Source organism: Toxotes jaculatrix, chromosome 9, assembly GCF_017976425.1.
Source record: "Toxotes jaculatrix isolate fToxJac2 chromosome 9, fToxJac2.pri, whole genome shotgun sequence".
In the NCBI taxonomy this organism is placed as follows: Eukaryota; Metazoa; Chordata; class Actinopteri; family Toxotidae; genus Toxotes; species Toxotes jaculatrix.
The window spans coordinates 12,069,419-12,183,877 of NC_054402.1; the positions used below are offsets into that span (position 1 = coordinate 12,069,419).

Here is a 114,459-nt window from a genome sequence, read left to right on the forward strand (position 1 = left end):
CAAAATCGGACAAAAAAAATTCAAAAAAATTTTCGGCCTCAAAATGTCATAAAAAACGTCATGGTATAGTATGGCGTTTTTTTCAAGCAAAAAAAGTCTAAAAATTTTTTTACTTCAAAAAGTCATAAAAAACGTCATAGTATAGTAAGGCGTCAAAATCGGACAAAAAAAGTCAACATTTTTTTTGACCTCAAAATGTCATAAAAAACGTCATAGTATAGTATGGCGTTTTTTTTGAGCAAAAAAAGTCAAAATTTTTTTTGACCTCAAAATGTCATAAAAAACGTCATAGTATAGTAAGGCGTCAAAATCGGACAAAAAAAGTCAAAATTTTTTTTGGCCTCAAAATGTCATAAAAAACGTCATAGTATAGTAAGGCGTCAAAATCGGACAAAAAAAGTCAAAATTTTTTTTTGACCTCAAAAAGTCATAAAAAACGTCATAGTATAGTAAGGCGTCAAAATTGGACAAAAAAAGTCAAAATTTTTTTTGACCTCAAAATATCATAAAAAACGTCATAGTATAGTAAGGCGTCAAAATCGGACAAAAAAAGTCAAAAAATTTTTTTGACCTCAAAAAGTCATAAAAAACGTCATAGTATAGTATGGCGTTTTTTTCGAACAAAAAAAAGTCAAAAAATTTTTTGACCTCAAAAAGTCATAAAAAACGTCATAGTATAGTAAGGCGTCAAAATCGGACAAAAAAAGTCAAACATTTTTTTGACCTCAAAAAGTCATAAAAAACATCATAGTATAGTATGGCGTTTTTTTCGAGCAAAAAAAGTTAAAAAAATTTTTTACCTCAAAAAGTCATAAAAAACGTCATAGTATAGTATGACATTTTTTTCGAGCAAAAAAAGTCAAAAAATTTTTTTACTTCAAAAAGTCATAAAAAACGTCATAGTATAGTAAGGCGTCAAAATCGGACAAAAAAAGTCAAAATTTTTTTTGACCTCAAAATGTCATAAAAAACGTCATAGTATAGTAAGGCGTCAAAATCGGACAAAAAAAGTCAACATTTTTTTGACCTCAAAAAGTCATAAAAAACGTCATAGTATAGTATGACATTTTTTTCGAGCAAAAAAAGTCAAAAAATTTTTTTACTTCAAAAAGTCATCAAAAACGTCATAGTATAGTAAGGCGTCAAAATCGGACAAAAAAAGTCAAAATTTTTTTTGACCTCAAAATGTCATAAAAAACGTCATAGTATAGTAAGGCGTCAAAATCGGACAAAAAAAGTCAACATTTTTTTTGACCTCAAAATGTCATAAAAAACGTCATAGTATAGTATGGCGTTTTTTTTGAGCAAAAAAAGTCAAAATTTTTTTTGACCTCAAAATGTCATAAAAAACGTCATAGTATAGTAAGGCGTCAAAATCGGACAAAAAAAGTCAACATTTTTTTGACCTCAAAAAGTCATAAAAAACATCATAGTATAGTATGGCGTTTTTTTCGAGCAAAAAAAGTTAAAAAAAATTTTTACCTCAAAAAGTCATAAAAAACGTCATAGTATAGTATGACATTTTTTTCGAGCAAAAAAAGTCAAAAAATTTTTTTACTTCAAAAAGTCATAAAAAACGTCATAGTATAGTAAGGCGTCAAAATCGGACAAAAAAAGTCAAAATTTTTTTTGACCTCAAAATGTCATAAAAAACGTCATAGTATAGTAAGGCGTCAAAATCGGACAAAAAAAGTCAACATTTTTTTTGACCTCAAAATGTCATAAAAAACGTCATAGTATAGTATGGCGTTTTTTTCGAGCAAAAAAAGTCAAAAAAATTTTCGGCCTCAAAATGTCATAAAAAACGTCATGGTATAGTAAGGCGTCAAAATCGGACAAAAAAAGTCAACATTTTTTTTGACCTCAAAATGTCATAAAAAACGTCATAGTATAGTAAGGCGTCAAAATCGGACAAAAAAAGTCAAAATTCTTTTTGACCTCAAAATGTCATAAAAAACGTCATAGTATAGTATGGCGTTTTTTTCGGACAAAAAAAGTCAACATTTTTTTTGACCTCAAAAAGTCATAAAACACGTCATAGTATAGTATGGCGTTTTTATCGGACAAAAAAAGTCAAAAATTTTTTTGACCTCAAAATGTCATAAAAAACGTCATAGTATAGTAAGGCGTCAAAATCGGACAAAAAAAGTCAAAAATTTTTTTGACCTCAAAAAGTCATAAAAAACATCATAGTATAGTATGGCGTTTTTTTCGAGCAAAAAAAGTTAAAAAATTTTTTTACCTCAAAAAGTCATCAAAAACGTCATAGTATAGTAAGGCGTCAAAATCGGACAAAAAAAGTCAACATTTTTTTTGACCTCAAAATGTCATAAAAAACATCATAGTATAGTAAGGCGTCAAAATCAGACAAAAAAAGTCAACATTTTTTTTGACCTCAAAATGTCATAAAAAACGTCATAGTATAGTATGGCGTTTTTTTCGGACAAAAAAAGTCAACATTTTTTTTGACCTCAAAAAGTCATAAAACACGTCATAGTATAGTATGGCGTTTTTTTCGAGAAAAAAAAGTCAAAAAAATTTTCGGCCTCAAAATGTCATAAAAAACGTCATGGTATAGTAAGGCGTCAAAATCGGACAAAAAAAGTCAAAATTCTTTTTGACCTCAAAATGTCATAAAAAACGTCATAGTATAGTAAGGCGTCAAAATCGGACAAAAAAAGTCAAAATTTTTTTTTGACCTCAAAAAGTCATAAAAAACGTCATAGTATAGTATGACATTTTTTTCAGACAAAAAAAGTCAAAATTTTTTTTGACCTCAAAATGTCACAAAAAACGTCATAGTATAGTATGACGTTTTTTTCGGGCAAAAAAAGTCAAAAATTTTTTCGGCCTCAAAATGTCATAAAAACGTCATAGTATAGTATGGCGTTTTTTTCGGGCAAAAAAAATTCAAAAAAATTTTCGGGCCTCAAAATGTCATAAAAAACGTCATAGTATAGTAAGGCGTCAAAATCGGACAAAAAAAGTCAAAATTTTTTTTTGACCTCAAAAAGTCATAAAAAACGTCATAGTATAGTATGATATTTTTTTCAGACAAAAAAAGTCAAAAATTTTTTTGACCTCAAAATGTCACAAAAAACGTCATAGTATAGTATGACGTTTTTTTCGGGCAAAAAAAGTCAAAAAATTTTTCGGCCTCAAAATGTCATAAAAAACGTCATAGTATAGTATGGCGTCAAAATCGGACAAAAAAAATTCAAAAAAATTTTCGGCCTCAAAATGTCATAAAAAACGTCATGGTATAGTATGGCGTTTTTTTCAAGCAAAAAAAGTCTAAAAATTTTTTTACTTCAAAAAGTCATAAAAAACGTCATAGTATAGTAAGGCGTCAAAATCGGACAAAAAAAGTCACAAATTTTTTTGACCTCAAAAAGTCATAAAAAACGTCATAGTATAGTATGGCGTCAAAATCGGACAAAAAAAGTCAAAATTTTTTTCGACCTCAAAATGTCATAAAAAACGTCATAGTATAGTATGGCGTTTTTTTCGAGCAAAAAAAGTCAAAAAAATTTTCGGCCTCAAAATGTCATAAAAAACGTCATGGTATAGTAAGGCGTCAAAATCGGACAAAAAAAAGTCAAAAATTTTTTTGACCTCAAAATGTCACAAAAAACGTCATAGTATAGTATGACGTTTTTTTCGGGCAAAAAAAGTCAAAAAATTTTTCGGCCTCAAAATGTCATAAAAAACGTCATAGTATAGTATGGCGTCAAAATCGGACAAAAAAAATTCAAAAAAATTTTCGGCCTCAAAATGTCATAAAAAACGTCATGGTATAGTATGGCGTTTTTTTCAAGCAAAAAAAGTCTAAAAATTTTTTTACTTCAAAAAGTCATAAAAAACGTCATAGTATAGTAAGGCGTCAAAATCGGACAAAAAAAGTCACAAATTTTTTTGACCTCAAAAAGTCATAAAAAACGTCATAGTATAGTATGGCGTCAAAATCGGACAAAAAAAGTCAAAATTTTTTTCGACCTCAAAATGTCATAAAAAACGTCATAGTATAGTATGGCGTTTTTTTCGAGCAAAAAAAGTCAAAAAAATTTTCGGCCTCAAAATGTCATAAAAAACGTCATGGTATAGTAAGGCGTCAAAATCGGACAAAAAAAAGTCAAAAATTTTTTTGACCTCAAAATGTCATAAAAAACGTCATAGTATAGTAAGGCGTCAAAATCAGACAAAAAAAGTCAAAATTCTTTTTGACCTCAAAATGTCATAAAAAACGTCATAGTATAGTAAGGCGTCAAAATCGGACAAAAAAAGTCAAAAATTTTTTTTGACCTCAAAAAGTCATAAAAAACGTCATAGTATAGTATGGCGTTTTTTTCGAGCAAAAAAAGTCAAAAAATTTTTTGACCTCAAAAAGTCATAAAAAACGTCATAGTATAGTAAGGCGTCAAAATCGGACAAAAAAAGTCAAACATTTTTTTGACCTCAAAAAGTCATAAAAAACATCATAGTATAGTATGGCGTTTTTTTCGAGCAAAAAAAGTTAAAAAAATTTTTTACCTCAAAAAGTCATAAAAAACGTCATAGTATAGTATGACATTTTTTTCGAGCAAAAAAAGTCAAAAAATTTTTTTACTTCAAAAAGTCATAAAAAACGTCATAGTATAGTAAGGCGTCAAAATCGGACAAAAAAAGTCAAAATTTTTTTTGACCTCAAAATGTCATAAAAAACGTCATAGTATAGTAAGGCGTCAAAATCGGACAAAAAAAGTCAACATTTTTTTGACCTCAAAAAGTCATAAAAAACGTCATAGTATAGTATGACATTTTTTTCGAGCAAAAAAAGTCAAAAAATTTTTTTACTTCAAAAAGTCATAAAAAACGTCATAGTATAGTAAGGCGTCAAAATCGGACAAAAAAAGTCAAAATTTTTTTTGACCTCAAAATGTCATAAAAAACGTCATAGTATAGTAAGGCGTCAAAATCGGACAAAAAAAGTCAACATTTTTTTTGACCTCAAAATGTCATAAAAAACGTCATAGTATAGTATGGCGTTTTTTTTGAGCAAAAAAAGTCAAAATTTTTTTTGACCTCAAAATGTCATAAAAAACGTCATAGTATAGTAAGGCGTCAAAATCGGACAAAAAAAGTCAAAATTTTTTTTGGCCTCAAAATGTCATAAAAAACGTCATAGTATAGTAAGGCGTCAAAATCGGACAAAAAAAAGTCAAAATTTTTTTTTGACCTCAAAAAGTCATAAAAAACGTCATAGTATAGTAAGGCGTCAAAATTGGACAAAAAAAGTCAAAATTTTTTTTGACCTCAAAATATCATAAAAAACGTCATAGTATAGTAAGGCGTCAAAATCGGACAAAAAAAGTCAAAAATTTTTTTTGACCTCAAAAAGTCATAAAAAACGTCATAGTATAGTATGGCGTTTTTTTCGAACAAAAAAAGTCAAAAAATTTTTTGACCTCAAAAAGTCATAAAAAACGTCATAGTATAGTAAGGCGTCAAAATCGGACAAAAAAAGTCAAACATTTTTTTGACCTCAAAAAGTCATAAAAAACATCATAGTATAGTATGGCGTTTTTTTCGAGCAAAAAAAGTTAAAAAAATTTTTTACCTCAAAAAGTCATAAAAAACGTCATAGTATAGTATGACATTTTTTTCGAGCAAAAAAAGTCAAAAAATTTTTTTACTTCAAAAAGTCATAAAAAACGTCATAGTATAGTAAGGCGTCAAAATCGGACAAAAAAAGTCAAAATTTTTTTTGACCTCAAAATGTCATAAAAAACGTCATAGTATAGTAAGGCGTCAAAATCGGACAAAAAAAGTCAACATTTTTTTGACCTCAAAAAGTCATAAAAAACGTCATAGTATAGTATGACATTTTTTTCGAGCAAAAAAAGTCAAAAAATTTTTTTACTTCAAAAAGTCATAAAAAACGTCATAGTATAGTAAGGCGTCAAAATCGGACAAAAAAAGTCAAAATTTTTTTCGACCTCAAAATGTCATAAAAAACGTCATAGTATAGTAAGGCGTCAAAATCGGACAAAAAAAGTCAACATTTTTTTTGACCTCAAAATGTCATAAAAAACGTCATAGTATAGTAAGGCGTCAAAATCGGACAAAAAAAGTCAACATTTTTTTGACCTCAAAAAGTCATAAAAAACATCATAGTATAGTATGGCGTTTTTTTCGAGCAAAAAAAGTTAAAAAAATTTTTTACCTCAAAAAGTCATAAAAAACATCATAGTATAGTATGACATTTTTTTCGAGCAAAAAAAGTCAAAAAATTTTTTTACTTCAAAAAGTCATAAAAAACGTCATAGTATAGTAAGGCGTCAAAATCGGACAAAAAAAGTCAAAATTTTTTTTGACCTCAAAATGTCATAAAAAACGTCATAGTATAGTAAGGCGTCAAAATCGGACAAAAAAAGTCAACATTTTTTTTGACCTCAAAATGTCATAAAAAACGTCATAGTATAGTATGGCGTTTTTTTCGAGCAAAAAAACTCAAAAAAATTTTCGGCCTCAAAATGTCATAAAAAACGTCATGGTATAGTAAGGCGTCAAAATCGGACAAAAAAAGTCAACATTTTTTTTGACCTCAAAATGTCATAAAAAACGTCATAGTATAGTAAGGCGTCAAAATCGGACAAAAAAAGTCAAAATTCTTTTTGACCTCAAAATGTCATAAAAAACGTCATAGTATAGTATGGCGTTTTTTTCGGACAAAAAAAGTCAACATTTTTTTTGACCTCAAAAAGTCATAAAACACGTCATAGTATAGTATGGCGTTTTTATCGGACAAAAAAAGTCAAAAATTTTTTTGACCTCAAAATGTCATAAAAAACGTCATAGTATAGTAAGGCGTCAAAATCGGACAAAAAAAGTCAAAAATTTTTTTGACCTCAAAAAGTCATAAAAAACATCATAGTATAGTATGGCGTTTTTTTCGAGCAAAAAAAGTTAAAAAATTTTTTTACCTCAAAAAGTCATCAAAAACGTCATAGTATAGTAAGGCGTCAAAATCGGACAAAAAAAGTCAACATTTTTTTTGACCTCAAAATGTCATAAAAAACATCATAGTATAGTAAGGCGTCAAAATCAGACAAAAAAAGTCAACATTTTTTTTGACCTCAAAATGTCATAAAAAACGTCATAGTATAGTATGGCGTTTTTTTCGGACAAAAAAAGTCAACATTTTTTTTGACCTCAAAAAGTCATAAAACACGTCATAGTATAGTATGGCGTTTTTTTCGAGCAAAAAAAGTCAAAAAATTTTTCGGCCTCAAAATGTCATAAAAAACGTCATGGTATAGTAAGGCGTCAAAATCGGACAAAAAAAGTCAAAATTCTTTTTGACCTCAAAATGTCATAAAAAACGTCATAGTATAGTAAGGCGTCAAAATCGGACAAAAAAAGTCAACATTTTTTTTTGACCTCAAAAAGTCATAAAAAACGTCATAGTATAGTATGACATTTTTTTCAGACAAAAAAAGTCAAAATTTTTTTTGACCTCAAAATGTCACAAAAAACGTCATAGTATAGTATGACGTTTTTTTCGGGCAAAAAAAGTCAAAAATTTTTTCGGCCTCAAAATGTCATAAAAAACGTCATAGTATAGTATGGCGTTTTTTTCGGGCAAAAAAAATTCAAAAAAATTTTCGGGCCTCAAAATGTCATAAAAAACGTCATAGTATAGTAAGGCGTCAAAATCGGACAAAAAAAGTCAAAATTTTTTTTTGACCTCAAAAAGTCATAAAAAACGTCATAGTATAGTATGATATTTTTTTCAGACAAAAAAAGTCAAAATTTTTTTTGACCTCAAAATGTCACAAAAAACGTCATAGTATAGTATGACGTTTTTTTCGGGCAAAAAAAGTCAAAAAATTTTTCGGCCTCAAAATGTCATAAAAAACGTCATAGTATAGTATGGCGTCAAAATCGGACAAAAAAAATTCAAAAAAATTTTCGGCCTCAAAATGTCATAAAAAACGTCATGGTATAGTATGGCGTTTTTTTCAAGCAAAAAAAGTCTAAAAATTTTTTTACTTCAAAAAGTCATAAAAAACGTCATAGTATAGTAAGGCGTCAAAATCGGACAAAAAAAGTCACAAATTTTTTTGACCTCAAAAAGTCATAAAAAACGTCATAGTATAGTATGGCGTCAAAATCGGACAAAAAAAGTCAAAATTTTTTTCGACCTCAAAATGTCATAAAAAACGTCATAGTATAGTATGGCGTTTTTTTCGAGCAAAAAAAGTCAAAAAAATTTTCGGCCTCAAAATGTCATAAAAAACGTCATGGTATAGTAAGGCGTCAAAATCGGACAAAAAAAAGTCAAAAATTTTTTTGACCTCAAAATGTCATAAAAAACGTCATAGTATAGTAAGGCGTCAAAATCAGACAAAAAAAGTCAAAATTCTTTTTGACCTCAAAATGTCATAAAAAACGTCATAGTATAGTAAGGCGTCAAAATCGGACAAAAAAAGTCAAAATTTTTTTTGACCTCAAAAAGTCATAAAAAACGTCATAGTATAGTATGGCGTTTTTTTCGAGCAAAAAAAGTCAAAAAATTTTTTGACCTCAAAAAGTCATAAAAAACGTCATAGTATAGTAAGGCGTCAAAATCGGACAAAAAAAGTCAAACATTTTTTTGACCTCAAAAAGTCATAAAAAACATCATAGTATAGTATGGCGTTTTTTTCGAGCAAAAAAAGTTAAAAAAATTTTTTACCTCAAAAAGTCATAAAAAACGTCATAGTATAGTATGACATTTTTTTCGAGCAAAAAAAGTCAAAAAATTTTTTTACTTCAAAAAGTCATAAAAAACGTCATAGTATAGTAAGGCGTCAAAATCGGACAAAAAAAGTCAAAATTTTTTTTGACCTCAAAATGTCATAAAAAACGTCATAGTATAGTAAGGCGTCAAAATCGGACAAAAAAAGTCAACATTTTTTTGACCTCAAAAAGTCATAAAAAACGTCATAGTATAGTATGACATTTTTTTCGAGCAAAAAAAGTCAAAAAATTTTTTTACTTCAAAAAGTCATAAAAAACGTCATAGTATAGTAAGGCGTCAAAATCGGACAAAAAAAGTCAAAATTTTTTTTGACCTCAAAATGTCATAAAAAACGTCATAGTATAGTAAGGCGTCAAAATCGGACAAAAAAAGTCAACATTTTTTTTGACCTCAAAATGTCATAAAAAACGTCATAGTATAGTATGGCGTTTTTTTTGAGCAAAAAAAGTCAAAATTTTTTTTGACCTCAAAATGTCATAAAAAACGTCATAGTATAGTAAGGCGTCAAAATCGGACAAAAAAAGTCAACATTTTTTTGACCTCAAAAAGTCATAAAAAACATCATAGTATAGTATGGCGTTTTTTTCGAGCAAAAAAAGTTAAAAAAATTTTTTACCTCAAAAAGTCATAAAAAACGTCATAGTATAGTATGACATTTTTTTCGAGCAAAAAAAGTCAAAAAATTTTTTTACTTCAAAAAGTCATAAAAAACGTCATAGTATAGTAAGGCGTCAAAATCGGACAAAAAAAGTCAAAATTTTTTTTGACCTCAAAATGTCATAAAAAACGTCATAGTATAGTAAGGCGTCAAAATCGGACAAAAAAAGTCAACATTTTTTTGACCTCAAAATGTCATAAAAAACGTCATAGTATAGTATGGCGTTTTTTTCGAGCAAAAAAAGTCAAAAAAATTTTCGGCCTCAAAATGTCATAAAAAACGTCATGGTATAGTAAGGCGTCAAAATCGGACAAAAAAAGTCAAAATTTTTTTTGACCTCAAAATGTCATAAAAAACGTCATAGTATAGTAAGGCGTCAAAATCGGACAAAAAAAGTCAAAATTTTTTTTGACCTCAAAATGTCATAAAAAACGTCATAGTATAGTAAGGCGTCAAAATCGGACAAAAAAAGTCAAAAATTTTTTTGACCTCAAAATGTCATAAAAAACGTCATAGTATAGTATGGCGTTTTTTTCGAGCAAAAAAAGTTACAATTTTTTTTTTACCTCAAAAAGTCATAAAAAACGTCATAGTATAGTAAGGCGTCAAAATCGTACAAAAAAAGTAAAAAATTTTTTTGACCTCAAAATGTCATAAAAAACGTCTTAGTGTAGTATGGCTTTTTTTTCGGGCAAAAAAAGTGAAAAAAATTTTCGGCCTCAAAATGTCATAAAAAACGTCATAGTATAGTATGGCGTCAAAATCGGACAAAAAAGGTCAAAATTTTTTTTGACCTCAAAAAGTCATAAAAAACGTCATAGTATAGTAAGGCGTCAAAATCGGACAAAAAAAGTCAAAATTTTTTTTGACCTCAAAATGTCACAAAAAACGTCATAGTATAGTATGACGTTTTTTTCGGGCAAAAAAAGTCAAAAATTTTTTCGGCCTCAAAATGTCATAAAAAACGTCATAGTATAGTATGGCGTTTTTTTCGAGCAAAAAAAGTTACAATTTTTTTTTTACCTCAAAAAGTCATAAAAAACGTCATAGTATAGTAAGGCGTCAAAATCGTACAAAAAAAGTAAAAAATTTTTTTGACCTCAAAATGTCATAAAAAACGTCTTAGTGTAGTATGGCTTTTTTTTCGGGCAAAAAAAGTGAAAAAAATTTTCGGCCTCAAAATGTCATAAAAAACGTCATAGTATAGTATGGCGTCAAAATCGGACAAAAAAGGTCAAAATTTTTTTTGACCTCAAAAAGTCATAAAAAACGTCATAGTATAGTAAGGCGTCAAAATCGGACAAAAAAAGTCAAAATTTTTTTTGACCTCAAAATGTCACAAAAAACGTCATAGTATAGTATGACGTTTTTTTCGGGCAAAAAAAGTCAAAAATTTTTTCGGCCTCAAAATGTCATAAAAAACGTCATAGTATAGTATGGCGTTTTTTTCGGGCAAAAAAAATTCAAAAAAATTTTCGGGCCTCAAAATGTCATAAAAAACGTCATAGTATAGTAAGGCGTCAAAATCGGACAAAAAAAGTCAAAATTTTTTTTTGACCTCAAAAAGTCATAAAAAACGTCATAGTATAGTATGATATTTTTTTCAGACAAAAAAAGTCAAAATTTTTTTTGACCTCAAAATGTCACAAAAAACGTCATAGTATAGTATGACGTTTTTTTCGGGCAAAAAAAGTCAAAAAATTTTTCGGCCTCAAAATGTCATAAAAAACGTCATAGTATAGTATGGCGTCAAAATCGGACAAAAAAAATTCAAAAAAATTTTCGGCCTCAAAATGTCATAAAAAACGTCATGGTATAGTATGGCGTTTTTTTCAAGCAAAAAAAGTCTAAAAATTTTTTTACTTCAAAAAGTCATAAAAAACGTCATAGTATAGTAAGGCGTCAAAATCGGACAAAAAAAGTCACAAATTTTTTTGACCTCAAAAAGTCATAAAAAACGTCATAGTATAGTATGGCGTCAAAATCGGACAAAAAAAGTCAAAATTTTTTTCGACCTCAAAATGTCATAAAAAACGTCATAGTATAGTATGGCGTTTTTTTCGAGCAAAAAAAGTCAAAAAAATTTTCGGCCTCAAAATGTCATAAAAAACGTCATGGTATAGTAAGGCGTCAAAATCGGACAAAAAAAAGTCAAAAATTTTTTTGACCTCAAAATGTCATAAAAAACGTCATAGTATAGTAAGGCGTCAAAATCAGACAAAAAAAGTCAAAATTCTTTTTGACCTCAAAATGTCATAAAAAACGTCATAGTATAGTAAGGCGTCAAAATCGGACAAAAAAAGTCAAAATTTTTTTTGACCTCAAAAAGTCATAAAAAACGTCATAGTATAGTATGGCGTTTTTTTTCGAGCAAAAAAAGTCAAAAAATTTTTTGACCTCAAAAAGTCATAAAAAACGTCATAGTATAGTAAGGCGTCAAAATCGGACAAAAAAAGTCAAACATTTTTTTACCTCAAAAAGTCATAAAAAACGTCATAGTATAGTATGACATTTTTTTCGAGCAAAAAAAGTCAAAAAATTTTTTTACTTCAAAAAGTCATAAAAAACGTCATAGTATAGTAAGGCGTCAAAATCGGACAAAAAAAGTCAAAATTTTTTTTGACCTCAAAATGTCATAAAAAACGTCATAGTATAGTAAGGCGTCAAAATCGGACAAAAAAAGTCAACATTTTTTTGACCTCAAAATGTCATAAAAAACGTCATAGTATAGTATGGCGTTTTTTTCGAGCAAAAAAAGTCAAAAAAATTTTCGGCCTCAAAATGTCATAAAAAACGTCATGGTATAGTAAGGCGTCAAAATCGGACAAAAAAAGTCAAAATTTTTTTTGACCTCAAAATGTCATAAAAAACGTCATAGTATAGTAAGGCGTCAAAATCGGACAAAAAAAGTCAAAATTTTTTTTGACCTCAAAATGTCATAAAAAACGTCATAGTATAGTAAGGCGTCAAAATCGGACAAAAAAAGTCAAAAATTTTTTTGACCTCAAAATGTCATAAAAAACGTCATAGTATAGTATGGCGTTTTTTTCGAGCAAAAAAAGTTACAATTTTTTTTTTACCTCAAAAAGTCATAAAAAACGTCATAGTATAGTAAGGCGTCAAAATCGTACAAAAAAAGTAAAAAATTTTTTTGACCTCAAAATGTCATAAAAAACGTCTTAGTGTAGTATGGCTTTTTTTTCGGGCAAAAAAAGTGAAAAAAATTTTCGGCCTCAAAATGTCATAAAAAACGTCATAGTATAGTATGGCGTCAAAATCGGACAAAAAAGGTCAAAATTTTTTTTGACCTCAAAAAGTCATAAAAAACGTCATAGTATAGTAAGGCGTCAAAATCGGACAAAAAAAGTCAAAATTTTTTTTGACCTCAAAATGTCACAAAAAACGTCATAGTATAGTATGACGTTTTTTTCGGGCAAAAAAAGTCAAAAATTTTTTCGGCCTCAAAATGTCATAAAAAACGTCATAGTATAGTATGGCGTTTTTTTCGGGCAAAAAAAATTCAAAAAAATTTTCGGGCCTCAAAATGTCATAAAAAACGTCATAGTATAGTAAGGCGTCAAAATCGGACAAAAAAAGTCAAAATTTTTTTTTGACCTCAAAAAGTCATAAAAAACGTCATAGTATAGTATGATATTTTTTTCAGACAAAAAAAGTCAAAATTTTTTTTGACCTCAAAATGTCACAAAAAACGTCATAGTATAGTATGACGTTTTTTTCGGGCAAAAAAAGTCAAAAAATTTTTCGGCCTCAAAATGTCATAAAAAACGTCATAGTATAGTATGGCGTCAAAATCGGACAAAAAAAATTCAAAAAAATTTTCGGCCTCAAAATGTCATAAAAAACGTCATGGTATAGTATGGCGTTTTTTTCAAGCAAAAAAAGTCTAAAAATTTTTTTACTTCAAAAAGTCATAAAAAACGTCATAGTATAGTAAGGCGTCAAAATCGGACAAAAAAAGTCACAAATTTTTTTGACCTCAAAAAGTCATAAAAAACGTCATAGTATAGTATGGCGTCAAAATCGGACAAAAAAAGTCAAAATTTTTTTCGACCTCAAAATGTCATAAAAAACGTCATAGTATAGTATGGCGTTTTTTTCGAGCAAAAAAAGTCAAAAAAATTTTCGGCCTCAAAATGTCATAAAAAACGTCATGGTATAGTAAGGCGTCAAAATCGGACAAAAAAAAGTCAAAAATTTTTTTGACCTCAAAATGTCATAAAAAACGTCATAGTATAGTAAGGCGTCAAAATCAGACAAAAAAAGTCAAAATTCTTTTTGACCTCAAAATGTCATAAAAAACGTCATAGTATAGTAAGGCGTCAAAATCGGACAAAAAAAGTCAAAATTTTTTTTGACCTCAAAAAGTCATAAAAAACGTCATAGTATAGTATGGCGTTTTTTTCGAGCAAAAAAAGTCAAAAAATTTTTTGACCTCAAAAAGTCATAAAAAACGTCATAGTATAGTAAGGCGTCAAAATCGGACAAAAAAAGTCAAACATTTTTTTGACCTCAAAAAGTCATAAAAAACATCATAGTATAGTATGGCGTTTTTTTCGAGCAAAAAAAGTTAAAAAAATTTTTTACCTCAAAAAGTCATAAAAAACGTCATAGTATAGTATGACATTTTTTTCGAGCAAAAAAAGTCAAAAAATTTTTTTACTTCAAAAAGTCATAAAAAACGTCATAGTATAGTAAGGCGTCAAAATCGGACAAAAAAAGTCAAAATTTTTTTTGACCTCAAAATGTCATAAAAAACGTCATAGTATAGTAAGGCGTCAAAATCGGACAAAAAAAGTCAACATTTTTTTGACCTCAAAAAGTCATAAAAAACGTCATAGTATAGTATGACATTTTTTTCGAGCAAAAAAAGTCAAAAAATTTTTTTACTTCAAAAAGTCATAAAAAACGTCATAGTATAGTAAGGCGTCAAAATCGGACAAAAAAAGTCAAAATTTTTTTTGACCTCAAAATGTCATAAAAAACGTCATAGTATAGTAAGGCGTCAAAATCGGACAAAAAAAGTCAACATTTTTTTTGACCTCAAAATGTCATAAAAAACGTCATAGTATAGTATGGCGTTTTTTTTGAGCAAAAAAAGTCAAAATTTTTTTTGACCTCAAAATGTCATAAAAAACGTCATAGTATAGTAAGGCGTCAAAATCGGACAAAAAAAGTCAACATTTTTTTGACCTCAAAAAGTCATAAAAAACATCATAGTATAGTATGGCGTTTTTTTCGAGCAAAAAAAGTTAAAAAAATTTTTTACCTCAAAAAGTCATAAAAAACGTCATAGTATAGTATGACATTTTTTTCGAGCAAAAAAAGTCAAAAAATTTTTTTACTTCAAAAAGTCATAAAAAACGTCATAGTATAGTAAGGCGTCAAAATCGGACAAAAAAAGTCAAAATTTTTTTTGACCTCAAAATGTCATAAAAAACGTCATAGTATAGTAAGGCGTCAAAATCGGACAAAAAAAGTCAACATTTTTTTGACCTCAAAATGTCATAAAAAACGTCATAGTATAGTATGGCGTTTTTTTCGAGCAAAAAAAGTCAAAAAAATTTTCGGCCTCAAAATGTCATAAAAAACGTCATGGTATAGTAAGGCGTCAAAATCGGACAAAAAAAGTCAAAATTTTTTTTGACCTCAAAATGTCATAAAAAACGTCATAGTATAGTAAGGCGTCAAAATCGGACAAAAAAAGTCAAAATTTTTTTTGACCTCAAAATGTCATAAAAAACGTCATAGTATAGTAAGGCGTCAAAATCGGACAAAAAAAGTCAAAAATTTTTTTGACCTCAAAATGTCATAAAAAACGTCATAGTATAGTATGGCGTTTTTTTCGAGCAAAAAAAGTTACAATTTTTTTTTTACCTCAAAAAGTCATAAAAAACGTCATAGTATAGTAAGGCGTCAAAATCGTACAAAAAAAGTAAAAAATTTTTTTGACCTCAAAATGTCATAAAAAACGTCTTAGTGTAGTATGGCTTTTTTTTCGGGCAAAAAAAGTGAAAAAAATTTTCGGCCTCAAAATGTCATAAAAAACGTCATAGTATAGTATGGCGTCAAAATCGGACAAAAAAGGTCAAAATTTTTTTTGACCTCAAAAAGTCATAAAAAACGTCATAGTATAGTAAGGCGTCAAAATCGGACAAAAAAAGTCAAAATTTTTTTTGACCTCAAAATGTCATAAAAAACGTCATAGTATAGTAAGGCGTCAAAATCGGACAAAAAAAGTCAAAAAAATTTTTTGACCTCAAAAAGTCATAAAAAACGTCATAGTATAGTAAGGCGTCAAAATCGGACAAAAAAAGTCAAAATTTTTTTTGGCCTCAAAATGTCATAAAAAACGTCATAGTATAGTAAGGCGTCAAAATCGGACAAAAAAAGTCAAAAAAATTTTTTGACCTCAAAAAGTCATAAAAAACGTCATAGTATAGTAAGGCGTCAAAATCGGACAAAAAAAGTCAAAATTTTTTTTGGCCTCAAAATGTCATAAAAAACGTCATAGTATAGTAAGGCGTCAAAATCGGACAAAAAAAGTCAAAATTTTTTTTTGACCTCAAAAAGTCATAAAAAACGTCATAGTATAGTAAGGCGTCAAAATCGGACAAAAAAAGTCAAAATTTTTTTTGACCTCAAAATATCATAAAAAACGTCATAGTATAGTAAGGCGTCAAAATCGGACAAAAAAAGTCAAAAAATTTTTTTGACCTCAAAATGTCATCAAAAACGTCATAGTATAGTAAGGCGTCAAAATCGGACAAAAAAAGTCAACATTTTTTTTGACCTCAAAATGTCATAAAAAACGTCATAGTATAGTAAGGCGTCAAAATCGGACAAAAAAAGTCAAAATTTTTTTTGACCTCAAAATGTCATAAAAAACGTCATAGTATAGTAAGGCGTCAAAATCGGACAAAAAAAGTCAAAACATTTTTTTGACCTCAAAAAGTCATAAAAAACGTCATAGTATAGTAAGGCGTCAAAATCGGACAAAAAAAGTCAAAATTTTTTTTGGCCTCAAAATGTCATAAAAAACGTCATAGTATAGTAAGGCGTCAAAATCGGACAAAAAAAGTCAAAATTTTTTTTTGACCTCAAAAAGTCATAAAAAACGTCATAGTATAGTAAGGCGTCAAAATCGGACAAAAAAAGTCAAAATTTTTTTTGACCTCAAAATATCATAAAAAACGTCATAGTATAGTAAGGGGTCAAAATCGGCCAAAAAAAGTCATATTTTAGTGTGACCTCAAAATGTCATAAAAAAACGACATATGGCCGTAACGCTTCAAAATCGGCCAAAAAAAGTCATGTTTTAGTATGATCTCAAAATGTCATAAAAAACGTCCTACAAGCTGTAAGGATTCAAAAATCAGTATATCTGTTTATTGGCATATGAAAAGTTTTGTTTTTCTTTTTTTTTTTTAACTCTTCAAGCTTTGTCAAGTTACACGCTGACCCTGAGTGCACAATTTTTAAGTCCTGCCAAAACATTCAAGGGTGGCTTGAGATATGGACTCTGTAGTTCTAGGTCTTGACATCGTTTTGAAGTCTTTCTTGTGCAGCCTTGGCTTTAATGTTCATGCTCTTCTTTTCTTGCTAAAAAACAAATCTAAACCCAGTCACAGTGTCTGTGTTGCCGACTGCAGCAGGTTCTCCTTGAGGATTTCTCTGTCTTTTACTGCATTCCTTTTCGCTGCAGCGAAGCATCCTCCCAAAGCAGGACTATGCCACCCACCCTGAGGCTTCATGATGGGGGTGATGTGTTTATGGTGATGTGCTTTCGGAAAACATAGTGTTTATTACAATGCAAGGGAAGCTTAAATTTGGTCTCTGGGAGCATTGACTATCAAAGCTGTTAAGTATAAAGAAAGAAAAGGCTTAATAATATCTTCTGTGATAAACCTGAAAAACTTGAAGTCTGGAGATGTTTAATTCTCTTTGTAGGCTTTGTAACAATATCCTCTACAAGAGAATGTGGGATTCATCTCACATGCTCCTGGTGTCATATTTGGTCAGCTCTGACCTGGTAGGCAGCTGCTGGGGAGATGAAAGCGCAGCTCCTCCAGGGCTGTTTGGGCTGCAGGGAATCGCGCAGAGCAGATCTGCACCTGACACTTGCCCCACCACCCCGACTACTGCTGGGTGGTGGGAAGGCTGCAAAATAAAAGGGCTGGGTCGTCAGGGGATATTTGTCTTTCTCAAGCAAGTAAAGTTTGCATCTTTTTTTTAAATTTTAAAACTGCTGTGCTTTTTTTTTTTTTTTTAACTCTAAATGAGCAATCAACAGAGAGGATTAGGGCAATAAATCACATGGCAGAGATCTTTATGAGAATCTCAACCTTGCTTGCTTTAATCTCCTCAAATCTCCCATCAGCCCTTCTCGGGGCCGTGTGCCCTCCCAATCCTCCACCCAGCCCTTTGACTGTATATATGCCTCATGAGCACATTATGTACATAGACCGTAATGCACAGGTTGGCATAGTTGCTGTATGTCAGCACATTGCGCTCCTGTGAGACAGCACAAGGCAGGATGTGCTTTTCAAGTAATGGTGTGAAGCAGGAGAAGGACTGATCTGATGGCAGATGGAGACTTGATAACAAAACAACCAAAAAGCATAAGTTGGACTTTTCCTCACTTATTCCTACAAGAAGAGTTTGTTGGGGTTTTTTTTTAAGCTGATGATCTAAACACAGAAGAACATGCCAAGCCGTGAGCTGCATTTTTTTTCTTACAACCAAAAATCTTCATTAAAACACGATTACTTGAGGACGAGGGCTAATCCGCCCCCTAAATCCGCCCGAATTCACGAGGCAGTAATGAAACAGCAGAAACCTATTTCTTTCTATTTGGGTCCTGTTATTTGGGGGGATTTTCAGCAGCCAGAGCCCTTGACGGCACTGAGAGCCCTGACGTCAATGCAGCTGCCTCCCAGGACTGTGTCATTTATAATGAAAGGAGTCAAGCAAAGCCCCCACGCAGCCCGACACACGCACACACACACACACACACACACACACACACACACACACACACACACACACACACACACACACACACACACACACACACACACACACACACATACACATTGTGAGGTCAGATGCTCTCAGGGTGACAAATGACACACATCAGTCAGGGAGAAGAGGAGCATTGGCCCAACTCGTTTTCCCTGAGTCACCTTGTCCGTTCTGCCCCTCCCCTCCTCACTTCCTTTCCTATTCTGTCATCGCTCAGCGATCCACCACAGGTTTATAAACTCCACAAAGGTTCTCCAGATAATATCAGAGGTAAAACACTGAAAGATCATTCAAGCAGAGTGAGTGACCTCTTGGCTTGGCTGCAGCATCCAGCCACAAGCCTGCAGGAGCTGCTTTTTTTTCCTTCCCAGGCACTATACTGGGTCATCTGTACTGGGATTTCCTGACTCTGTCCATCTGCTGGCTGCAGCGTGTGTGTATTCAGAGACAAACTGAATAATGGTGATGGTGGCTGTGGTGGTAGTTGGGGTGCAGGGGGTGGAGGGGGGCATGTGTATGAGTGCAGTACGACCTTCAGCTAAGAGATGATTTCATAGAAGAAAATCTTTGCTTTGCTCCACTGGCAACCCTCAAACACACACACACACACACCGTGCAGAGCTATAGCATTTACGTCAGACTCACTTGCTTCAAAGACTGTACTCCTGTGCTGCTGTGTCGGGCTTTGCATTTTTTAAATGTTGTGCGTGTGTGTTTATGTGTGTTACTGCACGGTGAATATCATAAAAAAAGGTGCAGCTTGTTACAGAAGTTGATATTTTTTAAAAACCCCCTCTACATTCAGAGCTCGAGGATTTGTCTCCCCGTCTTTTTTTTCAGCTCTCATCCTGAACAGTGCTGTGATCTCCTGCTCTAAAAGACGCAGTAGGATGTTGTCATCCACCCTCCCCCGTTGCCATGGCAACCATTGATGTCATTACAGTATACTTTGGCCTGATGAGTGAATAGGCCTCTGATATTGTGATATTTTTATTGGAGAAAAAAAAGGAAAAGAGGAAGAAGACGAAGAACATTACCGCTGTCTGTCCTCGTATCAGCTCTCTCTTTTTCTCTGTCTCTTCCCCCAAGAGTGTCAGTGACAGACAGCCTGCTGGAGGTCTCAATAGCAGACAGTGCCACTGAATGCATACTATAAATAACATCTAAGTGGAAAATGCAGGTGTCTTTTAGGGAAATTTACTATGAGGTTGTACTTTTTTTTTTTTTTTTTTTCAAATACCAGAATTTAAGTGTACCCTCATCTGGTGGTGGTGTCATTTTATTTATTTATTTTCTCTCATACCAGAGCAGGAGATGTTTTGTTTTGTTTGTTTTTTTTTTAAATAGGTGGATCCAATTCAAAGCTGCTGTCTCTGCCTTTTATGGCCCTTCCCATGTTTCAGACTTATCAGTTTATCTCAGCAGCATCAACCGTGTGTCGTGCACATGGTGTGATCCCAGGAAAAGAAGTGAGACCCTGGTTTCCATGAACAGACAGGGACTGACCCCCTCGCCTTCACCCACCCTCACCTACCTCTGGTGGTGTAAGAGCGGGATTAGCTGTTCTCTGTCTGAGTGGGCTGATTGGATTGACGTGTTCTCTCTACACGATCCTCTCAGCACAAGAGGGACAGACCTCTGATCTCAGACAGCATTATGAAGCCCTATTTGTTTTCTTGTTTTCAGAGCGTGTTTTGCTCCGGCTGCAACATGCAACCTTCTTCTCAGACGTATTGCTGAGGTCAGCCAATCAGGGTGAGCCAATCAGGGTCAGCCGCCCCCCCACCCCACCAAAAAAACCCTTGTGCACTGTGGCTGCACTTTATCAGGAATGGTGTTTGAGTTTGACGTGGTCATAGTAGATACTCACAGGCGATCAACATGGAAACGAACCAGATCTGATGTCGGATCAGTGATCTCAGCTTCTGGTCCGGGATCCAGTTCTCACCGCTGTTGAATTATTCAGTCAGTAAAATGTTGCAGTGACTCACAGCTGGCTGTACAAACAAGGAGCAGAGTGAAAGTTTGATGCCTTGTGGCGGAGTGTGTGAGACACACAATTAGGGGGTCAGTTCACCCAAAACTCTCCCAGAACCCTATTTTCTCTCAAAACTCTTAGGTTGTTGGTTTTATTTGCCCATATTTTCTCTGAGTTTTCTCTCTTGAAGCCAAAACAATGTAAATGAATAGAATATTATATGTGTATACATTTTTTTTAGAAATAGTACTATAAAACTGCTGATAGTGTATTATTATTATTGTTTTTTTAGTTTTTTTTTTGATAATTGAATGTTTGTACTTTTTAAAGTCATGGGCACGACAAACAAAATCACATTCATCTCCATTGTACCGGGGTGAAGCCTGAATTACCAACCAGGTAAAGCAAGCAACTGCCCAGAGTCCCTCATTTTCATTGTGATGTCAATTAGTTTGTGTTTATTTGATTAATTGCACCTTTGTCTAGGAATATGCTCTACACAAGCAATACTCAAAATGATCAACTCATATCCTGCATTCTTACCTGCCTTGTGAAGGGGCCATGTGCCAAACTTTAGGTGCAGAGGTTTGTTTTTCAAATAAATTTAAAATGACCACAAACATCTCAGCCCCTTGCAGGTTGATCTGGCCACGACTGCAGTCTTTGCAGTGATGGCAGAAACCTGAGAGATGTGTATGTCAAAACATGACCAATAAAACCGAAACTGTCAACATAGTTTCATGCCACTTCAACATGTGTAAGAGTAATTTGACCCAAACCTTTACTGTCATCAAAACACAAGAGAGCATCAGATCTTATTTGTCTAGTAAGCAACAACCTTTTCCAAAAGCGGGAATGATTTAAATCTGGTGATAACCCTCTTGTAGTGGTGTTGGATGTGTGTGAATCATCATTTTGAGTAAATAGTTTGATGATATGTAAATTTGCCTCTGCTACTAACCAAACAGCACCTGAAAATGACTCAGCACATTTTCTCCTTTTGTCTTCTCACCTATTAGTGAGACCAGATAGGTAGAGTTTAATGCCTCGGGGTAACTCTGTCTAACTATGCTTTCATTATCTTGTCTGACTGCCTTTAACATCCTTCTTCTTTTGTTATGAGTGGAGAACCACACATCTATCATCTCTTGTGTAATTGTCTACCGTCATTTAATGGTGGGACCAGAAACTAGAACTGTGACACTATTAGCCGGGTCAACAATAGTGTTAGTCGGTGGTTCGCATCTAGCATCAGAGGATATAAATATTTAAATGATGCAACACAGCCAGTCCCGTAACTTCTGCTGCGCTGACCGCCTCGGGTGCTTTAGTTCCGGTTGAAATGATTTCAGGTTCAGCTATGACTCAACAGTTTATATGAAGCACTTGGTTTTTTCCAGGTCATTAACCCTCGCCTACACCGTGCAACCCTGGGGTGCTATCAGACGGCTGCAGTTTGTAGTTACAGGACAACTGGATTACGTGAAGGAGATGGCAGAGTGTGTGGTAGAAAATGCTTAAGTGTAAGCTCCGTGACCATGTTTCAATAACCAGTCATTTTTAAGTGTTGTCAAAACACACAGACAAATTCTGTGACTCATGAGTGCGCACACACAAAAGAAAACACCCACAATGTTATTCTGTTCAATAAACCTTTTTTTAATCTCAACAGCAAGTTAGCTTATGTGTGGTCAACATCAATGAAGGTAAATATAAAACTGGATTTCTATTGATAGATTGATGTTTTTGTTTTATCAGCAGGAGGTGAAATTATGATACTTGGAAACACGTCCACTAGAATCTTCATGACTTTAGTCTTAAACTAGAGAAATATTGCTATAATACTTTTAAATGGCATACACTGATTGACCAACAAGAAAAAGCACGGTAGAGAAGCTGACAAAGAAGCTCCAAAACTCCACACGGTGGGTCGTACAGGGAAACTTCTGAGGGACTTTGGTTTTGTACCTTTGTAAAACCTGGCTCTACTTACTTTTGGGGGAAAAAAAATACAGAAAAGAAAAAAAAGGAATAATAAAATAAATGATAAAAGGGTCCAACCAGAAATAATGGCGCTATTCAAAATCTTAGTTTAGATTGAAAATATGAAAAGTAAAAGGCACACTGAACACTATTCACGTTCAACACAAAATTCACCTCGGTGCAACTTGAGCGTGCACTGAAGATTCACTACACCCCTAATTTGTACAAAAAAACACTCATCGTAAACTGAAAAGTGTTGCTCTTTCTTGGATTAAAATCAACAATCAGATAAAGAGTTACTATGTCTGGTCTTTCTTTGAAAGAAATTTGTTTTGTGTCCATTATTGGTGGGGAAGAGAGAGGACAAATGTGTTTCCTAGAGATTGCGGTTTGTTTCATCTGCCAGGAAACAGCAGAGCAATACAAACCTTTCCACCGCAATCACCTCCTCCTCTCTCGCTACATCTCTTCTCCCCCTCGTTGTCAAAAGTGCTCCAGTATTCAACTTCCACAGATCATCCTGTAGCTGTTCTAGCCTGACCAAGGACAAAATGAAAGAAAACAATCATCAAAATATTCACTTACAGGCGAAACCCACCTTTTAAAACTCTTACACTGTCATGTATTTACAAAGCAATGTTATCTTATGTTGGACCTCCCCTAACACTTCTCTTTTCTAAAGGACATTTTCAGCATGACCAACAAATTGGGCGTGAGCTTATTCCTGTCAATAAAATGTGGGTGTATGTATAAACATAACCAGCTCACCAACTGGTTTGTTAATTTTAGGGTGGAACTATTAATGCAGCCACAAAACCTGTTTTGCAACATGTCTTGTGGCTGTAGTGCTCTCTGGTCCAGGGAGGCTATTGTTGCTAGTTCTTAGTATCAGTGACTGATAAACATAGTTGTTTTATTTTTGTTTGTTTGTTTTACACAAAAGTGCCATGAAAATTGACAGAAATTTTATGTTTGGGATTTGAATTAGTTTGTCTGAGCAAACCAACTAATATAAAAATGCCAGCTTGGATCCTGAAAAATTATGATGGGCATTTTTTTAAATTATTCATAGACTAGATAACTAATTTATTAATCAGGAAAATAATCAGCAGATCATTAGTTACATCCTTAATCTGCTGTGAAACAGTGCTATGAGCTTTATAAGGTGGACTTTTCCTTTAAGTCTTGCACAGGACTGCAACCACAGTTGGTCCATATTTTCTAGCCATCATTAAAGACTGTTAACTGCAACTATAAAGACTCATAGTCAAACCACATCTGTACGTCAGTCTGATTGAGAACTCCATAAGGTATCTGCTCATTCCAGTCTACAGACTGAGAGTGACTGTGGTGCCTGAAAGCGAATCTGAGTGCAAACACTCCTACAGTTTAAACCACAACCACTGAAGGTCATGCAGTCAGGCAGATGGTCACAGTCCAATAATCTTATCTCAACCCTCTGACGTTCGCCGTCCTGTTATTCCGATGAAAAGTTGCTTTTTTTTTTTTTTAAATCAGCATCCTCTGTCAGAGAAGATACATCTGTGCACTTAAAGTAGATTGAACACAATCTAAGTGCTGTTTCAAAGAAAAAAAGAAAAAAGAAAAAAAAAGTCTCTCGTCTTGTTGCTGGTTTGCTGTCAGACAAGGAGCGGTGGGTGAGCCAACGGTCAAAATCCAGTGTGAGGTGACTGATGATGTTCTGCTGGTCTTTGTCTCACAGCAGCCCCAAAATCAGAGAGGAAACATCCTTTCATTAAATCTAACGCAGGGAATCTTTAAGGGATTATTCCATTATTATTCTAAACTTGATTCATCATTAAAACAACACAGAGGCATGACTGGAGCATTGAGGATGTAAACCAGAATTAATCCAAAAGCTACAACTGTGCACCGAGGGAAATGCACAGTCTGTGTTATTTTGAATGGAGGCGTCAATACAGTGTTTGTCTTCTTCAGTAATGACGACAAATGATGCGATAGATGCAAAAAACTTTAAAGTCTGAATTGTGCAAACAAACATAATCACACACAGTCGCGCACACACACACACACACACATACACACACACATATTCATACAAGTGTCTCCAGGTTTGTCCGTGCACTTCCAGGCTGAGTGAGTGACAGATTATCTCCTGGTTACATCATCAGCTCAAGCGATGTCACTGCTGACGACTCAGAGGTCCCCGGGAACCAATCAGAGCTGGCTGTACAGGTGAGGCATCCATTCATAATCCCCCGACATTAAGGATTAATATTGCTTCAGTATTGCCACAAAAATAGAAGAATATTGACTAACACCGCAACTTCTCAACCAAACACACGATAATCACGTCAGCCCTCATTTATCAGGCAAACACATGACCCACAATTCAACTGTTAAAATAGGCACGTGGCCATTTCGCCTGCAAAAAGAATTATCCTCATCGTATTGAGTATAATGAAACCTGGCAAGTGCGTGCAATTGGATGGAAAGGTGGAAAAGCAGTTCAGTAGTGTAAGAAATAAATCAGGATCAGTAGTTACAAGTTACAAAAACCACTAAGAAAACAAACAAAAAAACTGTATTATTTATGTCACGTAGCCTACACAAAAGTCTGCAGCTATATCTATTATTTTCATTAGTCAGTTAACTAAAAAAATATAGCTTGGAGAGAGTTTATCACTGTTAAAAGCACAAATGCAGCAAATGCTCAACCAATGGGTGCATTACTCACCAACCCGGTGCCTCACTCTGCATGTTTAGAGTATTTGTTTAGGCAGTTACATGTTGTGTTTTTTGGAGGAATGCTCTGTTAGTGTTGAAACCTATGCATGACCATCATGTTATGCCTTTGCACTCACGTTAGTGTTTAGAATCCTTCCTTCAAAAATGGACACTTTTAACACTTGAATTTGTGGTGATATCCATGGTACCGTGATAAATGAGGGCCTTTTTTCTCTTGTTCACTTGTTTTTTTTTTTTTTTTTTTTTTTTTTTTTAGCTACTGAAATAAAAAAAATGCACAAAAGTATTTTGAGATGTGTATTGTAGATGATGTCCTATTTTAAATACAAAAAGCACTGCCAGCCATTGTGCTTTTGGTTGCCAGTCAGTCAGTCCTAAACAAGTTCACTTTCAAACCATTTGTAGGTGAAATGCTGCACTCTGGCAGCCTCCAGGATGTGCAGCATCCCCCTCCCCGGGCGCAGTCCTCTCGGGTGGCACAACGTCCGTGATGACAGCTGCCTCGCCAAGTCAGCACACACTGTGCCCCATATCGGACCCGTTCCTGCCTCACAGAGCTGACGAGAATGAGAACAGTGGAGGAGAGGGAGAAAGGGAGGTAGGCTAAGGGAGGATTTTGGTAGAAATGTTGTCTGAGGTTCATCACAACTAAGAAATGAAGTTTGTATTAGTCATACAAAAATTAACACTTTTCCTTCCCTGTTGCTACTCTTGTGACCTCCACTTATATCTCCATTCTCTCTGCTCTTAGTGCCATGTAGGTTCTCACTGCTTAATACTGCTTTCTATTAACCCCTTCACAGCTGGCTTTAGTTGACCAGTACAAAGCCATGCTGGGTGTCCACGGTCTCCATCATCTCACTGTCCAGGAGGGAGCTCTGCAGCTCAGGCAGGCTGAGGCCGTCTGGCTGCCCTGGACCAGGCAAAACTCCAGTCACAGCTCCAACCTCAGCCTCTCCTGGACCATGCGGGACCAGCGAGGTGGGGACCAGCGAGGTGGGGTCCAGCGAAAACTCATACTGCTCTGGGTGAAGAGCCTCGGTGGGAGGCCCCACAGCCTGCTGCTCACAGCCTGCAGCGTAGCTGAAGCCCAGGCCGCTTACAGAGGCCTCATGAGACTGAGGATGGTGGAGCTGGTGGTGGAGGTGAGATCCAGGGGGCAAGTGCGGGGTGTAATGGTGGTGGCTCATGTAGGGATCATAAACCAGGCCCTCGCCCGGTTCCATCAAGGGGCTCAAACTATGGGGGTGGCTGAAGGGAGGCGAAGCCTGAGAACTGCCCTGCTGCTGGGGCTGAGGCTGATGGGCGGCCGACATAGGGGGGCCCTGAGGGGAACTTTGAGATGCTGCGGTGTCCAGAGCAGGGCTGCCTGGTGGGTAGGATCCCTCAGCTATCTGCATCTGGTTGAAGTAGGCCTGCAACCCCATCCCCTGTGACTGCTGCTGCAGGTACATTCTCTTCTGGTTCAGTCTGTCGGGGGAGCAGTAGAACCCACTTAGATCAACATAACATTTTGAATCCACCTAGATCAAAAAGCTTTAAAAAAAATGTAAGAACAAGCACTCATGGGCAAAACTTAGAATAAAAATGGAAATGGGAAACTGAAATATAAATGCTACCACAGACACCTTTTGTGTCAACTAAAATTGATGTCAGTGGGACGTATGTGTCACTTGCTAAAGACAAAGTTAGGGAAAAATAAAAATAACCCCACTTCTGATAGGACATTAGCAAAATGAACACAAAATCCGAGTCTACAGCAGTGAAAATGGCATGCATAAATAAATTTTAAAAAATGTGTGGAGCAAACATTGACAAGATGATTTACCTGTGTTCCTGCAGCTGTTGCTCTAAACTTCGAGGAGTCTCCTTACAGAAAAGTTGGCAGCTAGCAGGACTGTTAGCCAAGACGTTGGCCTTCTGGGCAGAAGAGAGATTGGGACTGATGACTGCATTCACGGGAAACTGGCTATAAAGTGTGCCATTACTGATGCAACATGGCAGAACTGATTGCCCTTAAATTTCCAAATGATATCACTGAATGTTATGCAAATCAGCCATTTGGCTTGATAAAACAGGTCTGTATCAGGCATAAACTTGCATAAACCAGTTGATCATTGACGTATGTGTGACTGAGTGTAGTTGGTGTTAGACTGTACCTGTAATCTATGAGTGAGGTATTGTGTCTCCAAACTCTGTCTGCGGGACAGGAGAGGCGGCTGCGGCCCACCTTGGTATAAAGCTAGGCCCTCCTGCTGCTTGGACGCCTCACCCTTCGATCAAAAACATAAAGCATTAGAACAAGGCATGTGCATGCCCATGAAGCTGTACACGCATGCTCAAGGGCACACGAATGCCAGATCCCCTCTCCTGTCGGTTAACAAAGCTGTGTCAGGGTCTGGGTGCTTCATCGTGTGGTCTAACTGGATTATCTGTGCTGTCTCCTGCCCAAATGCCTATGTGGTGACTGATCAGCCAGATGCTTTTCTCTAAATGGCATGTACCACAGGGATTACACATTAGTTAAATGAAATGAAAGCAAATTAAATGGATGATGGGGACAGAACATCATAACCAACAAAGAGCTGCGTTATTGGATTATAAGAGATGGACAAGAGGAAAACAACTAGATCTTGTCGGTTTCTATGATCGATTTTGTGTGTGCGTTTTTTTTTCCTTAGGAAAGCCTACGGATTTTCCCTCAAATGGCTCCCGTTGCAGTGTGTGCATCATTTTGTGTATATGTGTGCCCGTCTTTGTGTGTAACTGCAGCTTTGCCTATTGAGTGCCAGTCACTACTATGGGTAAGTCTGACTGACTTCAACAATGGCTGCATTCACTTTGGCCTAGGCTCCAGGCTCCAGGCCCCAGGGGGACGGGAGACAGTAAACAAGCCACAGTTGGCTGCCTCTCCTGGGGTTACACAACAGCCTGGGTGCCTGTATTATTTTTTTTTCTGGGCAAGATGGGGTGAGGATAGTAGAGGGGCTGATTCTGAGAACTGGTTTGGGATCTTGAATGTGTTTGAGTGAAGGATGTGTGTGTATGTATGTGTGTATGTGTGTGTGTGTGCTTGTGTGTGTATTTTGGGGGTGATTATGCAGTAGGACTAACCTCCAGGAGGTTGTGCAAGTGGTGCTGTGGTCCCAGGGGGCCCATGACGGCTCCTTCCCCAGAGCCCATCTGCTCTACCAGCATCTGCACTTTGTTCAGCTCCAAGATGCCTTTGGTCCTCGCCAAGTTCTGAAGATGCTGACGAAACGCAACCAGACCTGAGAGCACAAAACAAATCCCAACAAAACAGAGTCACTATGGATTTTTGCAGCTGATCAACAGAATCTTGTTCCTCTTCATAACAGGATGTCAAGGTCTTTGTCCTGTCAGGTTTACTCACTGAATTGAGTCAGGTTTACTCACTGACGTTAGCAAACTGGTTGACCAGTTAGCACTTTTCATCGCCCATTCTGGATGTACGTCATGAGCCACTGTGGGTGTGTTTGTATGTGCACATGTGACAGTCTGTGTGTGTATGTGTGTGACAGCAAGTAGCTCTGGTAAGACCCATCCAGTGGTGATGAGCTGTAGCTGTGAACGATAGGACCTGACTCACTGCGATGGTGGGAGTTATTTAAAACCAGAGTCAGCAGTCTGACGCAAAAGAATCCACCGCATCAACATTCTCCAAAGAGGATTATGAAAAATAAATAAATAAATAACTGCAAATACCAACTGGGAACAGTACAGGCTGTCAATGTAGAGCTAGAGAAGTAATGCACATTTTCGAGCCATAATTATAGTTTCTACTTGGCTAAAGCACAGGTGATTTACAACCAGCAGTAGCTGTAAAGGGAAAAAATGGAGCACGAGATAGAGCTTGTTTAACATTCCCTCTTATATTTTAGCTCCTCTTTCTCTCTGATGTGGAGTGCAGACAAATCAGGCCTGCCACAGACTGAAACTTTGAAAAGAGAAAGAAAAGCGAGACAGAACAAGCAGTGCAGAGGGAGAAGGAGAGTGAGTGAAAAAGAGAGGGATAGAGAGAAAGAGAGATAGAAGGGGGAAGGGGGAGAGAGAGAGAGAAAAAGCAGGATATGTGGGCTGAAACCTTCAAATATCTGTCTGTGATTCATAATGTGAATCATCGCCGTCGTAGTCGTCACTGGAGAAGATGAGAGAAGGGAAGAGAAAGAAAAAAGTGTGTAAAATGGAGTGTGTGAAAGAGAGGAGGGGGAGCAAATGAGAGGGTGGGAATGAGGCACCTTTATATGGAAGGCTGTATGTATGTGTATGTGTACGTGTGTGTGTGTGTGTGTGTGTGTGTGTGTGTGTGTGTGGAAGGGTGTGAGGGAGCAGCTGCAGCAGGGGTGTTGTGTCTGTGTCATGAGAATCAGAACTCTTTCTCTTGACTGGTGCTATGTGGACCCTGGAGCCTCAGACATATGCAGCATGACACTTTATACATCAGACTCTCTGCAGCTCATAGAGACTGGGCTTAAGGAGATGTGTTGGATCTGGCGTTTTATTGACACTTATATACGACTGATCTGTGACCTCAAAGCCTTTCTCTCAGCCTGTCTTGTCTACTTCCACTTCTGACAGTGATTTTCTGTATGTCAAAGGAGTCTTTCAGCAATCTCTCAAGTGCGTGTCTGAACTTGCTGCATTCAGTTGTGTAGAAACAGCAATACATTGTACAGCAGTGATAACAGATATCAAAATGTTTGCTGACTGCATTGCATTATGGTAGGGATGGGGCCAATCCGATCCAGTATCGGGTTCCAATACCGACATAATTCACGGATCCAACCTGCGGAGATTTCCGATCCATGAACCATTTCTGTGCTTTAATGTTGTCTGCTGAAATGACTCCACAACAGAACAGAGGCGTGTCTCAATGTGACGCGGCCGCCCTTCAGGAAATCAGTTCCACAGTTTGCAGCCAGCTAGCAGGTGAGCATTGAGCAGCACCGTGGCTAACCAACTTTTCAGCACAACATGTCCGCTGTGTGGAAATATTTTGCACTAGAAACACCCCAAAGCAAGACAGCAACGTGCAATGTTTGCAAACCTCGTCGTGACCTACAAGTGGTAATAAGTAGCGATTAGTTCGATGCTAACATAATATGGAGAATCCCATAGACAGGCTAGCGCATTATGTTGTATTATGTTGGTATCGGAACCCGATACCGAATCGGATCGGCCCCATCCCTAAAAATAGATGGAGGAAGAGATTAGCCACATAAAAATGATAACTTATTTAAATTAATATAGACTGATTTATTAATGACTTAATTTCAATTTACTGGTAGAAAATCAACTAATACCTAATGTTCATGATGCCTGAGACTTTTTATACTTTAAATTCACTTAAATTATAGATATACATGCTCCCTTGAAAACTACCAAGGTTAAGGCAAGGCAGAACTGATCATATAAGTATTTCCAGGTAGAGAAATAATACATGGGCCACATTTCGAATGTCCAAGGATCCTGCCGACTGGGAAAAGTACAGACCGCTGAGAAATAAGAGCAAAACTATGTCCAGAAATGTCAAATCCAGTTATTTTAAAGAATATTTTGCTCATGATTTTAGAAGCAGTAATGACAGCATTTACTACAGGTCTGATAGTGTTGACTGAAACTCCACAAAAAAACAGGACTGAAGCTCCTGGACAAACAAAATTCACTGTCCCAGCAATACCACTTTTCATTTACAACCTGCAACCACATACAAAAAACAGTGTATAAACAACATTGCTGCCTGCAGCAAGAAAGAGAGACTATTTAAGAATTTTGTCAATCCAATTTTTCATTTTTTTTTACTTTTTAATGCCTATTTTTTTAGGATACTAAATTCTTTTCTAAAGACGTTTCAAGACCTGCAGAACTTAAAGCATCCTTCCATTTCTTCTTTGCTGCTTCCTATCATCTCATCCATTAAACTGCACAGAAAATTCAATGTTACATAACACAAGCATTGAGACCTTTTAGTAAGTTAGCAGAATGACCTTGTGCATATTAAGGTCGACCCTCAAATGAAGTTCCTGGGTTTACTGAGGAAGATACTTAACCCATTATGAAGTCAGTGTAGTCTATGTTCGTACATAGAAGTGGGTAATTTGAGAGAGGATCCAAAGAGAAGAATGAATGCATGTGGAATAAAGAAAATACTAAGTAACACTGGTGGTTCTGACCTTGGGTGAGGGAGGTGTCAGAGGCACGGCGTCCTTCTCTGAAGCTGATAGGGGAGCGATTGTGTGTCTCCCTGTGCTGGGAAGTCAGGGCAGCCATTGCTGGGTTGGCGGGCCGAGCGCTCAAGAAAGGCGTAGGAGTAACACCGGGGGCCGAGCTGTTAGCTGGTACCACTTCACTGAGAGAGGGGGGATCCTCCAGCAGACCAAGGTCACTGTGCATGGAGCCCATGTCATAGCCGATATCTGAGTCCATGCTACCCGTGGAGGGGTTGTGGCCAAGAGTGAATAATTTACCTAAGGGATAAAAGTTTTTATACATTTTCGAGAAAGTGATCCAACAAACAGCTTAATTTTGGCACTGGATACACGTGACAGACTCTAAAGGTGTGTTTGATCAGGTGACGTCATACCTTGGTTGGAAGGCCCTGGCTGGTTGGAGACTTCAGAGAGGGTGTGTCGCCGCTGGCCAAACCGAGCCGTCTGATAGGCTGAGAGCAGGTGGGGCGGATCATCCTCTGTGTCGGGCTCCTCAGTCTCAATGCCCTCATCGATCGACGTCTCCATCATGTTGCTAGGCGACGAGGTCGAGGACTTGCGGAGGACAGTGGGGGGAGGCAGGGGGTCCAGTAGGCAGCCATTCACCTAGATTGGGGGTGGGGGTGGAGATAAAAGGGGACAGAAAGAGAGAACAATAACTTTACATTCAGTATCGACTGCGCCAGGAAGAAAACAGCTGCACACCCAAGAAAGCAGAACGCATTCACATTGAGACAATCAAAAACAAAGGCTGTTGGTCAGAGACACACACACACACACATATAAAATCCATCATTTTCCCACAAGACCACTTGGATGTAAGACCACCATACTGAGAATGAGGGCTCCATTAGTTACTCTCCTCCCTCTGTTTTCCCTCCAGTCACCACAGTTGGTCTGTGTGTTTGTTACAGCATGTGTTGGCGTAGAGGTGGAGGGTGGGGATTGAGGAATGCAGGGCCAGGAAGTGAGCTTTGACTGAAAGTGCTGTGTGACTGACACACACACACACACACACACACACACACACACACATTCACACACAGAAAGATCATCTGCATGAGTTGCTGCAGTAACCGGAAAGCCTAGTGTTGGTCTAGAAAAGAGCAACTTTGCCCAGTTCCCCATCTGCTTTCTGTAGTGTGCTGGGATAGGAATGCTGTTACTCAACACACACACACACACACACACACACACACACACACACACACACACACACACACACACACACACACACACACACACACACACACACACACACACACACACACACACAGTGAGGATAGGAAGGGGAAAACAATATTGAGAAATAGGTGATGAAAAGGGGTGGGGTCATAAGGGAAGAGAGAAGTTAAGGGATGAAGAAGAGGAGAGGGACAAGAATCTGAATATAAAATTAAAAAAAAGAAAAAGAACAGGAGAAGGAAAACAAAAGCCAAAGGCTAGAAAAGAAAAGATGAGCTGTTGGCTGATGGGTAGGAAGTCACGGTGGCGAGATCGCTGGAGCAGTGCAGCGGCTTCCTGTCCATGTGTGTTCACTCAGCTCCACATTAGGTCACATCATCATCACAGGACCACTTACATAACCATGCTCCATTCATGCAGATAACACGCACTCTGTCTCTGCTCTGTTCTCCTTGCTCCAGACACATACACACACAAAACAACATACACATCACTCTTCACTGGAGCCAGGACAGGAGGTAGGATAGAGAAGAAATCTTTAAGAATGATACTGGATGTATGTATGTGTGTGTGTGTGCGAGCCTGTGTGTGCAGCCCTGCAGGTGTGTGAGGCCGTCAACTCAGACCACTGGTGTCTGTGTTCTATAATAGCTCAACACAGGCCTGGAGGAAAAGGTCGCTGGTTGGCACAGAAAAAGAGAGAGAACACAGTATGTGTATGTGTGTGTGTGTGTGTCTGTCTAGGAGCAGTGCAGGACAGGAAGCTGTCCTGTCTGATGTGAGTACTGGCTGAGTGCTTACATAAGAGAACAAGCTAGCTGCACTCTGGCAGGTTGACGGAGCAAGCCAAATGCTCAAAACCTCAAAGGAGTCTGGCGAGTATACACACACACACGCGCACACACACACACACACACACGGGTGAGCACAAGCATTTCAAATTCACAGTGAGTGGGTATGCTTATCAAAGTGAATCACTGTCAAGCTTATTGGGATAATTTTTCAGGACATACTTGTGCAAGCTGATAATGACCGTAATAACTACAACTTCCATAACCGCAGGGCCAGATGTGAGTGAGGTGTCATGAAGGCAGAGGACGAACACACAAACCAAAAGACATCCTTGTCACCGAAGCCTCAGCCTGTTTTTACTGGTATTGGACCTACTTTGGGTGTGCTGATGTCCTCCACCATGAAATTCTGCTCCAAGGAACATGCAGTCTGGGGGAAGGTGAAAGCATCAGAGGAGGTTTGGGGCACAGCGGGGGAGCGCAACAGACGAATGCCCTGTGGGAGCAAACCCACTTGGGCTGAACCACTGGTCGACTGCAGAGAGGAAGAAAAACAGAAACCATGAGAGTCTTTGACGTTACATCAAAAAACTTTCTTCAATTCACGGCCAATACTTAACAACATCTTTGATAATAACACAATTGCGACAAAATTGAGCGGCAGTGAATTTGACTTTATAATCCAAACAAGAAAAGAAAGCCAGATCCCGGCTGGTGAGGGAAATGAAAGAGAAAGTGTCCAACGTCGGTAAGAAGAGACAGTGGCCAAAGAAAAGAAAATAATGAATTATGTAACTGAGGTAAATGCATTAAGATCAAGGCTGGGCAGAAAAGACTGCAAGAGAGCAGGTGAAGACACAACCTGGCTGGACAAATAAATTAACCGTTTGTTTGTTGGTGGGTGCAGGTGTGAATAACGGAGCTTTGATCAGGGAGGCGTGGATGATAATCTCTGTATACATTATTCAGAACCCCCTCATTGCCTGGACGCCCAGCAGTTACCTTGACAACGGTCTGTTCGGCGATGGTGCTGGGCCGACGCTGGCGGGCGTCGAGCCTCTGCTCGACGGGAAAGCTGCAGCGATGGGCCTTGAGCCGCTCCACCAGCAGGTAGTAGATAGCAGCAAAGTGGTTGTAGCTTTTGTTCTGCAGAGACTGGAGGATGACAGACAACATAAATGGCAGCGTCTGTAATTGAAGTTTTCACTGTAGCACACCTTCTGCTTTGGATGACTTGTCTGTGACAGCTCTTAAGATATGTTGAGATAACTCCTTAATTATCCCTGTGTGAAACTGGGTTATTGCAGCAGTTGAAGAACAGAGTAGATTAAAAATACAATAAATATAATGTATTAAAGAGGGGGCAGCGCATAGAATATAGTCCAGATAAATTACAGACTCTTCATTACACTGATACAGAGCTTGAAAAGAAAAAAGCTGGTTCAGATATGTTCACAGAGTGAATGGATATATTTTACTTTTCCAGTCAGGGCTAAAAAAGAACTTCACACATGATCATTGTTATATTTTTATTGAATGTCATAGAATTAGCAGTAAATGCAAAAATACATCATCAGTACATTCATGCATATCACATACCTGTGTACATATACAGATTCACTGTATAGTTATTGTCAGTATTTATCATTAAAGTTCAATGAAGCACCAGACCATACCATACCATACATACAAAGGACAATACATAGTACATACTAGACTTGCACTAATGTGTTTTCTGCCTGTGCAGAGTGATGCATAAATCCTCACCTCTATAGTCTTGTGCTGGTCGATGCCAAGGCTGTGCATCAGGCGAAGGACCTGTTCGCTGTACTCCCCAACACCCGCCTCGCCCTCAGCAGACAGGGGCTGCTGGTACAGGACAGGCCTCTGCACTGGGACATCCAGAGCCATCCACTTGTGCTCCTTGATCTGGGCCACAGACAGGCGCTTTGACGGGTCGAGGACCAACATCCTGCGGATTAGGTGCTCACAGTCTGCGAGGGATGGATAGAACAATAACAGACGATGTGACTACATTTTTACAGCCTCTCATATTTTACATCACCATTTTTAAGAAGGAAGAGGTTGTTTATGTTTGATAACGCTGATTGCTTCTTGTATAAGCTACGATGAAGCGAATTAAACCACAAAGAGTCATGTCCTCGTCAAAGTGGCCCAGATGAAGTGGGGCAGAAATAACACTTAGCAGCTTAAAATCTGCTAAATTCTTTTCTTAGTATCTTCTGCCATCACTTTCTGCACAGCATGTGTACACTCTTTCCTACCTTCCTCCCCTCCTAATGAGAGCTCCTCACCTCTAGTTAGTGGCTAGATGAGTTTGACGTCAGACGCAGCTGGGTTCTTAACAGGATTACAGTTCCCCTGGCTGTGCCGCTTTGGCCTGCCTGCACCCCTACTGCATTCCTGCCCGCCAAACGGCATCCTTACCCATATACCCTGCTGCTATGGTCTTAAAGTAAAACACATGTGTTCTCAACAAATAGGCCCGGCAGTTGGTCATTATTTTCTTGATAATGTCTAATAATGTCTTTACCGGAATACGTTCCTGAAATTAATGATCTGTACCTTGAATTTTCTGACGGAAAATTCAGCTTAGTTATTTAAAAAAAAATTCTCAGAACAGAACATGATTCATGTGCTGTGGTTAAGTGATTAAAGTTGTTCTCTTTTTGAAGCAGAGTTTAAAATCAAATTATCATATTGTCTTTCTTCCAATTTGAACACTAAAGAGGCAGAGCAAATAAACTAGATACCCAGATATAAATGACACTGATTCACTGATCAGTCGTTTTCAGTAAATATGATTAAACCTTAAGAAAGTTTAGAGTTTTCATTTTCTACACACATTAGCAACTTTCTGCAGGTCACCTTCTCCCCTGCTCTACCAGTTCTGCTCTACAGATATCCTGTGTTCGGTCACAGCATTAGGAGAGAGCCCAAGGACCTGGCTGCCAACATTAACTCCCTGCTGCACATTCTTCTCAGTTGCCCTGCTGATCTACTAACGTCTGCTTACATCACATTTTTTCTACCTCGTGCCTGGCAGTTCAGCCAACTCATTTTTTAGCCCCCATTATGAGCACAACTAGTGTGCCCTTCACTGCACTTTTACCCCACACTGTGGCAAGTTCACAGCGTGTGCAGCTGCAACCTGCTTCAAATACAATGCAGTACAATACGCTACAATTTGTTTGACCCAGAAGTTACTCGGGCTTTGCGTTGCTACAGCTGTGTTTACAGCAACAGTTGAAGCTGAGTACATTTTTCAAAGCTACTAACCACCAGGGAAGGTTGGACTATGTAAAGGGGCCGGCACTGCATAACCGGCTAGCTGGCCAGCCGGCCGGCTGGCTGATTGATTGGCACTCTGTTCTCAGCCAGTACATTACACCACCATGACTCAACCACAGAACCATCCCAGTTAACTCTTGCAATGTCCCAGTGGTGTAGAGTTGCACCAAGTCCCCCAGTGAAGGAGAACAGCACTCTATTGCGAGAAGTTGGAAAGCAGAGAGCCGGTACTGATACTGACTTTATGTTATCTATTTCATTGATATTATCAGATACAGGAACTTAAAGATAACAGACCATAACCAATATAAAAACTGTATGAAAACGAACCATCATGCATGATTATGAACATAAGATTAAGTAACAGAAACTGAAATTCAAAGCCTTCAAACGTCATCAGATTTCACTTGAATTTCAAAAACACCCGGTTTTGCTCCAGTGTGGGAGGTGAATGGCTAGCTGTATTGGTGCAATGCAAGACAGAGGAGAAAAAGGCCACAAGCAACAACACAAGCTGCTGAGCTTTACAAGACAAACTGTATTTTTATTTTCAAATGGGAATCAGTTAAAGCTGAATCAATTTGCAAATAAACTGATTTGCTAATGGAGAGAAAACTATTTTGCAGATCAGTTAATCATTTAGTCATTTTATACAGTAAAAATTACAAACATGCTGCTTTTCTCTGTTTTATATCATTGTTACTTGGTTATCTTTGGGATATGGGTCTGACAGTCACCCTTACTTGAGAAACACATAAAGGATACAAACTGAGACATTTGTTTGTTTCTTGTTGAGGATAACATGAATGACTCTAGGTTATTCTGTACTACTATATACCAGGTCTGTCCAATATGCAGGGACAGCAAGAGAGATATTAGACAACATCTACTGTAGTTATTAAGCCAGTAAGTTGGGAGTAGACCACAAAATTCACAGTGCTGAGTTGTTCTAGTTTTACTGAGTTTACTGTGCAGTGCTAGGTTGTGCTGTGTACCACTGAGCCAGCGAGGAACAAGAGTAGATGAGATGGACTGTTTCTGGATGAAGAAATCGGCACACTCTGTTCTCCTTGTTCAGGGAACAGGGGCTGGACTGGGGGTGGGGAGGTGGGTTTGAGTGTCAGGCCGGCCAAGGAGCTGACATTACACTCCTACATTCCCCTTACGTCTTAATTGTTTCAAGGTCCTGAACAGGGGAAAAAAAAAAAAAAAAAGAAAAAGAAAGAAGAGAAATCTGGTTGACTCTCACCACACCCCCTGTGGAGAAAGTGCTACAGACTTGCAGATGGGATACAGAGAAACAAGACAAGAAGAACAGACAGGGCCACAGACGGACAGGAAGGTGTCTCACAGACAGAGAAGATGAGTCAGACAGACAGACAGACAGACAGACAGACAGAGTCTCTTCAGAGAGACAGACAGGCAAGCTGCTGGGAAGGCTTCACTGGCTCTTCCCCAGGTTACATAAACAGCTCCAGCTCTGGACTTAATCTGCTGCCAGCTAGCTAGCACAGCCGCTAACAGCAGGACTGCTTTGAGACAGTTAGCCAACCTGACTCACTCTGCAGCATGCATGCATGCACATACACACTGACACATTATAGAGGACAATGACAGAGTGTCTCTTACTGTATCCACTTCAAATGAGCGTAACACTCTATCGTTAATAAAATTCCCCCCTGACTGGTTCCAGCCACAAGGGAGTGCCAGTGAACATTCACCAGTGTGGTGATTCAAATAGAAAAGTGTGATCTATTCATCTGAGCGGCAGTGTCCCTCACAGGAATTATCATACCATTTTGCCTCAATTTGACTACATACCGTAACAAAAAAGACTGGAAGGTGTCTCACAAATGCACTGTATGTGTGTACGTTTACAAGAATGTGAGGTACTGTGGAGTGGGAGTTGGCACAGTCTCTTATCTTATGTTGTGTCCAATATCCCAGAAAGAATGAGCTTGTTTCCTCTTACCTTCAGTCATGAAGTAGGGGATGCGAAACCTTCCTTCTAGGACTCTCTGTCTTAGCACAGGCAAAGTGGGCCCGTCGAAGGGCAGCGCCCCACACACCAGCACATACAGCACCACCCCCATACTCTGTGAACATGAAAGGATGCACACACACACAGATCAAGGTTAGGGCAGGAGCTAGGAACAATCCAGATGTAAATCAGGCTATGGTTATTATATTTACAGACTTACATAATGTGCACATAAAAATGCACTGTCCTTCACACAAACACAAAAAATGCGGTAAATGATTGCAACGTATAGCAGGCAATAAAGTGTGGTTGGGAAATTCCACTCCACATCCCCATATGACAGGAACAAAATCTGCTGACTTCTTATTAAATATATATAGATACGTATAATTTTATCAGCTGATGTCATGTGACTTAGTAAGGTAAATGTTGCACAAAAATGATCTCAAGGAAAGAGATGGATGGGGTCTGACATAAATTCAATGCATTTATCACTGGAAATATTAAATATAATGTAGTACAGCTGGCTTCTTTATGCAACCAGTCATCTTACCCAGATGTCAAGCTGCGGCCCCTCATATTGTTGTCCTTCAAAAACCTCTGGAGCAGCATAAGGTGGGCTGCCGCACCATGTGGCCAGAGGCTCCCCGGGCTGGAAGAAGTTCCCGAATCCAAAATCTAAACAAGACAAAACACCAGGGATAAGTGGGTTAGTGGGAGGAAGGGTAAAGATAATTTCAAAAATTTCAAAGTTTGTTGAAACTGTAAAGGCCTTTCAAAAATCTGACCACATGGTGTTTACAGCAGCTTCTGCAAAAAGCCAACCTCTAACTGTAATCATGTCTTGTTACTGTAAAAAAAAAAAAGGGAAGAGGTTACAGCTACAGTATAGATGCAGTGATTTGCATGCTGAAGTGGTCAAACTCAGAAAAACATGCAGAACAAAGGACAGTAATCTCTTCTGATTGAGAGTTTTTAAGTGTCTCCATGGGGTCTGTTGGTTTCACATAACGTAATATGTAACCCACATATTTTTACATTGAGGAAATGGGCTTTTGTATGAGGTAACCTCCCCTGGAGACTGACATGAGGTCTTCAGTGGTGTGCTCTGATTGGTTGCCTGTAGAGAGGCTAAAACTCTGATTTCGAATCTTCAGAGGAGTAAGACTGAGGACTCCAACTTACACTTGCAAAAATACACACAAACGCAAAACGCTGAGAAACTCACGTCTGCCTTTCATTAAAATCTGACTAAAAGCTGCAGTAATATCTGCCAAATCACACTCAGTCAACTTGCGTGCCTGCAATCACTCAGCCAACCCCTTTTTTCTATTAGTTCGTATCATTCTCCCTCCTTCTCATCCCACCTACCTCTTTCCCAAACCTTCTCCAATGAATGATCCTTTGTCTGCTCTCTTCCTTTGGTTTTACAAGAGTTGCTACTAGAGCTGAAATGATTAATCCATTAAAGGGGTAATGTGTAAGAATTGATCAACTGTTGAATTCATACTCTAAACAAATAGGGGGCTGCTTCTTAACAGGAAGTTGGGGTGTTCACCCCTATCGTAAGAAGCACTCACAACCAAGTTTCAACTCTCACCCTCACATTGAGATTGGATAAATCTAACCTCTACTAAAGTTAACCTGCTAATCATGGATAACTATTGCTGCAAAACAATACACTGACATCTTTCATCTAACATCAAAACAGTTATTTTTTCACATTGTAGAATGTTATAAACTAAAATAATTATAATAATAACAAATATTACATATTGTCCCTTTAATGAATTAACAGAAAATTATTTAATGAGCATTCGGATAACAGACTAATAATCTGAATTTATCAAGAAAAATATTTAACATCTGCTGCTTGTTGCTTCTCAGATATGAACATTTGATGGTTTTTTCTACTCCTCATGACAGTAAATGGAATCTTTCAACTTGTAACGGTCACTTGTGGTTATTTCTGAAAGTTTTGCAGCTTAAGTAATAACTGATTTAAAAACAAATACATTAAAACAAATGACAAATAACAGCTAAGGAAGATAATTCCATGCTCATTTTGTTCGTTATCAGTTGGACCCTGTGATGGTGTCATGGGACCTGACAGCTACAGGAAAAGACAATCAGGCTCACTTAACCCTCCACCCCCACCCTCTTTCCATAATTCAAAACAGTTACATAAACAGAAAAATGTATTGCAAAACAAATAAATAACACTGATAAAAAAAAATCTCGCTTACATAATGGGGCTGGAGGTGATGTGGGTTCTCTCTCTCTCACACACACACACACACACACACACACACACACACACACACACACACACACACACACACACACACACACACACACACACACACACACACACACACACACACACAGAGTGAGCCGTGTGAGAGCACGAGAGACTGAATGTGTAACTGGTTCCTTTTCCTTTGCGCCATTCTGGATCATGATCCTTTACAATTAACAGGAAACAGTTTACAAATCCAATGTCATATTCAGACTGACAAGCACACACACACACTCACAGCTAGCAACCACACATCTCACATTGTGTAGAACTGCATTCAATTTTATAATTGATTATGTCTATAAAATGTAAGGAAGCAGAGAAAACAATTTCTTACTGCGCAACATAACAGTCCAATCCCCAAAGATGTTAAGTTTACAAAGATACAAAGCAGGAAAACACCAAATCCTAATATTTGAAGAAAAGGCTGGAAGCGACAAATAGTTATTAGTGATCATTTACTTAAACTATAATTTAATTACCAAAATGTTTTACTATTTCCTGTCTGTTGACTAATTGTTTCATTGACTCATTGTTTTGGCTCAACGGTTTCGGGTGTGTGGGTGTCTGGAGACCTAATGGTTAAGAGGTTTACCTTATAAAGTGACTGCAATAATAGTTTCTGGAGGGGGGCCTTTGTAGCATGACATTACAGCTCTCTCTCTGCCCTATACCATCCATTATCGTGTAAAGGCAAAGTGCTCAAAAATGGGCATGTGGAAGATAACAAGGTTGAAAAATCTAGACTGCAAGCTGCGTTTTGACTGTACAAAGAAGAAAAAGCGCAGAAAGCTCCAGTTCACTGGAAAATGTGTGCAGGAATCAGGGTGGACAGATTAGAGCGGTACAAACTCCAAGTGAAGAGGAAAGAGCAGGTTTGACACTGTATGTGGGTGCATGTATTCAATCCATTTAATTACTGCAGTGCAGGTAGCAGCAGGTGTGGCTGAAATAAATTGGAGGGTAAAGCAGTGCGCCACAGTGGGGTTTATTACAAGTATGTTTACTGTCTGATGCTGCTGTGAAGGTGAGATGTGAGATGCAGGCAGAGCGGAGAAGTGCAGTTGGTTTACCGTCAGAAGCTGTGACCCATTTCATGGAGCAGAATACTGAGCAGACTGGTTGACGTCAAATTCTCCAGCACGCTGCAGGCTACTAACAGCGCTCACACCTCAACAGGAAAGGCGGGGTGGGGAACGAGTGTGTGTGTCGCGCACAACAGTATTAGCATAATATCAGCCTAAACATGTCACACTGGAATACACTCCAGCTAACGGCTTATGAAAATGTGTGTGTGTCAATATGACGAGCGTATGAGTGAAGAGAACAGCATCCAGCAGTCAAAAATGAGTGGGTTCTACTAACCAGTTATGAGCATTGATACAGTTATGGCTGCAGCTGAGGATGAAATGCACTGGATTCACTCTTCCTTTCTCTTCTCATGCCTTCTCATGCCTTCTCATCTCTTCTCTCACACTTGTTATCATCTAAAAGCTTCTTCTCTCTCCTTGTCCTTCTCCTTTTGTGCTGCGGGTTCCCTTAACCTCAACCCCTTTCACTTGTATGAAAAAAGGACGAGATGAGACTTTGTGAAGAACGAAATAATAAATACCTTTTCTAACAAATGAAAAGTTGAATTCAGAAGCAATAAAACACAAATGGGTATGACCAGTAACTCATGCTAGCAAATTTTAGAAAGAAATGCTCTTCTAGCAGGTCTCCATTCATGCACAGTGAAAGCCTTACAGATCGGAGATAGGATAGATAGATAGACAGAACTGTTTATTGGTTTTAAAGTACTGAGAAACAATATTTCCATTCCACCACAAGTGATAGATCCAATATGTTGGAGACAGTTGATGTCATCCGCCTCTGAGCACCAATCAGGATTTATCAACATCTGAATTCATGTTTTATGCATAATTAATCATGAACATTTAATGTCACAGATTAATAGATTTAGAACCAAACTTTTTAGGGGCTTTATCATGTGATGTGATCAAAAGCTCCTGAACAGCTATTAAATCGGCCTTGAGGTGAACTGCTTTTTCCAAGGTCGAGAATGGACTTTGAAGCTCAGGGGGAATGCTTGATTAAGGGTAATTACATAAAGTGAGTGCCTGACATATCAAGGTCCTTCATCACACTGTTGCCAAAATTATGTAAATCAAACACAGCCAGAAAGAAGTCCTGCTCACTAAAGTGCAACACAGACTACAATGATCAAACATAGTCAGAGATAATAAAGGAACAGAAACTAGGAAAAAGACATTCCAGGAGTCAAGTCTCTAGCTCAACTCTAACTATTATTTCATGGTACACTGGACTTTTGTTGTTACTATAGAATCCAATGTGTCCACAAGTGAAAGTAATTAGAAACTGTTTCACTAACAGGTGCAGTTGATCTGGAAGCTTGTTTGTACTACCTACATTGTTTAATTTTGCAGGACACCTTTCAGGTTTGGTGCATTTCCAATGACAATTCAAATAATAGTTAATGAAGTTGAATATTTGTCTGGGGACATGACACAATGTATGACATATCAGATTTTATTTTGAAAGTGATTCTCCTTGACCATTTTCTTTTTTTTAATCATAAACTAAACAAAGGCTGCCTCCTCACCTCCTCTGATCCAGAAACTCGCTTTTGTTTTTGTTATTTCTCCTCCACTCTTTCCATTCTCTTCAATCTGTCAACCTGAACGTAAAGGGGCTGTTTGAAGTGAAAACATGAAGGGCACCCCCCGCTGCTGCTGTTCCCCTCTCCTCTGCAGCCACCATGAGCATGACCTTTCTTTGACTGACCACTGCCTGGTTAAGCTTCATACAGACTGACCAGTGGTGGCCTTTACAAAGCAGGGAGGCATTGCTGGATTGCAGGAAAAAAACCCAGAGGCACAGGTACTCTGTCTGCACATGAATATTCAGACTAGTGCAATGAGAAACAGAAAAGTAACTGGCAATTTCAATAATCAATCAACTGTTTAATTCATTCGTCAAGTACAAATGACAAATATTCCTGGGTGCCAGATTCATAAATGTGAGGATATACTACTATTATTTGAGATATAACACTGATAAGTGAATATCTTTGGATTTTGGACTGTTGGTTGGCAAGGCTGAATTACCAGCCATGCTGCAGTGGGGCAAAGTTAATAATATAAAAACATTTATAACACTGAAACAAATAAATCAAAAGGTGGCAAACACCACATTAAAATATAATAAAATAGGGAACAATAACAGAAATGTAATTTAAAATAAAATTGAATGAAATTAAAATTTTCAAAAAAAGATTAAGTAAAAGCAAAGATATTGACTATTTAAAAGCACAATGAAATAGTTGAAACTAGCCTTAAGGTCTTTATTCTCTGAGTTAATTAATTTCCGCATAACACACACAAAATACAAGCAAAACAAAAAAAAGGAGGTGGGGGTCAGAGGGCCCTCTAGTGAGCTGATCATTTTGGTTGGACCAAACCAACAAAATAATTTTATGGTACAATTCATCATGTCTCATTGTTAGTTGCAGCCCCATCCAATTTGCATTTAATGTCTCAAAAAAAAAACTGAATTGATAATGAAAAAATAAAGCTTAAATGCAGATTAGTCCAGCATGAAGGCAAACAGAAAAGGAAATCTTTACTTCCCTTGGTTGAATGGATGGCTAATCTAAACTGACATCAATGTGACTAATGCAGCTGGGAAAGCTTCAAATGAGGACTTTCCTTCTCATGTACAGTGCAAATCAGACATGTTTTCTTCATGTACCATTTGCCAAACATGTCAGAGCACATTGTGGGTAAGGAAAGTACAGCATGTATTTTGCTGCTGATGTCCTCCCCAGAGACGTTTTCTCTAATCACAAACCAGGTAATGTTCTGTTCATTGTTTTCCTGCTTCAAATCTAATTTGCTGTGCGGACAATCGGCTGTGAGTCAGACATGTTTGTGAAAATTACTGCTGGGGTAATAACACCTCCAGGTTATCATCTTGGACCCTTCTGAGAAACAGGATGATGCGAGTAATGATGCAGGTGAAACACTGGGTCCTCTATCAGTTATTGTATAGTTCTGTCTAATTTGTGCTTATCTGATTTTACTGCTTAGAACAAATAAAAGCCACTGAACACCGGCCATGACTTGAAGGTTAACTGGGGTGCTCATCTGTCATTTTCCCCCCACGAAGTAACATTTATCAGACCACCAAACAATGATTTTATTTGACTCAAGTCCATGAAGTGAAGTCCTGTGAGGACAAGAGGGCATTTTCCCTGCAGCGCACATGAGTGTGTGAGTGTGAGTGTGAGTGTGTCTGGTATCCATTCACACCTGTATTTTTAGCTGTCCTCATGTGATCAGCTCACCTTAGATGGATTTCTGTATCGGCTCTGAATAAAGCCTGAGATAAACCTTGGCCTCTTTCTCAGTGTTGCCACAGCTGTAGCCCTGCCACCCTGCTATGCACCGCTCCTCATCATTCTTCCTTCATCCTCTCATCTGCTACTCTGTCTCCAAAGTAGCCAATCCATTTTATCACCTCCTCTCCTCCAATTAAACCCAAACTCTTCCCTCCTACTCCCTCCCAGCCTCCCCCTCCTCCACTCTGGGACACAGCGGTAGGGTGACATTCTCACTAGCTAGCTGTAAATGCCAGTTGCTTAATAATCGCACTTTGAAGCTTGTACTACAGGCCTCCAGCTTAGTCTCAAATCTCTGCCTCTGGATCTGTTCCTCTTTTTGTCCTTTACCTTTAATGTTTCCACCAAAAAATTAAAGTGAGGGGTAACTGGGGAGGGATTTTTGATCTCCTCTGATCATCAGTTTTGAAAAGGTGGCACAAGCCGTTGGATTCTTGCAGAGATTCTGTTCTGTTGTGGCAGCCAACAGCTATCTCGCAAGCAACCTCTCAACACCGTGCAAATGGCCTGTGCAGGTAGTTAAGACAATTCTGAGCTACACCGGCACTGAGATCATGGAAGGCAGTGGATCAAAAACTAAATGAATCCATGCAGACGTCCTGTTTTTCACATCCATCAGTGAGCTCATGGGTCCTCGTGCACTATGCCTTTATTTTACCTGCAATCTTGATGTTCATGTGGCCATCCAGCAACAGATTCTCGGCCTTCAAGTCCCTGTGTACGATGTTGCGGTTGTGACAATACTCCACCGCCGACAGGATCTGCCAGAACTTCCTCCTGGCCTCCAACTCACTGAGACGGCCGTGCTTTGCCAGGTAGTCTACAGCCAGACAGAGAGAGAAACACAGAGTGCAGAGACAAGAAGTGTCACGTTAGGAGTATATATGCAGAAAATGTTTTACATGGATTTACATAACATGACTAGACACTTTCAGTATAAGGATCACTTTGTGTAATTTGTGCAGATTTTTTCATTCAATTAGTGGTTGTGTTGAAAGTATAATTTACTTCTGATAAGGTGCAGGCCTTGTGCCAATAGTAGCTTACAACTGCTCTACATTACAGCTCACTTTGTAGAATGATTCAGTGCAAGATGTGCAATGTAATTTTTCTTTGGAAAAACCCTGTTCTAACCCTACGTGTCTGTGTGTACATGTGAGTAGGCAATGGTTGACAGTGGAGAGGGAACTGTGTTGTCATAGCCGAAGGAGGAAAGGGGAGGATGAGATTTCTGAGAACTGGTGTTCCGCTACATAATGTCCACATTAGTACAAGTTCGAAAGGGGTGCACGCTGAGGAGGCTGGTGGAAGGTTTAATGGTGATGCAGTGTTTGTCAGTGTGTGATCGCAGATATACAAACACACTTGACAATCAGTGGGACAAATCAAGAGGCTGATGTAAATATGAACGTGAGTTCTTACCCAATGAGTAATAAAAACATCTGATTTATCTGTTTATCTACTGAGAAGTAAGACGGTCTGAGTTTGTGGTTGTTTAGAAAGACGCCTGAAACCAAAGTCTATGCTGTCTCTGGGGGGGCAAAGTCATAAATTTAACTGTCTTCTTCCTCCAAGCATCCAGATCACTGACCTTTCTCTCATTGTCTGCTTCCACAACGCCCTTATTGTTTTTCTAACCTTTCACATTCAGCGTTCACTAATTTTTTTACAAAGTGAGCCTGACAGACTATTTAACAGGACGCACGATTTTTTGCAGTCCCATGAACTTTGGAAAGTGTGGTGTTTGTTGCTGTCGGCGGGGTTCCTCTTCACACCTCTCTGTCCAGATAGCTTGCTAACTCTTCAATTCACACTCTGTGGCAAACAAGATAGGACACTCTGTTGGCTTTCCTTCCAGCTGGCATGGATACAGACCACCAACCAAACTTGACAACAATGCACAACAACCACAACAAACCCAGCCAACAAAACTTCATATATGAGTAAACAAAGTGTGAAAAATATATGAAATGCAATTATCTGAAGATCCACAAGGTCAGTCCCATAAAAGAGCCTTTCTGTAATCACAAAGCAGACAGGGACTTGCAGCTTAGTTTGCTCGAGATATTAAACACAACTTTTTGCTTAGTCTTTGCATTTGTTAGAAACACCTTATACCTTTTCCTTTTTAAAAAAAACACCAGCAATACTGCTGTGATTTCCCCAGTGTGCACACACATTTGTGTGAAGATAAGATCACTGGCAGAATTTTGAAACTAGGTCTCTGTCAAGATACGCAAAGATGTCACACTAAACCAATTTCACAGCCCATTAACATCAAAAACACTGTGCCATCAACTTAACAGGAGACAAATAGAGCAACGTATGTTCTGCACCCAGCGACATGCATCACGCTGTAAACATCTCATCTTAACAACTCTGTATTGTCTCAGCTCAGGGTTGACCAAAGGGTCAGCTGTGCGTTGGGACAAAGACTGCACAATAAAAATGACTAAAGGCCATAAGTTGCTCTAATAAGCTTCAGGGAGATGATGCAGTTCCATCATCCACAGTGCTGCTGATAAATAGCTAATATCTGACAGAGTGAAAAAACCTGATTAGATAGTAGCTGCCAAATTCCATAGAGGAGGCCATTCGGTGACCAGGGCAGCTTTCATGCAACACTGCTAATCAAAAAACACACTGGTGAGGGGAATGTGTCGAGGAGGTCCAAATATATACCTGTGAGGAATCTAAGTAGTAAAAACTGTTTTGGAATTAAACCTCTCCCTTTCTTGGTCTGCCTCTGTCTCTCAAAGGCCTCAGTATGCTTCAAACAAAGTGCCTGTTGGAAGGTCAAAGAGCAACAAGTTGCACAAACTAGTTTGATCCGAGCATGCCCCTACCACATCATCTGGCCGCTGAGTGCACCTGACCAAAAGTGAATATACTGTAGCTGTTGCACTTAAAGGCGGGGTGAAAAGCCTGCTATCACAAGGAGGGGCAAGACAAGATAATCATTCAAACCCAGAGATGATAGTGCACACTTTCAATCTTTCCTCAAAGGAATTCAAGGTGTTGCACTTGTTCATACACGGAAGTAATTGAGAGATTTATCCTGCATACTTTCTCTACGTGTCAGAAAACATCCATCGCAGTTCTTAAGTGTTCACACCAATATGAGAAATTCATATTTCTTGTTTGTTCTAACCATCACAAAGAACACCAGCAAATATTCGTTTTTATGGAGAAGAACTAGTGAGTTTATGGCATTTCAACTTCAGCTACTATCAAAACTGTTGTCGGCTGAGTAATCAACTGGTTGCTTCAACTTAAAAACAAAAAAAAAAACTCTGACTTGACTGTTTTAACACTTTAAACACCAAATGCTCTACAAACCAAACACTGAATAATGCAACTAATCTTTATTTTGTATGAACAGTAGCACTGTGTTGCTACTGCTTGTTCTACAGTAGCACTTGAAAAACAAGCCATTACTGTTTGAGCAATCAACACTGTGCAGCCACACACACACACAATGTGGTATGTTGCCCCAGTGGAAGGATGAGTAATCCACTGATACAATGTTGGCGAGGGCAAGGACCTCAGCACAGTGAGGCATGCAGAGATGCATTCTGGGAAAGTGAACAGAACAAGTATGAATCATAGGGGTATTAGGGAACAGCTCAACAACCACTGTGTTCCACTTCTGCTGAGAGCTGGGTGAGGAGCTAAGTCTCTTAACAGCTGCTCAGGTTTGGAGGGGACAAACATCATGGGTACAAACTGGCTTGTTGGACAGACCTCTGGCTGGACTTCAGATAACACCGTGGGGCAAGCTTGGGGAGTGTGTGTATGTGTTTTTGTGTATGTGTATGTAGAGGACAAGGGGCGAACTCACACAGTCACACACACTCAGTAACTGATACTCAAACCACTTAAATACAGCAGCCACATTAAAGTCAAATCTATGTGCGTGTTGATAGATGTTGGTGCTGATTTAACACTGGCACCCTCAGGGGTGGACTGGGTTAAACTGTGCTGGAGCCAGCTGGAGCTCAGCACTGCTCTTTCATCCAAGTTATAACCTGCCAAAGATCAGATGCAGCTACTGGTTGTGACAGTTAAATTCTCTTCCATGGTATAATTACAAGTATATTCAGAGAGGTTTTTTTTATTTGAATACCATTTGTTATGCAAAAAAAACACTAATCTCATAACTTACCACTTGTTATACACTTTCCATTCAAGCTCTTGGGTTATTTTGCTCAGTCCCTAGTCAAGACAGGGCTGAGTAGAGCTGGGGAAAATGTAAAAATTTTCCTGTCAGCCGCCGACATCAATTCAACCAGCAACTGCCTTTGTATTTGTAACCAGCACAATGTGCAGAACTGCTTTAAGTGCTTTTAAAAACACAATCAAGGCTGGATTTCTCTGGATTAGCGCTGAAATGATTAGTTGATGATAAACTGGCACCCATTTTGATAATGCATTAATCATCTGACATTTTCAGCTTTTTACAGGTGAGAATTTGCTGTTTTTCTTTTTGCTAAATGACAGTAAATTTAATATGTTTGGGTTTTACACCGTTGGTTAGAAAACAAACCATTTCAATGTCACCTTGGGCCCTGAGAATTTGTGAAAATGCCTGATGTCAGATTTAAAATGTTTTCCTTATATTCATATAGGCCTCATGAGTTTGCATTGAGTTCTCATTTTTTTGGTATTTTATGGTATTTTTTAAATCTCCTAAAACATAGCCTATAAAGGCTTCTATTCATCTGCTTCTTTAGTCTGCTCAGGCCTCTTTGGTTTGGATGAACAGCTGCTTCCTGATGCAATCAGATAGTAAGACCATTTTCAGACACTAAAACAGGTGGTTTGATGTGACACAAAATGCTGCAGGTGTGTGACTGGCATTTAAAAACAGTGAGTGCACTTGGAATTTAAGAATTACGCATGTCAAGCTACCCCTCAGTGCATGTTGGGCTTTCAATACTTTCTTAGCCTACCGGGAACAATCGTGCATTTAGAGGGTTAATGATTTGCCTTTTGCTTGATGCTGAGGGTACTTGAGGAGGCGGACATATAAATAACCCATAAAATATATTTAAATCACAACATTATTTAAATATTTTGCAATTTGCTGGAGGGACACTGAAATTTCATAGCGGATCAAGTTGATCCTATAGAGGTGTGCGAATGTTATTTGTCACGGTGAAAAATAAGGCTTTATTAAGGTGAGTTGTAATCTCCTCATCAAGTCTAATTTGCATGTGATAGTGCAACAGTGTGTAAAGTGATGGCAGGACCTTCGACTCCCAACATTCGAGTAGCAGTATTAAAGATACACTGCTTAATAAACACAATTAAGTTTTGACAATTGAAGATGTTCTACATACAAGATCGTGCAGATGACATAACCCTTGTTGGCTTTCCTATACTAGATGAATAATACCCCTGTTTATCTATTCTGTTTAGTTTACCTATTGTACTGGAGGACTGGTATTTTGTGCAAATGCTGACATCTAAAAACCACCACATTATTTATACATGTTCTGATTTATTTATTACTGAAACACTACAATGTTTCCAAATGTTTGCAATCACTGAAGAGGACCACAAATTACCTCAGCTCAAATGCAGAAAAACATGTCAGCTTTATTCTGGCATATTTTACTTCTTGCATTTTTTAAATGTCTTTTTCTACAGAAGGTGGATCCTTGAAAGCTGCCATGCAAGATGCTGCCTGTCACTCAACTGGAAATACTTTTTGTAAATATCAAAAGAGAAAATGTGCTCCCTTCAAGCATCACCAAAACTCTGCACAGAAAGGTAGATGTTAACTTTTTCCTGAATGGAATTTAGTTTTTAAATGGTTAAATCTATACATCGGTAGGAAGCCGTGACTAAGATAAACTGCACGCACTTATAATGGACGACTGTAGCATTCAACATGGTATAATCCCAACACAGACGATTGATATGTTGCCACCCATGGCTGATGCACAGTAGGGTGGCAACTAACAATTATTCAATCTCTTAACAGATTAACATGAGCTTATATATAATCTTAGTGGTATCAACTATTTATAACTATTGGCTTTTTGCATTGTCTGTCTGTGTATGTAATTTCTTGGACAGCACTGGTGTTGGTCAGGTTTGCTAACAACCTAGCCTTATCTGACAACACAAATCATCAAGTGAGATCACTAAGCCAAAATTTCAGTCCTGTATAGTCTGTACATAGCCATCGTCCATCAACCACGTGTTGTGCCAGTCATGTAGCTACAGTACATCAGGACTATTAATCACCTAAACAGGAGTAGATGAGACGACCTTGTGAAAGGTCAGACGTCCCAGAGAGAAGAATACAAGAGAGATTTCAGATTTGATATCATATATCAGCTGGGATACATTTACACACTTTTGTCATTAAGAGAAAATTACTAAATTTGGGGAGCTAAGAGTGAATCAGTTGTGCATCATATATTCATCATGTTCTCCCAAAGGTTTGGGCCACTTGAAATCTTTTATTTTGCAGAGACGGAACATTAAAGCTCTGCAAATTATTTGGCAACAAAGCACAGGTCCTACTTTGAGCAGCCCTTCCTCATTTATGCTTTCGTCTTCTGGTCATCAGAGTCAAAACTGCCACACCCCAGCAGCTGACAGATGCAGTAAACTGATTCAGTAATATGAAGGATGGTTTATGGAGAAATATAAATTGACAGTCTAAGTAAATAAGAATGTGTCTCAAAAAATAGCCTGAGTATTCCTTTGAAGTCAACAGTCTCCCCGTCTCATTCCCTTTCCATCAGTCAGACAAGAGATATGCATGACTGATTCTACTCACTGCCAGCTATTACACTCCCCTCTCTCCAGCAGTGCTTTCTTAAATATGCATGCCCTACATTTCCCCACCACCTTCCAAATTCAAACGGATGTCCCCTGCTCTCGCCTCTATTCTCCTCTGCCTCCTCTCCTTCTGCTGCCTCTGCTCTCTGCAACTCCGCTTTATTTGTGGTTGACCCAATTTCCAGGTTTGATCCATCCTGCAGTGTTGAGGCAGACAGTGGAGTGGCAGACTGACTGACAGACAGACAGACAAGACACAAAGGAACATCAACAAGCTGGCATGGCATGCCTCTGCTGTGCCCATAACTGTGCCCACCCACCCCTTTGCGAGAATGAACCCATCACTCTCCGCCTCCTTGTGCCAAACTCAGCTCCGTTTCTTTGTCTTTTACGGCTCCAGACGCACAGACACACAAACACAGACTACCCCTCCTGCTCCTCCACAACACCATTTACTGTTTGGTCTGAAGAGAGAATCGTAGGCTCATCCATCGTCTTAACTGATTCACTATAACATGGGTGGGCTGTAAAGCATCCACAACAACTTCACATCTTCCACTCTGTAACCTATGGCAGGGAGCAGACCTGAGAAATTCATCATGTCAGAGAAGCGGAGGCTACTCTCAAGAGGGCGATAGTGGAGGAAGAGGTTAGAGATCTAGCGTGGCAGCTTATCCATTTGTCTGAGTGCAGCACGACTGGAAGACTTGATCCATCTCCAGCAAGTGTATTTGGAAATCAGAAATGATTGTTCAATTTTGTGAGATTGAATACTGTAATACTAGTCTAGTGCTGCAGCTACCAGTCAGTGTCTGCCTGGCTGGGTCGAAGCTGCTATTGCTGCAGCTGATGATGACATATAAATGTCTTACATAACTATATTACATTGTGCAATCAGGGCAGAGGGGTCTGAGGAATCAGGACACAATGGTTTTATAATACTCTGAGATGATCCATGTAAAAATCTATGGATTATGGAAAGTGAGTTTGACCAATCATGACTGGTTATTTAAAGGAACAGTTCAACATTTGGGGTGCAAACTCCAAATGCAAAATATGCAAACTCTTGCCATGAGTTAGATGAGAAGACACCAATGACGCCACTCTCACGTCTGAAAGGTAAACATAAAGCAGCAGCCACGAGACATTTAGTTTAGCTTAGCATAAAGACTGGGAACGTTGCTTAAATCTGTACAAAAACCAAAGTGTACAAATGGGGGTGACAATGAAAATGGCTAGCTATTTCCCCCTGCTTCCAATCTTTAAGCTATGATAAGCTAAGCTATGCTAACCCTCTCTTGGCTGAAGCTTCATATTTAGCACACAACTATGAGCGTGGCATCGATCTTCTCATCTAATTTGCTGCATGAAAGCAAATAAGCACATTTCCTTTAGTGAGGGGGTTGTAAAATTCCCGCCATTACACAGCTTGTCTAGGCTAACAGAAGCTGCTCCTTGGCTTAACTACAATGAGCAGCAGTGGCTGTAACATATGTGCTGATAGAGACAAGTTAGACTGTTTTATCTCTCTGCACATCTGTACTTCCTTCACATTTTTTTTTTTAACTACGCTCCTTTCTCATCAAGTTTTTCTGGTGTCTGCTTCCCAGCTCTCTCTAGGTCACAGGAGCAGGAGTTGCTGCTGCTGAGTCAACATCACAAGTGGAACACTGGCCTCAGAATTACAAAGACGCATGCACACATGCACACACACAAACACACACACACACACAACAGACATGACTATTAAGTTTACCCTAGACTATTGCTGGAGTAAGCCTCTCAGCTACTCTGTCTGGAAGTAGGCTAAAGTGCAAACATTCTCAGACTGTCTAATAGGTGAGGCCAATAATCTATGTGGATCATGAACCACTTACAGTTTGTCCACATGAGACGGGTCTAAACTTGTGCTGCAATTCCTGAAATATTTGAACGTACAATTATTTCATGTTTGCATGTTCACAACTGGAATGATTCCAGGATTTTTGGGGGTTTGAAAAGGAATAATCATGTGATAGTCCATCTGAACATTTCTAATAGAATACAAACTCAAACGCAAAAAAAAAAAAAAGTGCAATAAACATGCTCTTTCTTTGGGCTCATGTCCACTGTACTGGATTGGAGATTGCAGTGTGTACACATTGTACAAATTGAGTGTGTCTGTGTTGTGCCTGTCTAGTAGCGATAGAGCGCATGTGGTTCTATGGCAGACTAAGATAATTTGTTATCTTCATGTACTATTCTTGCTATGTTCTGACTTGTCTGTCCCTTCCAGTGCAAGTCTCTTTATTTGCACTTTAGAATATTGCCAGTGTGTAAAACATTTCTAATTTCTACTGACATACTGTAAAAAAAAAACAAAAAAAACAAAAAACAGTATGTTCAGACTGTCCACTTGAAAACTTGAATCATATTTATGTTTAAAGGGCAAATTTGAGCTTACTTCCTTATTGGGCACTTTTGTCGCTAAAAAAAAAAATGTGGCAAATGACTGACTGGAAATTATTTTCTGTACTAAAGGAATATGTTTCCAAATGTCCGAAACGGTCCAAAATGAGTAAGGCAAGGTGTGTTGCAATGGTTGCCAAATGAGTCAAAGCTTCAACATCTGGTCTTTTTTAGTTATTTAAAAATTATTATGTAAGGCCCATGATAAATCATAAATATGTCTCTGTGATAGCTACTTAAGGCTTAGTGTTTAATCCAGCCGATCTCCTATTAAGACTACTGCTTTTGGACTGTTGGGTTCACACTGTGAATTTCTGAACACCGTTTTAAGTGTTGTACTTCTTAAATCTTCTAAAAATCAATAGTCAAATTTTAAATTTTCATGCAGCTTTAATTTGTTTCATGGTGTTTTCCTCTTGACCCAAACTCTTCAGGAAGAGAAATTTTTAATAGAAAAGATTAAATGATTAATCTATCTGTGGATCAACAGAAAAATTTGTTGATGAATCCTTTCTTTTTTTTAATCTTTCTTCTCTTTTAATCTTTATTCTGATCATTTCATTGAGGTATCATTGCTCTCTTTATATGTAGTCTTATTTTGTTGACTTATTTTTTTTTTCCATGTATTTTTCTAAACTCTTGATTTGGGGAACCAATGTACAGTATAATTCTACAGTGTCTTGACTTTTCCTGTCATGTGTTTCACTTCTGTTATCTGTTAAAATGCTGTTTGTTTTGTGCAAATAAAAGTAAACTAAACTAAACTAGTAGCCGTATCTGTGTCCCTGAATTGGTGTCTCATAAAAAAAAGATAATTTTTTTCCTGCTACCTTTAGCAAACCTGCTCTTAAACATCATCTTAAATGGTTTCAGTTAAAGGCAGAACAACATGTTAACCTACAGTATACAAAATTTAATCTAAATGCAATGTAATGGTCAGTGAAAATGGAGGAATAACACAGCTGTTCACCAGCAGGTAGAGCGCAATCTTGATATCTTGCATCTTGCAATCTGAACAACTGGGCAGTAAACCGGTTAGCAGCAAATGATTTTGCCCCACATATAGTAATAAATCACTCTTTTTCTCTTTGAGGTTGCCTGCCTACGGACGTCAGTGATGTCATTTTATAAGACAAGGAGACAATGTCAGCACATTCAGGACACCAATTAGTAGCAGCACATGACAAGGGTCATATTGGGACATTGTTCTCCGATTTCCATCAATCATGTGACCTTTGAGACTGAGGCCAGGATAACTGTAAGCTCAACAAGACTTTGATACTTCCTTGTTTGTCAAAAACATAACTGACGCAACAGAGCTGCTTTTTTGTGCAACTGATATGGGGAGGACAAAAATGAACTGGGTGGGACAACGTGTGTAAGACACTGAGGTCAGACTGATCTTGTACTTGAAAAGATCACTCACCAAAGATCTCCCCATTCTTGGCATACTCCGTGACTAAGTAAAGCATGTTCTTTGTCTCCATCACCTGAGAGAGGGAGAGGTTTGAAGGAACAGGGGCCGAGGGAAGGGAGAAAAGAGGGGGAGAGTGAACATGAATACACACAGAAGACCACTTTTCAATAGCAATATCATTAGATAATCCAATTAACAGTCTCCTGCAAACAGAATTAGAAAAAGAGAACCGTAACAACAGATATGAATGACCAAAATATTACACAACTGTCCACAAAGCTCACTCTGTGGTTAAACCGCAGCATCTGGCATCCACAAGGTCACGAGCAAAACAAAATGCATGAATGGCACAGGGTCTAAAAATGGTAAGCATGTAAGAGAATGGAGGTGGACGGTTGGTGTTGCCGAGTATATCTGAATGGCACTTAAAACCTTTAAGTCCTCGCACGGTGCCGTGTTGTGTAGGAGGAGGAGAACCGATTTAGAAACAGAAACACTCAGGAGATGAATAGAATTAAATGCGGAGGGGAGAATCAGATGGAGAGGGGAGGATGAATCAGACACAGCGAGCCAGACATTCACACTAGAAATCCCACGCTCATTGTTTATGATCAATTTTCCATCTGTTACACTGACCGATTCATGGATTTAGGAAATGAAAGCCAGTTTTTTTTTCCCTTGGATGGCCTTGGTTGTGTAACAAACACATTTTGTCCACTCTGTGTAGTGGAGCTGGAATACAACCGATTGATGAATTAAGCCCGGCATCAGCATCTAATCTGGGAAATAGACCTTTATCACAGCAGACATTTTGACTTGTCGCAGCAGGAAAAGCACAGGTGTAACTAACAGTATTAACGATGGCTCTGTTTCATTTAGGTGTGCCAGTAAACCAGCATGTACAATAGCAGGGCCTTGGCACTGGCAGACCTGAGTAGAATGCAGTCATTATTAATGGTTTTAGCTACACCTGTGCCTGCAGATAAAATATCCACTGTGAGACAGGTATATTTTCAATTTATGGCAAACATCCGTCTATCATTGCTGTGATGGAATCCAGAAGAATCATGTTGACTGTCCTCATAAGCTGTCATGAATTGCATGCATTAGCTGTCTCTGCCATTCTGAGGAGGCATAGGGCAAAAAGAAGGAAGACACAAGAGATGTTTTGGACATCAGTTATAACTTTAACTACAATCTAGTGCTAATGTCAAAACAATGCCAGAGATTCTTTACTTACTTTTACTTTATTCATTTGTTTATCAGGGACAAAACAACATTAGTAGACATTGATATTGATGTAAATGAATCAGATTTAGCCACTGGCAGGTTGTGTTAAACAGTAAGCTTGATAAGCTACATTAACAGCATCAATAGTATGACATTTGTTTCAGTACCTTACTATGAGAAATCTTTTTTTAACAACCTTTTTTCTCATTTAACAAAAGAAGCCAACGTTCTTAAATGTTAAATGTTGTCTATTCCCAAACTGTAGTAAAAGAATTTTCAAAAATTAAAAAACTAAAACAGTCTAAATTTGTAGTTTAATTTACAAATCTAATTTGTAAATTAGGAGTTGTCTGATCAAAGAATAGGTAAACAAGATTCAGGTTCTGGACAGACATTCAATGCCAGATTTCGTCCGTTAGTGATAGGGATGAACCGATCCACATTTTTTCACTTCCGATCCGATATCTGAATTTGGATATCTGCCGATACCGATACTATTCCGATACCAGAGCTCTGTTTGCTTTAATATTATTATTATCATTATTGTTAATTTTACATGATGCTGTAATAAATCTTCTCCACAGGCAAGTATATGTACGAATGTATGCATGTATGTCCCAAAAGGCAACTTGAGGTAAGTATAGGGTCAGAAAAGAAAGTCAGGCAAACAGGAAATCCTGTTAACAGTCAATATTTATTAAATTCAAGACAGATACCCATAAAGGGTAACCTTCTTTTAGACTACCCCTCTCCAAATAAAATAGAAATAAAAAGGGCAACTTTATCTAATCAGCACAAATTAAGAATACTGGCTCTTGTAGCAGCAACAAATCAAGGTTTTTCAAATCTCAAACATCTGGAGGGGCGGAAGCTCACTCACGGTTCATTTTCTTCCTGCTGTACCTAGAAGGGTACAGCAGGAAATGATCTATTGTTGGTGTGTGAATTACCTGTATGACTTACCTGTTATGGTGTCCCGCTTTGGTTTATCGTTTGTTTAAAAGTTAATAGCGCGACCGATGCTAATGCGCTAATCCGTCAATGGGATTCTCTACATTATGTTAGCATCGAGCTAATCGCTACTTATAACCACTTGTAGGTCGCGACTGAGCTTCCGCCCCTCGGTACAACGGCTTTGCAAACGTCGCACGTTGCAAACATTGCACGTTGCTGTCTTGCTTTGGGTGTTTCTAGTGCAAAAATATTTCCACACAGCGGCCATGTTGTACTGAAAAGTTGGTTAGCCACGGTGCTACTCAATGCTCACCTGCTAGCTGGCTGCAAATTGGAATTGATTTCCTGAACGGCGGCGTGTCTCATTACCATAGACCAGGGGTCGGCAACCTTAAATACTCAAAGAGCCATTTGGACCGTGGAAAAGAAAACACCCGGAGCCACAAAACCCTTTCGACATCTAAAATGAGGATAACACTGCATATATCGTTTTTTTTTTTTTTTTTTTTTAAACCTGTATATGTATAAAAAACTAGTGTGTTGCAGTTATGAAATCTGAACTACGGAGAACACGAAATTTTATTTCTGCATGTAACAAAAACATTTTGAACTCCGAAAAACAAAGACGCTTGGTTAAGGCTTACTTTCAAGTAGTGATGGATCCGGCAACACCGATGCGTCGGCGCATGCGTCGAGCTCATAGAAAAAAAACCTCGTGCCGGTGCGCGTATCGCTGTAAGAAAGTCACGTGACCGATACAGGAACTGTTAGGAACTGACACTGGCGCGCCAAACTGTGTTTATAAGGAAGCGCATATGTCAACGGGATGCATCTGCCAAAAGAATATCTGATCTTTTACGGTTCTTCGTCAAATTCATCAAGAATTATGGAATAAAGTCCACAAGCATCCTCATTTACAACACGTTCACTTAGATTTTCACGTTATGATACATGTTCACATTATTTATTGACTGTATCTAAAAAAGATCAGACATTTTAAATTTAAATGAAGATATGAAATTATACAATATAAAAGACAATGACTTAAATTATATTATTGTATATACTAGGTCATCAAATCAGTGTCAGTTGAATCTGTCAACTAGGTTGCCTGTAGGGATTTTTAAGGTCCAGCAGGTGTCAGTATTCAGTGACACAGTATCGACACGGTATCCGTACAGTTTGGCAATGTGTCGAAACGCATCATGACGCCTCATCTACCCATCACTACTTTCAAGTAAAATACTATGTGTATTTGAGTCCTCCTCGTATTTATGAAATAAAAATCCAAACTTAAACAATAGGGCCTTCGCCTGATTTGTCAGGCTCGAGCCGTGGTTATCCACCTACAGCGAACCAAAAATGCCATCTGCTTCTGTGTTCCACCATCACTTTATTGCGTGCACTGGAGCGTGCAGTCAGCTGTCAACCTGAAAATGTTGCCACCGGGTGTCGCACAGCGGCGTTTGTGACGCATATTTTGAGCGACAAAAAATTAAAAAAATTTTGATGTTACAAGATCACCGTAATCCTCAAATTTAGAATTACATTAAAAAAAACGAACTAAAATAAAAATACATTTAAATTAAATACTCATTATTTATTTTCCAAAGTCACAGGGAGCCACAGCAGAGGGATGAAAGAGCCACATGCGGCTCTGGGGTCGCGGGTTGCCGACTGTCATTACTCTGCCTCTCATTGAGACATGCCTCCGTTCAGGAAATCCATTCCACATTTTGCAGCCAGTTAGCAGATCAGCCGGGCAGGGAATCACTTGTGGAGTCATTTCAGCAGACAACATTAAAGCACAGACATGGTCCATGGATCGGAAATCTCTGCAGGTTGGATCGGAAATTTCCGATACGTGAAAAATGTTGGTATCGGAAGCCGATACCGATACCGGATTGGATCGGCCCCTAGTTAGTGATGACATTTTGTTTTGATACGCAGCCTTGCTTGCCAGGCCAGATGTCAAGCCTGTACACTGACTTGTGCTTCTGTATGAGATGAACGTTTAACTGGATCTTAATGTTTGTATTACAGACCCTGCTACAGTAGACAAAGTGGCTACACAGCAACACTTCCATTAAAATTACATGGCAGCAGCTGCTTAACAGTAAAAGCCTTCCTGCCCTGACAGTGATTACAATACCACTTCAATTCAGTGAAGATAATTAATTAAGCACTTATATAGTCTTATAAGTATTTAAGAGAAAGCAGAGTCTTTGTTGTGAGTTACTGCTATGGGGAGAATAACTGAAGCCAAATATCTGTCAGGTTATAAATTCTAGAACAAGTGGAGGATTCATAGTTTGAATTCCAGATATTGAGAAATGCAAACAGAACTTAGTGCTTAGCACTTCACATGGTCTGACACTGCCTTTCTCTAAAAGTTATCTTTAACATCTTACATGCATCATACATTATACATCACTGCTTGTACAAACAGACTGATCACTGTTAAACCAATCAAATATAAAATGCATGCAAATAAAAATGTGTTGTTGCTTCTGACATGATGAGTAGGTTTGGAGACCATCTAAACGTGTTTTAGACTGGTCCTGTCTGAGTAACTAGCCATGAGGAAAGGCAGCTGTAGTCCCTGAGGTTAATAACATGCTGTATAGAGGCTGTGCTGTTTAATGTTTTAATACAAGACTGTCAATGAATAATTTATGAGTATAAATGTAATTATTTTAATGGTTTTAACAATATGGACATTAATCGTAGTGTAGAGGATATTGATTTGTTGCCATAATCCATCCAATATCCCCAATTTACTCCAGAATTTCCTGTAACATGGTTGATATTCAAATGAAGTACACATTTTGTATTGGCATCACTCCTAAAGTACTGAAAGAAAGAGTGGTTTTGTAATTTTGAAAACAATATCCACTGATAATTCGGACTGCTTAAAATCTTTGTACTTGCTGACAGACTCTTGGCTGTGAACCCAAGAGAATCAGATAATGGCGAGATGTGAAAGAGGAAAAGAAGTTAAGAATAGGGTCAACAGAGAATAGGCAAACTAAAATGGGGTCCACAGTTGGGTTGTTTGTGTGTCTGTGTGTCTTTATAAGCTAGGGCTTCCCCTCGGGGCCACAGGGCCAGTCCCAGTTTATGAGACTGGAAAGGAAATCACTAATTGACCTGAGCTGATTGGATGGATGGGCCGTTGGAAATAATGATACACACCAAAATAACACAGCAGAAAGCTGGAGCAGTGCCACGTGGTTGTGTAATGATAATGAACATTCATTTACTTCCCCTAAACAAAGTAACAGGACCAAAAGACTTATGTAATACAACAGCATCACCACAATTGTTGAGTTATTGGTGGCTATGCTATTTTGTGCCAGACAGCGGACATGATGGTAACTAGGTGAAACAAGTTTCTTTTTGCCTGGCTAACATTTCAATTAAGTGCAACAACCAGACCAAGTCACTTTAGAAAATAAACTGTGAGCCTTGTAAAATTCATGTGAACTTTTCTTTCACACCTGGACATGCATACAATTACTATAAAAGGTGCCAAGGTGGCCTGAAGGAAATGACATTTATGGGATTTACTTCTACAAAAATGCTTTGAGCACACATCAGACTACTGACAGTGACGCTAGGTGTTATTTCAACAATTGCAAAAAACCACCACACAGCAAGATTATCTGCTTTCTGACCTGAAAACAATTATAGGTGTATATATTCTGCTGCATGAAATCCTATTACAATTACAAATGGATTTTAGGAATTAACAATGATCCACAACTTCGCAGTTTACAGCTAAGCCATGGTGTGTAATGCCTTTTCAGACAGAAGAAAGGAATTAGACCTTTGTCACAGCAACGTGAAAGAAGTGTCCTAATCAGCCAATCACATTGTGACTGTGAGCCAGCATGCACAAAACCAGGACTTTGAAACTAAAGCAGCTAAATGGAATTTAGCCATCATTAAATTTATTATTCACACCTGTGCTTTTACTACTATGACACGTCAAAATCCCTGCTGTAAAAAAGGCCTGTGGGAGCGGGAACAAGACCAGTACACCACACTTTTTATTCAGCATCATTCTGCATTTAACTGATTACCCTTCAGTTTGTGTAAACTTCAACAAATCACCCAATTATTAAGTCCTCAGACATCAATTCTCAACATGTGTCAAAGAGACAAGCTGGATCACTTTGCCCTGGCTCATGAAACTCCCATTTTCTCTGCTTCCACATTTTGTGATGCACAACATGGCAAAAAAAAAAAACCTGAGGGGACTCCTCCAGCCTAAAAAGGACACCTCGTGCTGTAGCACTGCTTGTGGTAGTTGTTGTCCAGCCAAACAAATAAAGCCCTTCAGTTCAAAGCACATCAGATGCTATTAATTATTATAAGATTTGTAGTAACTGCAGATCACTTCAGCTTTAAGTCAATTTTGCTGAATCATTGTGCAAATAAATACTAATACTTTTTGGGGACTTTTTCAAGGTCCCACACAGACAAGGGGCACTGACAGAATTAATTATGCTTTTTAACAAGCAAAAAGTCTATTCTGGCCTAAATGAGACATTTTATAAGTAATGTCAACGTCAATAAAAACTATGAATGTGAAATACATCTTTAGATGTCAAAGTACAATAATAAAACATTTAATGTATATAATTTAATGTATATAATGCTCAACTACTAACATTATTTAGTTTGAATCAGGTCAGTAGCACCTTCACAAAGTGTAGAACACATACAGAGGTGCACACAGCGCAGAGTGTCAGTCAGTCATTAACTATGCTCTCATATCTTAAACTATCCAGTGGTGGCAGGTTCTGCTAGGCAGCAGTTGTTTGCTAATGCATTAGAAAATGGCCTGGATTGGTCCTGCGATTCAACACCCCGACTGCTGAAGTACCTGGACAGAAGATCAACAAGCAGCAGAGGCGAGTTCTGCTCCACAAAACTGATTTGTTCACAGATTAGTCAGAGGCACAGGTAATTCTAGGGCCCCTCAACAGATGTTACACTGGGTCCACACCGTAACATGTTACATTATTACAGTATCACCCTGTGGGGGCTTCTTTGACCCGGGGACAGTTTCACAAAGATAAACTTTGACTTTGGCTCAGACCTAACTTATAGTCAGATCTCAGACGGAGGTCTAAATTCATCTGTTGCACAAACCTGTCTAGTTCTTGACAATCTTACATTAGACTACCTTTTAATGACTGGAGTAAATTAAGACTCTTTTCAAACTAAAACACATGGCTGAGACCTTGTCAAACCACTCAGCTCAGTTCACTACAGCAGGAAACACTGAAAGACAGTTTACATTAGACAACAAACCAGTATCGGGTGAAGCACAAATAAGTCTGTGTGAATTCAGGCTGGTGTAAGAGACATTACAGCTTTTCTAAATTATACAGACTTTCCAGGTGTCCAGGTGAACATGTTTGTTAATGGAAATGTGTTTAAGAAACAACCCTAACTGGAGTAACTGGGGTAAATATACATAAAGTATGGTGACATTTTTCCAACATCACTGCAAGGAGTTGTGATGAGACAGATCAAAGCACCCAAGACAGAAATAAATCTCTGGAGAATCTCTTGCTTGTCAAGCAAGAGACAAAAAAATGCAAAATTACCAGTTACATACGAAAAAAAACAAAAACCAGATTACATCATTCATCATCACACATCATTACTACATGGGCATAACAATGTACAAAAAGATTTCCATTATGCATAGGCAAAAATTACACAAGAGCCCAGATAAAATCATGACATGGGCTAAATCAGTAAAAGCACAGAGATGAAAGCAGCACCACTAAAAAGATTATTAATTGCGTCCACATTTTGCATGCTGGACAGTGAAAAAGTGTTGATAACGGGCACTGAAGCTGGAAACTCACCTGGTAGAGCTTGATGATGTGCGGGTGGTCCAGCATCTTCATGATCTGAACTTCTCTGTAGATCTTCTCGAGGTTGACAGCATCCAGTTGGGTCTTGTCAATGATCTTAATGGCCACCTGCAGAATGATGAAGCATCAACAAAACAATTGTAATCAGTCGGTTTCTCAACAACACACATTGGAATCTTTGTTAGGGCTCATCAGACTCGATGGGAAAAAAGAGACACCTCCCCACACTCACACAAACACAAGTACATTTTCATATTTTCAAAGCACCAAAAGGATACAGTGTGTTCTTTTCAGCTGTGAGAGTAGAGAGCTGTTTCTGAGATGCAAGATAAATCCTTAAATACAGCTTGTGCTGAAACCGTTATAAACAGTTTTAGAATTTGAGCCATGATGAAATATCACACGAAGGCAGAGCAGAGGCAAACGCATGCCTCGTTGGATATACACACACCCACAATGACACGTACATGTGTAAATCGCACACTCACAACTTCAACACTCTTGGCTCTGAGTAATGATGTCCGGTAGGTAACAAGGCAATGTTAACATCTCTCCTTCGCATGTTCTCATAAACAACATTTCATCAGTGTGATCTGAAGTGTTCCAAGCGTCTGTAAGCCAAGCTAGAAGGAGTAAACAACAGGAGACCCCAGTTCCCCTCTTGGTAATCACAACACTGTCAGATGAGGCTAGAAAACTAAGGCTGAAAACAAGGCTGTGTTTTAAAAAAAGAAAAAAGACGCAAAGGGCTGCATTGATTAGTGTGTTATTTTGGGGTACTAGTGAGACTGGAGCTGAATCTATGAGCTGATCAACAGAAAATGAATCGGTAGCTATTCTGATAATCATTTTAGGTCATTTTTTTAAGCAAGAAATTTTGGTTTTAGCTTCATAAAAGTGAATATTTGTTTTGGCGTCTTCTTTGATAATAATCTAAATATATTATGCTTTTAGTGCGTTGGCTGAACAAAACAAGCAATATGAATTTGTCTACTTGGGCTTTTGAGAAACTCACCAAATGATTAATCAATACTTGAGAAACTGAGATAATCAGTTTCTCAAGTATTGAGAATATTCAGTTTATACTAGTGAACCTGACAGAGGATTTTCCTCTGGAAACTTATCACGCTGACTCTCATTTTATCTCCTTATCTTGAAAATCATCTGGTAAACAGCAGAAATACCTTGTTTACAGTATGAAGAATTTTACCAGGAATGAGCAATGGCATGTATTTGACTACCTATCGCAGTACATTGCCACCTGACGTCACACTGTGTTATGGCAAAAGCTGGGCCAGGTGCAATGTTTTCCCCTAAATGATTCCTGCATTTTATTTCCTCCACAATCATTCCTGCTGCGTCAATGCAGTGGCATTACTGCAATAAATAAGGGAGCCGCATTTTTTTTATGCAGTGATCATGTCAGTCTAATCACAGGCTTATGTTTGGTTTTAATCTTAAAGTGAAGTCTGATACCTCCATCCTACTCACACCCATTTAGATCCTCTCTAGTCCATTTGTAGTTAGTACTTGTTCAGTAATGGGTGTTTTGATATGTTTAACACTTCCTGTTATTATCTCCATACTCAAGGTACAGACAGGTATGTTTGGAGTTAAATCCTATGAAGAAATCCAAATCTTTTAATGGCACTCCAGTTACAAGTCAAGACCTCTAGGGCATCAAATTTAAAATGACTGGTCTAGTAGAGAGGGATTACAGTGTGCTTAGCATAAAAGGATCTGATTTAGCTGATTACATTGTCAACAATACATGTGGCTCACACACAAAACATAAGACTTCTTATGAACTCTTTTGGCACAAGGTCAGTTGAGGACGAGTTAAAGGGGAATTTAGCCTATACATAAGTTAACGAGAGCAGAAAACTGGGACGGTGCTGTGGAGAGGATGGATAAATGTATGGGACCACGTGGGCCGGCACTATGTGAACCCACAAGCTGCAATATGTACATAATGGGATGAATGGGTCAGTATAACACGCAGGGGCCATGAGTAGAAAAAGTAGGTTAAGCACACACAGGTACACCTATCTGGGAATGTGCACACACATGCACACAGACACATTTGATTTGCTGTTTAATGTGTCATTAAACTCTTTTTTTTTTTCTCACACACGCACCAGTCTAACATCTCTTGCACTGGCATACTCTCAACACAGATGGCATCGCATAAAGTTGATAGCCCGCCTCTCCAGCTGACCTTGGCCACTCTAACAAACAGTCTGGCTCTGGCCATGGGCCTGGCCGAGCCAAGCAGCTGCAGTGGCTCTCTGTGCCGACCAGCGCTGAGTGACCTCTACCAAACCAGTGGCCTCAAAAACACCACCAACATGCATGTTTTCAGTCAACCCAAATACCACACCGGCTGAGGGAAGAGGTGCGTCCACTCAGTGAAATCACCTGGTGTAGTCTTTGCCTGAAATAAAAACCTGCATTCAGGGAGCTATTGGTGTTACATGGCTGCAGATTGCCTGGCTAGACTAACACTACACTACCTCACAGGCTTTAATAACCAGATTAACATGATAAGAGTCTTAAGAGCCATTTTCTTGTCTTGTTATTCATTAAACCTACCAAGGGTCACGTCTGGATGACGTAAATCTTTGTTTTTCTGTACAGTATGATTGCTCACGTTCAACGACAAACAGTTGGAGGCTCTGGAGATCAAAGATCAAAGTGTGCAAGTGTGTTTTTACAAGTCACTCGGCCTATTTTTCTATCACCCCTCACCACCTCTACCCCGCCCCTTCTGTCTCACACAACACAGCTTCTTCACACACAGACTGGACACTCTTTACAGTAAATCCCTGTGTCTCCATCATTACAACAGAAAGTCATGGCACTCAGTGGTACTGCTCAAGAAAGGCCTTTCTAAACAGAGCTTACATAAAATTATGAGTAAACTGAGACAAATCCAAGCACTGCCCCCCCCCCCCCCCCCCCCCCCCCCGTGCTCATCTTGTATCGCCTGAGAGTGTGCAGTGTTTGTAATATCAAACCCTCTCCAAACTACGTGAAGACCCCAGAGCAGTGTCAGTAGATCGCTGTCTGCGTGCATGCGTGCAGAACACTTTGCTTTCCAATTACAGAGATCTGGCTGGCATGTCCTGCTCCTCGGAAAGCTCTGGGCACTGCTGGCACAAGAAACCATTAAATCACATCATTATTTGGATTACATAATGGGACCACCGACCCATGCTGCATGCCCCAGATACAGCAACAGGGGATGTTTACACCAGCCAGACTTTTGAGTTGGTACACTGTGGCACTGTCTGGGTCATTACCAAAAGGAGCGCAGGTGTATAGATGCCGGTCTGGTGTTGGAAATAAAGCATGCATGTTTACAGTTTGTGTTTCCCAGCAGCACCGGTGGTCAGACCTCTTACTGGCAGTGATGTTGGCTGAGGGGGGTGAACGTGCAGACAGTCATTGCTCCTGTACCTGCAGGATTCAAACACACCAGCTGTTGCTCGCACTGGAGCAGCCAAGTGGCCGGCAGTTACCTGATCCAAGTTTCTATTAGTGCATGATGTGGACAGCATTTCGGTATCTGCTGTGAATATCTGGGGTGTCAACTAGTGCATAAAAGTTATGTAACTCAGCTGAACAGTAGCCTAAGTTAGCTTTCAGGCTAACTAGTTCACCGACACACTCACCTCAGTCTTGGTAATGCGGTGTCGGGCCAGCTTCACGACAGCGAAATTGCCCTTTCCTAAAGTGCGCTCGATGTCGTAGAAGCCCACTCGGACCGGACCCCGGATCAGCGGTTTTTGGACACTGTCAGCCATGACCATGCTGTTCTAAATTTGACTGTTTTTGGACGAGTAGGAGGTAGCCAGACGAGCAGGGGACACGCGGGGGGCTCACACGGGCTGGCTGGCTGGCTGGCTTGCTTGCTTGCTTGAGCAGCTACAGATAAAGACGAAAGGAAAACAAACCGCCCGCCGCCGCCGCTGCTGCTGCTGCCGCCACCGCCGCTCGAAGCGTGTCCATTAAAAATAGACAAAGTTGATTTTCTGTGTCGCCCTGTCAGCTTGAACGCCAATGTGGCGACACTCTCGGTCAGTGCGGCGATACGAAGCAGGCCATTTGCTGAGCCCGGGGGCTGTCACACTACGTTCTCCAATACAATACAGCTATAATATTTCAGCTTGAGGTGCCTCTATCAGCTACAGAGCACACGAGTTGACTTGCAAAGAGGCATCATGTTCTCTGGTTGACGTGTATTGACGTCAAAGCCATAGGGGTATTTGTACAGGGGGCGGGGCCACGGAGCCGCTCCACACTTCAGTGCCAATTGGTTGCTAAGACAACCAGACCCACCTCTTACGTCAACCGGTAAAATTGCTATTCTGAAATCTGTTTGCTTGTCTGCCCTCCTTGATTGCACGCATAGGTAACTTTGAAGTTTTGCCCTGCAGGTGTTTAATAAGCTTTTGTCGAAAAAAAGAAAAAGAATGCAGGGAAAAGGGTTAAATTCTTTCTAAATCTGCCTGAAACTGCCTCTTACTCGCTCAGAGTAAGGGTCTCTGCAAGAATGAATGGAGAAAATACATTTAAACAAACAAAAACCATGCTAGGTTTTAACATAAAAAAGAAATATACATATATATAGATATATTCCTCATCATATCTACTTCTAGTCATACAATCCACGAGAAGAAATGCATTAGCCGAAAGAAAACCAAAAGTAATATATCATAGCATATACCCTTATATAATGTAACATGCAGGACCTCATGTGAAACCAGACATTTTATGAGCCACAAAGACACTTTGTTCAGCTACATAACAGCACCATCTGTTGGCAGAAATTGAAAATTGAAGCAAGGATACACATTTCCTTTAAACTGGTGTTGGATTCTATGGCCTCTGTATAGTGTTGTTATGTGTTCCCCCTCTTACCTTAACATGAACATAATCCTAACCCTAAAAAATTGTGCTATGATGCCTAACCTGACCCCAATCTAGTCCTAATCCTCACCAGTTAACTACTCCTGAGCCTTAGAATCTAATGTTTACATGCTCTAGCAGTAGAGCTAATACTTTAGTAACAGGGATTTTACATTCACACAAATCTAAAGTCACTCCAAAAATACAAACACATTTGAAGATATCCATACCAGCTTTAAATAAACCACATTATCTTGTGACCAAACTTGATTTGACACCTAAAAATCATGTCGTGTTTGACATACAGCACACATTCACACCCAGTGGTTGTTCTCTTAAGCCGCTGCAGTGACAGTCTAACAGAGAACAGTGGATTGCTAAGCGGGCAGGCCGAGCAGTGCTCCAAAGGCCTCCGCTGTCACGCATAGACTTCCTGAATGTAAGAGTTCCAGATGTGCTTTTGGCATTTCCTGTCTAACATTCTCCAAGAACACACTCAGCCTCTCCTTACTGGGCTTTTTACATCTTTCCAAGACACCGACCCAACAGCCCACTCAGTACACATTCAGAAATAACCATGTTATTTTTACTCATTTTTAAGACAGACGTATGTTTTTACAAGCAAACACTGATGAATGAATCCATAACATGTTCACAACATCCAGAACATGGTCACTCCTCTATAGTGTCTGTATTTTCAGATCAGTGGCAAGGTTAAGTTTCTCGCACAGTCATGTGGAGTCAGGAAAGCCCACAGCGTTGAGGTTTACTGGGGTCAGCAGAGTTCTGTCATCAGTGTTTCCGCATGTACTGTCCTGTTCCCTGACATCAGAGTGCAAACAGGAAGCCTTACACAGGGCTGACACCACTCTTCAGGTTTAGAGAAAAGGTCATAATAGTCCCTGAAAAGGACAACTCCACAGCAGTAGAAAGCCAACAGAATCTTTTTGGTCCTTGTGTCTCATAATATCTGGTGACGTTATTGGAAAAATGGTTGAGTAGTTTAATTTTGGATTGTTTACAAGATGAGTAACCTTGTGCAAGTCCTCAAAACTTGCTCTTATTCCCAGGGTTAGATGTATAATCCACCATGCCAAATATAGCAGCGCTGCTGTTCCACAAAACTGACTGTCTCATTAATGCTTATTTGAGTTAATTAATTCCTCTATGCCTCTGTGCTGCTGTTGCTTAATTTGTCTGAGGTGATGGTAAAAACTGAATATAAGAAAGAACTAGATTCAAGTCAAATGGAATAAAAATGTATTTTATTTACTGCCAACATAAGATTTCTGACTCTGACTGATATTTGTTTGATGGATTTTAATAATAAAATATATTAAATAAACTTGAAATATATTATTTTTTGGGGGGTTCCCAACAGTTTGGTCCAGAATGAAATATCTCAACAACTATTATTTTCCTCTGTTGCATCCAGCAGGACAAACTTATCCTGTGACATATCTCAAGAATTACACATAGATTGGTATGACACTTTAGACAGACATTCACGGTGCCTAGACGATCAGTGACATGGCACCACTGAGAGTGTCACAACAACTATGGGATGGACTGGAACAAACTAGGTTAATGAACATGGTAAACATCATACCAGTTAAATATCATCCGGTTGTCATCAGCCTTTGTGAGCATGTTGACATCTTCAGCTCAAAGAATCACTGTGCCTACATACAGCCTCACAAAGCTGCTAGCATGACTGTGTCTTCTTTAATAATAAAATGTATTAAAAAGATTTGAAATATATTATTTTTTTCACATAACCCATCTATTTCTCTTGAATCCATAGCCAAGGTCAGATTCAAAATCAATCTGAGAAGTCTATACGTGGGGTTTTGGTAAGTTTGGGAACTAAATATGGAGTTGCAGTTGACAAAACTCCTGCATTAAGCATTAATCTGACTTCCTACTCTGAAGGCTGGATGCTCAGGAAGAAGCAAGAAGCAAGAGGTACACACAGGACATAGATCTATTCAGATAAGCAGGCCGACACAGCCACCTGTTTTGTAATCCTGTGCCACAAGTAAATAGTAGGGTGCAAAGGAAGAAAGGGGTGGAGAACATTGTGTTCCTCAGTCTAGTTGGGTCATATTCTTTAGCTGCTACGAGGCTGATGGACACTTGCAGAGACCAGATATGCATCAACAGTGTTATCCATAGATCTCGTTTTCTACCCAACCAGTCTGACTGCGGCAGCGCCGGCTTTGAGCTCTGCAGGTCTCATAGATGTCATTGGTCACAAAACCGCTCTCTCTGTCTGTGCATGACACATTCTCATAATCGTCAAACTGGGAGGGAGCGCAGGAGTACTTCGTCATGATGTCTGCTGGCATGCTGCTGTCCAGAGCAGTGTGAGGCAGTTTGGTAATGTCACTAAAGGCATAAGGTCCTTGTACTGGGCAAAGTGAAGCTGTCGTTGGCGTCCATGGTTTTGATCTGCTGGGATAGCTTTCTGTTTCTGTCTTCCTCCTGAATATGAAAGAAATGACATAAAACACCATGGTGGGATCATTATGACATGTTTTAAAAGGAGTCATACTGTTCATCAGTTATACACAGCATATCCTTAGAAAATATGTGCTCACATTATGGCAAATATGTGCTATAAATACCAGGTGAAGAGTTGCATCAATGTGCCATATTGGTAAATAAATATTCTATAAGTGTATTACACACAGAAATATGAACTTCTCTTGCAAATAGTAAATTAATTATTCCAAAATGCTTATTCATATGTCATTTTATTAATCTGCATCCAGAAACACATTGTTTTATATTTGATGTACAACAGATAAGTACATGGTATGGTTTTTATTATAACATCTTTCTGATTTTACCTCTTAGCATGCTGTTTGTAGCAAAAGAACCCAGCAGCTACAAACAGCAGCAGCAGGAGAGCAGGAATAGTTGCATAAAGGATGTAGGACACATACAGGGTGTTGTCTGAGAGGGATACTGCAAAGGAAAGCACATCACTTTGCATAACTTCTTTTAACATGACCTTTATCCTTGAATATTTAGGGCAAGTGATGATTTTGTTACTACTTGAAACATTCATTTTTAGTCATTTCTACTGAAGGGCATTAACTCTAACTATCAAAAATAAGATATATATATATATTTTTTCTTTTCTTACCAGATGACTCAGGAAGTGCTATTTTTACCCTCTCATCACTTTCTGTAGTTGAGAATAAGTTTGGCCTCAGAGATGGAACTGGAGGGATCACAAAACAGTTGAATATGACAAGATGAAATAAGTCAAATGACATTGCTTATTTATCCATCATTTCTACCAAAAGAAACAATAAACAAAACATGTGAGTACAATTCAAAATATTACAAGTATAATGTATAATACATTTCAGGTATTATGCCTAACTGTAAATGTTCTTGTTGTTAGATGACGTGGTTGTATGCATCTTATGTAAATTACAAAAACATCTGTACTTAATTACGGCTAAATACATCATACATGTACAACATATTACATGTGATCTGCAGATTGTACAATAAACAACCCAAACCTTAATGTGATTTTACCACTAGAGGTCTTCATCTTCACAAAAGGAGACCGACAAAGTAGACATTAAGAGTGATTTTTAAAAAGATCGAGATAAAGGTAGTTTAGTCTGTTTTTTCTTGATCAAAGTATAAACACATCTGTCATCACTTGTTATCTATATCTCACGGAAACATCATGCTTACATGGACAGTACGTGTGGTGTAGTCAAGTGCATGTTGTACCTGCATGTGCCGTGTTCCCTTCATTAGTAAATACTGGTCCTTTTTCTGCAAAAGACAGAAAAAAGAAGCACAAAAGCTTACATCATTCTGCCAGATTTCTTTTAAATTATGTGACTAAAAAAGTCTAAATACATAGAGGCATGCTCCAAAACTGTTTAACGTCACAGATAGAACCAATAGAAGATGCCATAAAATTAATCAGCTAAATAAAATGAAGAGGAGTTTGAAATAAAGGTTATGCTTAAGCTTTTTAACTGTGAGAATAAATATGACCATAAAATGTGCACATAGATTCAGTGAACGGTTGTACAAGGACTGTAATCAATATATAATCAAGTGCAAAGAAACAACAATAGGTGAAATTAAAAATGAAAATTTAAGTTATGAGGTATACCACAAAAAACAGACAGAAATATCTTTTTTAGGTTGCCAGAGAACAGAGCATTACAGTGATACAGGCAACCAGCATTAAAATTGTATATCATGTATTTAGTGCTAGCTGTTAACAGCAGTGGCCACAATCTAATAGTGGTCAGATTCAGGTTTTGTGGATTTTGTAAAAACTTGAGTGCCAAATAATTCTCAGTACTGCACAGCCAGGTACAACAGCCCAGTGTCTGTGATCTGCTGGCTCACCTTCTGGGTATTTGCAGACAAAGTTGTTCTTGGAGTTGCAGTTGTTGTCATTCCATTTAAACAGGAAATGACCTTCTTCGTCAGGCGGTGCAGATGGCTGGTGGTACAGAACCACACACATTTCACCACCGCACGAAGGTTCATCCCAATGCCAGTTCCTACAGCAAAAAAGATGCACAAATTTAGACTCACATTTCGTATCACAAACTGGACAATTTCCATTATCACATGCACAGTTTTACTTTACATTTGAAATTCTCATTCCCAAATTCTTGCAAAGGACTGTGCACATTCCATTACTCCCACACAGGCAACATTTAATCCAATAATCTTTTCTAAGTCACAACTGACTATGGGGTTTTTCCAATGACATTTCCTTTTTTACTATGCTGCATCCCTTGGGGTCCCCGCATTTTCACTTATGCAGAATAACATTCATAAATAAAGAGTGGAATGAAAAAAATACAGACCTAAACTTGGCCTTGCTTCCATCCAGCCAATAGTACTGCGAGGGACATCCTGGGCTTGTGGTCCCTGCCCTGTAGCGCTGCGGACTTCGGCGGAGCCCGATCCAGAAGTCTCCATCTCCAGCCTGCAGCTGTTGTATGAACCTCTCTATCAGTCGCTGCTCACTTTCTGTTTCAATGCTGAGCAGCTCGCCTCCATCCAACCTGCAGGCCTGCCTGGCATCCTCAAAGGTCAGCCTCCGCCTGCTGTCCTGGATGTAGGACACCTTGTAGCATGGCCGCTCTGTCCCACGCCGGCAGATCCTTTGGCCTGAAAATCACAGTGAGCATCAACGAGATAACAAGATGATGAGTGCAGGGTTTTTGGTTTCTGAAGACTTCCCGTGGCACCCACATGGCAGAAAGAATATAAACAGCCTACAGTATTGTGGACAAATTAGGAATTTTTGGGTTGAATTGCTTTGCCAAAGTCTTACCACATTTTCCTGCAACGTGGGTAGAGGAAACCAGATGGTAGTGAAATTGTAGTATAAACTCTATATTTTTAAGGGCTTAAAAAAGATATTTTTTCTCCTACATTGGTCTTGTGCCAGTCAAAATAGTTTTGACGCTGTGGTGCATTGTGACAAACAGTGAAAAGAAACATATGTGAGTCTGAGCATGTCTAAAAAGCAGTGGTTTGCTGAGGTGGCACAATGAGTAGGTTAGTTAGTGACTTAGGTATGATAATTATGGATTTTCACAATAAGTCAGTCTTGACTGTCTAAAGGCACAGATGCCATTTCACTTACAGGTGATTTTTTTACATGCCAACTAATAAACAGTAAGATAACAGACTGCACCAGTGGTCCCCAACGTTTTTTTTTTTTTTTTTGCTTGTGACCCCTGAATACAAAGTCAAGTCTACTTGTGACCCCTCATAACACTTACATTTGAAGGTTGCAAATTTAGGAGTTGAGAATATGTGACATTGTGATGTGAGAAAAGTGACTTTCCTACACCAGAAAAAACACAGATGAGAAAAAACTACAAATAATAAACCAGTTTTTTTCAGAGTTGTGTTTCTTATAATTCTGTCATCATCTCAGGAACCCTTATTAGGATTCATCTCAGGGCCCCGAGTAGATGTACCCTGGGCTAAACCATGAAATGACCAAGCAATTAAATAACGAAACAATGATCTCTCTTTTCTCTGTGAGGTATTGCTTATTTCACTACCGTGTTCTTTTTCTTTCTTCTTACAGATTATTGTAAAATTGGGCTAGCCAGGGATATGGGCGTCTGTTGCATAACTGTACTTAATACGACCATGAACGCTGTTGTTATCATTCCTAGTAGCTGTATAGTTGCTTTTAGTCTAACATTAGTACTGATATCATAAATGTTCTTATTAAAACAATTATGCGACCTCCTGACTTCAAGTCATTGATCTGAATCGCAAACACGAAAACACTGTTCATTTTTCACCACATCACGTGCTGCTGTGCTGAGTTTGGCCTCAGTCTGTTTACCATTATCAAGCACTTCTTCATGATGAGCCTGGTAACAACAACCACAAACCGCAAAAGGAAACACGAAAATAAGATTCACTGTTAAACAAACGTACTGTATGCGTTGCATGCAAAATTAAAAAGGAAAAAAAAATCTCGGTAAAAAAACAAGTCGAAGTCTTATCTTGGAAATAAAATACACAATATTAGGCTGTGTCAGCAGAGTTTAAAACGGAACTTTTCGTTCTTCGGAAGAAATTTAACTTACCACTTATTTTAGAAGCGGATCCAGGGTGGAACAAAACGGCGATAACAGTGCCAAACAGCTTCATAAAATCCATCTCTACATGTTCACTCGAGTGTGCTGCACGATTATTAATGAAATCAAATGTGAAAGACTTTGTTAGGAGATGAAGTTCAGACTTTTATACCCGGAGATATACACAGACTACAGATAGAGGCAGCACAGGAGTCTGTCCAGTCAAAAGTGGGTCGTCTAGTGAAGGCGTGCATATGGCGTCTAGCAGAGGGGGAAAAAAAGAAAATCAAGAGGGAGATAGTCCAAGATTTTTGCTTTGAAAAAGAGAAAGTATTGTTGCTTTTCAGTGCTTCGTTCCCCTCCAGATGCAAACTCAAACCACTAAGGTATGAATTTGTGCATTTCAGCAGTCAATGTGCAGCCTGTGTCCCCTTTAATCCCATTGCACATACAGTAATGTCATTAAAATGGAATCAATAGACTTCTTTGTGCATACACTATGTATCATGCTCCCTGTAATAAAATGAAGGAAGAGTATCTCTCATTCTCACTCCACTACACACACACACACACACACACACACACACACTGGCTGAATGCTGCCTGAGGAAAAACAGCTCAAAGGAGAAAATGAAGCGAGGAAGCAGAAACAGAAACAAGGCTGACTTCAAAAACTTTAATGATCCGTGTTAAAAGTACAAGTCAGTTTTCCCTTTTCTTTGTGTAGTCAACAGGCTGAGTTCTTGTGATGCAACTAAGTTTATTGACCATATGTCTGATGTGGCTGTTGAGACTCACATCTAAAAAAAACAACAACAACAAAAAACATCTAAATCAAGTATATGAAAGGAAACTGACTCAGATCATGCTGTGAAAACACCATGAAAAGGGACAGAGTAAGAGATAAAGAGGAAGAGAGTGTGAGAGAGAGATTGCCCATGGAGCAGGAAAGCATGTAGGGGAGGAAGGGAAAAGGATTTTTTTTCTCAGAACCATACTTCCTGTTCATTGCTTTGGGTTGGTTTCCAGGCATTACCTTTTAATTTCCAGAATATGAATGATTGTGAAAGTCGGGAGCAGTCATATAGGTTATGCAACAGAAATAAATCATTTTACTCCGCCTAATCCAGCAAAGTCATAGTCAAGAAAGTTTTCCTGTAAAAGACTGAGAGGCTGACAGGTTAAATGGTGGCCTGCTTCAGTTGCTTTTGAATGACAACACTGTTTGTTGTTGTTTTTGTTGTTGCTTGTTGTTGCTGCCTTTGGAAAGAATGTCTTCAGAACTTTGTTTCTGTTTGTGACCCAAATCTGTTCTGGCTAAAGCTGTGGAAGTACAGTCTCTATTCTGTTACATGCAGAGTGTGCAAAAGGTCCCTGAATGGTTTGATGATTATGAAAATGAGGTGAATCATATGCTGTGGCCATCCCAACTGTACACAGAGGGAGAGATTTGGGAGATTTTGTGACTGATTTACTTTGAAGCTGTAACAGTTTTTCACCTCTGTTAACACACAGTTCTTAAATTTAACCCCAAGTTCACTCATTTCACCAAACATCACAGACACAGTCTGACAGACAATCACAGGCTTTTTTTTCTGTGTGCACCTCTGTTGTTTACAACTTGGCTTTTGGCTATTTCTCTGTCTGTCATTCTCTCTACTGGTGTCTCAAGAGTGTCTATTATGCAGTCAGACTGAGCTTCTGAATGTTTGTCATGCATGACCTGGAATGATTTCTCCTTGTTTCGGTCTTTCAAAGCCTCCAAAATTCATTTGATTAGGAGCTGGTCCATGCAGATGTCTGTCATGTGATGAAGAGCTGTGACTGTGTGTTATGAGTCCTGCCCCTGTTGAGCTTTTCTCACATCATTAGTGTGTTTATTGTAGGTCAACAGGCTCAAAGGTTATTTGTGCTAAATAACAAAGATAATTTGACAGCAGGACTTTAATGCTGGGCTGTATATACAGGAACTATTCTGTAATAATTCATCTTGTAGAGCTGACTTTTTATAATCCTTTTTGTAGATAAACACATTTCCATCAGGATTACTGAGATACACAGTTAGATTAACCTGTCCTGTGACCCAGGGGCAAGAATGAGCTACTTGCCCATTATTTTTTCACTCTGGCCAATGTGTGCAGGTTTTATTTGCCAGAATATGACCTGGATCTAGATTTGCTATGTGGTAAGCTAAACCACAAAACCGGACCAGACTAGGTGTAGGTAATATCAGAAACATTATTTTCTATTTACTGTTGATGACTTTGTTTTTGAGTCTTAGTTTACTGCAGATTATCTGTACATCTTTTGTTCATTGGAATGAACACCTATTGGCATTTTTCAGAGAACAAAATAAACAAGGGCTCTCACTACGCTGTGTGTTCATTGAGGAGGAAGTTGTGTCTCTTGGCTTGCACTCTTCAGTCCGAGTGAATCACGAGTCTATTAGACTTGGAGAACAACAAGGCATTTGAGCTCTGTCTAATTTTGGCCAGCAGATGACACCAAACTACCCATGAAACAAGGCAGAGCATCAACTCCCGCTCAGTTTTGAAACAAGTCAGTTATTGTCCAGTGACTCCAGTAACTGGGTACTTTTACTAAAATATAGTACTTATGTACAATTTTGAAGTAATGGTACTTTACTTGAGTGCTTCCACTATATGCTACTTACCAATACTCAACCACAATTCAGAGGGAAATATTGTCCCTCTGCTGTGCTACATTTATCTGACAGCTGGAGTTAGTTTTTTTTTTTTTCTTTTTAGCAATCAAGACTTGACACATATGATGAGCTTATAAAATTCAACACACTAAAGATTAAATCAATGGTTCGCTGTCCTTTTGGCTTATGACTGCTTATAAAAGATCTAGTTGTGGTATCTAGTCTTGTTTCAAGTTTTTAGCTGTTCCACCAAGGAGACATCAAACTATCCCATATTTCACAAAAAGCAAAGATTAGATAGAAATCCTAAAAATATTTATAAATTTGACTGGCAGAATTGAGTTTTTTCCTCTTTCATTCATTTTTTTCATTCATTACACTTACTTCGCTTACTGTACTGTACCCTTGCTGTTGCTAAATGCAATTTCCCCACTGAGGGACTAATAAAGGATTTTTCTTATCTTCTTCTGTCATATGCAACAATGTATTAGTCACAGGGGGCATTATTCTGCATATCGAGTACTTTTACTTTAAATACTATTAAGTGCATTTTACAAATAATCCATCTGTGTGTTTACTAAGGCTAAGTAAAATTTCATATGGTTTAAGAATATAAAAGAATTATATAAGAAGAGCAAAATGTAACTGGCTAATTAGTGATACACAAGCAAACACTTTTTCTTGTAGGCACAAAAACTCCCCCTGAAACTTTTGGGTGTTGTGGAAAACATATTTGCTACTCAGTTTATGTGATATTCCCACCCTGAGGGGTCATTAGCCACACTAATGATCTGCTTCACTGTACATCCCCACAGAGTACAGTACCGTCTCCTTGCAAGCTTCCCAGTGTATCCTCTTTCTTCCAAAACTAAATCTGTGTTCTCCCCTGGGCCTTGTTTTCATTGTTTCCTAATGTGATTGTGTGTCAGAAACCATTGTTGAGCTTGGTGAAAGGAACCAGTAAAGATGTGCACTAATCCTGATCGCAGCACACAATCATAATAAAACATGTGATTATACATTCTCTCTATAATTTCTGTCCAGTTCTGTGCCGTTCTATTAATAAATATTCATGCACACTCAATCCTTCAGTTTATATGTCAAAATCCCCCAAATTGGAGAAGCATGGTTTTTACTGGGGAGTGACAATGTTTGGGTGCAAAGTTTTTACATTTTATAAACAATGTGTTATTAGAAGTTTACATTATCACTTCATGTAGGAATTATTTGTGGTTTTACTCTGACCCATCAGCCTATGGGCACATGAACATCATGTCCAGGCACCCTTACATAACCTGTGATTATCTCTGACCCTGCAGCCAAAAGGGATTATAGAAAGACAAAATGGAGAATGTGATTTGAGTGCAAAAGAATGGCCAGTAAGATGTTTCCAAACAGGTGTCCTGGGAGGTAAAATCCTCAGACTCAGACAAGGACTGAAGAGATTGTACAAGAGTGACGCATCTGTGGATAGTGTAACAAATGTCTTCTCTCACCATAGGCACTTTGGCATAAACACCAATGCTCCTTTTCATCCCATATGTCTGAGGGACAATGGGACTGCTCAGTTGAGCAGTAACAGTTGTGGCCTATAGCTATATAGACTACCTCCAGTGCAACTCTAAAGAGACAATAGAGCAGAGGTTTGACATGCAAGGGAAATTAACAGAGGTTACTCCTGGTTGGTTGAGTACTTCATAGCTTGTGGCAAGCATGATCACCTTTCAAGCATTCAAGGTGTTTCATTCTTAAGACATGACTCTACTATTCAAGGCAATGCATCTCTGCACAATTATTTTTACATCTAAAAAAAAAAATCTCCCTTTTGAGATTGAAAAGATTTTTTGTTTTTGGTTCTGAGCACAGGTTTGTAATTAATTAAGATATAAAATACAATATCTGAGTTACTGATGCAAAAGGTTGCTCATACAGTATCAGAATTTGTACACAAAATGCATTTATTCTGCATGTTTTTAGTCATTTCTCTTTTAAGTGACTGTTTAACCAATAGCCTTTTAGTTGAGCTAATCAAGGATCTTCAGGGTTTTAGCAATGTTCCCTGAATTTGGCAATAGGTAGACGAAATGGAGGAAATCTGTCCTTGGCCAGCTACAGTTCTTTCCCCGAAGTACAACATGTTTATTTACCAATAACCATGTACACTGACTCCACATTTGAACCTCATTTGCCTGAGCAAAACCAGCCAACAACTTTAGCTTTCACCTCCAATCTTTAATAATCATGTTTGATAGAGCGAAATGTGAGACAGCAGTTGTAGTTAATCCGAGGGATCTGTGTCAAAACCCACTGACACATTAATCTGCCAGGTGAAGATCTGACAGTGAACCCTGCCAAGAGCTGCTGCTGTCTAATTGAGAAAGGCAGAAATGTGGAGAAAGTGTGTGTGTGCGTGCGTGTGTGTGTGTGTGTGTGTGTGTGTGTGTGTGTGTGTGTGTGTGTGTGTGTGTGTGTGTGTGTGTGTGTGTGTGTGTGTGTGTACAAAGGGGTCTAAAATTAGCTGAAGGGAGGGCTTGAGAGTCACACCTATATGGTTTTAGGTGTCTTGAGACTGTCGAATGCTATAAAAGTCACATTGCATGACTTTGTGACAAACATCTGCTCAGGTACCAGCAAGGTAAGACCCTCCTCAGGCCGTCACAACAGGTTTCTGTTTTCTGTTTTCAGTTCACTGATTTCAGATTGCAGCATTTTAGCAATCATGAATCAGTGCAAAACTGAAATATCAACCATTTCAGCATGGCAAAACAAAATTTGCAATTCAAATTCATAATGAAAAAAATTATACTCACATGAAATTGTATTTTCTGAATAATCACTAGCATTTTTGTGCATCTGCTCAGACTCAGTTTAGTGTTATTTTGTTGTTGTTGTTTTTTTTATTGCAGATATTGTTGTTTTTCTCCTTGTAAATACAGGACTTAATGAGTCTGATCCTTTTCCAGACAGCATGGCTCTTTGCCTTTGTCTCCCTCTGCTGGTTGTGCTCTTGCAGCCTGCTTTGTGTCTCTACAACTGCTCCTCTGAGTATGAGAGGACCCCAGGTAGCTTAACTTTAACTTTCACTGAGTCAGATTCTTTTGTTTTGCTCAGTGTTGTAAACTTTTTTTCTCATTCCATTGTAGCAACTGGATAGATAATTATAATTAACTATATTTATAATATAAATTATATTTTTAATTATTCTCATGTTACCAATGGAAAAAAATCTCAAAATAATAAAACATAAACCAGTTCTATACTTTCAATCTCCTTGGTTTCTCTTTCTCCATCTATCATAGACAATTCAGACCTGACAGTTGATTGTGGCACCAGTATGATCACCCTGGAGATCAACCTGTGCACGGCTCAGTGGGCAGGCTTTAACACCACAGACCTGGCTCTAAATGGGAACCACAACAATTCTGAGTGCCAGGGCTCTGTCGACACAACTGCTGACCCTCCAATCATCCGCTACAAGCTTCCTGTTAACCACAGTCTGGATAACCCCTGTCGCCAGTCTCTGCAGGTCAGAAGCTTTCTGGTAGAAGATGCTGAATGGTGTTGAGGGATTAGGGAGAAATCTGAAACATACTGTATATGGATGTTAGATGTACAATACTTGATGCTGAATTACTTGGCACCACATACAAAACCAGTGTGATGATTGTGTCTTTTGCTGTCTCGATCAGATTATGGATGAGGTCCCGGATCCCACAGGTCCCTTCAGCAGCTTTCTAAGCATCCAGTCAGTTATCATCACAGGATACATTGACACACCCAAATCTGACCAGGGGGTGATCAGCTATTCCACAGACCTCTACTATCACTTCTCCTGCCGCTACCCGCTGGAGTACCTGATCAACAACACGCAGATTGTGGCGTGAGTGTTTAGTAATACTTACTTTGTGCAATTATTTAGTCAAGTTGGAAATTTTTCATGGAGCTGATGTGCAGTAAATCTGAAAGTTTTTTTTCTCTCATTTTCATCCTTTCCATGATTTTTTAGCTCCTCAGTCTCGGTGGCGACCAGCGATAATAATGGAACCTTCATTGATACACTAAAAATGGCTGTTTTTAATGTAAGTACAAGCTGGCATTCATCTGATTTAGATACACTTCAGAGCTATTTCTCTTAATTAATTTTACTCCATGCCTCATTTTTGCAGGACTCTGACTATGGTTATCCTTTAGTGGTACCTCCAACAGGACTTGAGCTACGAACCAAGATCTATGTGGAGGTCAAGGCTGTTAACCTCACAGGAAAGTAAGTAAAGCGTGTTTGGATGAGGGGGATGCTCATACTAAATTTGTTTATCAGAAAACAAATATCGAAGTAAAAATGAGCACAGTGTATTCTTGTGGAAAACAGTGACTTATTGGCACACTGTCCTGTTTTCAGCTTCCATGTACTGCTGGATCACTGCTTCAGTACTCCCACTCCTTACAACATGTCACACAGTGAGCAGCACAACTTCTTCACTGGGTATGATAGCACACAACACTCATGTAGTTTCATACATAGGGGAAAAAGTGTGACTTTCACATGATTTTTTTAAAATATATACCTAAAAACTCTGCTCTGCACTAGCTGTTCAGTGGACCAAAGGACATCTGTGACAAGCAACGGCCTTTCCAAGGTTGCCCGGTTCAACTTTGAGGCCTTCCGCTTTGTTCAGCACCGTGACCAGGCAAAGTCCAGCATCTATCTGCACTGCATACTGAGGCTCTGTGAGCCTAGTAAATGTCAAGACCTGCTGTCTGTAAGTTGAGAAGTCAAAAACAAATGACTCTGCTATAAAGTCATCACAGAAAGTAATGGATACACAGTTTGGAAAAGAAATACAAACAGAAAATTTTCGGCCCTTGTTGTTGAGCGTACAATTTGTCACATTTAAAGCTGCAGGAAAAGATTTGATGTACTCAAAAATTTATCAAGTAACAGCTGCCATCTTAGACAGCTGATAGTACAGAAATGACAGGAACGGGAGATCCTTTTTCTGTCTTTTGGACAGACAAGGGACTTTGTGGTTCACAGTTGGTACCTTAAACCGTTAGGTTTACTTACTTTAGTCTTTGTTGTGATTATTATTGTTATTATTTTTTAATAAGGTAGTGTTACATTAAATGACATACACCTAAACCAGACTGGATGGTTATTGTTTTTCAGGCCTGTAATCCCAGAAGTAAAAGATCTTTGACTCCTTTCGGAGAAGAAAGCAGAGAATCAGCCACTGTCTCAGTCGGACCTCTTTACACAGCTCGAGAAGGTTTGACCTGTTTAAAAAAAGCATACTTTTAAAAGTTTTCCTGCGATTTTCAAACAACACTGTCTTGATAAACTCTTTCAGTGACTTTCTTTTCTTCCCTCACTCAAGACATGCCCTACGCAGCTGCCTATGGTGAGTATACTTTAATCGCATCATAAAGGCAGAAATACATCCTAACATTGGAAGATTTTGTGAACCCCAAAAGTAATCTATTTTAATCCCTTTATACATCAGGTAATGACATGGCATCGGAGAAAGATGACGTGAACGTGACGGGCCTGGTGGTGGGGGTGGTGTTTGGCTCGGCTGCCGCCGCCTTGCTGGTTCTGGGTGGCTGGTTTGTCCTGAAGAAGTTTTATTGGGTGGGAGGATTGCCTCATGCCTTTGACTGACAGACTGAATGGCAAATTGTCTTTGCCTTGTCACCTCATACCACATAAAATCTGATAATGTAATGATGATTTTTCAGTAATAAGCAAATGTTCTTGTTGGGTGACTATGGAAACAAAGCAAATACTCTGGTATCTCTGTATGTTATATAATTTTTTCTTTCTATAATCACTGCATCTGCATTCAGAAGTCATTTACCGGTAATGAAGGAAGAGTCAAGCCTGAACTATGTGGTAAAAAAAACAAACCGTAACAATGAAAGCAACTAAAGAACAGAGTAATTTTAATATTTTATAAAAGTATAACTTGGCTTTGATGATGCCTGATAATGCCTTGTACTGGGCATCTTGTACATAATCTCAATTGCATTGATTAAAACATATTTTTTGAGCAAATTCAGATATGGAATATGTGTTTTGTACAGATTCAAAATAAAGTTTAAAATCAGGTTGGTGTTGCACTCTGTAGCTGATTACATGATTAAGAAACAGCAACAGGTAATTTGTATTATCAGTCAACTTTGCTCTCCACAGGCAGCATCTTTCTACATGGTACAGTAAACATGTACTGACAATTAGGCTCTCACTCACATGCACAATGAAACAAATACATTAATTAAATCCATACATTCACAAATATTTACAGGCTACTTACTTGGCTGATACAGTGGACAAACAAACAAACAAACAAACAAACAAACAAACAAACAAACAAACAAACAAACAAACAAACAAACAAACAAACAAACAAACAAACAAACAAACCAAACAAACCAAACCAAACCAAACCAAAACAAAACAAATTCATGGACAAGACTCACTTTGATGGGACCATCATAGCAGTTAATTATTATTTTTTCTAAAAAATGTACAAATGTCTCTGTCACTGCACTGAATGCATAATGTCCTGGATCAGAGCAGAGAGTTTAACTGAGAAGTCCTCCTGCAAAGAGCCACCAGGCTGTATGGATGAGGAGGAAGAGGAAAGAAACAGACTGGAGGCTCTTTGGACCTTCAGCTCCTCTTCTAGTTCCTGAAATAGTTTCTCTATCCGGGCCTGAAACACCTGGCTCTGCAGGGCTGCATTTTGGCAGAACTGCTCCATACTGGCTGTCATGTCGGCTTTAAGTGGTTGTGCTGTTTCTAGCAGAGTAGCGAGCTCTGCTTTGAGAGCCCCCACCCTGCTTTGTGTCTCCACCCTCAGTGAGCTCACTTCCTGTCCCAACCTGGAGCTCATTACCTGCCAGAGCTCCGACTTGGCTGACTCCTCCTCACTAGCACTGATCTCTTTCAGATGTTCGATCACCCCAACAGTTTTAGTTTGGAAGTCGCTGATGATGTCAGCCAGCTTGGAGCTGCTGTGCTCCAGGGTTTGTGTCATCCAGTGGAAGGCTTCCTGGTAGAGAGCCGGACTGGCCTCTGCCTGGGCCTCTGCTGTCTCCAGGCCCTGCAGATAGAGGCTCAGTTGGCCACACAGATCTTGAGTGTTACTGCTGAGGGAGCTCTGGAGCTGCTGGGTCAGGGGAGCCAAGCGCTCCCTCATGCTGGCCAGAGTGGTGCTGAGGTGGGCTGGAGATGGGGACAATCTCTCCTGCAGCTCAGCCAGCTCTTGGCGTAGACGGTTACGCAGACGCTCTGACTCCATGTTGAGTTTGCGTTGCATCTCCTCTGCCACAGGGTTTTTGTTGTCCTCATCTTCTTGGTTGTAAAGGCTACTGCTGTCTATGTGACTCTTGTAGATCTTACTTTGTGAACAGAGACAGATGTGCTCCATTATAAACTGTTTGACTATTCAAACATTCCCTTTTACTTGAGTATATGGATGCAAATTTATTTCAGGTATTCAGCTGGTTTAAAGTACTTGATTTTCTCAACTTACTCCACATCCTTTGTGAGGTCTGTCTTGTCATGAGCCTGGTTGGACTTTGAATCAGCCCAAACTGCTTCCCTGGTGTTACGGTGGAGTGGGTATGCTACAGAATAAAGAAATAACACATGAAAAAAATGATTACTCACATCAAAATAAAGGACATTGAGTAACATTTGAGGAATAAGATATACCTGAAATTGTCAAGAATGACAGGACGTAAATCGCGATTTTTAGATGCATGTTTGTCTGTCTGTGGAGGGACAGATGAGAGAAATACATAAGAATCTCAAACTAGAATGAAGAAATTACTGAACACTGAACATTTCCATAAACTATGTAAAACTCCTTTTATACACATTCCCTTCTCAGTCTAAGACAGGACACAAGAAGATCAATATGTGAAAGAGTGTCTGGCCTTTACCTGAGGATCAGGGGTCTGTGTAGGGACTTCTCCTCTCATCTAACTTATAAAGGTCTTCGTTATCAGAGCGGCTGCCCAAACTCTGCTTGTGTCAACAGTCAACACGTGGAGGGTCACACTGATGACAGAACACAACATGCATATACACAGAGAGAACTACACACACACACACACACACACACACACACACACACACACACACACACACACACACACACACACACACACACACACACACACTCACAAAGAGTGAGGTCATGCCACTGACTCACTTATAGAACTTAACAGCATTTTTGCAGTATTGATTATAGGAAACAAGGATGCACCACTTTAAGATAAAGATGATAAAGAGTCAAAGGAAGAGAGTACCATGATAACTAGTGTGATAGAAGAAGAGCAAAAATACTTCAATAAGGTGGGAATACTGCTTTCATAATGATATAGAAAGACTTCAGCCAACTCAACAATGTATTTGTGCTCCGCACTAAAAAAAAAGTTAAAATGGGGTTGAAGTTTATTGGAGCAACTCACAAAGGTCCAACAAGTTCAAGTTTGTATATCCGCAGAAAGATAAGAAATTTGGCTGGATTTCTGGCTTTTTACGTCACAGCCCCACTTTACCAGGACCCAGAATTATATGAATATCTACAGTATTGTTGCTTGTTTGATCCACCGTCCTTGTTGTGGTTTTTAAAGCATTATGTAAGATTTGAAGTGGGTTTTTACATTTTGTATGTTTTAAATTGTGTATGCACTTTTGGACAGCCTTGATTACCAGGGTTTGTTTTGGATGCTTGACAATCACCAGTTTACACATCAGTGTTTGTGCTGCTAGTCGGGACGGAGGAGCTCTAAACAGACCGGGTAAACACTATTGATTATGCTACACTCCCTATTTTTCACTTTTACAAAACAAGAAATAACAATTTACAGGACAGCTCTAGGTGCTTTATTACTAGTGCATGCTTATGTATGTACAGTGTGAGGTACTTTGGCTTTGCTCAGTCCATAACTGGTAATAAAATGGCTTCATATCTCCAATAATCTCCTGTCTATTATCTAACTATGGTGTTTTGCATTTGTAAATGAAATGTTGAGAGTTTTTCCACCGGTAACATGAATATGTGGGTGAAAGTTGAATCCGGTTCAGTTAGGTAAGTTACAAGTCGTCATTAGAGGATCATAGTCCATGGCTACTGTGATGAAATATGTAGGTTATTCCAGTTATCCAAAGTCCAACATGTATTTCAATACAATAACAGTGCAGAGAGTGTAAGGCTGGTTACTGTAAGCAAAACCAGCACTTCTGACTCCTTTCTGCATCGTTGGGTTGATTGTTGGACAGTTTGCAGACATTAGCATACTGTGTGATACAAATGGCTTTGTTACACACATACACAAGAATTTAAATCTTACAACTCTTGATGTGAATGACTCAACAGCGCAATACACTTTACACCACAGCAAGCCACAGTTAGATCTCCTGTTTTATTTGAATATGGAGCAAAGGTCAACAACCTTATCTTGGTCAGTGTACACAGACTCACAGAGATTGGCATCAGAGGAAGTACAGTATATGCAGGTGAAAGGTTTCCATGTAAAATGATAAGTGTTAATTACATCAAACATTTTTTCTTCCAAGTGAAGTAACATGTTTGCACCCAATGCAAGTTACTGAAAATCTTTGTGGGCCATGCAAATGACCTGTCAGTTGTTAGCCACACAGACCTTGACCATAGTCTTATTTTGTTTTCCACAAGAATGCAAGTAAACACAAATGAACAACAGTAATGATCTTCAGTGTGTCTGCCAAACTGAATCATTTACAAATTAAAGCTGAAAGTTGCAGGTGGCCTCCAAAAACCCAGGTATCATTTCTGTGCAGATATCTGAGCTGTGAATTCAGCAGCTGCTGTGACACACATAGTGCTAAGTAGACTACTCTAAAGCAAAGCTGTGTTGATGTACGTTGGGAGCCAAATCATTAATCAGTTTCATGCTAGGACTGAGAAGAACAAATGCAGTAATTTGATCTGGCAGCACCAGGCAGCTGTGCTCTCTGTTTTCCCTGCTGATTTCTACCAGCAACCAGTCAGTGAGCCTGTCACTGTCACCTTACCTCACAGGCCACATAAATCATTCAGCAAGTCAGTGAAAGTTATGCAGACTAACTACCCTGATATGTACCTTGCCACACAGTCTCAGATCAGGTTATGTGTGCAGAACAACAGCAGACAGGAGAGGTTTATCAAGGTAGCAAGTTAGTTACAGCATCTCCATAATTACTTTCTTTGCCATGGCCAAAACAAGACATGCAACCAAGAAGCTATTTACAGAACCCGGATGAAGAATTGCAAATTTCTCCCTGAGTCAGAAAAAGAGCTGGGTTTCTCATTTACCTGTTCTCTACTTTAGCAGGTGGACATGTTAGCAATGCAAGGGACATGCAGATACAAGAGTTTCAGGTGTTTGTGGTGGTTGTTTGCTTCTGTGCTGCAAACTTTGGCATATGGAAACAACTTCAGTCAACATGACCAGGAGAGGTCCCCTTGCCAGCCAGGTAGGCCGTCCTGACTCCATTCTATGGTTTTTGTAATCGTTAAAGAAATATCATGACAAAAAAGTAACTGATATTTGATCAATACCACAAGATCTATCATCTGATTGTTCTGCATATGTCTGCATATGTCCCCCTGTTTGCATTACAGTGTAGGTTTTACTACTCTCCAGGGGCAGCACTCACAAGTACATTAGGTCTTTTACTCCATCAGCTGCTGGCTTTTTAATGTAAAAGTTCTGTGTGAATGATGGCCTGTTGCAGGACAGTTGAAGTGTTGTGCTGTATAGTATAAAATTATATCGTGATTGGAGTTAACTGAAGTTTTAAAATTTGTAACGGTTTTTCAGAAATTGTGCTTCCACTATGCATTTGAGAAAAAAAGTGTGCCTGTAGGCCAGTTTAAAGACACAGTGACAGTAGAGCTAGACAGGAAAGGGAGATCAGATGCATCTTAACTTCACCCCCACCAGGATGCCCCCTGTCCCTGCAACAGTGATTGTTATAGTGTAAATGCACAGAAAGATTACAATGGAAATTAGTGCATTAAGGAATAAGTATATCAAACTCTATGTAAGAACATTTTGTTGCTTCTGTTAGGTTTCTACTGCCCAGAGGGGAGCTTCACTCCAATCCCCTGTCCTAAGGGAACCTATGGGCCATCTGGTGGTGCAGTGTCCATAGACAGCTGTCTGAAGTGTCCCCCTGACCACTACTGTCCTAGACCAGGCTTGTCTGCCTTTCTGCTCTGTGGTCCTGTGGCTCAGCAGCCTCACTCTGGCCAGGACACCTGCATCTGCCCAGGGGAGGGACAGATTTTCCAGGTGACAAAGTGTTTTCTCATGACAGCAGGATTAACCCAGTCCTTTCTGCAGCATGTATGTTCCCTCTGGTGTGTTTATGTGACCGTATAGCCCTTGTTTTCATATCACCACCACCATCTCTTAATGTATCAGTCACCTACTTTGTTCTTTGTCCTGTGAGCTCCCCCTTTATTCCGTAAACTCAAAGGCTCGAACACAAAACTTAATTTTTCAAACCTAGAATTTTTTGTGTCACTGTTGATTCCTAGGATACAGTGAACAAACTAATACAGTCATGAGAGCTTCCTAACTAGCTTCAGTAACTCTAGACTGAACAATCTGTAGCTTCAAGCTGAAAGAGCTCTAGATCAAGTTCCCTTTGAGTGGGGTCTTGTTTCCTAGTTTGCTGCAGCTTGCATGAGCATTGACTCCTCCACTCATCAGCTCATAATAAAGAGAATTAGATTTTTTTTTCTGACTTGTGCAATGCTGTTGGTGTGAGAACTAATGTCAAATGAATGAATAAATGAATGAATGATGGAAGAAAGAAATGCAGGAAAAAAGATAAGGAATCAAGGAAGGAAGGAAAACATGAGGGAGGAAAGGAAGTAAGTATGCAAAACCGCATGATAGACTTTGTCAGTGAATGAACGACTGACCAAATTAGCTTCTTAGGTAACACAACACAGTGTCTGAATATCTGAACCCTGCTGGCTTTTCTGCAGATTAGTGACGGGCGGTGCCACTGCACCATTGGCTACCAACCTACCGACATCGGAGATGTGTGTGCACGCAAACTCTATGATGTCTGCAGAGATGGAAAAACACGTACACAGTATGGAGACTGCCTGGACAGACATCAGTGGTCACTTCACTGCAGGCAGCAGGTTAGACTTTGTGCGATCACTTCAATCACACACAGATGCACACAGTAAAAGTAGAGCAAAGGTAATTGACATATCTTTCACAAATGGGCACAAAACTACGATCGGTTTGAATGATGCTTGAGAGGCACATGTTAAGTTGTAAACCGTGATCTGTTTACACAAGACACTGACAAAACGTACTCTACAATCACAGACAAGGCTAATAAGTACAACCTAGATGTCTTTGCCCTTTTCCTCCATGAACCTGACTGAATAGTTTATCTAGTACGCAGTTGTATTAGCTCCACGTAATATTTAACCATAAACTGATTCCTGTGACTGGCAGTTAACACGGCATTTACTGCTCTCCACTTGCAGTGTTTATTTTTGTCACTGTCCTCCATAGTAGACGTTGGTACAAATGACCTTTCACTTAGTTACATAGTCAGACTGAGCATAAATTAATAATACTGCCAGTTTTTATATAGTTCTTTAATTAAAGACACGCAGACAAAATCTTGTCCAAGCAGAAAAAACGCAGTAACTATTATTTGCTTGATTTCAAAAAGGTGTAGAGTCGATCAGTGAAGTATTTTGCTGATACTAACTTTGCACTCGTTACTTTCCTGCAGGTGTGCCAATCTGCAGAGGACTACCAGGGTTATGATGGAGACCTGGGTCTGTGTGTTTGCAGAGAACCCCCTGGAAGAGCTACGTGTGGAGGCCTCTGCAGGAGCAGATTGGCTGCTGAGCTGCAGCTCCAGTGCCAGTCGGGTGGAGATATGGAACTAGTGTGGAGCTATGATAAAAAGGTGCAAAGGCAGCTGCAGATTTACATTAGCACACACATAACATGGCATTTTCTATTCATCCACTAAAGGAAAATATATTGAAAAGATCGCACACTTTAGTATTTTGGGTCATTAAAAAAATACTGTATCTGAGAGGTTTTTTTCCTACTCATGTTACCCCATACCCATATCCATACAGTATTTCCACTGAAAAGGTCTTAGAATAAACATGATGAATAGTCTTAGCTCTGCTACCCGGTCAGACAATGCATATAAAACCTTTAGGCAATCTTCTTATTGCAAGAGCAGTGAAAGCTTAAGACAAGTGTCACTTGTGTTGCAGTGACCTATAAATGGTAAACACTGTTATTGTGTGTATGCAGGTGTCGGGCGTCTCAGGCGGCATGCTGGAGACGATTTTTAAACAGTGGGACTCCCAGGGGAGTCTGCAGTGCAACACCCATCTCAACTCCCCACGTCCTGTCTACATTGTTCTGACAACAGGTGGAGAGACACACATTCACACATGCACAAACACATACAATGGCTTTTCTGTCCTGCACTTGATTTCTTTGTGCAACCCCCTCATGTCCTCCTTTATCTACGTTCTGTCTCTCTCCTCGCTGTCTGATTGCAGATGCAGGCTTCCTCGGCCTCCTGAGTGGCCTCCCAAAGGAACTTCAGCAACTGTTTCCTGTCACCACACTGCAGGACTCTCATAGCTCAGCTGGTCTGTCACAAGAAAACAATATTTTCTCATCATTAAAGCACAAATAATAATGAATATGTGATCAATTTTGCCTGCAAAGTAATTCAAAATTACTGCACTAATGAAGGTCCCACACTGTTGATTTTTAGAGGAAGATTCTGACTTTCTGTGGGAGGTCACCAAAGTTGAAAATTTTAGTCATGGAGGTGGAGAAATGAATGCCAGCAGGACGAGGGGATACAAGAGTGATATGAAGGGAGACGGGAGAGGTGCAACTGGAGTTCTGAACCCAACAACGTGTCTCCATTTGGGTGATGTTATACTGTTCACTGTCGACACACGTCACTATCCTCGATATGATCTGTAAGTCAATTGTTAGGATTCGTTTTTTGTCCATTTTCCTGCTATGAATCTGTGTTGTTACTTGATTTACACTTGCACTCAATGCTAACCTCATGTTTTGCAGTGACAGCCTGTACAACACAAACAGTGACTTTGACTGGGGTGCTTTCAGACAGTTAAAAGAGGAGCTGACTCTGTCTTGGACTCCTCCCAACTTCTTTTCAGTGGTGTTTAGCCAGCCCGGCGTGTATGTTTTTACACTGAGCAGCCATCAGCACAAACACATGGTAACTATATTTCAAATAATACAAGAATTAAAGGTAGTCTGTGAAGTTTTAAATTTAAAATAAACATTTAGTTCTTTACATCCAGTATTTGTCCATCCAGTATTGCACTGTGCCCTCCTAATGCATTTCTTAAAAATGTTTTGACCCCCACATTGTTTACGCAGTATGTGCGGGTGATGCCTGCAGGGGTCCAGTGTTATGAGCCTGGTACCTTTTTCCCCACCATACCTCGTCACGTGACCAGGGTGGGAATCAGTAGGAGACGCAACCTGTTACTTCGGCCAGATTGGCTGGTGACCGGCGGATTGCTATTTGGAGCTGTGGTCATCCTCTGTTTATGTGTTACAGTGCTGGTTAGTGCACGTACACAAACACATGCCGCAACTCTACGTTACGTACAACACGTTCATAAATCTATCCCACATGCAGATCCTGTTCCGTGAATATGGATGGCCAGAGAAGAAGCCAATCAGAGCACGGTATCGCTTGTTGCAGTTGGCCTACAACATGGACGACTACTCATCAAAAGGTTCAAGGGTGATCTCACTTAGGAAGACTCACCGAAACCAACAAGCCAGAATGACACAAGAATCCATTCAAGCAGGTGCATTACACATAAACACATGACCACTCTGCTCATTTATTGAAAGCCTAAAGGCCAACAGTTACATAACTTACATTCAAACATAATCCTCACCACGTCAGTTCATGCACCTGCACACACCTGCACACACACACACACACACATATGCACAGAAACACACTGACACTTTGTTGGTCTTTGAAGACCCCTTCTTATGTAACACTGACGATGACCCTTGGGCTTTGCTCCCACCCAACCAATTACTGCTGAAAAGGCTCTTGTCATAGACCTCATATCACGTGCTGTAACTAGCAGTAAAAACGACAACAGTACAAATGTCACGGAACTGGGGAAATCACATCAAACAACAATAACTTGACATTCTACATTTTATCAATGAAAATGTCACAGAATAAAAAGCATTTAACTTAGCTTCAAAGAGTTATTTATATTTTCATTGCATAATAGTGCTGTGAGGTGGTGTGCTCTTCAAACGGGAACATATAAAATTTCATCTCCTCCTGGCAAGTTAAGGTCTTTTTTTGCTTTGTGCAAAAAAAATATAATAAATCAGAACAGCTGTTGTACCGAAACATACAAGTGGTTCATTGGCTCATTGCTGAAGCTCCCTGGTCTTCCTCAGACAGCACATTAAGCTTGCTCTTCAAAGTTCTCCTTAAGAGAGAGGTCATAGACTTTACATGTGGTTTATGTTCTTGTGGGCTCTCTCTTTCTGTCTCTTTGCATTTCATTCACTTGACAGCAGCCTGTGCAGACACCTTGGGGGAGTTCTGGGATTATGAACACCAGGTGGATCTGGAGGCATTCAGCAGCAACACCTTCTACAGCCTCCTGCTCAAACAGAGCCTGTCTGTCACCACACGGCTAGGACAGCTCACAACCGAGGTCTGCAACTCTTAGTTTAAATGCAAAATAAACATACAGCATTTTAAGGAAATGACACATACCTCCTCTTTTCCTTCACTCACACTCTGAGTCATCCTATTCTCTGATGATTCTCTATCCTGAGACACTAGAAAGTGTTCCCCTATGGACTGTTTCACACACAAAATTAATGTTCTATATCACATATGCCCACATTATGATTTTATGAATAGTTTAATGTAGTAGGAGGCAATGGGCAACGATTTGTATAATGTTTTCACCATCCTAGTAGTAGGGAAACATCCCTCACACATCATGTCAGTGAAATTACATACCGTTACATGAGTGTAACTAGTAGTAAGCTAGGCTGTGGCTACAAGTTTGGGGTTATGGCCACAGAGCAACAAACTCACAGTGAAAAGAAAAGCAAATCTAAAAATGCACAAATTGTGTGTTCATTTGTTGAGTTATTTTTTTTTATCAGCTTCAGGCTTGGTTCAAGTTGCCATTGTTTGAAGGTAGATACTGTACCTCAGTAAGTGCCAGTGCTTCAGTTTGTTCAAATACAGTGGAGGAGGGCAGAACTAACACGTGCTTTGTTTACCAAGATAGCATATTATAGCTTTGTGGTTAGTCTACTTCACATACACCAGTTTTCTATATGCATAGATTCAATCCAGTCACTTGAATCTTATGTTTCCCTCCTTTTTTCTTTCATCTGCTACCATCCCATCTTTATATATGTACCCCATTCATAAAGTTCACGTCTATTGAAACATATTGGGTGTCGCACTGAAATGCCTCTGTTTTTAGTTGCGCCCCTTTCTCTCCCGCCTCCTTCCTGTTTGTATCATCAATTTGTTGGCTGCAGTGTAGGAGACAGAGGTTGTTGTTACAGCCCTCAGGACACCTGAGGTGATAAAGATGTAAGGGGAGATGGCACATCTTGCACCCCTGAGTTATCCCATGAACCTGGATGTCTCATCAGTGTTGGTTAGGTGTGTGCTATCTGCTTAGGGTGGGGTGATATGTGAGATCTGGTTACTACTATCTTGTGATGTTTGTGCGGCAGCCATTTTGATTTCATATATGTATATTGTGTGTAACCAGGTGAAGGAGTTTTACCAGGGAGTGCTTGGGAAACTGCAGCTACTCCACCCACGCCTGATCACTGAGGAGAGGATGGGGGAGGGTTATGAACGGATGAGGAGGGAGGTGGAGAGGGAGGTGGTGCGGCGAAAGACTCTGGCCTCACAGCTCAGGGTTCTGCTCGACAATCAGCTACAGGTTTACATTAAATTCTAATCTCCCCTGATCCCTTGTTAGAAATGAGAAAAATCCTGGTTTCCTTCTTAAAACTAATAAATCTATTCCAGTTATAAGGACATTGAAAGACAAAGAGAGTGTGTATTTATGTATTCTAGACATATTTTAAAGAACAACAACAATTTCTCATGGGCTGCAACTAATTATTATTTTCATTATTGATTATTTTCAAGATAAATTGATTAATCGTTTGGTCAATAGGCTGTCCGAAATAGTGAAAAATGCCCATCATGATTTTGTAAAGCCAAGGTAAGCTCTGTTTTTTTGTCAGTTGCAAGATGAATAAAATATTTTTTTCTTATTTAGAAGTTTGAACAGAAGAATGTTAAGCCTTTTTGCTTGAAAAGTGACTTGGGTAATTATAAATAGTTGCTAATAAATATTCAGCTTATCCATCATTTCAGCTCTAAATCTTTTTGTAAACTATGTAAGAATGTCAGAACAGGAAAGACTGTGACTGCTGTTTTTCTCCAGGTTCTGAAGCAAGAGCAACAAGCCCAGCAGAGAGTCCACAGTGTGTTTACAACTCATCTCAGAGAGTGCACCAGATTACTGTCCAAGGTTTATAACAACAGCCAACCATCCTGTGAACTAAACCAGCAAAAGTAAGGCTTTCATTTATCCTTTACAAAGTGTAAACAACAAGAAGAATGGAATAAATCCTCTCACGTCTTCAATCTGTTGTTTCTCACCTTCAGTTTGATCCAGAGGCTAACATCCCTGGTGGGTGAGATGGGAGAGTTGCTATCAGGAGAGTGTCAGCGTCAGGGAGCCTGGGAGTTGCTGGGTGAGGGTACAGGGGCCAAGCTGCTCTGTCCTGATACTGGAACTGTGTTGACCAAGGACCACATCTTTGGTGAGTCACTCCTGAGCTGAGTCTTCCAAGTGCTCCTTCCTTGAATCTTAGAGTAACAGCACCATCTATTGGTCAACATATGTACAGCAACAACAAAATAACAAAATTAAAAGTGGTGGTAAAATAAAATCATTAAACGTCCATACATTAAGTCCAATGATGTTAAAATGTAATTGTAGAGGTCAGCTGAGATGTTCTAATCACAAGTGATGAGGGTCACTTAATTCAAATGTTCTCTGATTCAAGGTAAGACCATTTTTCTCTCCAATAACAATTATGTCATAAAATGAAATATGAGCACTCTGATAAAGCTTTGTGACAAGTGATATAGAGACATCATTTGCTGCTTGATTCATGCTCTCCACTACAGTGCTCTATTCAAGAAAAAATCTGTGCTGCCCAGCATGTGACTGTAGTCTAATTCAAAACAGCTTTAAATCCTCATCATCCTAATAATTTACAGTTTGATGACTACTCACAGTGATCTCTCCTTCTGCCTCGCTCCAGGTCCTGATGGGTCCCTGCGTGTCTGCAGGGCACTTCATTGCGATTCAGTCACAGGCCTCATCAGGCCAAATGCGCACACCCATATGTTGCTGAGCAGCTGCCACACCACGGCAGTGCCACCTGGTTTCTTCCTCCACCCACAGACGGGCCGAGTTATGCCCATCGCTGGCAATGTGGCCTATGATCCTGCAAGCTCTACTTTAGTGTTCACGACTGACTCATGTACAGGTAATGCAAATGGTGTGTGTGTGTGTGTGTGTGCTATGAATATTTAAATGCTTTTAGTGCAGCTAAAATAAAGGAATGCAAGACCACATCGTCTGTGCTACATACATAAAACTTGACCAAGCTGTGTTGTGTCTAGAGCTCTACAAACTGATCATCCAACACAAGGTAACCATGTGGTAGTTCTTGGTGGAAAACCAGTTTATTACTTAACCTGAGATGAATATAATTTTAACATGCTCATTTTCTGTGGGGTACTGAAAAAATTGCAAAGACACAAAGTGGGCAAGTCAGCAATACAACAAAAGAAAGGTGCGCTGGTGTGTTACACAGTATAACAGCATGAAGATCTCATATACTGATGAAATGTGACTGTATGAGAGTAATATAGCACATGACATACATTGTTATGTCACTCAGATTGATGACACACAAAAAATCCAAGGGTACACCGCCCCCTTAAAAAACTACTGTGTGCCATTCTTTATACCAGGTGACAACAGGAAGTGGGACAGCCCCCTTCTTCCTTTCATTCCTTACCCAACCTCCTGCCACTCTGACCAGCCTCTGCCCAGCACTCGGCTCAGAGGCCTAAGACCTGGCCAGAGACTGCAGCTGGGAGTTCCCATGGCAGACCCAGACACAGGGATCCCAGTACCCATTCTGGCTGTGACCATCCACCCCCAGACTGGACTAGTCTACCCACTGGGAGGGTTGCATGTCTGCCCCATCACCCGCCTGCCTCAGCCCATACAGATTGGTTATCCCATGCTGGACCCCAGGACGGGGAATGTTGTACTCACAGTTGGGGTCAGTTTAGATCCAGTAACAGGTCAGTGTCGTTGGTGAGACCCCAGTACAGCCTGTGTGAGGGTTTCTATAATTTCAGTGAGTGAACCCTCCTCTACATGCTTGTGTAGGAGCCGTGCTGCCAGTAGGTGGAGTTCTGCTGGCTGAGTCCTTCACTGAACCTCTGAGTGGACGGATGGTGAGAGTCAGAGGGGCCAGCATACGGGCGGGACAACTGCTGCCTACTGCAGGAGGATACCAAGCTTTACTAGACAGGAAGGTGCTTGATGAGATTTAAACAAACTGATCTTGATTGCATTTACAAAATAAGCAGGAAATTTCCAAAGTATGACGTGTGATGCAACAAGATATATTTCTCCTTGGGCTGGTTTGACTTGTGTGTGTGCGTTGCATATGTTCTCACAATGTTTTCCAGATGTCAGTTTTTCAAATTCCCTAAAAACAAAGAAGCTTTTAAGTACTCTGCTCCTTTCTCCTGAAAAAATTGATTCAAGTCAAACGACTGAAACCAGCAAAATTTTCACAATCAGGTTCTGGCAGCAATGTTCAAAGTACTGGATCTCATGAAGCCACTAACTGAGGAGTGGAGTTCAGATCCAACTTTGCAGCATTCACAGCTTCATCCAGGCAGTGAGAGGGGGAGTGGTCGACAAGAGCATCTTCTTGCTGCTGCCAAGGAGCTCCAGCAAGCCTGGGGAAGGAGCCTGTACTGTCAACTCCAGTTACAGACCAGATTGGAAATCTTGCTAGACTGGGCTGTTGGTCTCCAACAGGACGGAGGGACTCTGGGTGAGGAAATGCCAGTGAGAAAACAAATGGATATGATATTTCTCTTGTGGGCACTATATCACAGAATCTCTGCGCTCTCCTATTCCTCCTCCTCCTCCTCTTTGTTGCTGCAAACGAACTGCTATCTTTTTCCTGGTTTCCTTTTGAGTTATCTGTATTCTACACTTTTGCTGGTGTGTGAGAAAATATGATCCTAAATGGAGAAAACACTTGATATTTTCTTTCATCTGATTTTTTAAAATCTCTGCTTGTCATCTCTCTGCCATAGATCTGCCTCTTGCTCAGTAGAAAAAAAAAATGCAACGTAGACCTATTTCTGTGTATTTGCTTATCTGTTTCTTCTTTACAGCTGCCACTGTGATATGTGAAGAAAAATTCTTTTGAAAGTAATATATTTTAATAGTTTTTTTTTTCAGCACTGCGCAAAAGAAAAGAGCTTTTGGCTCCTTCTGGATGTCACAGTGTCCTTAAATGCCCACTGCTACAAAAGGGTTTCAGGCATAAAGTGACTTGTATTTTTTTAGGTTTAAAATGAGCTTTGGAAAGGATTCATGAGCCTAAGGAGGATGACATTTCCTACCTCAAAGACTTTTCACGTGACCTTTATTTGTCATAAGCAACCACCCTCTACAGAAACTAAGCATGTGCCCTGTTTGACCCACATGACTACACTATATTAGGACACAGACTAGCCCATGTCCATGTTTAATGACACAAAAAAGCCGTACTTTCAGTATTCCCAGCAAGGATGCTATGAGCTCAAAAATATCCAGACATTAAAACCTCCAACTCAGGCCTCAAATTCCCACTGTCATTACACAATGAAAATCAGATTGCCTGTTCAACATAAGCCTCACTGGAATTAAATTAAGTGTGAATGTTAATTATATTGTAAACATTAGAGAGCTCATGTTTACATTTCTTTTTTAGTTGCTTGAGCTCTTGACTCATCAATAATCAATAATCAAATGTCAGCGCCATCATAATGATGATAGGGTTATCATGTTCCCTGCATTTTGCTCACTTTGCAGCACTACTGTAGCTAAATTTCAGCTGCTGCGGATGTATGGATGTGGATGGCGTCAGTTTGTTCTCTAACTGAAGTAAAGTCAATGTAAAAATGTGTCTTTTCTAGATCGGCCTTCTTGACCTAATTCTGCTTCTCTCTGACTTGCTAGAAATTTATGAGACATAAAAACGTGCAAAAATACTTTGGTACATAAACATTAGCCTTATCATATTTTAGCTGTTCCACTCTATCTCTCTGACCTTTTCTGTGCTGTTCAAACCAGGAGAGATACCTCTCTCAGGCTCTGATATGTGTGTGCCAGCACTGCTGGGGATGGAGTACCCCGATCCCATGGGATCTGGTCTCAGTGTGCCTGTGCTGGGGTGTCAGACTGACCTTGTCTCAGGGATTACAATACCCTTGGCAGGGACCATGGAGGACCCAGATGGAAAAGGTACTGTGAAAATCAAGCTATTGCATGTCATTGTTGACCTGACACAGTTTATCTCATCCACTTTCAAATTCTATTAATCAATATAGAACAAAACAGGTTGTATCCTTTTCTGCGATTGTGCTTCACAGGCCTAGTGGCCATCCGCTATGGATCTCAGACTGTTGACCCAGTGACAGGGGTGTTGGCCCCTGTGGTTGGAGCCAGGCTGGATGTGTCCAGAAAAAACATTCTACCTGTTACAGCTTCCTACTGGTTAACGATGGCAGATCAAACTGATAGTGTACAGGTGGGAGATGTAGCCACATCACACAAAAAAATCTTTAATGTGACCATGGAGAATGAAAGTGATTCAACTTTCGATGTTTTTTTTTTTTTTTTTCATCCTAATGATTTCCACTGGAGGAAATTTAGTGCATGCTTGATGAAACTGATTTGTGTTTAACCTTCAGCTTTTAATTTTGTGGCTCGTTAAATTTACTGAGATGGAATTTAGAAACTTTTTTTTTTTTTTTTCCTGTTATTGTTGTCATTGTATGCCAGGTCGAGGTGCTGCAGAGAGAGGTGTGTGCACGAAACACTTACTGGCAGCATCAGAGGCAGCGGGAGGAAGATCTTCTCTCTGATCTGGACTCTGCTCTTTTCCAGTGTTTCTTTAGAATCACAGAAGTTAACTCTTCTCAGGTCAGTAGGGAATGTTTGCTGTTTTGGTTTTAAATATTGTACATAGCCTGACTTCTAAGTATAGGAGGAGAAATTCAAAGGGGTTGAGCCTTTTGAGCATATGGAAAAGAGTAAGGGGATATGCGAATCTGGGGGCAAACAGCATCGGAAAGTAATTCAAGGGAAGATTTTCATATCCTGCTGTGCACTGCAAGTAAGCAAGTTAGTGGTTAGGTTTTAGTGGCACAGCTAAGCAAACAGCATAGTGACTATATCTCTGTGTATGAGTGTGTGCATGTGTGTTTCCCATACCTTTGTTTCTTGAACTGAGTATGTGTGTGGATGTGTATTTTTGTGTGTCAGTATGTAAAATTGTGCCTCCAATTTTCGTGTCCCAAATGTAAGAGTGTACTCTGCAGCAGGTCCAGTGGTCTGGCAGACAGCTGAGGGAAGCAGCCGCGGAACTTCAGGATTCGTCGCAGGTTGAGGCCCAGAGGAGAGCAGCCCAGCACTCCCACTTGGCTCTGGTCCTGCCTCCACATGTTTTACACATCCTCACACTGGGTACATTGGCTGGCAAGCTGTCAGAATGAAGAACATGAAGGAAATGACAGTCATGGCCATAGCACTGTGGTTATATTCATCACTTTCCAAAAGCGAGACATTTCATGCCAGTATCTCATATCGCACCCTACAGTTTTACAGTGACTAACATGATTTCAATATTCAATATATTATTTGTGTTAGCAGCACGTCTTTGTGCGTCTCTGTCTATGTATATAGGTGATGAGGAGGAGTGGGATCAACAGAGTGGTTGGCACTCAGAGCTCATGTCAGGCCTTGATAAGGTAGATGTGTGTATGGAGCAGCTGCAACAAGAACAAGAAAAGTGGACAACACAAGGAGGAGACTGGGCTACAACCCTGCATGTTATGGTTAGAAAAATGGCTTTGTGGTTTATCAGTGGCCCTCTAGCTTAAGTTGACACAGTCATGTCAGGTTTTCATTTCCCTCTCAGGGCACCTATGCCAAATATATATGTAACTCATGATACAATAGGGATCTTAGGAAAGGCTAGTAGTAATTGAACTTTGATGCCAGCTCTTTTGCTGTGAGATGCACACCATCACATTGTTGTCTAAATATAAATAAGACTTTATGCTTCTTCCTCTACAAGCCCGTGTTTATTTGTCATCCAGGACAGAGAGCTGAGACAGAGAGAATTGTGGGAGCATTGTTGTTCCAGACATACAGAGTTGGAGGCTGCTCTTACCTCGCTGCACTTTGTCAGACTCCTTTCTCAGCTTCGTGCCGACACTGCTCAGGTCAAAACACTCATGGACACACTCAATAAATGACACTGAATATAAATAAAGCTAAATATATGATGTAGGAGTAGGGGTGAAGTTGTATATATTTTATTTGTTTTTCATCATCAACCCTTGCCATTAAGATTGTTTAAACCTAAGCTGAACAGTCAGAGTGAATTGTGCTTACATAATTATGTCTACGTAATTATTCTAGAGAACTATCAAAATATTTGTTTTGTTTATCTCTGTTCCTCCCACTTTTACTTTCCTGTTCGTGATCATCTAGGCTGTACTGTGCGGGAACTTTTGGTACAAGGAATATGGTCTCACCCAGTGCCTTAGGCAGAGGCAGGCTGTGAAGGTTATGGGCTTGATTCAGCAGAAGGCTCTGCCTCTGCTGGAGAGACTGAACCAGCTGCTGGAAGACAAACAGTCTGCCAGTTTTTTGCCCAACGCCTGTAATCAGCACATCTCAGGTAGTGTATCACTACTGCATAGGGGTACTATACTTACTACATTATAGGGATGTGATTACACGATAGGAGGTACACATTTACATTTACATTTTTAGGTACATATTGTTTTAGAGAAAGCACCAGTCTTCAATGAACAATGGCATAATTTTGCAGCTGTACAAATTTTATGCTTCTCTCTATGTCATTAGATTTGTGGGTTTGAAGTATTTCGACATGCAATCTTTGCAATTTCTCCCCTGCAGGCCACATGAGGCCATTATCTACATTTTCCCACACATTCTGGTGTTGTGGTTAAACAATAAGGCTGGTGTTATTCTGTGTTTTTCTTACTGTCAACAAATCCCATGGAAATCTTTTAAAACGAGTTGCAAATATGTAGTTCAATTTGAAATTGCCAGGCTTGTTCTTGAAGTTTGACTTCTGACATGTTTCAGGTTTGTCAACAAAGCAAGCATATGGGTTGGACATAGCCTCCAGAGTATGGACAGCCTCTGTGCCTGTGGTGAAAGGTATGTGCTTTTTAAGCCGCTCAAGCCTTCTGATAACGTTTGTATTTCTGTGTAGAAAGAGTGTGTGTACACAGAGTGCCTAGAAGTATTGTGAGGTATGTTGATTGTCAAACTACAGCAGGGTAGAGCAGCGTGAAGGGAAACAGCCACTATGTTGTTACAAATACACCATGTTGATGTGTCCTGGAGTAAAAAAAATTGTTATAGCTCCAGGATGCTGTTCTGTTTCTCTGTGTTCTGATTCCTTAATGTATCTGGAGATTTGAGATGGAGAGGAAGGAGGTAAGAGATCAGTGACGTATCACATGATTAACTGATGATCTGACAAGTGTTGAAAACAATGTTGCTTATGCCAAAACATAGCCGGCATATGTAAAGATATATGGTACATACGGAAAACTCACTTTAACTGCTACCAATTAACTTTACAAAAAAAGCCTCACAACTATAAAACTGATGCTTTTGGCTTTATTACTAGTTTACAGTGTTTACAAGATCTCTAACATTTGTGTTTCCAAAGGAATCTCTACCCAGTCTCTGAGGGAACCGGTTAATTTGCCTAATTCTCAGGACACTGGTCTACTGTCCGGCACAGAACCAATGCACAACTCACAAAGAAACACTGCATCTTCAGGCATTCACTCCCAGGGTGAGGTGAAGGAGAAATTATAGTTCAGAATGCAAAACTCCTTTCTTTCTGTGCTGTCTTGTGCTGTGCTGCACATTCTGTACTAAATTCTGGTAGCAAGCAAGCAAGCAAGCAAGCACAATTCCAGGTGTACACTGCGTAAAGAACAGTTTGACATTTTAGAAAATATTTTTATTCTCGCCAAGATTTAAATGAAAACATAGAAACCACTCAAATAGATACCAGAAGGGATTTCCTTATTAAATACTCAGGAAAAAGATGAATAAGAATATTTCCCAAAAATATTCCCTCAATGATAATGAGTCATTTTGATCTTGGTTTGCTCACAGAGAGCCAGCCCATGAAAGAATCCGGTCAGCCAACGCATATCTCTGTCCCCACACTTCCAGGTAACATCATGATGTAATAAAATGCATAGTTAGAGCATGTGACATGTGATGTGTTGCTTTAACATTATCCATTCATGTGGCTTTTATTCCTCAGAGGAGGAGTGGACCAAGCTGCTGGAGCTCTCTCCTCTATTTCAGCTGCTGAAGACGGTAGAGCTACAGCTGAAGGGCTGGGCCTATGGGGCAGGGGTTCTTAGAGGAGAGATCACTGGTAGGTCAGATACATTTGGGGTTGCCTGTTTTTAACTAACTCATGAGCCTACACATTCCAACTTCATGCAAATATTCACATACACATTCGTACCTGCACAAACATGTATGACACATGCAAACAGCATAATCACTTGTTATGTATCAATCACCCCTCCTACATACAGAGAGAGACAGACACGGGAAGACAGGACTCACAAGGGAAGGGGAAATAAACACTAGAAACACAAGCAAAGAACTGTAGTGTTTCAGTTACAGTAGTGACCATGTGATCATCAGGTATTCATAGACCATCAAGCCTTACACACTTCTCAGAGATATTTTCTAATCAAATCAAATATACCAGGAGAAAACTTGAAAAAAGGCTTGATTTCTCTAAAAGTTTTTTTTTTTTTTTTTTTTAATATTTAAGAATACTGAATAAGGGTTTAATTATGTGATGGTTTGCACAGTTGTATTCTCTTGCTCCCCACAGCCATGATAAGGCCCAGGAGGTTGGTGTTTTCTAAACCTCAAGAGTTGAAGCATATGCTAGTTTGTTTGGCTTCAGGTACTCAGGGTTTAATTAACTTTCACTGGATCTGTCTTTGTGAGGCACTGCCAAATAATGTGGCAAAAAATAGATCCTGCTGTGACTATGAAGAAACAGTGTTGTTTTACTACCCATTCTTGCAGTGTGACTCTAGGGATGGCAAAGTCAGCCTGTCTCTGAAATGTCTCAACAAATAGTGTATGGATTGCCATGCACTTTTGGACAGACATTCACAGCCCTCAGAGCATGAATCTGACTTTGGTGCCACTGTGAGTTTGACATTTGTGGTGTAAAGTGAAATGTCTTGAAAATGTTTGGATGGTAGTGTTGATTGTTTGCAGCTGTTGCAAGGGCAAACAAAGCTAAAGTTAGCTTTATTTGGACAAGCTAACATTCTGTAGCTCAGTTACACAGCAGCAGGTTCTACACAAATCATGCTGGATGTCATTCAAAATGGTGCCATGACAAAACAGTAAGTACAGTTCCTGGCAATTGTTGTGTACTGTGTTTTGTCCAGACAGAGGCAATAGTTTCATAGATGTCCTTGATGCTCAGTGGGAATGTGAGGGACAGCTGATCCCTTTGGACCCATCAGTCCTTAACCCCAGAGAGTTCCTGGTCTACCAGCATGGGCTGTTCCTGATGAACACTTTGCATAATCTAAAACTGGTTGGTGCCAAAGTTTCACTCTTATGCTTTAACCTTGTTGTCTATTCATTTTTTTTATTGCTTTTACTATTTAATTTTCAGGCTTTGAGTGGCCTGGCCCCAAGCTATACTTTAAATGTTAATTTCTTGTGAGCCTCTGTGTAGGCTGAAGTAATCAGGCAGGAAAACTTTGAACCACTTTGTTAAAAGAACAAAGTTGACCTGGCCTTTGGTGTGAGAGCTCTGGGTCTTTATACTGATCTTCCTGAAGAATTCTGACTGATATCAACCCTTAAATCACATCTTCTTGTGCTGTCTTTTCATGCAACGAACATATTTATTTATTTTGTTTGTTATTTTAGTGTTAGTGTTATTTTAGTAGTAAAACAAACACACATTTATGGTGTGTTTGTTTTTCATTTTTACTGTGAGCTAAGGTTCACTTGGCATATTTTAATAAAAAAAAAGCTTGCATTATTTTCTTTTCCAACAGACTCCAGCCATTTCACTTCAGATAGCCGCTAGTCTCCCAAACAACAACTACTTGAACAACGCCTTTAGAAATTCCTTCTTTTATCAGGTAAACTTAGAGCTCTTGTCTGTGAAAATGTAATTTGAACTCTTCCTTAGGTTTTCCAGTACCTGTGCAGTTGTTCAATAATGTCTTTGTATAAGTCGCACCAACATGATGGATAGATTTTTGTATGCAAGTGCTAGGTAAAATGAGTTGACTATAAGTGATGCATTTAAACCAATAAAATACAGATTGCAAATAAAACCCTGAAAATACTTAAGAGACTGAAAAAATTAAATAAAATTTAAAAAAAGAGTGAAAAACACTGCCCCTCAGAGAATCCATCTAAATTTGAAACAGCTCTGTAAAAGTTGTGAAATAGTGCTGCACACTTGAGACCATCAAGTCCTGGGATTTTTCACACCCACTGAAATCCATTTAGAGAACAATATGTGCATTTTCTTTGTTATCTCTCTTGCTCTTGGTGTGGTTTTAGGCTTTCTTTCCCTGTGAAACAGAAAAAACAGAAACAGTAGCTTTACTTATTTATTTTTACTTAAGTAATCTTCTGAGTACAGGACTAGATGTAATGGATTTTTTCATTTGTTCTTTTGCTTTTGTTACGGATCTGAATTCTTCTTCCACCACTAAATATTGTCATAATAATTGTAAATGAGACTTGAGACCAACCCAACCCAACAAAAATACTGCAGGGAAATTTGTTAAAGGAGAAAATGAGGGAATAGGGAGAGAGGTCAGACAAAAAGACCCCTCAAAAAAGAACCAGCATTTCCACAACCTTCAGGTTTCCTGCATGAGCACAGGGTTATAAAGCTTGTTTCTGGGTTAGGTTTTACTGTTTCAGATTCCTCTAGAGTTCAGTGAGATCCACACTTCCTAAGTGAAAGAGGAAACCAACTGCAGACTGTGGGCAACCATTTCATGTCATGACCAGGCAAACACATGCTTTAAATTTAGAGTGCAATATTTGCAAATGGACACAAACAGTTTCATCCCATATTTGATCTCATTTGCTATCCTGTGGTAAGAATCTCATCAGGTCGATCGCTTGGGGGTTAGAGGTGAATGAGTGAGAAGATTACATGAACATTAGTTTTTCATTAATATCTGGATTTTCTACTACACTAGGCACTTCCTCTTTGCAGCCATTTGTATATGTATATGCCATTTGTGTCTGTATATGTAATGCAATGTGGAGCCATGCATGCTTTTTGTCAATGAATAATACATGTACATATCTTTGTACGTCTGCAGTGTACGTCTGCAGTGTGTTCCTCAGAATAACTCTCAGATGCGTGTAAATGACTGCTCTGTTGACAGGAGGCAGAGGAGGCGCTCTTTGTCCGTCGCCAGAGGCTCCACTCAGTTGGAGGCTTCTCTCTGCTGCTGCTCCACTGTCTGTCCCATGTCAAAATTAAAGACATGAGCTCTGACTCCAGTCCTGCCTTCCAGAGGCTTTTCTTCAAGGTACAGACAAGCACTGAACATGTGAATGATTTATTAACTGTTGACTTTTCCCATTAACTGGGAAAATAGAGTATAATTTGATTTCAAATTTTGCTTTGAATAAAGCAGAATTTTGAAATTGAAGGTTTTTTAAGGGTTTACCATTGGATGACTTTGACCAGTATGACATTAATTGAAACTTTGTTGTTTTGTTTTATTTATAAATCACAGGTACTGCAGGCATGCCTGGGGGAGCTGTTTCAGGCCAGACTGGCCATGACCCCTTCTGTACAGGGAACCAATTTGTGCGTATGGTTTCAAGACCAGGGGGCCCCTTCAGGAGACATACATGGGACTCTGTCAGAGTCTCGTGCTGCCTCCTTGCTTGACAGGCTGCACAAACCAAGCAGAGGATTGCTGTCTGAAGATGTAAGAACAGAATATTTCCACTATGATAATTTTCTATAGCTTGTGCCACGTTAGCTGTAGAAGCATGACTGTTTGTTATTTTATTTGTACATCAATACTGTGCATGGCTGGATTTGTGAGTCTGAAAGTAACCAGAGCTACCTTGCATGTTTGTTGTTGTGTGTCTGTTTGCGATTATGGGAACAGGAAGTTGAAGAACTTCAGAAGAGGCACAGAGAAACGTCTCTGTTCTCCCATCTTGAAGGACTTTTGCAAGAGAGGAGCTCTGAGGCTACAGAGAAAGGCGAGGACCAGATTGGGTAAACATCTGTAGAGACCGCCTTCTCTGACAAAATCCTATGTTTTTCATAGTATTCCATCAGTTCAGGGGAGTTGTGCATCTGGAAGTGTTTAACAGAAAGGCAATTACAGTGAGAGAGTGCACAAACTACTATTAGATAATTAGAGGAAATATACAGAGCTTACTAGAAAGGCTGACTAAATCCTTAAAATCGTCGAATTTTCTAGTAAAATATTACATGATGCCGAATGTGTAAAACTATACTTACTCACTGTTATATTTTTCATTGTTTTGGATTTCAGAAAGAGACCATAATCCTATCCATTAATCTAACCCTAAACCTATTTGCCGTCAACTTCAAAACATATTTTCTTCCCTTAAAAATGTTCTAGTTTCATCATAATGTTTACTGTTTGGCTCAGCCCAACGTTTAAACGCCTAGCTGTTTTTTCCACGCATTTATAGTTATATCATGTGCCAGGTAATTCCTTTTATTTAACTAGGATATAAGCAAATGTAATTGTGAGACAAAAATATCAATTAACAGACGTTTTAGCTCCTTTTAGGTCATGTGTCTATAAACATTTGTGACTTTTGAGTCTGGTCAATGAAAATTATGTAAACATTTGTTTAGTGTGTGAACTGTTCCTTTCATGTTTTTTTTGTGCAATACTTTGCATCCTGACTTTTTTGATGTTTGTTCTTTTTTAACTCCTCAGAGAACCTTATTTCTGACACATCTTTAGATCTTGTAATCACTGATCACAAAAAAAGTCACTTTGCAGTGTTTATTTTTTTTTGCAACAAAACAATAATTCCACTGTAAACCAGAAACAGCTTATCAAAATCATACATATTTTTGGCCTCAACCATTATAATGACAATCCTTGGGTATTTTTGTGGGTGAATGATTAAAAGAGGTACACAGACAAACATGTGCGTGCAAGCATATATAGACATCTGCTTCTTTTTAGCGGTCCAATGTGTGGAGGAGGGGAAGTCCATAGGAACAAAAGCCATGCTGAGATTCTAACGCCTCTGATGACAGAAACTGCTGCCTTCAATGTTTTTGCATCTGAGTGACTTCGATAGCAATCACAATGATGATCAAAATTATTCCACAGACAGCCCCGACGATATTTAGGATCTTGGCTGTCCTTGATGCCTCTTCAGCCAAGGCTGATTCTCCAACAGCATTAGCACTTAGTGCCTAAGAAAAAAAAAAACAAAAACATCTGAATTAGTTGTCAAATTCAGATTCAGTTTTACAATGTTTTAAAAAACTACAGATGGTTTGTCTAGTTTTTGATTTTAGGACATCTCTTAGAACATAAGAGAATAAAGGAACAAAAGAAGATTTTAAAAGAGTTTGATAGGAATAGTTGCCTACCCTGCTGGAGCAGATAATAGCAGCAATCCCAAGAGGCAGACAACAACACAAAGTGTTGAAGATGGACCATCCAAGGTAGGATGGAACGGCAGAGCGGGTTTGGCCTCCTTCCATAGTGGCTCTCTGTCTCACTTTAAATGGATGGGAATAATGCTCTATTGGTCAGTGTCTGGGTCTAATGGCTGGTGGAGGTTGCAACCCACCCTTTTATCCTTCATGGGTGTGGTTTAAGGGGGCTGTGTAGACTAACGGGAAAAGAAGTGGAGAGAAAAAAAACACTGAAAGCAAATGGGCTTTTGTTTCTTATGATTTTGGCTTTACTGGGTGGGGTAGATAGAATAGACTTCATGACGGAACCAGAAACTTCTCATATTACTCATTTACATCCCTGGTTGAATTCTACATTTTATTTTCACAGTTTAACATATGGTAACTAAGTTCATTCTGCTTGGATCATTTTGATACATAAAAACATTTTTTTCCAGCAGATTTAGTTAGTTGGTTAGTTCATGTTATTTATTGTGTTATGCACATACAAGTGCATTTTCTTTCCACTGAGACCTTTAAACCAGCCTGTTTATATAGATAATTGTAATGTACCAGAATGTAACTGTGCAAATAGAGATTTTAATCTTTTGTTTCATGCAGGGTGATCCGCTGTAGTTCATGAGAAAATAGTTTTTGTAATTTAGATTTGTACCACACAACAGAACATTTTAGTTCCTTATATATAAGGAACAAGCACCATGAAGACTACTCAGGTTGAATATAACTTCACTTCTACTGCCTAAAATGTACTACATTAGTGTCCACTTGCAGCACCATTCAGCCATCACATTAAGTATCTTCTGCAGATCTTTTTTCATGCTCTGCGAGTAAGATCATCTTCTCATCAACATGCATTGTGATTAATTACAGCGGTGCAGTTTTTCCATTGTCATTCATTGAGCTGGGTTTGTCATCGACAGTTATGTCCCTTGTGGTACACGTATGTCAGATGAAAACAGAATTAATGGTCACTGTGACCATCATTAGAATCCCATAAATGTAATGTCTAAAAATATTAATAATGTTGCAGTCTTTTCTGTGCAAATAAATTTGCATTTTTCAGTTTTGCTTTTGATCCATGGAAATTCAATATCTTGATAAACTTTAGCCTTTTTGTTATCTGATGACTTTTGTTTTCTTTTGATTCCAAGAGAGTTCTTTATTGCTTTTCCCATTTTACACTTTGCTGTCTGACTCCAGTAGTTTAAAAATAACCATTTTAAGCCCAAGTATGATGTTTAATCCTAATGTATTGTCCCATCCATTGTCTCTGAACTGACTTGAGATTTTGCCAATACAATCATTCCATGTCTATTTTATATTGCCCTTCATTTTGTGTTTTTTCTTGCATTTGCTTGCTTACTTGTTTTTGTCTTTGTTACAATGCTTTTTTGCTTATTTGTTTTATATTTGTTTGAGGCAAACAGAAGGATCAACTACATCAGGGATCAGCACTGTCCAACAACTAATACTGATAATAATACTTATCATAATTTTGTTTTGGAATTCAACATATTATAAAACCCCACAGGTTAATAAAGATAGGTAAAAGGATTGTGCTGGACATTGTGTCCAGCATGTGCCCGTTAAAGTGCCATGGTTACTGTACTGGTACAAAAAGTTTTAAAACAGCATAGCCTAACTAGAAACAAATTCTTAGCTTGCCGTGCAGTTTTGAAGTGGGGTTCATTTTTTGTGATAACCTCAGAAGAAGCACTGGAGCAATGAGCAGATTTATTGTGCAAAGGCAGATAAAGAGGAGAACATTTAATCAATGACAGCATTGTGCTTCCAATATATGTCATCCTCTGAGACGCGACAGTGGCATCTATAGCAGCTGGCTGCATAAAATCCCCTGCCTGCAAGATGTCACTGAAATAACTCCTACATTCTATCCTTCTTTAGCCCTTACACTCCGCAGGGTAGCAGAGTTTATTTTTTCCCTCTGCAGCTGTCAAGTACAATTAAATTTTGTAATTATTTTTATTATTCACACAGTGCATAAACAGCAGCTGGACATTGAATTCTACAGGCCAGCATTATTTTGAAAACAATTATGTACTTCACATTTACAAGTTGCATTTTGTCTGCATGTGTTTGATTTGACATTTGAGTTCCTATCATTGTTAAGACCTTTCTTTCTAAGTCTCTGGCTGTGATCGCTCTTGACCTTTGAAGTCTTGGTTCTGGAAAACTTTCCAGCCTGCTATTTAAAGACTTTGAAAGCCTGTCACTGTGGAATGTGTGAGATGTGAGCACAGTAGTCTTTCAATTAACCTCTTAAACATTCAAACAGATGCTGCAATTAATGTTACATTTTATTATATGAACAACAAGATCGAAGTGAACAAGAAGTGAGGATGCTCACTGTTGTGTCCCTGGAATGTTTTTAAGCCTTGTTTGCTTTGTGCAAGTGGGGATAAATAGCCTCACTGTCTGTGGCTGTTGTTGACTGGGATGTAGCTGTGGCTCTGAAAGGATGAGGTCAACACTCCCGTTCATTTTTGGACCACTTCATGAAACCCAGTTGTGCAAAGTGATGTTGCCTGATGTTATTTTCCAGCTAAGAATTTCCGTGTTTCACAAAAGAAATAACTTGGTACAATCTGCCCTTATCCAAGAGCTGAACACAACTGCGTCACAAACTAGTATCCATTTATATGATCTGAAGGACAACACATTTCGTAGTCATTTAACAACAACAACAAAAAACCATCAGGAAATCTTCCTATGTGAACCCAGCAACACAGGTAAGCCCAGACGGTAACATGAGGCTCAAACATGGGAGACAAAAACTAAGAGCATATCCAGGTAGGATCTCAGGTGCAGACTCAAATGGGATAACATGTACAAACACAACCACAAGAATAAACTAAAGGAAACAAACCAAGGAGAACAAACACAGGCAAGCCAACTGGAACACACTGGCACACAACCACTGACAAAGAGACAAGGAAACAATGAGACTTATATACGCAGGTGTTATGGGCAACAGGTGAATCATATTAGGGCGGGGCAGACCATCACAAAGGTGGGAAACCAGACAAAGACAGGAAGTAGACTGTGGACAGATACACAAGGGCAAAGACATCAAAATAAAACGAAATGTAGAACCAAACAGGAACAGAAACACAAGTAGCAGGGCTCAAACAGAAAGTATCAACAAAACTCACAAAAATGTGACAATAAACTCCAATAAGAAACTACCAACAAGGTTCAAGAAACCAAGCAAAAGTTTTCAACGGTCAAAAACAAATTCAACAAAACTCAAAAGAACTCAAAACTCACCCAGGGCTGGATCACAATGGCTAGTCCAGGGGTCGGAAACCCGCGGCTCCAGAGCCGTGGCTCTTTCATCCCTCTGCTGTGGCTCCCTGTGACTTTGGAATAAATAATAAGTACTTAATTTAAATGTATTTTTATTTGAGTTCGTTCGTTTTTTAAATGTAATTCTAAATTTGAGGATTACGGTGATCCTGTAACATTGAAATAAAACGTTTTACATTTTTTGTCGCTCAAAATGTGCGTCACAAACGCCGCTGTGCGACACCCGGTGGCAACATTTTCAGGTTGACAGCTGACTGCACGCTCCAGTGCAGTCAGGTTAGGTGGAAAATAAAATAATGTTTAAGTTTGGATTTTTATTTCATAAATACGAGGATGACTCAAATAGACACTGAATATTTTATTTGAAAATAAGCATTAACCAAGCGTCTTTTTTTCGGAGTTCAAAATGTTTTTGTTACATGCAGAAATAAAATTTCGTGTTCTCTGTAGCAGTTCACTGATTTCATAACTGCAACACACTATAGTTTTTTATCCATAGCATGCAGGGAAAGAACAAACAAAAAACCAAACTAACAAAAAAAAAAAAACAAAACGATATATGCAGTGTTATCCGCGTTTTAGATGTCAAAGGGTTTTGTGGCTCCGGGTGTTTTCTGTGGGAGACGGTCCAAATGGCTCTTGCCGACCCGTGGGCGAGTCCAAACACAGTACATAGACGTTTACTCAGAAGTCCAAAATTGAGTTTATCTAAAAGTCCAAATGTAGGTCACTTATGGGGTGATCATAAAAAGTTTCACTTATGATTGAAAAAACAAACAAAAAACAAACAAACAAACAAACAAACAAACAAACAAACAAACAAACAAACAAACAAAAACAATCCTAAAGAGAGATACCCCAGTGGGAAAGTGGTCACAAAATGAAAATCATTCATTTTGTGACTATATTAAAATCTTAGTTTAACCTCTGTATAAATGTACATTTTCTTATGAAGACAATTCACCTTTTAGTTATGGCAACATTGAATGTCCATCTCTTATACAATGAGAATCAGGTAATTTGTGTTTGCATAGCTGTGTCTCTTTTAGTGTCTTTAACCACTTGGAGGCAGTGTTGATCTATTGCTGTGACAAAGTAAGGAGGGAGCTCAAGGTGTAAGGTGCTCTCATATCAAGAGGCACCCTAAAAGCAGGCTCACTGAAGTGCTAAGGAGATCTACAGAACAGTTTTTTCCCTCTCTGCATTAAACTTATAACACAGTAGGCATGCACAGAATACATGTGCAGCTGCAGGAGGCCCTGAAGCACTTTATAATCTAATGAAGAAAATATCAAAGAGTAATGGTAGTCACAAAATTATTTATGCTGATTCATAAAAACTAACTTTGACAGTTGGGCTGTTTTGGATTGAAGCAAAAAATAAAAATAAAAAAAAATAAAATAAAATTGACCACTGACATCCAGGATGAACAGTGCTGCCTTCAAGTGCTTTTTATGAAGATCACAGTTATGTAGATACAGAAACAAAGGTGTATACTTCTGTGACAGAGCATTTATGATAACGTGATACACGAGTGAAAAATAATGCAGTTT

General features: G+C 39.1%; 6 protein-coding genes across 7 annotated transcripts; 3 read left to right on the forward strand and 3 right to left on the reverse strand.

Moving 5' to 3' along the window:
- Positions 1 to 22,106: 22,106 nt before the first annotated feature.
- sik2b (salt-inducible kinase 2b) lies at positions 22,107 to 68,353 on the reverse strand. Of its 2 annotated transcripts, none has more exons than XM_041047045.1 (15): positions 67,810 to 68,353; positions 64,127 to 64,243; positions 56,064 to 56,127; positions 46,050 to 46,211; positions 39,226 to 39,350; positions 38,664 to 38,787; positions 35,147 to 35,373; positions 34,382 to 34,534; positions 33,756 to 33,914; positions 31,778 to 32,009; positions 31,368 to 31,661; positions 28,288 to 28,445; positions 27,333 to 27,446; positions 27,002 to 27,090; positions 22,107 to 26,643 (listed from the first exon to the last, which is right to left on the reverse strand). In XM_041047045.1, exons 1-15 carry the CDS (start codon positions 67,945 to 67,947, stop codon positions 25,983 to 25,985), a joined length of 2,817 nt encoding a protein of 938 aa, XP_040902979.1. In that variant the 5' UTR covers positions 67,948 to 68,353; the 3' UTR covers positions 22,107 to 25,982. The 2 variants fall into 2 exon arrangements, with proteins under 2 accessions (XP_040902979.1, XP_040902978.1); XM_041047044.1 differs by having other exon boundaries at positions 27,002 to 27,093.
- A 1,936-nt stretch (positions 68,354 to 70,289) lies between these two features.
- laynb (layilin b) lies at positions 70,290 to 76,154 on the reverse strand. The gene is made up of 7 exons (XM_041047046.1): positions 75,667 to 76,154; positions 73,912 to 74,218; positions 73,442 to 73,599; positions 72,806 to 72,850; positions 72,198 to 72,275; positions 71,899 to 72,016; positions 70,290 to 71,530 (listed from the first exon to the last, which is right to left on the reverse strand). The coding sequence occupies exons 1-7, from the start codon at positions 75,737 to 75,739 to the stop codon at positions 71,212 to 71,214; spliced, it is 1,098 nt and encodes a 365-aa protein (XP_040902980.1). The 5' UTR covers positions 75,740 to 76,154; the 3' UTR covers positions 70,290 to 71,211.
- A 5,136-nt stretch (positions 76,155 to 81,290) lies between these two features.
- On the forward strand, positions 81,291 to 84,835 carry LOC121186716 (zona pellucida-like domain-containing protein 1). The gene is made up of 10 exons (XM_041045489.1): positions 81,291 to 81,384; positions 81,622 to 81,848; positions 82,012 to 82,202; positions 82,329 to 82,401; positions 82,489 to 82,586; positions 82,722 to 82,805; positions 82,911 to 83,082; positions 83,490 to 83,589; positions 83,698 to 83,721; positions 83,824 to 84,835. The coding sequence occupies exons 1-10, from the start codon at positions 81,291 to 81,293 to the stop codon at positions 83,979 to 83,981; spliced, it is 1,221 nt and encodes a 406-aa protein (XP_040901423.1). The 3' UTR covers positions 83,982 to 84,835.
- zgc:162608 (uncharacterized protein LOC100037332 homolog) lies at positions 84,246 to 86,358 on the reverse strand. The gene is made up of 4 exons (XM_041045490.1): positions 86,270 to 86,358; positions 86,040 to 86,098; positions 85,858 to 85,951; positions 84,246 to 85,723 (listed from the first exon to the last, which is right to left on the reverse strand). The coding sequence occupies exons 2-4, from the start codon at positions 86,086 to 86,088 to the stop codon at positions 84,862 to 84,864; spliced, it is 1,005 nt and encodes a 334-aa protein (XP_040901424.1). The 5' UTR covers positions 86,089 to 86,098; positions 86,270 to 86,358; the 3' UTR covers positions 84,246 to 84,861.
- A 1,027-nt stretch (positions 86,359 to 87,385) lies between these two features.
- On the forward strand, positions 87,386 to 98,966 carry LOC121187371. The gene is made up of 22 exons (XM_041046578.1): positions 87,386 to 87,423; positions 87,712 to 87,796; positions 88,355 to 88,522; positions 88,688 to 88,829; positions 89,427 to 89,650; positions 90,355 to 90,516; positions 91,128 to 91,307; positions 91,670 to 91,790; positions 91,924 to 92,016; positions 92,145 to 92,358; positions 92,462 to 92,624; positions 92,789 to 92,977; positions 93,054 to 93,228; positions 93,971 to 94,113; positions 95,203 to 95,379; positions 95,893 to 96,023; positions 96,117 to 96,274; positions 96,782 to 97,009; positions 97,500 to 97,838; positions 97,927 to 98,075; positions 98,347 to 98,619; positions 98,955 to 98,966. The coding sequence occupies exons 1-22, from the start codon at positions 87,386 to 87,388 to the stop codon at positions 98,964 to 98,966; spliced, it is 3,564 nt and encodes a 1,187-aa protein (XP_040902512.1).
- Positions 98,967 to 99,836: 870 nt separating this feature from the next.
- On the forward strand, positions 99,837 to 109,205 carry LOC121187356. The gene is made up of 16 exons (XM_041046564.1): positions 99,837 to 100,068; positions 100,197 to 100,354; positions 100,609 to 100,749; positions 101,148 to 101,292; positions 101,512 to 101,663; positions 101,928 to 102,053; positions 102,325 to 102,514; positions 102,949 to 103,023; positions 103,544 to 103,672; positions 104,002 to 104,061; positions 104,156 to 104,272; positions 105,321 to 105,472; positions 105,945 to 106,031; positions 107,307 to 107,453; positions 107,664 to 107,861; positions 108,048 to 109,205. Exons 1-16 carry the CDS (start codon positions 99,924 to 99,926, stop codon positions 108,162 to 108,164), a joined length of 2,139 nt encoding a protein of 712 aa, XP_040902498.1. The 5' UTR covers positions 99,837 to 99,923; the 3' UTR covers positions 108,165 to 109,205.
- Positions 109,206 to 114,459: the final 5,254 nt, after the last annotated feature.

Coding starts and splice junctions, on each gene's coding strand:
- sik2b (XM_041047044.1), bottom strand. CDS start 67,947: ATGGTCATGGCTGACAGTGTCCAAAAACCGCTGATCCGGGGTCCGGTC. Junction 39,351..46,049: donor CATGAACATCAAGATTGCAG/GTAAAATAAAGG, acceptor TGTCTTGTTTAG/ATTTTGGATTCGGGAACTTC. Junction 32,010..33,755: donor AGGACATCAGCACACCCAAA/GTAGGTCCAATA, acceptor CCCCCAATCTAG/GTGAATGGCTGCCTACTGGA.
- laynb (XM_041047046.1), bottom strand. CDS start 75,739: ATGGATTTTATGAAGCTGTTTGGCACTGTTATCGCCGTTTTGTTCCAC. Junction 72,851..73,441: donor TGTCTGCAAATACCCAGAAG/GTGAGCCAGCAG, acceptor TGTCTTTTGCAG/AAAAAGGACCAGTATTTACT. Junction 72,276..72,805: donor AGGGAACACGGCACATGCAG/GTACAACATGCA, acceptor TGATCCCTCCAG/TTCCATCTCTGAGGCCAAAC.
- LOC121186716 (XM_041045489.1), top strand. CDS start 81,291: ATGGCTCTTTGCCTTTGTCTCCCTCTGCTGGTTGTGCTCTTGCAGCCT. Junction 83,590..83,697: donor TCTTTACACAGCTCGAGAAG/GTTTGACCTGTT, acceptor CCCTCACTCAAG/ACATGCCCTACGCAGCTGCC. Junction 83,722..83,823: donor GCCCTACGCAGCTGCCTATG/GTGAGTATACTT, acceptor TTTATACATCAG/GTAATGACATGGCATCGGAG.
- zgc:162608 (XM_041045490.1), bottom strand. CDS start 86,088: ATGCATCTAAAAATCGCGATTTACGTCCTGTCATTCTTGACAATTTCA. Junction 85,952..86,039: donor GTCATTCTTGACAATTTCAG/GTATATCTTATT, acceptor TTTATTCTGTAG/CATACCCACTCCACCGTAAC. Junction 85,724..85,857: donor GACCTCACAAAGGATGTGGA/GTAAGTTGAGAA, acceptor CTGTTCACAAAG/TAAGATCTACAAGAGTCACA.
- LOC121187371 (XM_041046578.1), top strand. CDS start 87,386: ATGAATATGTGGGTGAAAGTTGAATCCGGTTCAGTTAG. Junction 92,625..92,788: donor GCCATCAGCACAAACACATG/GTAACTATATTT, acceptor TTGTTTACGCAG/TATGTGCGGGTGATGCCTGC. Junction 95,380..95,892: donor TGCTCGACAATCAGCTACAG/GTTTACATTAAA, acceptor GTTTTTCTCCAG/GTTCTGAAGCAAGAGCAACA.
- LOC121187356 (XM_041046564.1), top strand. CDS start 99,924: ATGTGTGTGCCAGCACTGCTGGGGATGGAGTACCCCGATCCCATGGGA. Junction 100,355..100,608: donor ATCAAACTGATAGTGTACAG/GTGGGAGATGTA, acceptor ATTGTATGCCAG/GTCGAGGTGCTGCAGAGAGA. Junction 105,473..105,944: donor CTTTGCATAATCTAAAACTG/GTTGGTGCCAAA, acceptor CTTTTCCAACAG/ACTCCAGCCATTTCACTTCA.